The sequence below is a fragment of the Mastacembelus armatus genome, chromosome 15, assembly GCF_900324485.2.
Source record: "Mastacembelus armatus chromosome 15, fMasArm1.2, whole genome shotgun sequence".
NCBI classification, from domain to species: domain Eukaryota; kingdom Metazoa; phylum Chordata; class Actinopteri; order Synbranchiformes; family Mastacembelidae; genus Mastacembelus; species Mastacembelus armatus.
The window spans coordinates 18,737,960-18,850,745 of record NC_046647.1 but is presented as its reverse complement, the minus strand read 5'-3'; the positions used below and the strand labels follow the sequence as shown (position 1 = coordinate 18,850,745).

Below are 112,786 nucleotides of genomic sequence, written 5' to 3'. Positions count from 1 at the left end.
TTGCCTGCATTGGCCCCTGAGGTACTGTTTTTTCACATTTGTTACACTAGTTAGCATGCATGATTTCCTATATCTTTTCTTCACTTGATGCAAAAACACCATGCCATGATGTTTTGATACACAGTTAGGGGCAAAGATAGAAAAAATGTTCAGGTTGCTATAAGTGTTTGCAGAGCAGGTTATATCTTTCAGGACTTTGAGGCAATATCAGCTCGCTTCTGGCCTCCACAAACAAACGTGCTCCCTAAATGCACTTCCAACATGGGAGCACCTGTCACCACCTGAGTGCACCTGCTTACACAGTAAATGACAAAATGTTAAAATCAGGGCTGCAACCATCTTTTCTTTCTTTAATCTGCAGATTCACTTAGTCTCAGATATGAAATCACAAAAAACAAACCATCCCAACTTTGCAGAGCCCACAGAATTAGTTTTAACAGTAATAATTTACAAACTGAATGGAAAGGAACTACTACTGATGACAATGTCCAACATAAATCACATGCAGCCAGTAGCAATAGTATATCACTGATATTAACCATTGTTATATTTCTAAATTAAATAATTTTAAATAATTGTACCCGTGGACTAGAACTCAAAACCAGTTTTGGCTTTCTGTCTTGAAGATTAAAATGTTTGACTGCTCCTTTTTTGATTCTATCTGTAGTAAAGAGCATTATTTTAAATGACAAAAATGACCATTATACTATATTATTTATTTTTCAAATGGATAAATTATGTTTGCTGCATGCCTTCTCTCTTATAAAGACAAAAGACGAGCTGAGACAGACACAGCAGAGGATAAAAGACACATTTAAACACATTGTGTAGCCTCCATTCCCATCAAAAATTCATCTTACTAAAAATAAATGGGCATGTCATCACATACGTGAAAACCTGTCTGGGTTACAGCTAAAGAATTTAGAGCTGTAGAGAAGGAAAGAAGCACTAAAACCCTCCAGCTGTGACCTCACTATGACCTCACTACCACAGAGGCTTCAGAAAACAGAATCAAATTGAGGCCTCACCATGTCACGGCACAGGAAGACAGACACGTATTGGCGGCCACAGTGCTCATCTAACACGACCAGTTTTTTAAAATGTTTGACAGCTTTAAAAACTATAAGAAAAGTTTACAACAAAAGTGTTAGCATTCTTATTTCCTGATCACTTCTTCAGGGCTCTTCAGCACACACAGTGGCTTCACACTTACGATAGATTTATTAAGGTTTATTAGTCTACATTTACACTGAACCTTCAAATGATTAATCAGGTACAAAGTCAAAAGCCTTGTGATGACTTTGTCCTTTTTCATATCGTTATTTTTAATTTTGCTGTGTCAGCAGGACAGATCTGACCAAATCCCTTCCCAGCACCAAAGGAAAAAAATCCTAGAATGTTAATTAGGTAAAATGTTTACAGTTCAATGTAATGTTTACTCAAAACTATTTTTTTTAACTTTATATACAGAGACAGTTCCCTCTGCCTCTACTCTTTATGCTAAGCTACAGTAATACACATGTAAACACTACCTTGTCAAAGATAGTGAATACATTTCCAACTGTCCATTCAGAATAATAGCAGAAAGTGTTTGTTTTTTTTCTTTACTTTTCTGAACATTAATAATAAACACGACAGATCAAAATGAAACTTTAAGTCCTATTACTCCTTAGTTTGTCTTATTTGTGATTTAACCATAATAATCCCACACATTTTCCTTAACAGGTTATTGTTAGTGGTATTGTAATTGTGAAACGTGAATGGTTTTGTTTGAAGTGGAAAATTTTCATTTTAGCCACAATAAGCTTCTGTTTCCCCTCAGTGACACAGATGAATGACAGAATTGGTAATATTTGTATAATATACTTTAAACTTCCATTTTTACTGTCTCAATCTGAGTATTTTATGTTGGGTTGAAGTACTGTATTCTCTCATTATGGGGTTGGTTGTATTTATACTGTAAACTTACAGTTCTCTACAGTTTCTTTACATATTAGGTTTTCTAATAGGAACAGAACTAGCTCAGATTATCTCAATAATTGAATCAGAAATGATCAAATCTCTTTCAGCTACAATCTGATTTAGTGTCCACAAAAAATATTTGGCATGTGGAAGGTGCTTTCACTTACGCCTGTTTCAGGAGTGTTTTTTTTTTTTTTTTTTCTTAACTAAAACTATGAATATATAGTAGTAAAATGCAATGTAGATACACTCTAAAATTCAAACAAGATCCTTAAAGAATATGTAGTTCTGTGCTGTAACATGTAATTTAAAACGTGGAAATACCTAGTTACAATGACTCCTACAGTATTTCGTAACATTTACCTCAGTATTATTAATTACATTTGATTGCTACTGAGAAGCATGCAGCACTGTGCCTTCATAATATTGCCCCATACTCCTTGCAGTGAGAACAGCAGCGTTAAATATCCAAATTACTGTCGCTCCTTTGAAATAAATACAACTATTTTTGTGGTCAGCTCTAAAAAGCTGCCTAGTTACAAAAACCCTACACACATGATGAATGCACAAAGATATAGCAATGTTTAGATTCTTAAAGAGAAAAGTCTGGTGTATGGTTTATGTAATATGCACCTGCCTCTTTGTTCACATGTCATGTGATGAAAAGTGTAACTATTTCAAGCACAATGGGAACTCTTTGTTATGAGCTGTGACATACTCTAATATTCATAATAAATATTTTATACATTCTGCACTCTGTCTGCAGCAATTCTGACCTGTGAGAAATGTCAGTCTTTGTGTTTTAGCTCCATGCCAGTGATGAGGGCACTTACCTCAAAAAGTGCAACTCAGCAGGTGTATTCCCCTGCTGATCTTCTTATGTCAGATAAACCTCAGAGTTTTGTGCTCATTTAAGAGGATTCCCCATTGACCTCTGCGCACACGGATCCTACTTAGTGCCACAGATGTAATAATCTCGAGGGACTAGTACTGGCTTTTATTATAAGGCTGTTTATTCACCAGTGATTACAATAAGAAATGCAGACCTGTGCAGGTGAGATAGTTTAGCAATTAAGAAAATAAACACACATACCTGGCAGCAATCAATTGCTGCTGCAGGACAAACAGAACACCAGAGGCAAAGTGAAAGTTCTATGTGAATGAATTTCAGCAATGGTGCCTTTGACTTAAAATGCAATAATTCTTAAACTAATCTCCTTGGAAGCCATGCTCCAAAGCTGTTTGCTTTTCTTATTGTGCACTGTGAATAGTAAAATGATTGGATTATTTTGTCACATCACACTTTCTAAGCTCAAAAGCCACAAAAAGCAAAGATGAGCTTTTTAAAGCAGATTCCTATTAATTTCCAGAACAGAAAGAGTTTGCCATTAAAACCCGATGACAGCAGCTCTTCACTACTGTACTAATTTATTTATTGAAATCTGAATCTGTAAAGAGCAGATGAAAACACATATTGAACAATTTTGTTTTCCAATAGCTTGACAAATGTCTTATCAAATGCACCATCAAGTCCCAAGCCATGTCACTTAAGCGTTGTCTATAGATCTATTGTGTCCAAAATCTATTAAAAACACATTAGTGAACCACATTGTCACACCGGGTGATATGCTCCTTCATTAGTATAAACATGGGCACTGTAGCTTCTGTTGTTCCCACATAAGTCACTTTTATTGATATACCCAATAACTATTCTCTACACTAACAGGGAAATAACATTGTCCTGATTCATGACTGAAAATACAAATATCAGCAAATATAAGTGAATATCATATCAACCCAGAAATTACTTTTAAAACATTTAAGTGCACATTTTTGACTTATTTTACAGAATAACACATTTGGCGTTATTGGCAATAAGACAGTTATGGGGTAAAACAAACTTACCCTTTAAATAGTCATGGGGCTCCTCTGCATAAAGAATTGTCCTGAAGTTTATGATAAGGCTGTTTTTAATACTTCATTTTGCTTAAACTGCATGTGTCACTAGGCCTTTTAAGATTCAGAATCTGCTCAAACTCTCGTCTTCCCTTGCTTTCCAGCAGATAAACTGTTACTGTGTTAAACAGTAGGAATACATGTACTAATATTAGTGTCATTGAACATGGGGAAAAAACATTACACTGATTAGGTTCCTGCTGCTCTATAGAGTTTTCTATCTGCTGTCAACCTCTGAATACACAAATGCCTTTGAGGTGAGCTAAAGCAGCAAGTATATATGAAAATGTTTCTTTTTCTGACCGTACCACGGAGCAGTGGAGCTTTTGTACTTTCTAGGAATAACAGTGATTTAGTGTACAGTAGTTTACTGGGTAGAAAATATGTCTTGACACAGCCAAGGCTGCTATTAGAGGCTGCATTGGCTTTAGAGCATTACATTCATTGTATTATAGCTTGTGTGTACTTAAGTTGTCCACAAAATACTTGAAACTCTCAGCTTAGAAAGAATCAGTGCTGATCCGTTAAGTCTTGGCTTAGAGTCCTGGCAGGCAGGCTATGAGAGTGGCTGCTCAGCTGCACTTCAGCCAGATTTGGACCAGTTCAGTGGTTATGAGCCAGGTTCGCCACAGACGTTCTGGCTGGTGAAGACAAGGTGCTGCACTCAGCAGGATGTTCTGGTCGTCTGATAGTAGGGGTTCAAACTCTGATACAAAGTCAAGGTGACTCATGTTGGATGAGAAGTCCACTCAAGCCCAATCTGAGCAAAGCAGTAGAGGAAAGCCAGCATAGGTGGGGCCATGCTAGACCAGCCTGAAATGAGCAGAGAATCATACATCTGTTTTGTCTGTAACAGAGAATACTTGTATTCTAACACAGGACATGAATATTTAGTGGATTCACTACACATTTCATTACAGTTTCATTATTAATTATGTAAATTACATTCTTCGAGAGGGAGCAGTAGTTACAGTTTGGCCAGTTCTCTCTGATGTACTGTGTTGTGCTACAGTTATTCTCTTTCTATTTATAGCTGCTTCTTAGAGGGCCGGGCACGCAGGTAAGGACAGCTGTCTGCACCTCCTCCCCAACTGGCTTGGCTCCAGATTATCTCACAAACCTGCACCTGGACCCACAATGCCTCTCAATGGTCTATTCTTTTCTATTCATGTCAAAACGCAATTCACACACACGCGCTGCTTAATGCACAGCTGTACTGTCAGTTTCCTGTCTGCGGAAGAGAAAGGTTACGTGGGCTAGGGCTGAAAAGCAATATTTTGGTGATAAATATTTTTATTTTGGTTACTCTGAACACAAAACTTGAAATAATTATGTTTGTCTTAAACATGAGCCAGCAAATGCCAATTATAAAAAATACTTTACATTAGACAATGTCAAACATTTTCAAGCTCAACTTTGAAATATTATGCATTTCTGACATGTAAATTAATCTTTCAAATTTTTCCAGCCCTGAGCCCTGTGTGCAGCCTGAACAAGCCTTAGTATGGAGCATCGCAGCATTTTGTCTGTGCAGGTATGTGCTTTTCATTAACACTCCCTCAGTGTGAAATATATTCACCAACCAGTCATCCAACCATTGTTATCAAACAACTTAAAAGAAGCCCACATGCAAAATATGATTTTTTTTCCCCACAACTGAGAAATGTGCAGAGATACTTGAATATTTGGAGCAAGGTGCTGTTATTAAGAAAACAACTACTTTCTCTTTAATCTCAGCTGCATTTTATGTTCGATACTAATTAGCAATGTTAGCTTGCTAACAGGAGATCATCATATTATCATATTAGCATTAGCAACAATGCTAACAAAACACCACTAACTACAGCCTTCCAGAGCTGCTGGACCAGAAGTGGAGCCAATGATTTGATGAAAAAAGGGCTGTAATTTTACTCATAATATACTTAAACTGACATAAAAGCACAATTTAAAAGGCTACTATAGTATAACATAATATTAAAATATGTTCAGAAAGTCAGAAAATAAATCAGTGAATCAATCCAATGTAAAGACAATACACATGCACATACATACTACAGAAGATACTTCACTAATCCTCAAGATTGTAGGCAATTGGGACTTTGTTAAACATTTCACCAAAGAGATCAAAGTGCAATTACATCACTGTGTATGCAGGTAAAAATCCCAAGCAGGCTGATTTAAAAGCACTGATCTCATGTTAATAAAGCAAACTGCGACCCTCCCAACCTCTGGCCCCTGTAGTTTAGTGTGCTGACACATGCAGAAACAAGGAACGGCTTTAGGTAATTCTACTACTAATTCTACATTTCAATTTACTGTGATTTACAAAAACACAACAGCTCAGTAAAAACATCTAAATTATAAACTGCTTTTTTTTTTAAAGGTCTTTTTAAATTTTTAAAGTGAACATCATACTATATCCTTATATCCTTATTTTTAGTCTTTTAATGGTCTGAATGAATCACCATAAAAGCAAACTAAGATTCTCAGTTTACTTTTTAGCTCAGTCTCAATAATTCACAACTTCAGTATTTTTTAAAATACTCTGTTCTTATTTTTAGGCTTCTCCTAACTTATTTACATCAAGCACAGTTCATATAGTTGGATGTGTGGGAAAGGGGTCAGGAGTGCTAGAAGAAGCAGAATGATACATATGAGGTTGAGAAGAAAGTCATTAACATATGTTTGCTGTGATCCTGTCAAAAGCAACAAGTAAAACACAATGCCAGGTTGGGAAACAACAGAGCCACATATTTACCACAGGGGTTGGTGGTGAAAAAGAGGGACCTACACGGAGAATAAATATTGGACTTACATTTGTTGGATGTCCAAATTTACAACTCTAAATAAATACCAACAATGCTCTGTGTCTGCTGGATGTGTGTAACTATTCACTGATAAAGACAAGATAAAGTCATGTTTACAGCTTCCTCTGCTGCCCCTAAGCAGATCAATAACCAATTAATACAGCTTTAAAATTAGGGAGACTGAGCGTTTTATTTCAGTATAAATTTAAACAGTACTGGTAAATTTTATGATGACACGTTGACACAGGGCTGAGCTCTCTGCACTCACTCTGCACCCAAGCCTAGCAGCCAGTGCAGCTCAGAATGCTTATCATGTGTAGACAGGCTGCAGGAGGACCTGCCATCTTGCTTTAGGTACCAAATGAGCCAAATAAAGATACAGGGAGCAAAATAGGGCCTGGCACTACCATGAAGCAGATGTCTCTCTGTTTGGGAGAATTTGCCCATGCAGATGCATAAATTGTTCAAGTATAACCACAGCCTCACCATCCAATGAAAATACTGCTAAATATACTGAATCACTAAACCGCTGCATTTTTAGTCACTGTTTTATGTTTTATTAATGACTTTATTATATTTCTCCAGAGGAGAATGTGTGGTGGCCTGTGTTTCAACCAAACTGTCAAATTAAAAGGAAACATGACTGATAGAAAACAAATTTCAAAATGCCAGCTGAAAGAATCCTGCAAAATGAAGGCATGCACAAATCCTATTGACTGAGTGTTGGACAAGGCAATTTACCTTGAATGAAGACCCGCTTCCAGAAGATTCTGCCAACATGTATCCCCCCAAGGAACACCAGATTAGAGAGGATGAGCATGGCAGTGGAGAAGGCAGAGAGAAAGGCAATGCAACGTCTTTTCATTGCTGCAGAAAATTTCTGCTCCTGGGAAATCAGTAAATAAATAAGTTAATTGCAGGAGAACCGCAAGAGATTTTCGTCATAAATCGGCGCAACAAAGAACAGCGCAGCACCTGTGTCACCATAAACTAGAGGATTACATCAGACTTTCTTACTATTTTGAGAACAAGAGGCTTTTCCCAAGGCTAAAGAAGCGAGAACATCCTGAACATCTGTATTGTTAATATACTGGAAATAGGATTTTACTCCCATTAATGTTAGATGTTAAAATCCAACCAGTTCAGGCATTTCTTACAGTTAGCTAGACTATATAACCTTTTTATTTCTGGCTAAAGGAAAGATTTTAAAACATCTTAACTGGCAACTCTTAATTGGCACCATAAATGCTTTGAGTTCAAACTTACAATAATTGAGTGAATAAAGGTAGAAGTAAAGAGAGACTTTAGCCCGTTTTCCATCAGAACTCCAGCCCAGTTCATCAGGGCCCAGTACTGTAAGTAGTCGTGGCCGCCATGCCAGAGGCAGACAAATCCAAATGCAAGGCCAGTGGATAACATTTTGTAAAGAGGACCATGCTGGGAGCCTCCCAGTGGCACATAGATGTATCTGAAACATGAACACATATCATGAAAAGATCCCATCCAAGACAAACAGTAGTAACAATGATAACAAAGACAATTACTTTGACTATTTTTCTTTAGTCGGTCAAATATGCTGCGGCCAATGTGTAGTACAAACAAAGGGTGAATGAAAATGACACGACAAGGCATCAATGAATTGCAAAGAACACAGAGATGATCTTGTTCATTGATTTTTAATCAAATAAACATTGTTCTGACGTTCAGTGCAAAATCAAGGACACTCCAGGGAATCAATCCTGCCAAGTTGTTAATAACTTGCTGCAACTGGCTTGAATGATTCCAGAGTGGTTTCTGTGGTACACACCAACCCTTGGTCCACATTTAATTCTCTCTACATCCAATTGATTTTTTTTTTTTAACACTTTAGCTGTCTCTGCATTTTCTTTTTGGTGGGGTGACTGGTAGGGTCTGATTTCAACATTCTGATTTAGAAACTGAGGACAGTTAAATGACTTTACAGTATGTTAATCAAATGGCAAATATCTAGCACATAACTTTTGGATGTAATTTTGCAATGGTGAAATGAGCTTACATTGCATGTTGTATAAAAATAGCAGCTATATACTTAGCCCACTTGATGTGGGCTAGCAGTAGAGAATGTGGCATATTGTCTCGGATATTGTGAGAACGTCAGCAGTCCCAGAGGTACCTACAGTCCCAACATGCTACATCGCTCCAACACAGAAACAAACACTACATCATGTTGCTGAGCTGAGAACTAATTATCTCAGCCACCCTGTGACTAATCAATGTTGCTGAAAGATGAGCCAGCATTTTCTGAGCCTTAAATAGAGTGGCCAGCTTGGCCATACTGGAGGATGAAAGTAGGTGCAAAAACAGATGGAGTGGTGTTAGAGCCAGAGCAAACTGAATACCAAAACATATTGACTACGGGTCCATCAATTTTAAATATTTAGATTTAGATTAATTCCAAACATGTCAATCAAAATATGATCATTTCAAAAAATTCATACATAAGTAATCAGTGTGTTCTGTAACATCCCAATATTGCCAGCAGGAGGAAAAACCAATATGCATACAGGCTTTATAGACTGACAATGGAATTAGACAAGTCCAGCAACTATCACTGCCATGTGCTGAGCTCTAACTGATATATAAAGAATATGTCATCTTTCGTTAAATGCTGAAACCCCCACCCACTCAATTCCAGGTGCCATGTATATATTTAAAACTAATATTATTCAGGAGTGGAGATCAAACGCTCCTTCACATATGTAGCTGCAATGGCACTATCCAACAATCAGTAAGTGCTCTTTTGTCAACTGACAATTGTGTATGTGCGTGAAACTATGAACCTGAGATACTGTGGTGTACAGGCAGGGAAAGCATATAAAAATGACAAAGAATGAGCCACTTAGCTGCCCATGGAGACGAGGTGTGTGTGAGTCATTTAGAACACATAATTTAACACCTATGCACACATCTAGTGCTCTTCAGACAATTTCAGCTGAATTTCAGAACTGCATTAAAACCTCTTTAGAACACTTTCATAAGAAGGAACGTCAGGGCATTGTGTCATGGGTATCACTTTGCATCTGCACTAGGATAATTGCAAGTGATGCTATTAAGCAAGAGAAACAATTTCCAATGGGCACTGATTAAAATAAAAGCCTGCATTTGCAATTTAAATCTTGGGATCTTCAGCAAATTTATTTGAGCCACCTTAAGCCTGATATTCCATATTTCACTGTAAACTCATCTTTAACATCTAAAAAGCACATGTACATGTACACCTTCAAGTGTCAAACAAGAAGGAAGAAAAGAGTCAACACAAACACTAATTAGCTAATAATAACAAGGACAAAGGAACATTTTCACTGAATATCAGTGTGTATGCTGACAACCGTGTATCTGTAGTTCTGCCTTAATGTAGCAACTTACGTCTACCAAGTGGACCATAAACTCCCAATAGGCTGTATTCAGCCTAGTGTGCATCATTAAAAGCAGACGAACTAATAATATGCATTGTCCAAAGTACAAGTGAAGCAAACACATAATGCTCACATTACATATGCACATATTAAACAAGGAGGCATTTCTCCAGGGTGCAGAAACAGTAACACAACAGAACTATTCTCCAATATGGAACCTCATAATCATGAGAAAGCCTGAATGCAAATGCAGCATCCTTGTCCGTTACAATGAAACATGCTCGCAGGCAGCTGGAGAATGGCATCTTTTTTTCTTTTTTTTAAAGGTGAATGCCCTGCAGCACACAGGCTGATACATTAGGATTAAACACATGCTATTTCAAATATAAGGTCATAAAAACTATACACTAGATAAATAGATGGAAAGATAGATAAAAAGAGATACTGTATGCCAATGTCAGTTATCTGATTTAGATTACAATTCACAATTTTAGTAAGCATTAACATCTGAATTAGTCTCCCCCACCACTTCTTAAGTGCCTCTTACCTGATGAGCCATCGATACAGCCCCTCATCAAAGTGCCTGAGCGTGAACAACAAAAAAATATTATATTCGAGTCATAAATTTGCATAATATAAAAATTAACAAGAAACACCTGAGTACCAGTATAAACTGAAGCATTTGCAGTATGTATGATACATGTGTCTTTGCCATTAAGATTAGAAAAGCATTTTGTTTTTTCACTACAGACTGACAGAGAGATGTCAGTAGGCAGGTTTATGCATTCCATCAGTGTTGTCAACATTCCCCAGCTCAGCAGACTCAGGCTGGATTGGAGTGAATACATGTCAGCACACCGGTCAATCTAGTCTATAGCCAGTGCTTTTTTACTGCTAAATCAAACACAACTTTACGTGCTCTAAATTAAGAAAGTGTTCATTACGATTAGAAATGCACTTTTGCTTTAAGAAAGCAACAAGCTACGCTCCCTGGTAATTTCCCTATTATTTTTCTACTGTACATTATTAGGTTTTCATTAACAGTAATTTCATGTTTATGTTTTGTTTATATGCTCAGTTGCCAGTTTATTAAGTACACCTAAAACAAATTCAGGCTAAAACAGTCCTGAAATAAATCCTTCTATCATGAAGGTAATCTTCAGGTTTTTTTTAAGGAAACTGTGTTGGTGGTGTTGATTTAACTGTACAAACACTGTAAACACTCACTATCTGATCTAACAGTTTCTTCAATTCTTGCTTTCTTATTTCTGGATGCCTCATTTTTTTAAGTCCTGTAATTACTGATTCTGATAAGCGCTATGTAGATGAACTTTTTTATTATTTCAGATGATGTAGTTTGTGGAGGTCTTGCTGATTAAAGTGCTTCATGGTGATGTAACAAGCACTGCCAAGTGTGTTCATTAACTTGAACAACTGTGACCCCTTCAGCTTAAACCAGGCAAAATCTGTTTTTTCTTGTAAGAAAAGTGTTAAATGAGCATAACAAAAATAGCAATCATAATCAGATTAAATTTTACAATATCCACTTTTTGTGAAAGTGGGTGTGACAGAAACCCTATGAGGTGTGTTTGTAACATTAAACACTAAACCATGACTGAAGCTAAAAAATAAACCACCTTTCCTGAACTGTTAACTGGGCAATATACTCATACACTGGATAATACCAGATTCCCTTTAAAAAAAACACACAGTTCTACTTGGATTTCTGTTTTTTAAACATGGAGACATATTTTGTTTTGGTTTTATTTTCTTTGTTGTCTTAGGCATGTTGCTACAAACCCATTTTTATTTGGAGTGGGAAAAAAAAGATTTGGCACACAAGTACAGAACCGTTCCAAATGAACAAACCATTTAAGCTCGAGTCTGAAAGAATGATATAATGCTCCTGGTGCAAAGATGGCCTGCTGTTCTGATCGCAGTAATGGCAGAAGACAAGACAATTGGCTGTGACCAGTCTGTATCTGATTGCCAAAGCACAGTGAGCACTTAAAGCACTTGACATTAAATTTACCTTTTCCTCAAGGATACCAGGGAGTAGCTTTTCAAGCCACTGAAGTGTTATGTAATTCTGACGGACCTATATAACACTGTATTATGTGGGTTTTAACTGGACTTGATTCCACAGACTGATCTTACCTCCACATCCCTGTGAAACTGTACATGATGCTGACACAACGAGGTAGCTTTGGGGGAACTAGTTTATCGCAAGTAGCTAGCATAGATGGAAAGCCAAACAGGACCAGATACTTCACGTAGAAAAACTGGACGAGGGCCAGGGCCAGACCGCCTGTGACAGAGCAAAAATGGCCAGGGAGAGTGGGTCAGTAGTCACCATGTGAGTTGGGAGTTGTAGAACCAACTAAATCCTGTGAATGTAATGTGTTTTCAAATTATACATATCGAAAAAAACATGTTCAGTGTGTGTCTGAAGTAGCAGGGAAATATTGATGCTAAATCTCAGTGCTATAGCTTTATTCGGTATAAAGACTTACCCAAGGCCCAAGGAGGAAGAATTTCTATGTAGGTCTCATTAGACTGAATGGAGTGCATGTACATTACATGAATCATGTATTCTGCAATGCACCACCACAGTATGATCCGTCCTGATCTGAGCAGTAAGTGACAAAAACCAGAGTCCTCTCTGTCACTTTCCTTGGGAAGCCCCCGCATCTGAAAGTGTAGAACGTGAGCATGTTGTTAAGGGTTACTGGTTGAATCTTCACCACCAAAACAAAAACCCAGGATTGCAACAAATCTGACAGTGAGAGTAAATAAGTATTGCTCTATAAATCTAAAAGTCAAGTTACTGTCCCTTGTAAGCAGGCCACCAGCACTGATGTATACTGTGTTTTTTAAAAGGGGACCTGAAGACTAGCAATCAACTTTAGCTTCTCCCAGGCAATTTGAAACTAAATTACAGTTTACCTCACAAGTAGCTTTACTTGGCTCTCTTACCTTCTCAATATAGTCTGTGTATGTAATAATGGGTCCATTGTAGAAAAAAGGATGATAGAAAGTGTATGAAAACAACCAGAAGAGCTCCACAAGGCCATCACGGTCCTGAGGGCACCAGCAATGCTCCAGGCTGAAGCTGATGAAACGCAGACCACAGACAGCCACACTGAAGAGAAGAAGATAGTATTCCTCCTCTGTCTTATACCAGCCTCTCTGTGTAACACAGTGGGAAGCCCAATTATTTTAACACATTCCTGGGAAATGCTTATATTCATGGTGGCAGTTTGAGCCTATACTTAGACACACTTTTTGAATTCACAATCTGAAATGTGATGAAAAATGTAATTTTAAAAAAAAACTGAAAATCTGGCAACTCTCCTAATTACTTAACATATTTAGGACAATGTTTAATGAGGTCTACTCAATAGCATCAATAATACTGGTTTCAAATTCATACTGAAACAGGATTTTATTGTGTCCAATTACATGTGTGTAAAAAAGGAGCAGGATTTTAGAAGCAGACTGTCAAGACTGACTTGAGCACACTTGCCTGGCTACACCCATGATGCTTGATGTGTCACATATTGTGCAATTAGCAAGTGTTCTTGAATCAGTTTACAAAAGGAGGATGTTAACAACATCGTAAATGTAATGAAAAGCCACGAGCCAGTGCTTAACAACCAATCAATGTAAAAGTATTGAGTTTCAACCTTTATCTTGTACTATGGACATGTTAAAATAAAGCTCGGTGGCCAAATGGCTTAACATCTCCTTGGTATATTGCGCCCTCTTGTGTTCTTTACAAATATAATATTTAGGTATAAATATATGCTACTGATGCAACTCACCTGGATCTCTTGGAGTGGTTGAATGTGAAGTGTGCAGAGCAGCAGCAGGTTACATGCCCATGACAGCGCAGGCTTTCGCAACTGGGCCACTGAAAACGACACTCCTAGATGTACGAGCAGCACACTCACACCTTTAATCCCCAACACACTACTGGCTACTACAAGGCCATATGTTGTGAGTGCTGGCACTCTAAACTGTTGGAGAAGAATCAAAAATGGGTTGGATTTAAACATCACCCATCAGCTATATTCCACTTTAGTAGGCACTTCCTACCTTGGGGTAAAAGACGCTAGTAAATCTTGATATCACACCATGACCAATCAGAGTCCACAGTAAAGACCTCTTAGCCCATTCAGTCCAAAAACTCCACTCAAAGTCTGATGAGTCCTGACAAAGAAAAATATATTCACCAGGAGCCTTTAAAACACATCTCAAGCCCATTGAGAAGATTCTTGGAATAGTGTATTATGAACCTATTTTTATAAATGAACTTAATGAAAAAAACTGTAATTCTGTGACATAAATTAGGACTATATACTATGGACTTTAACAAATTTGTGTTTTCAGTGAAATTTAACATAATTTCGGTTCAGACGGGTCTTTTAGTCAGTGATTTCCATGTTTAACTTACCCTTTTAAAATCCTTAAGAAGACCTTTTTCCAACTGGAGTTCTCTCTCTAATCCTGCTTCATGCTCTAACGTGCACAACAGGACATTATTTCATTTTTGTATACCTTTTCTTCTCAATTCACTGATTAACCAGTATATATGATTGATATGAATGATATCTGTCCATCTATCTTACCTTTGGAGAATCTGTGCAGTTGGTAGAAAGAGTACAGATGAGAACCAAAGGACAGCACCCAATAAGCAAGGATCTCTATCCATGGCAGGGGTGCCAACTGGGCCCTTGATTTAGATGTCATTAGTCAAAATCACTGTGCTATTGTGCACCTGAAACAGAATGATTGACAAACACACACTTCATCAGCTCATCTGATCTATAACCACATAAGATAAGATAAACGTTATTAATCCCATATAAGGGGAAACTTTCATGGTACTAACATTCCTTTTCTTAGAGTTGGATTATAAAAATGTAAAGTAGTCACATGTGACATGGAACTTATTTGAATTTGCAGTAAGTTTCAATAAATTTGATTAAAGCTAAAAGGAACTGTCACAGACAAAACTACACCTACAGGGAATATGTTGTTACAGAAAACGATGGAGGAGCATCAACAACACTACATTTTTTTGAAAAAGTGTTAAGAGTCTGGTGTAATTCTGAAATTAATTAGATAAAATATTTTGGTTAGATCCTTTGCTTTATTGTTACAATTATATTGGAAACTGGGCACATCACTGAACATCCAACACCTGTTTTTTTTTACAGGCCTATTGCATAACAGTGCATTAATGTATTGGCTAATAATTTAAAATCTACAGAACTACTGCTGAGATATAAAATTGTACAAATTAATAGAATGTACCAATAATCTCTAATTTACTTTCTTGTTTTTATTAGCTACTTTTTAATAGCCTGGATGACTAGCCATGTTGTTTAACAGGATTTTCAATAAAGCACATTCAAAAACAATTAAAACATATTTAACAGATTCAAATGCAGCAACAGAGCAAAAACGTTTAAAACACGGATTTTAATTTGCTTTAAAATATTTTTAGGCTTAATATTAGTTATATAATTATTTTCATAGCTAACTAGTTAAACTTCATGAGGCATTAAACCGGTGGCAAAAGGTGCCGTTGCTAGGTAACGTGAGTACGTCGACCCTGAAACACTCTGAGCAAACAAACCAGCTAACATTACCGTGTCCGGTAACCGAACCAGCCAACGTTACTTAACATCGTCTCGGTATCTGAGATCATGAAGAGGAGCGTGTGTAAAAGTTTGTGATTTGTTTGATTCCCACATTCCCACTGGGTTATCTGACAACTTCCATAGCCTGACATTACCGTATCCGGCAAGCTGTAACGTTAAGCTAACATTAGCTAGACTAGCTAACCGTTCGAGCCGTTGGAGTTGCAGTATTACCTAATGGCACTGAGCTGGTATCCATTGCCTTGCTGTAAATTGTGAACTACACTGTTTGCCAGAGCTTAGTGTGTATTAATTCTCCGTTACACGTCTGAGTAAATCCCGGCACACACAATGCAAAGGTACTGAGGTATTCCTCTTTTTCCTTGTTTCATTCACACAACTTCTCAAAGCATGACCGCCCCCAACTGTGCGGGAGTGGCTCGTCAACTTCTGACCGGAAAACCTGCAGTTAGGAGGTGCATAACACCAAACCGAACTGTATTATATTCTGTAATTAAGCACTTTCATTATTTGCTGCTTGATTTGTTTACTATTATTGCTGTACCTATGTTTATTCGCTTTGAAGATTTTGATTTTTCAAGCAAAACATCTGATTTACTTCTAATATGTAACATATTTAACAACTGAGCTACAGGACAGTACAAACTGCAGCTAACACACTAATATAACATGCTTAACATTCAAGCTAGTGAGAACTTTAACTTTTCTTATTCCTTGATATTTCAAATTGATCACAGAAATAGATCTTCCTCGATTTTAACTTTAAAGCTATTTTCCATTGTCATTCCATTATAAGTATTTTATTTATTGAATTTTGTTTGAGGCAACCTGTTCAGAAATATGCAGTGTTCAACAAATATATTTAAATATAGTAATTGTAAGACACTCAAAATGATTTCCATTGATATTTTAATCAATCTACAAGAGCACTGTTATAGTTTGAAAGGGTTTATTGTGGAGAGACTGTTGATCTTAATTCAGTAGGTTCAGCAACGGACTATGCAAGCATCCTGAATTAGCCCGATTTGTAACATTTTCATGGTTCAACAAAAGATCAGAGAATCTTAACAACAAAAAAAGCAGTGGGAAATAAGAAGTATGATAAGTTGACATCAAGACAACAGGCACAACAATAACAAAAATATATCCTTCTTACATAATTAATTCTTTCCTCATTGATAATATCTTGTGACCAAGAACAACCTTTCTAACAAATTGAAGGAGTATTTAGACTGGTCTTATGAATTTAACAGATAAATGTTTGATGTTTCATCTTCCTCCCTCTCATTACATGTACAACTTTATTTGCCTTACAACCAAATGCAGTGCAAGATAAGAACATAACCACATTTCATATACACTTTCATTTATCCACAGTGAGAGAGTAAGCTCCTTTATTGTGTGTATGCATGCTAGCTTGAACTGTATGCATGCATTCCTGCTTGCGTGTGCATGTGCATAGTGTGTGTAATCACAGTATTTTTTTTTTTTTTTCACAGCTCATCAGTCTCTCCATCGAAGGGCACAGCATCATTCTCCATATGAATGCTGCTGGGTTCACTGCTGCCCACCCAGCCAATAGGAGTGCGGTTGAAAGAAGGGCGGCAGTTGATGTCATGATGGTACACCACTGGGGATTCAAGCTCCTGTTTGGTCTTCTTAGTGTCTGGCAGCTGGAATTTCAGGAGCTGGTTGGCCTTTTCAAAGCCGCCATAGGGTATGGCAGTCCTAGCATAGTAAGGTGAGAGAGTTATTAAAGTCCCTGTTTGTCACAAAGCACCTACAAAATCAGGCTTTGAGGGAATTACCTGTTGAAGCATTTGTACTTGGGCAGCAGCTCCTTTCGTTCAAGGGGGCCAGGCATTGCAGTTTTCAGAGTGGCAATCAGATTCTCATCACCCTTCATGGCCTTCTCCCATGGTGACACATATGTTATCACATGAGTCTTTTTTTTAGATGCATCTGTTCCACCTCCTGTTAAAAAATATCCACAGCTAGAACACATTATGTGATGTTTGTGGATTATTTTGGTAGATGAAAAATGTTAATAATTTTAGGGAACCATGCTTGTTTGATTTTTTTTCCCTTGGAGTTAGATAAGATAAGATAAAACCTTAGTTTCTTTGTGCTAAATATGAAGCAGTCAGATATTTAGCACAGACAGTATAGACAGTCTGGCTCTGTCAAAATACAACAAATATAATGTCTCATCACCTCTAAAGTTCACAAATTAGCATACAATAATGCACACACAGTCCACACCCTTAAGGGTGAGAGTGAGCACTCTTACAGTACTTTAGAAGCATCAACCTGGATATAAACAAGGTCCAGCATATTTTCTGTGCTTCTAGCAAACTTGACATAATGGGGGAATTCTGGTAAAATTGCTCAAGCTGTTAAGGCTCTCATAGCTTGAGGAAAAACAGGTCCATGGTCAGATCTTGATACTTTGGTACCTCCAGCTGGTTCGCAGTTCACATGCTTCTCTGTGATGTCTATGATTACCCCCTTAAGTTTTCCCTATACTGTATTTAGGGAAAAGTTTTTGTTCTCACACTATGCTGCCACTCAGTCCAACTCTTCCCTGGAGGCTGTTTATCATTGTTGCTGATGAGACCCATCACTGTTGTGTTGTTAGTAAATTTGATGACACAGTTGGAGCTGAATAATGTATTGTAGCTTGAACCGGAGTGGGCTGAACACACAGCCTTGGGGAATGCCAGTGCTCAGTCACAGCTGCTGAAGATGTAACTGCTAATCTAGACTGACTACGGCCTGCCAGTCTAAATCTAGGGCCCAATTACAGATGGAAGTGTTGAGCCTTAGCTGTCATCCTCATAGGTGTTGTGGGATGACCGTGTTGAATGCTGAGCTAAAGTCTTTGAATAGCTACCTGACATAAGCATTCTTTGTCTTCAGATGGAACATGGCTGGGTGGAGAGTAGATATTACATCTTTATGTGTGTAGATTATTTATTTATTTTTGAGTTACTGTTATCTATCCATTCATTCACTGCCAAAGTTAACTCAGTTATGATACATAAAGGAAAATCAGCTGCATCTCAGAAGATATTTATGAGTTGTTTTTTGAATGCGTTTAAATAATTTGTACAGCCAACAGACCAAAAAAAAAAAAAAAAAACAAAACCAAAAATGAGCAAAATAGTGACACCAACCTTTTAGTGGAGACTCACTAGTTCCTTCTCCTTTTCCACCTTTTCCGAGTTCACCACCACCGTGTCCTCCTGCACTCCCTGCACTTCCTGCACCTCCTGCTTCTCCTACTCCTACTACAACTTTGCTTCCAGGCTTCGGAGGAGGCACAGGGGCCCCTCCTGCGCTGTGTATAGCTCCAAAATGAAACGGTCCAACCTGCTTGCTAACAAAATGCCCACCGACAGTTATTGTCTGCCCTCCCATATGACCTCCCACAGAAGGAACAAACTTCTGCAGGTTGTCCTGAAATTAAGAAATATAATCATTATAATCAGTCATATGTCACACAACACATTCATTCTCTATTTACTGACTAACCAAGTTTTATTTCCTTGAAGTTACACCCAAGAAACTTTACTAAACAAGTCCTGATTTTGTATTTTAGAAAAGACAATTTAAAAACTTTAATCTTGTTGGTGTTATTGATGTGAAATCAAAGGTTTAAACACCATTGGCCTTTGTGGAATTTAGGTGTCTTTCAAGGTTGCTCTTTGATGGCTTGTATATTATTCACTTGTGTTTTCTTTATAAACTATGCTCTCACCATTGAGTCACTGGTGAAGACGTCAGGGTTGTTTTCATAGATAAATTTCTCTACTCTCTGCTTCCTCATCTTGAACATCTTGGAGCCTCGGTTCTTCAGCAGGGAAAGCTCTTCCAGCATGATGTCTTTGGGAGTCCTGATTTTTTTTCCGAGGTCAAACTCAGATGCCTCTAGCTCTGACTCATACTCTAGGGAGGGTGCATCCAAACAAATGGTAATAATATTTAGGCATGATTACATGTGGACAAATGTTACAAAGAAGCCCAGAAGATTTAAATGTTGTGTGCATTTAATTACTATCAACTTTTACTGACATATTTACTGATATGTTTAGATAGAGCTGAAAAGAATCACAAACAGCTTAAACTAGTCACTAAGTAATCTTGTGTGATGATGGGTTCTGACATAATTATAATCACATTAATCAGAGGCAGTTCTAGACCCTTTTTAGGGGGCCTTAGCCCCCATGTCTGTCATTCAGCCCCCTAAAACCATCAACTATCAAACTATCAAAATTTATTGAAAGTATAATTTTTACTTTTTAAAATAAAAATGAAAATAAGAAATGCAGGATATGTCGATTAAAAAAAAGATTGAGTTTTTAAAATTTGTTTATTTATTTATTTTATTCTCTTTGCTATATTCGCATGCATGATAGTCCCTTAGTCCTCCTTCCTTAGAAGTGCATTGGCTTGTGCTGTATGTCAGCCGGAGGCGGGAGACGATGAAACATCTTGGGATGCATAGGTGGTTATAGAAGGTATTTTCTATCTTTTTTTTTTATTTTTTATATAGCCTGTATTTGTGCATTCAATGTGTACAGTGTCTACGGAAATTTGCCATCTCAAATTAATCGTCCATACATACATACATAGTATGGAGCCCAGCACATGATATGTAGACAACACTAGGTAGTGTTATCAGCAACAATATTGAGGGCTAAGCCCCCCTAAGGATGAAATCCTAGAAGCACCCCTGACATTAACAGATAACAGGTGATAAATATTAAATATGTTATTAAGTTTTGCACTTAATAACACAACTTCATTTTACATACCTGTGCTAACATTTAATGACTGTTGATCATCCTGATTTGGCAAAATACAAAACTCTTTTAACTAAAGAGTGAACCCAGAGTCATATACAGTATATTTAAAGATTTGTTGATAAATTCAGCTGTTTTTTTATATATTTTATTAACTCATTGTTTAACTATACAGGCATTACCCAATTTGCCTGTCAGATAGTAGGCAGTACCTCTTACAGTACCTCACCTGTCATCCATCTTTAGATGTACTGAATATATGACAATTTGGTTTCATATTTATGTCATGTCAGACTCACCATTCTGAGTGATATGTGATAGGTCAGTTATGATCTTGGAGGGCTTTTTCCGCTTGTATACTGGGGGTGGTGTTTTCTGAGGCATGTCTGAAGGGTAAGGAAGAAACACTGTTAGCAGTAGCACTACTTGGTTACAAACACACAGGGAAAAAAACACTAACTTGAAAAAGACCATTTTCCGCCATGATAGAAGTAATGACAAGCGACAAAAAAGTGATGTCAAAGTTTAAATATTAAAAAATATTTTGTTGAGCTATAATTTTTGATTAATACTAAACTTTTTTTTTGTTTAACTAAAAGCTATAAGAGACATCAAAAGCAAAAAAGGAAAAAGCAATAAAACAATATTTCCAATACAGTAATCTAAGGAGGTTTTGCAAGATGTTATCATAACATTATATTTCACATAACCTTGCTTGTATTAAAAGGAATTAATTGATAGTAATATGACTGTAAATCTGCAAAGCCACAGGTTCAGACAAAGGTTCAAATACAATGAAGGGAGTGTTTTCGCCTCAGTTTTAAGATTTAAAAATTGTAGACTGCTTTTGAATGGACTGCTTTGCAAATATCTTAAACCATGGCACAAACTCAAAATCACTCTTCACTGTCAATACCTATAACTGTCAACAACTCCTCAGTGTGAATCTATGGGACCTGAATGTATCCAACAGCACAGGCATCCTGCTCATTTTTCATGTTCAAAGTGGATGTCAGTGCCCTCAGATTCCCCACATTCCCCAGTGAAACAGATGTCTGCCCCAAAGGAAACATATAGCTGAATGTGCATCTCAGTTTTGTTTGGGGGCATGCAATATGTACATAGACTGTCAACATAAACAGAAATTTGTTGAGACTTATGCAGAAACTACTGTTCAATGCATTTTGGTGCTATTCTGCTGCAGAAAAAGTGAAAGCCCCGGGATCATAAAATAGAACACATAGGCAGAGAAAGTGGGGATAATACTTCCCTCTGCCTCAAAGTCAAAATATTATTCACTACTGAGTATATTCCCAGCAACAGCCACAAATCTAATACTCTAGTGTCTTCCTAATCTGGCATACTGAATGTGTCTGGTTCATATATTATATGATGTGTTTATGTTGCACTTTTTTGTCTTCCTACATTCATATCTGCACCCTCAGGTCTCAGCAGTTTCTTTAAGGCCTAGTCAAGTGGGAAAACATCACATCACATCGACTGGCTGTAACTCAACCCACAGCAGCTATTTTTAAAAGCCATTTCCAGCCATGACATTTTAGCAACGTGTAATGCCATCATTCGACTATCAAATGGGCTTGACACAACCGTTAAGGTCACAATACACACCTCCAGAAAACAATTCTGAGTGTTCCTTTCATTCTCAAAACAAGAGTGAGAACTCAATTTAGTTGTGGATGTTAATGTGGTGGTTTGTGGGTAGTCTTTTAATTCCCTTAAATGATTACAACCATAGGAACCTTTTGTGCTCGAATTTACCACTGCCTGTCAGAGTTTGTGAACACCATATAAAATCTTTGCAACGCCCACAGAGAGGGATGGTATGTAAATTTACCTATTCCTTTGGTCATTTTAAGAAAATCTAAAAGCTATCTAGTTGTTCCCAAAGCCATTTTACTTTAATCATTGGTAGAATCAAAAGCATTCTTATCAAACTGAAAGTAGAAATCTTGTGTACTGAATTGTTGAGGTCCAGATTTCCAATGATCAGCTACAAAACCCACAGAAATTATGACCAGTAACATGTTGCACATTATTATTCCCTCTCCCCATTTTTGTAGTAACAAGCACCGAAGTCCAAACTGTTGGTTTTTAGTAGAGCAAATCACAAAGATGGGATGCAGAGCCACTCACCGGGTTTTGTTGTAATCCTGGGGGGAGAGACAGACCTATAAATACCAAAAAGAATGGTGGAGACCCAGGGCTCAACACTGGTGATCTCGAGCACAAGATTACAAATCCCTCAGTGCCTCTGACCCTACGTACGGTTGGACCCAGGTCCTGGGAAGTGCAAAACCCAGCCTACACTCAGATGGCAGAATGTCCAGCGGGTTGGGGTGTGGGTGGCAGCAATGTGGGTGTCAAGACAGGAGGAGGAGGAGGTTGAGGATAGGAGTATGAATAGGGATTGGGGGGGCAATAAGGCAGGGGGAGAAGTCTCTGTTGGCCAACTGAAAGTGCTGATGGTGATATTAAGGGAACAAAATCATTCTCGCAGATGGCTCAGAAGCCTATATTTAGTAGCAAAGACTGAGGGGAACAGAACTCAGCTATAAGATAACCTCAAAGGACTCTGGTTTGTTTTTGGGGTACACAGAGACTGGTGGGGGGGGGGGGTGGAGTATGTACAAGTGAAGCATTTAGTATGTGTGTATATTAAGGCAACAGCAGTTTTGTTTCAATATGAGGGGTATCTCCTTTATTGCCACATTTCTTTAAACAGACACTAGATTTTAAGGTTCTTTAAAGTCTTGAGTGATTAGATTTGATGAGCACACCTGGCAGTGTTTTGGTAGTGTTTGCATTGCCAAAACAGCTTTTTCAAACACATGTAATAGTACTGGAGAACATCCAAAGGCTACCACCAATGGCGTCCATGTATGTGTATACGAAATTTAATGGCAATCCATCCCATCCATGAGGAGATATTTTCAGTATGGACCGAAGTGGTGCACAACAGGCAGTATGCTAAGTCAAATTTAACTGTACTAAGAGGTCCCATATGTAAATTGAGGAACATAACTCAACTATTCACTATTACTATTTATGAGAATGTGATTGTCTGTTAAACATGCATGCAACATAATCCTGGGGGCCCTCAGTGAGCTTCAGGTTTTTATGTGCTTCAGTTGAATTTATGACTGGAGGAACTGTTGTTTATAAAGAGCTTTTTTGTGTGCTGGTGTTATGCTTTACAGCAGACAAAGAAAATAGAACATTTTTTTCTCCATTAATACATTACAAACTTTTCCTAATGTGAATTGTGCAGCTTTTGTTGTTGTGACTGAGTTTTTTCGGTGTATTTTCCTGACCGAGTTTAAGTCCAGTTTTTAGTAGTCCTGTATTTAAGTCTGAAGCAGCTGATCTGTGGTAATGCATAAAATATGTCTGTATAACTCATTATCCATCCATCCATAAACCACAAACACTAACTAATGCCTATGATTCATTTCTTGAATAGAAAAGTGGCACTTTCTGTATCCTGACGTGAGCAATTTACCAAAATTTGGCTTTGTTATAATTATTCAATTATATTTATCTCACTTCTGCTTTATTTTAAGCATGCTCTTGTCCAGCTTTCTCTTAAAATAACAGTTCTTGACCCCACAGTACAGTAATTTTAGACCCATCTCCAGCTCCTATTTAATACAATGTCCAGAGCAAGTTTTCTGTCATCTGTTATATGATTACTTCAATACATCCAGTTTATAGTAACTGAAAGAGTTTCAATCTTGCTTCTGTCCACAGGAATATTCACCTAAAAGTAAAATGGAGCCCTGTCATTGTTTTCTTGGTGCCTTTTGGCTCCTGGACAGACAGTTCTATCAGTGCCAGTGATATCAGTAATATCACTGGCACTGATAGAACTGTCTGTTCTCCTTCTGAACACTTTTTTTAAACTCACTTGCAATACATAGACCTTTTAGAGTGACTTTTATGTTTGTATTTATTGTAGTTTTATTCTGTGTGCCTTTGTATTTTTGCATCCAATTTTTATTAATTTAATTCAATCTTTGCCTTGTTTTATTTATTTGTTGTTTTAATTTATATTGTTTGCTTCATTTTTTTGTAGAACTACAAATTATGATAATTGTCATTTTTTGTAATTTCTTAGAAAGAAGAACATCATAGGGGTTGATATGACATCAAGAGAAGGGAAGAATTAGATTATCTGATTATCTGATCATCTGTTTCTGTCACTAGGATTGATTATATAGTACATAAGAACCAGGAAAACTATGGTGCATGGTGTTTTCATTGCATCTTGAAATAGTAACTTTCCAGAAGCAGAGAAGTGTGTTTAATTTTTCTATTTGTAGTTTCAGTAGTTAAATTAAGAACAAATTCTTATTTACAGTAGTGACCTGGCAAAATATTTTTTCAGTAAAAATAGTCTTCTATTTGGAAATCAACAGCCCTATTTATAGGTGCCATGTAAGTGTGCAGGTTGATTGCATGAGAAGCCCAATGCAAACTCCACAGCGCCACTCAGTGGCAAATGTTAATGTAGACAAGAAAAAGGACTAAGTCAGTATATATGAACATTTCAAATAGGTTGAATTCACTTCAGGAAAATCAGAAATGTTTCAGAAAATATTTATTTAGCAGTAACAAACACAAGGGGGTTTAAAACATAAATGCAGAGAATAGAATATAAAAGCGATTTTTCACATATTGAGTCAATATTTTATGCAATTTTTACTCTACTTCAATACTTTAGAGTGTTAAGAAGAAAATTAAAAATGTATCAGTGTTATACATATATTTTGAAATCCTTAAAGCAGCTATTTTAAACATGTACCATATTTAACAGCAATGGCAGTTAACAATTTATGTTTGTGCACCATCTTTTGTTGGATGACTGGATTACAAATCAGGTATGTATGCTTGCCAGACACACCAAGTTACATATACATATAGCCTGGCTGATCACAAGGTGTTTTTATCAAAAGATCATAAGAGGTTTTTGTGTTGTGTTGTGTTGTGTTTTTGCAGTTTAAATGCTTTGCTTCAGCTGTTGCAAAGAAATTTATAAAAGTTAACATTTGTTACTTTGCTTATGCTTAGCCATTAAGACTATGCTCTAACAGAACACTCTTTCATTGCTCTGCCATATTTAGTGTTTGTTTAATTAATTATAGTATAATCGGGGACAGTTGTGGCCTAATGGCTAGGGAGTCGGCCTTGTAACCTGAAAATTGCATGTTTGAGTCTCAGGTCCGACAGGAAGGTACAGAGTGAATAGCCAGTGCCCTGTCCACCTTCAATTCCATGACTGAGGTGAGACTATTGAGCAAGGCATTGGACCCCCAACTGCCAACAGCCGCAGCATTGGCTGCCCACTGCTCTGGGTGTGTGTGTTCACTACTGTGTGTGTGCACTTTGTGATGGGTTAAATGCAGAGCACAAATTCCGAGTATGGGTCACCATACTTGGCCATATAAGTCACTTTCACTTCATAATCAATAAGGTACTTCCGATGAGGCTAGTATTACTTTCATTGGTCTTCATAGAGCTAGGACAAAGTATGGTATGGCTATGTGCAAATACAGTAACTAGATGAAAGCTAGAGGAAATTGTGGGTTGTGGGTCAGGCAAGTAATCATTAGGGTAAGAGAACTGTGTGTGTTTTCTGTAAAAAAAAAAAAAAAAAAAGGGGGGGGTTACAAAGCATATCCCATGTGATTGTACATTTTTTAGTAAAACGAATATACAGTTATTGCACTGCTCAATTATTATAGCATTTAATGCATGGAGGTACTGTACATTGAAGAAAAAAGAGCAGGATCACTCAATCAACATCAGGGGGCAGTGTAAAATCAGACATGCCAGACAAGTGGAGAGCTTTAAAATCTAATTTTATTTCTCTAAAAATGTCTTGTCTCCTAGTCAGTATAAACTTCCACTCAGTAGCAAACATTTTCACACTTGATCTAATTCATCTACCTTCAAAAATATGTATTTGTCATATTTTACACCTCAACATAACTATATTCACAAACTACAGCAGATTTTTTCATAACCATATTGTTATGAAAACAAGAAAACACTTTATGAGAAATTATACTTTAAAAGTATTAAAAAAATAACAAAAGTATCTTCCCAAGAATTCCACAACTGAAAGCAACATATAAATTTTTCTTTCATCTTTCCTTTAATATATCTAGTCTCTCAGGCTACTTTTTAATAGCAACCATTGTTAATTAACCCACTAAACTTCTGTGCACATTTTAAAGAAGACTCAAAATGTTCCATCTTTGATATCATTCTGTACTCTGGCATACCTGTATCCTGTCTGTACCCACTTCCACAGCCACTGTCATTCCTTGAAACCTTTTATGAATGTTGGTGGCTCTTTATTCGTCAACTTCCACTTGCACGCCTACAGATTAAATCATAATTGAACAAAACAATACCCATTCCTTCAACTTCATTATCTGTTTAATAAAAGTTAAGAATTTACACATATCTGCAAAGATCACACTCTGGTGTTCCTAAATGGTGCTTGAAAGCTGTGATATCTGGTGTCAAGTGTGCATTCGGTGACAACCTGGGCACATATTGAATGTGACCCATGCAAAAAAGAAAAAAAAATAGTATTTCTCTCTGGCTATTAGTGAGCAGAAATATTTGGCACAAATGTTTTAACATATGCTGAAACCTTTAAAAACATTTTACAATTTGCATCTTGACATGCATCATTTAAACCCCTGGATGGTAAGACTAGGTAATCAGGGGTTTCATTCTGGTAATGCTACAGACAGAGTGGGTAAAAAACAGTTTGTGCACATCAATCAGTTGAATAAGTACCGAATAACAAAACAACATGTTCAAAAATACAGGCATTTATCCACCTTTACCTGTGAACATTCTATACATGTACATAAGTGATATAATCCTATGGTCTGAACTGCAACTATTAATTTTTTGCATTTTTCAGACATTTCAGGTTCCAATAATAATTCAGTATATGCTTTGTTTAGCTAAATTAGTAGACAAAGATCTCCTAAAGCCTTACACAAACCTCCTCCAGGACAGGTACATGGTGGATGTACAACATATAATGTGTGATAGTAACCCTATGATTATTGCCCCAAAAATGAATTTGTGAATAAATGTTCTAAGCAGTGTTCTGCAGCACATGGATGTTTATGATCTATTATCATTTCTGAAACATTTCAAAAACTGAGTGGTTTCTGGATTTTAATTTTATGCTTATGTCCCTTATGTCTTATATATATATCTGAATGTGAGTCTTAAATTAGTGGATATAAAATTATTTTCACTAATTATTCTCTTCAGAATCTGAAACCAATTGATATATGACTTTAGCAACTTAAGCAATGAATTAATTTTAAAAATTGTCTACTTTTTTCAATATTCAACTAGTCATGCCAGCACTAAATGAAGTATATGAAGATGTAGTAGTGAGGTGTCGTAGTGACTGATTTGCTGCTGTTCACATTGCCCCTGGCCTCCAGACATGGGGCTGAACTCCTCCCCTGGTAGCAACAAAACGTGGTTTGGGTGCCTGAATTGGATTAGATTTGACTGGGGGCAAAGAGGCAAGGATATTGAGCTCAGGAGCACTCTGGAACTGCTTGGCTGTCTGGAGACCAGCAGTGTATGATACTGGGTTGTAAAGTGTAGGGGTTGCAAGTAGCATAGGGTTTGGAATAGGTATGGTAGAGAATTTGGGGAGGGTGGGTAAACCAGCTGTTTGAGAGGGAGGTGAAGCTGATGTTTGGGCACTGAAAGGTGCTGACGTCAAGACAGGAATTGGACTTGGGAGAAAAGCAGCAGGAGGTGGGGAGGTCATGCTGGAGTGTGTCAAACGTTCTCCGAGGGTAGTGGCTGAGCGAGGTGCAATGACCTTGGGAGCCAGAGTGGGCGCTGACATGGGAGTGGGTGTGGAGAATCGCTTGATCTCGTAGACGCGAGCTGTTTTGACAGGGACCTGCTTAGGTGAAGTTAATGAGCTACCCACCATTGTTGTGTAGTCACCGTGCTGCTGCCTCTGGACCTGGTAAGAAGGTATGGCTGACAGATTAGTTGCACTACCCCCATAGTTGAACATAGCAGAGTTCAGCTGGTAGGGCTGCCTTCTCATGAAATCTAGAGCTTTGATGCCCTCTTTTTGTTGGCCTCTTCTGCCCTTGTTGTCTGGCTTACTTGTATTCCTCTGAGGGCCTGTAGGGATAGAGGGGGCTAGCAGTGGATTGTACCCAATGGGTGGAGGGGCCCGGACATTCGGGGAGTATTTAAACTGAGGGGGAAGGGAAGGACTAAGGGAGGGGTTAAAGGATTCTGGTGTACTATGTGTCGCCACTTCCCGCTGATAAGGGGATTCAGATGGGGTATCCACTACGTACATACCCATGCGGTTCTGTCTGCGAGCAAACAGCTGGGCACCCTTTCCTCCTGTTTGAAGAATCTGTGGGCTTTCATGGATAACACGAGGCTTGGGTGCCACAGGAGGAGGCATTCTCCCCACATTGGTCTCAACATTCCTGTCTTGCTCTGTGGCACCATGGAAAGCCTCATTGAGTGGTTGACTGTATTTGTGTCGGGTAGACCTGTCATCCAGGTTCTGCACCATAGATAATAGCTCAGGGTTGGGGGAGTTCTTTTTGACATCTGGCACATTGAACATTGGTTTGGGTTTGCCACTACGCCGTCGAGCTTCAAGCAAGATTCCAGTGCGACTCGTTGGAACAGGAACATGGGCTGGAGCTACAGCTTCTGGTTGAGAGACCACCGGTGCTTGAGATACATGTGCTGTGGAAAACTGGCGTACAGGTGGCTGAGCAGCTGGTAGTTGAAGCGGAGGCACTGGAGCAACTGGGTCAAGTGAACCAGGAATTAGGGATACAGGAGGAACAGTGACTGTAGCCATCGGAGCTTGTGGAACTGGTGGCACTGAAGGCATAGGCACTGGGGGCACAGTTGTAAATGGAACAGTAGTTATTGGTGTTGATGGTTGCACTGTCTCTACAGAAGTGGAGATGACTGGAGGATAAAACACATCAGGAGCTTCTTGTGTCAGAACCAAAGGACCTTGAAGTACTGCTGATGGTGGTGTGAGCACTAATGGAGGACCAGGGGGTAGTTGTGATGATACTGATGCAGTATTAATAGCCAGTTCAGCAGCAGTGGAGAATGGTGGTGGCACAACAGCTGCTGAGGCCGGACTGTGGGCTGTCTTTGTGACAGGTGGTCGGAACGTTACCGGGGCAGTTGCAGCTTTGATGCTGATGAAGCCAGGAGTGAAAGGACGTGCTGTTCTGTTAAGAACATTACTAGCAGGCAGTTCTGGTAATGGTGTTTCAGCTGTTGATGTAGGACTGGTTAGAATAGTCACTGAGGCAGTGGCTGGTTTGGGTGCCGCTGGTGGAGGTGACATCTCTATTCTAGCTGTGCTCACTGCAGAGTACCCACTAGACACACCATGGGTGCCAACAGCAATTGGGCCTGAAACCTGGGAAAGTTCTTGCCCAAGTAGTATTGTCTGCTGAGACTGGACGTTTGGCTGCATCTCTGGATGTAACTGATACGTCTGTGCCTGTTCTTGGACTTGAGACTTCTGAGGAGCCTGAAGTTGCATGGTCTCCATCTTCTTGGCATGCTCAGCAGCTCTCTTTCTCTGCTGCTCAAACAACTGAGCACCTTTGCCTGCAGTGTCACTCAACCCAGGACTTGGAGCATCCTCTGCCGCATCCCCACGACCTTCAGAGCCTGCAGTTGCTCTCTTCTCTAGCATATCTAAATAGTCACTATCCCAGGTTGGGTCAGGAGCTGATGAAAAACCATCTTCATCAAATTCAGATTCACTGCCAGGGAATACCCCATCCTCCTCCTCCTGTGAGTCATGAGGCCTGTCCTCATCTACACTACCAAAGCTGGTGAGAGTGTATTTCTTGGAGCGTTGCCGTCTCTTCTTGAACATCAATACCCCTTTGGAGTGAGGGTTGGGAGCATCAGTCAGTAGGGATGCAATTGTTCTACACTTGCTTTTGGCTTCCTTTACTTGCTTGTCTTGCACTGTATCCCCTCGGTTCAGTTCTAAGGGAAAGTCATAATTATTAGGAACAGTAGCACAATAGCAAGTATTGCAGTAAGGTCAAGTATGACTTAACATTAAAATTTTAAACCAAGAACCAACTCTGACGGTATCTAAATTTGTCCTGACCACCGGTCTTTCAACAGGCATTCATCTTAACTTGCCACATGGGCACCTCCGTTGTGGTGTATGAAAATTCCAGGCAAGTCTTCAGTTTCTCACATTAGCTGTGGTGAAGGATGCAATTGCACATTATTTAACCTAATCCAAAATACTTGCAAACTAGTGGGAAGTTGCATATTGTAGGTGACTGGAAGAGGAACATCAAAAGTAGTTAGTAGTAGTTAGGAAAAGAGTGCTTGGTCGTGTCAGGGCTCTATAGATGTTGTCTCACTTTATTGTTGCAATTTTTGAAAGGTATGTGAGTACTAAAAAACAACATATGACAGCATGTCTGTGACATACCATTTTAACTTCCATTTCCAGGAAAGCACAACTTCGCAAATGCAAGAACCAGCCTATGTCATACTAAGTGTTGCAAACAGTCAATGAGTATTTAATATACCCAAAGAAGGGAAACCGTTAGAGTTCAAAGAGAGTGAGAGAGAAAAAGGGAATATGAGAGTATCCCTGCTTTGTCCATGATACCTAAAAAAAGCTGTAGATGCTCTTCAGTGCACCCAAATTGATCACTTTGGTTCTTACACACATAACTGGAGTATAGTAAACCACGATGGCTGTGCTGTGTTTAACAGACTTAGCTTAGGTTGTCACCCACTGACACTGTATCACAAAGGGTCACTTATGGGTGTTTAATTATTTAGAGTTGTTATTTTAATTAATATTCACATAAAGATTTAGACAGACCACTTTAAAAAAATTAGTTATGGTTATCTGTAGGGTGACTATTGTAAATTCACACTTTCATACCTGGATGAACTAACTACTAACAGCAGCAAAATGTTGCTTTTTGTTAATACAGCTACCTGGCCACTATTGAACTGAAATTAAATGCTGTAAGCAAATAAGGTCATGTACAGTACATGGTATTGATGGTTTATGGTGCTGTGGAGACTTAGACATACTATTTAACCTTTTTCATATATCTGTCTATCAAGACTCTCCCATGATTCAGTGATATTTTCTATCCTATGACCCTTGGAGCTATAGGATAGAACAAAGGCATATCGGGTCTGTAGTGATAACTTCTGTCTAAAAAAGGTAAACCTCTCACTGCCATATAAAGCTCTAGTGTTATGATGCTTACAATGGTATGATTTTAATCCCTGCATAGGGAGGAAATCGAATCAACTAGTGATCTTTATCATGAATGTGCATGTAGTTGTGGAGAACCCCTATGAACTACAGGTCCATGTGATCTTCCTCAGCTGTACTTACTTGCTTGCTTGGCCTTTTCCATGTACGTAGTTGTAAGCTCCTCGTCTATGGGTTTATTCACAGGACCTACCATGGGCACAAGCTGGCTGCGGGAGCTCAGCATCAGAGCCTCCTTTGCCCTCTCAGGGGATACGAGTGGTACGTTAGCTGGCTCTAGAAAGCCACTATCCTCCTCTTGCCCTCCATCCCGTGGGCCCTGGTCATCTGCTGAGGAAATTATGGAGGATGTCTCAGTTGATGTTTGTGAGGACCACAACCCTGGACCAGGAGGTTGGTAAATCACCTCCCTCCTTGCCACCCCTGGTATCCCCTCTTCTCCATCTCCAGCCTCACCCTGTCCATCCACCATAGTAGTGTAAACTTGGGCATCTGGAGCGCTGTCATAGCCACTCATCTCTGATGTTTCTCCGCCCTCAGGGGAGGCTCGTCCTGTTGGTTTTCCTGGATTGGAGTTGCTGGGGCTGCGCCTTTTTTGTCGACGCTGTCTCTCATAGCCCGCCACATCTGCATCACTGTCAGTCTCGCCATAGTAAGCCTCACTACCAGGTGGAGATGTCAAGCCACTTGTTAGAGAGGAGTGACTACGGTGGACTTCACGGACAGGTGCATGGTGGGGATGGGTTGGTGACATGGCACGCAGAGCTGCACGATACTCCTTGTCTATACGGGGAGATGGGGCACGCGTCACAAGCACCACAGACTGAAAACCAGCAGGCGCCCTGCAAACAAGTGGCAGGTTTAAAGTTTGATGGGGCAAAATGAGGGCTCTAATTTTCTAATCAGCATTTCATCTGTCCTTAGGTGGGCCCTTAGTACAAGCAGCAGAAACATTTGTTGTTCCAAATGTATTTTGATTTGTTTAGGAAAATAGATATTAAACACCTGCAGTGTAAAGACCAAGTGTGCATGTTTTGTGTCAGACTTGATACTTTGACTTGTGCATTATATGGTATGATTTTTTATTCTTCATCTGTTACAAGTTGATGTTGCATTATTATTAATAGAATATAATTTTTCTGTTCTTCTGACCTTTTGACACGAATGTGTAATATTCCAGGAGAGCTGTCAATGAGGTTCATGGCCTGGGCGTGAGAGAGTGTTCCACATGGCTGTTCATTGATTGACACCAGTTCATCAGCCTCCCGCAGGCCAGCCCTGCATGCCTTACTGCGTTTACGCACCTGCAAAATCAAAGGAAAGTATAATTTACAACACTCACACAGATGACACAGATGTACAGTGATGTTTAATGGTTGAGAACCCAATTACATCTATAGTATTTTGGGGGCAAGTACAACACTGTACAACTCTGAAGTCCAAGAAATGCAAGTCTTTCACATTTGAATGCTGACAGGTAAGTGGGATGCCATATGTAAATATTTTTTGTTCTGTTTTAACAGTGTTTTCTATTTTATCAAAAGCAAATCCTTTTCATACACAAGCCTAGATGTTAAATATTTAAGATATGCAACTGTGCACAGCATGTAATTTAACTTAAGTAGATTAAGGACAAGTAAGTAAGTCTCAGTCTACATCATTGGTTTGAAGAGCTGTACAGTAGACTCTTAAAAATTACATTCATATAACTGCTAAAAACAGCAGAGAATCAATCAGTTTTTCTTTCCTATTTCCATGAGAATGCATGTTCTGCTCTTGTACTTGCAGGGAAATAAAAAGCTGACAGTTATGCAGCGGTCTTGTCTAGTAACTGAGTCCAAGAGAGATGGCTTTGTCCTGACAGCTTGATCTTGCTGTGGACATATGCCACGTATTGCAGCTCGAGTGGAGCACTCATACACACTTTAACAGGGAAATGCCAGCCAGCAGCCATCTTCATTTGGTGTTTTGCTATTTGTGCCTGAGGTCTGTCAGGACCATGGCGTTATGCCCATCCTAAATTGCCTCAGTTCTATGCATGACATGTCAACATGTCCCATAAGAAATTCAAAACAGATGCTTGAAAATGTTCGAAGAAATTGACTGTAGTGTTGATTACACTAGGTGATGGGAATCCTAGGTATTAAATGAAAATTGTGTGATAGATTTCAGAGATGAGAAAGAGTTGCCTTGGTTGACCTAATTACTTTTCTTTCCAGCTATTCTGGTTTGCCTGTAATGAAATCCCATGTCCCCATTTAGCTAAGCCTTTCAAAGTGGCCTGTGCCTGCTTGTGGTACAGGATGTCAGTTATTCATTTGGTCATTCAATTTGTGGTCGCAAATAACAGTTATAATACGTATACATTCTCAAATACCAACCCATACACACCACTGTGCATGTCATTCAAATAAACATACATACATGCAGGCCCAAGAACACAAACCCAGCCCTGACACACTAGCTCTTTTAGTGAAACTCTCCTGATCCACCTGTTATGGGCAATATAGTATGAAGGAGTATATCAGTAAAGACCAGAAGGATAAGAAAACAAATATTGTCAGGCAGTTGTTTTTAGGAAATGTGAACAATATAATGAGCAGGACATCATAAAATGTTTCTGAACTGAACGGAATTTCTTTCTCCTGGTCATGTATTCAGAGTTAATGTGGTGCCTGAACATAAATAATATGAAGTACTCATACATCGGCTAAGCAATCAGAATTTCCTTTGCATGTAAACTTTTAAGTAATAATTGTACACTCTTTTCTAAGCACAAGATAATAGTAGTTCATGTACAAAAATAACACGTGAAATTCATTTTTTGAATGCTGAGCTGAAATAGACACCTTGGCTGACCCCATGACCTCCTGTTTCTCACCAAAAATAGCCAGCTTGTAAGGTACTTCTGCTCAATCAACAATTTCTATTTTTTATGTCATATATGTTTAGAAGTATGGAAGCATAATGAACGTAGAGGTGTACTAAAACCTGAACTGTCATCCTGAATTAAATTATGTCTATGTAAAGGTTTCACAAAAAAAAAAAAGTTGGCCCAAGTTTTTTTAAGCAGGAAGGAATATGTTTGTAGAGCAAGGAATATGACTTGATGATTTCAACAAATTACATCACAGATGACAGTAAAGAATCATCATGAAGCAAGAAAATGTATCTATAACCTGTATTTTGCATTTACATTTGTTTTATCCTTTTTTAAAAAAAACATTTTTTACCTTTCAGAAATACTATGTCCCTCCAATCTTAATTAATCCCTTTATCTAGTATATATTCCTTCATCTGGATTACATGGCAGTCTTTGCTATCTCAAACAGATATCAAGATTCAAATCTGGAGGCTTTTCTGAGACGTGGGCAGCACATTTTTGTTCATAAGAATTTGCTTTGGGGAAGTGACATGAGCTGAGAGTCTCTGTGTGACTGTTGTAAGTTTAGCCTGTTTTCTAACAATGAATACTTTATTCCCATGAACGTCTTTATTTAAGAAGATGTAGATATTTGTCTGTAATTCTCACAATGCAATTAAATTGTTGTATTTTACATCACAGAGACCATTGTGGTTGGAGTTTGGCCTGAACCACAGTGGTTTCAAGAAATGCCCAAATCTAAATTTGCTTGACATTCATTACTCACCTATGTACTTTCTACTGTTACAACATTGTTTACAAATGAATCTCAGGCAACCTGCCAACTTAAACATGACCAAGCATGGCTGGAGTGATTTGAATTTCTTACTGAAATGATGATGTAGAGAAAACATGCTGGTTCACAAATCAGAAATGAGATCATGGTCATGGGTGCATGGTGTGCAGCAAAAGTAATGCACAACAAAGACAAGTTTACAGTCTGTAAAACAATTACTTTATTATGTCACAAGTCTCCGCTAAATTTAACTGCTCAAAGCACTGATGAAGAGTGTAAATAAACAGCCCAAAGTCAACATTATTTGTTCAAACTAACCACGGAAGCAAGGTAGACAATTTCAGATTTTCTGGTCAGGATCACTGTACCTTTACTACATTGAGCTTGATGTAGTTAAATGTAGTTAAATGGGAGACACAGAATTCATTTGGCAATATATGCAACATGGGTGCCCTACATTCCTGACTGAACTTGAAGTTTAAAGTTCACTCAATCAGTCAGCTGTCCATCAATGTACAAACACTGTTCTCAAACAAGCTGATGACTCATGTTCAGGCCTGAAACAAACCTGTGTGTTTAAATTCAACTTTTTTCACATCTCTTTAAATCTCTACCACGTAAATCACACCTGATGTCTTTCTTCTCTTTAGCAAGGCTGTTGAATCTAACAGTCTTCTATGGTCTGTTTTCTACACAGAAAACCATGAAATGATGGCTTCTGTCCAACCTGCTAAGTGACCCGCCTTACCTTAGCCACCTGGAGTGGTTTTTGATGTTCCACACCTCCCTGAAGACGAAAGCCCCAAGGTGCTCCGCCAGACAGTGTTATTATCACCTCCTCTGCAACCATTGTTTTGGTGTTTCTGTCTTTTTTTTAGCTTTTCTTCTTTTACTTGGTTATTTTCCACTCCTCTTTGGTTTGTATATTTTTCCTGGGGGCCCTCAGTGCGTTGACTCCATGATTAGCGGTTAGGGCCCCCTCAGAGAGCTCTGACCTGCTCTTCGCCTGTCACACTGTATGGGCGACTTCTCTCTGAGTCCAGCTCCAAGGCCGATGCTCACACCTGAACACACACACATGCATGTACACACACACTTTTTGTGCCCACCCATAGCCAGAATGGGCCAACCATCACAGCAAAGGGAGAGAGAGGAGAGAGAAATATGATGGGATAGATGAGGGGAGGGGGGTGGGGGTCTGTGTCTGCTTACACTGAGGAATGTCTGCCCCAAATGAGCAAGGGGAGGGTCCAATTCAACACTTGTCCTGTCACTCAGACATATACCACTGGGTTGTTGATAGCCCCTCCAAAAATAGGACACCACCACCTCTGCTGCTTTGCCTGCTCCTCTGCAGATATTCAGTTAACATTCAGAACATCCAAATGGCAACGGTTCATATCTGGCTTTATAGCAGTGAGGTCATTAGTAACCTTTAATAGGGTCACAGCCGCACTCTGAGCTTTGCCATAATAGGAATATTCCACTCGTTATATTAGTTACATTAAATTATCTTTTAATTTACATGAAGGGGTGCTAATACATTAAGGATGCAGACAATAAATAATTTGAATTTGGTGGTGGTTAGTCCTTACCTACTGAGGCTGCTGTGTGTCCTGCTAGCTCCTCTGGATCTGGAGACATTCTAGGCTGTCATCACAGAGGCTCTAGAATAAATACTCATACAAGTCCTGGATGAACAGGCTCATAGCTACACAGTCATAAGACAGATGAAAGTTGCCATAAGTTAGAATTTGTTGACTGGTATAGGGTACAAAAATATAAGGTTTTTTGTGAAACCCTTTCTTGTGGTGTAGGCTTAAAAACAAATCAGACAGATGATAATATCACACATTTACCTTTATGCGCCAGGCATCTGTTACAATCAGGCCCCACATTGTTACACCCAGCCAAACTCCTGGGTGTGGTGGCAGCTGTGGAGAGTGTGAACAGAGACATTTAACACACATGGAAACTAAATAAACAATCTACAGCTATGCTATCAGCTCTGTGAAGCTTAGGCACAGTGACACTTTGTGCAAAGACAAGCACAAGATGTGCTCACAGACAATGCTGACCTGCTGGTATTGCGCAAGTGTATTATTTACCATGTTTACCATCTTAATCAAAGATGCTAGTGTGCATTCAAACTGGTTCAGTAAGAGTTCATGCATTTTGATTTTGAAAAAGTGCAGAAAACATTTTAGGCATATTTAAACCTGACTTTTCAGTTTGATAATGTAATTCATACAGGTTGCACCAGTTTTTCTCTGACACTACAATGGAGAAACAAAGTCCAAGTTAAGCATCTAATTCCATCTAATTAAAACATTACTACCAGACTAAGTGACTGTACCAATGAGTGAATCTGTTTAACTATATGTCACTGTGTTAGATGCAGTTATTGCAACAAGGAAACTTCACACACAGAGTCTTAATGAAGATAAACTTGCTTTAACTATGTTTTATTTCCTTTGGGGCATTGAAATTTGTTTAAACCTGTTGATAGTGACTGGATGGTACCCTTGCTAGAAAGGCAGTACTGCAATTATCAGTCCTGCAGGAGGTTACCCAGGATAGCGACTCCCTTTGGCAGCCTTGCTCTGCAGCTGTTTCCAGATCTCAGGATAGCAGCCCAGATCAGTCCTGTGTCAATCACAAAAATGTCACCCACTCTTCCTGGAGACGATACCAGATCTAACAAAACACCACAGTTAAAGCAAGCGCTCAACCACACAGGTGCAACTGATCCAGTTTATATCAGATCTGTATTTATATGGCAAAGTAAAGTATTAGATATGTGAAGAAACATGTAGTTATGGATCATTTGTGCCAATGACTCCACCTAGTGGTTAAAAGTAGGTTCTTTTTGGCCTTCTGGAGCTTTTCTTTTGTAAAGTCAATCCACTGACAGAAAAGAATGAAACCAGCCATTTTCCAGACATTCAGATATTATTTTTAATAATTTAAAACCTATTTTTCAATTTTAAATCCACATTTTATAAAATCAAATATGTTCAAATCCTGTCAGTGATTTCATTTCATATTTGTCTTATTTCCTATTATTTATTACGCTATTTAGATGCAATTTCTATTTTGCTTGTTTGAAAATAACCTTAAATTTGACTGATTTTCTTATGTTGTTTGATGTTTTTTTGTTTGTTTGTTTAATGTTTCATTTTTGATACATTTCAAGCAGTTTTCAGAGTGTACCTCAGCTAACCTGCCTGTCACTAGGGTTATCATAACAGCTAAAAACTTACTGTGATCTAATGTTTAACATTTTCATTTTCATACTACTGTTTTCAGATTCTCACATCTCTCTGAGAGCCAAAACCAAACCCCTAATGCTGCCTCAGTGTTGCTGAGTGAGACTTGAAAGACCCCTGACTTTGTGAGTAATCGTATGTTTCCAAACACCCTTCACACAAGCACTTCCAGCAGATGAGTGAGAAATCTAAAAATAGAAAAGAGAAACTTTTGATATTCTATAATTTCATTCTGCTGCACCAATACAGTGAGTGGTTTGTTGTCATTGTTTCCCTGTCAAGTTAAACAAAGACACTGCATTGCAGAGAGCTGTGCTTTTGCATGCATGCCCACAACAAGAAAGAGGTCTGCTAAGTCACTCTTGCTACTATAGAAGCTGGCTGTCTTTCAAGCAAAGTAAAAAGGTCATAATCCATATTCTAAGCAGCAGCATGGCTAAAATTTTTACTTCCCTGTTGCTCCATATGTTTCATTCATATGCTTTTGATCTTGTGCTTTCTATTCTATAAAATAAATTTAGTGGTGTGAAAAAGCAAAGACTTGTCAATAGTTGTTTTAACTCAGGAAATGGAAGTAGCTGAGTGTTTGTTCCTGCAGACATGGGGGAACTGTTAAGTGAGGTGAAAGCTTCATCCCTCTCAGGTTCCCCCTGTTAATTAGTTTGTGTCTGCCTATCTCTACTTTCAAGGTTTTCTCTTTCACTGTTTCATGGTGTGTCATATATGCTCCTCTTTTTCATCCATTTTCCCTGTGACGAGCCTTAGAGATATTTTCTCTGTTCTTCCTTGCTCTCATTTTTTTTATTTAATGACTTCACTGTTGTGCAGCATGCCTTCCCAAGAACTCTTTGACAGACAGATTTGTTGAGAAGCAGCAGGCACAGACCCAGTGCCCTTTAACTGTGCCAGCATTGCTGACACTGCCAGCCTGCCACTGCCAGTCTTGCCCCTGGCTGGGATGAGGTGAAAATGAGACTGCCATACTAATAAACATGATGTAAACAGAGCTTTTACAATAAGCAGTGCACAGAATGAGCAGTGTATAGATTATAGACATCATACACACATCATATTGTACTCTTGGTAAACACATTTTATATTACCCTGGAGAGTTTCACATTTTGAAAATGTCAAGTTAAAAAGGTTGCTTTTTTTCCTGGTAAGGAGAAATAATTCTGGTATTTGGCATTTTTAAACTAGCTTTTTTCTAAGGTCCTTAATTTTTAAGAGTTCTTCAGAGGATTAATCATATTGTTTAAAAAGATTTTTGTTTAGATTTAGATTGCAGTTTTGTGAATGAATCCTCTAGATGCAGGATTGTGTTGACTGGGTCGTTCAATTCACTCCCTCTTTATAAAAACAGTCCTTACTGCATTGTTCACACAGCTGTTATTCCATCTGACAGCATCATTTATAGCACTGTGGGGAAGGAGAGATCTGTGTAATAATTTTACATGATTGTGTCCTTATCTAGTTTCATTTAAAGTACTTTAAGGTCTGCCTTGGATTTTCAGTTGAACAAATAATTTGTAACAGAGCCACCTGCATTGTGATCCATGTGAAATTCATGGAATTCTATTTTAATAATCACACTATGTGTATTTGATCTATTTTTATCATTTGTGTATTATATTTATTGAAGTTTGACTCACTATACAATCATTTCAGGCCACCATTACACCTGTGAATTCAGTTCTTTATATTGTATAGTTCATTCTTCAACTTGTATAAAATGTTTAAATATGCTGGGCTGGCTTTTAAGACAGTCCAGAGCTGATTTTTATGTTGTGTGGCAAGTCTTTCATTAGTTTTGAGTCTTTCTAACACTTTGATGCCATCACCAGTCTGTCTTTCCCTTTATTGTGTGATATGATAGTTACTGCTCTGATTATAACTACTTGAACTTTCCTTCACACTGACTGACTTTTTCATTCTGTGCCTCCAGCCCGTTTTCCAAACATATGCTGAACTCCTGACCCCAGTTTGTGACAGATTGTGCTGCATCTCTCCCATGACAGCAGGAGTCCTTAGAGAAATGAGTGCTGTGCTGCCTACTTCATGACACAGAGACAACATTGTGCCAGGTGTCCCCTCATAACCTCCATGTGCTGTCACCAGTGAGTCAACACAAATACACACACACTAACCAAATAATGGTGCAGACCATCTGTCTAAAAGTATGTTATACAACAGGTATCACTAATCAAGCTCTAACTGCTCACTCACTGACACAACCAGACTTTTTTTTAGTGCCTGTGCTGTAAATATTTACCCAGTGCATACAATCTGTCTTCACAATGAAATCAACAATAAACGAATCAGGAATGCTAAATAAACAACAAAAAATCCCATCTAAAAGAAATCAGAAAATAGTACAAATAAATAAAAATTTAATTAGGAATGAAAGAGAATCTGCATGGTTTTCCACCTCTATGGCATATTTTTGAGAATCTGGGAGCTTTCCTCCATCATTTTTGCTAGCTATATGCATGCATTATTCCTTTAATCCTCATGGTGGCACTATTCACTGACTGCACATCCACATTTCACACACACACGCACGCACACACACACGCACACATGCACATACACACAAAGTGAGCTTGTGTGATCCCTTTCATTTTTGATGAGTCGAAGTCAGCACTCACTCTCCTCGGGGGAAATGTCTCATAGGAAAGACTCGGCCAATGAGGTACTGCAAAGATGCAGAGGACACAAAGGAAAAAGTTTACTTAAAGTTTGCGGGTTTGACATAAGGCCACCAGCATACTACGTGTGGATGGTTTGTTTGATGTGGTGAGTCTGAGGGGTCCACCACTCCTTCAGTCTCATCTTGTCAATCCATCACTGAGTAAGGTGAGGAGAATAGGGAGTAGATTGAGTTTCTGCCAACTGGAAGGTGATCCTCAAGTATTTCAGGACAGAGCCAGGGTCTCTGTCAGTGTCAATCTAAATGTGATTTGAATGACTGCCTGTTTTTAATTTTAACTTTGTGGACAACAGCTTTGTTTTTTGCTAAAAAAAATATTTCTACTAAATACATCATAAATGTCATTAGTAAAGAGTGAAGAGACTGAGTTGAAATTTGAACAGACACTCGTGGTCTGCAGTAGATGAGGCTTACTGATGCTGGTGATCACCTGACACTTCTTTTAGTGCCCCCATTAGGTTGACTCTTGACTCTTACTGAACTATCTCTACATCTATGGTATAGATTTGTTACAGATATCAGTGGTAACTTGAGTGATCGCTGGCTTTTCAACAGCATCTTGTTTAATTAACAGCTTTTGCTATCTGAACTATTCACACATGCAACAAAAGTGAGCAACATAACTGTTCATTCAGAGTCATATGTTTCTGTACACTTTGTGTATGTTAGTCCAGTATTTATCTGGCTGATATTGAGCTATGTGTTACATAGTAGTGATTTATGTAATTGCGTAGCAGTCATTTATATAATTGTGGGCATAGATTTAGCTGTTGTGAAAGAGCAATGTCAGCATGTAAAACCTGATTTTGATGCTGGACTGGCCACATTCCTATTATGAGTTCATATAAGGAGCCCTGTCTTGTAGCTCTGTGTCAAGCAAACAGGTTCTCTAGCAATAGGTTGCATCTTCAAAGGTCAATTTTTTTCAGTTTTCTGGAGTTTACCATTAATTAACTGTCTGTCCAAAAGCAGTGTTTAAAGTCAATACACAAACTGCCAAGATTTCCATTATCATCACTCTTCTTATTTGTCTAGCATGTTTGTATAGTTGCACTGTTCATAGAGCATAGTGCAGTTTATGCTAACACAAAGTAATGGTCCTTCTCCTTCTATGACTATACAAGTACAGTCCTCATGTACTAGCATGAACTATTCACACATGCAACAAAAGTGAGCAATGTAACTGTTCATTCAGAGTCATATGTTTCTGGACACTTTGTGTATGTTAGTCCAGTATTTATCCACATGGTGGACACTGAAATACCATAAAATCTCAGATGGGACTTTTAAATCTAGACATAGGGCTCTTTATATTTATGTTGAACGATGGGCTTCAAAATGAAAGTCATTTTCAGAAGGGGGTGTGACACACAAACACACATATACACACCAACCGAGTTTAACCGAGTGGCTCCAGATCGAATGAGTCACTTATTCGTCGTCATGAATAAATCACACCCACTGCTACTTTTTTCTACTCTGCACCACTGCCTTTTCCAAAACACACACACACTGTACAATACACCCTGAGCTATAAGTTTAATCGTTTGCGTTACTTTGATACTCTGACCAGTTTAACTTTTGGTGCATTGCAAAATGTTTTCTTGAATTTAACATTTGTGAAAATTCCAATGCACAGCATCTATCTGGTCCTTGTTTAACATCTAAAATATACAGACAGAGAAAAAAACACAATCCTATCTAGTCCACAAGAAGACATTTGTCACTTCCCATTTTTATAGCCCCCTCGCTCTCCTTTCCCCTCTTGGCGGTAAAACGGAGTTCATGTCACCCTGTATTTCCCTGAGGCAAACTGATGGCTACACCCAGAGACCTAAACATGCGTGCACAGTAAGCCAAAGTGACTGCTCTTTTAATGCCACTTTGTTTATGTTGTACACTCATCGAACACATCACTGCTTTCTGTCTCTCTACGATTCCTCTTTTTCTCTACTTGATCCTTATTGTTTTACTTGTTTTTATGTTACCGGTATATATTATCTCTCACACGTTCCCATTTACCATCAGTTCTTACATCTAATCCACTCCAATTTATCACACACACCATGCTGTTAGTTTCATTCTCACCTCACTGTCATCTTTCCCAGCCCTGCCATAGATCTGAATCACTTAAGGATATGCCTCATTCTCAGTGTAGGGCAAAAAGCCTGTGAAATTTCCCACTGGGTGAGGCAACATGTTTCTACAGCATAGGAAACGGACTTGTATTTGAGGCATTGATTTTCTCTCAACATTATGGGAAGGAGATGGTACTGAGTTGAAGGCTAAGAGCCCTGCGGTCGATACACATTCTCCTCACAGCACCGGATGTTCCTCTGTAGTCTGATTGGTTTCAGTGCTCCAGCACAGACTGTAATTGTCAATGGGTGACTGTATTAATTGAGCAGTATCAAGCAACAAAAGAAAGATGACAGGTATTATTTTATTTTCATTAGGGATTTATAGTCTAACAAGCTGTATGGTGATGCAATGTTAGCAATGCCATCGCACTGCAAGAGAATTGTGAGGCCCTGCCCAACCAGGGCCTTTGTGTATGGAGTTTATATGTTATCCCTGTGTCTGAATGGGTTTTCTCCAAGTGTAAAGGTTTCTTTAACATTTCTAAATGATATTATAGACAGTCTTACAACAGGCATTTAATTTATCTGTTAAAATTCTCAGTTGTCTAGGTGAAGTTATCTAGAAGCTGAGTCATGGCAACTGGACTAGGTTTTAGGTAGAAACGTTTCACCACTAATGATTGATTGTGATCCAGCAATTATTGCAATGCAACAACAGTTATGTCTCTGGGCCAGTGTTGTGTGTTTTTGAGTGACAGAAGTCTCTTTCTCCACCCTTTTTCTGTTCAGTGTGCATGATTTGTGCCTGGGGATTGGCCAATTTTGAGTTGATTGGTGCTGGGGAAATGGACCAGCAGCTGAACCACTCTGTATATCTACTCTGATGGGAGACTCTCTCTTGATCTTATGTGAACTCTGTTTTTCTGTTATTTCTCCCATTTTATACTAAGCTACTAAGCTTGTTTTGTTGTCATGAAAGTTATTGAATCACTAAACATTTGTGTGACTGGTATTTTTTTTTTAAATTGGGCAGATTGAGAGATATGTTAAACCTGGAGTGCCATAGTATGGATTGTAACATCAGTGATTAACATTTTTATTAGTTACACCTAATGTCAAAATTTCTGCTGTAATTAATGTCTTTGCTTTAGTATTTTGTTACTTTGTGCCTGTTTCTCTTCATGCTAAACTAAACTCGCTGACAGCTGTAGCTTCTTATCAACAGACAGATATGAAGCTACAGCTGCCTGTCAGTATTGAATATCTCATCTCCTTTTCAGCAAAAATTCAAACAAACATAGTTTCCAAAATTTTTAGCACATTGTTTTTTCAGTATTTAATCAAATTATTATGATTTACTAGTATTTCATTTGAAATCCTTTATAGTTCCTTCTTGTCAGTTCTATAATGTTGGCAAAGACAAAGGATTCTTTTATGACTGAAAGGTGACCATTTTGAGCCAATTTTGATTTTCTACAAGTACTTTTTTTGTACTTACAATAATTACTAGAACAATTACTAGAACATCAGATTTGTATTCAAGAACACAATGTGTGTCTATAATGTCTCTGAAGACGTGTCTGCATGTGTGCATGTGTCTTTCAGTTTCCCAGAGCTTCCCAGCAATCATGACGCGCCTGAAAGTACAGAGGAATTTAGCAAGGTACTGCAAGCATAGAAGTGCCCCCCTCCCCCTCCCCCCTTTTACACAGACACACACACATACAGTATATACACACACATCTACCAACTTTTTGCTCATCTTAGAGGCAGCAGTTTTTCTCCACCCACCACAGTAGCTGGCACCAGTTCAGCTCCATCTCACAAAACCTCGAATAAGCCCCAGAAAAAGATGACAACTCATACTCCATGGATAAGAGTTTTGGACACACAGATCTGCTGATTTTTCTGCAGAAGCAATCCAACTTAATTGCAGAATAAGCAGAACCAAAAATCCAGACAAAATTGGACTTAGATATTGGCTACAAAGCATTGCCGGAGATGAGGGGAGGAATCTGCTCAGTCTTTGTCCTGGGAATTGGGCTGACCTTGCTGTCTGGTCTTGGCTGCCTAGGTGAAGCAGTGTCTCCAAATGAAAGTATTACTGCAGAGGAGGTGGAAGGACCCAGACCTCCTCACCTTATCTTTATCATGGTGGATGACCAGGGTTATGGAGACATTGGCTACCACGGTTCAGACATCCACACTCCTGTCTTGGACCAGCTGGCAGGAGAAGGGGTCAAACTTGAAAATTATTATGTCCAGCCCATCTGCTCACCCTCTCGGAGCCAACTCATGACAGGGCGGTGAGTAATTTCTCTAAATCAATATTCTGATGAGATAATTTTTCAGTTATTGCACCTGCATGATTTAATGCAATTATGTGTTTCATCAATAGGCTTTTTGTACCATCCTTAAGACGAACTTCAACAACTCCTAATGCATACCAGGCCCAGAAAAATACTGTAGCACCCTTGTGGTGGCAAAACCAGCCATTACTACATATTTTTAGTTCATCTAATCAGTAGGTTTTGTTCTTTGATGCTGAATTTTTATTATCACTATGAATACTTGACCAAATGTACATTAAGTATAACACTGACGTTTTCAGTTTTCTGCAAGAAATTTTGTAGGTTAACAGAGTGGGTGCAACAAAAGTAAAATTAATTTTTAAAATCAGAGCATCACCCAACAACATATCACTTGATGTGTAAGTTCCATTATAAATATGTTTTTCTTCAGTTTTTATCTCAAACTCTCCCTGTCTTGCCAGCTACCAAATCCACACTGGACTGCAGCATTCAATCATCCGACCTCGTCAGCCCCTCTGTCTGCCCCCGGACATTCCCACCCTCCCAGAGCATCTGGTTGAAGCTGGATATGCTACACATATGGTAGGTAAATGGCATTTGGGCTTCTGCAGGCTGAGCTGCCTACCCACAGGACGTGGCTTTCAGAGCTTTCTAGGCACACTGACTGGAAGTGGAGACCACTTCTCCTATCAGAGCTGTGATGGGGCTGAAGCTTGTGGGTTTGACCTACATGAAGGAGATAGACCTGCATGGGAGATGACTGGCAACTACTCCACTCTGCTCTACATAGACAGGTAAGCATCAAAGTATGCGTTAAAAACTTTTATACAAACAGACAGAGACAAACACAAAAGTATTTACAAACCTTCCATTGTTTCCTTTGTCCATCCAGAGTGAAGCAGATCCTGAGGACCCATGACCCCCATAAACCACTGTTCCTCTATCTGTCCCTTCAGGCTGCCCATACACCTTTGCAGGTACCAAATCATTATCTTCACCACTATAATTCCCAGGGCAATCGTCTCAGGCGCCACTATGCAGCCATGCTAAGCTGCCTGGATGATGGTGTTGGACAAGTGGTCCAAGAACTGAAGACTAGTGGGCTCTATCAAAACTCAGTAATGATCTATTCATCTGATAATGGTGGTCAGTCACTTTCTGGAGGGTGCAACTGGCCACTGAGAGGTGGCAAAGGGACCTACTGGGAAGGTGGCATCCGGGCTGTGGGCTTTGTACACAGTCCCCTCCTGAAGAGGAAGGGTGTAGTCAGCCAAGCACTAATCCATGTTTCTGACTGGTATCCCACATTACTGGGGCTGGCTGGTGCCCTGCAGTCCCACCAAGGCCTTGATGGCCATGATGTGTGGTTGACTATCAGTGAGGGCCTACCCTGTCCTCGGACTGAAATCCTTTTCAACATTGACCCAGTTTCCAGGAAGCCTGGGGAGCCATATGAGAAGGCATTGGTACTAAATGGTTTTGGGATATGGGACACAGCCGTAAGGGCTGCAATAAGGGTTGGGGACTTGAAGCTACTGACAGGAAATGTGGGTGATGGGGACTGGATACCACCACAGGCTCTTCCTGGTGGTTCAGAGCAGTGGCAGAAACTTGAGAAGCAGCGCACTGAATTGAGGAAGTCAGTTTGGCTGTTTAATGTCACATCTGATCCCTATGAGAGGTCAGACCTAGCAGAAACCCATCCAGAAGTAGTGAAACATCTGCTAACTAGACTGGCAGAATATAACCAGACAGCTGTGATGGCAAGGAATCCACCAGATGATCCTATGGCTGACCCTGAGCTCCATGGAGGAGTGTGGAGTCCCTGGCTGGGCCTGGAGGAGGACAATGTAGAGGAGGACAGCAGGAAAGAAAGAATGATGAAGATTAAGCACTGTAAATTATGCAAATTAAAAGCCCTTTTCAGGAAGGTGGGGTCACGCCTGCAGAGGAACAACCTGTTTTTCTAAGCATCTCATCTAGCAGCATTAATTAAATAAAAGTGTTCAGCATGCTTCAATTGAACTCGGTTGTACAACATGTCATCTGAACACAGCTGAATGCAGCAGTAGGACAGTAGCATACGTTGTGGAGATAGTTTGTAGTTGTCAGTTTCATATACAGTTTTGAATGCATGGTTGTATATACAATACTGACCAAAGTTGTGTGTAGACTTTAAAAAAGAGAAATTGGTGTTTGAGAGAATAGTTCAAATCCCACACACTCACTCACCTTTCAGGAATGAGTGGACAAAGACAATTACAACATCAGATATTTGTTAGTGTAGGGGGTTTCAGTTACTGTTCGATGACCTGACAAGGACTTTATTTGAAGCATACTGTCCTCAGGATGAATGGAAATGGAAAGAGAGATGGAGACAAACTCAAATACAGACCAGCAGGTCAGACAGACCAGATATACCCGCAATCAAGCAGTGAAGGTCAGCAGATAAACTGACTAGACAAAGCAGACAGTGCTGTCGACTGCCTCAGCAAGCTGACTCACTTACTGTCTTGCAGCCAAACTGCAGCAGGGTGACTTTGGTCCCTGTTGGCCTGCATAGGCATGTGTGTGTGTGTGTGTGTGTGTCATTGTGCATCTGTGCCTGCATTCATGAATATTTGGTTAATACACATATAGAGTGTGTGGATGCAAGGCCTGAAGAGATGGGAAAATGAAAAAAGGCACAGACTCATCTCTCAATGTCCTAATCATCCAAAAGGTCAGTTTAACAGGTTACACTCAGAAACCCATGGCATTTTTTTTAATCAAATGTCACCTTGTTCTTTTGTTCTTATTGGGTTAAACAGATTCACTTCTGCTCATACTGTAGCATGAGTCTCTGCCTTTAAATGCCCTATGACCACCACGCAATGTCCAATCCCCTGCAGCAATGTCTAACCAACTGGACCCTTAAATATCACTTATCTCTACTCTGTTACAAAGTGCTGGGGAGTTAATTCAAATCATCTAATAAAACTTTAGGTACAAAAATCATTGTCAGCTTGTCGTTACTACACTTAATCTCTGGTGAAAGACATGGAGGAAACCTGTTGCATCAAAGCTTTAATTTTCAGGACTGTAATTTCATTTCATTTCTTATAAATGATTTGTGTCATTTCTTTGGAAGAACTATATAAATTGGTACTGATGATAGGCAAAATGCATACCCCTGTATCACTCCCACCTCACTAGATATATATAAAGACATTGTTTCCTGTGGTAGTACTGAACACTGGCAATGTTAACACTGGCAACCAAAATAATAAGGTGTAAAATTATCCAAGGCGAATGTAATCCTTTATATGAAGGGCTTGGAAGCCATAATTCAGGCTCATGCTCTCTGATTTGGTGTGATGTATTTCCTTGGTGAGGTTGCTGTTGTGCGGCTCTTGATATGATATGAATCAGATGTAATGATGCTCAGTCTAATATAGCATGTATCATACAGCATCTGAATTGTAGAAGTATGTTATTCATTCATTCATCATCTATACCTGCTTATTCCTAACCAGCTCTTTTTGGGTGAAAGGATGGGGTACACCCTGGACAGATCTCCAGTCCGTCACAGGGCCTCTTTGGTGTTATTATCAGCAGCAATACCATACACAGTAGCAACAGGGCTGTAAACATCTCCTCGTGGACTGATAATGAATATTCAACTGTTTTTCCCCTCCTGGTCAACTCTCTCTCCATCAGCCTTTTTCCCTCAGTTCTTTGCTCACTCTCTCTGCAAATCACCACTCCACACCCCTTCTTTTTTTCTCATTTTGCTTTTCATCCTACTCACTTGTTCTAGCTCATTTGGACGATTGAGTTAGAAGTATTAGCCGTGTTTTTCTCAGAGCTTTTTGGTATACAGTTAAATAAAAAGAGTGGAGGAGGGAAGAGAGAACTCCCCAGGGGCTGCAGGGGGGCTATTGTGGCTGAAAGTGTTTGTAGATCAGATTAAAATGTGTTGTTTAGTGCCTTGCTGCAAACCTAATACACTGCGACTAGTGAAAGGATTATGTTTCAAGTTGGAAAGTTTAAAGTATGTCCAGTGCTTCCCTTTTTATGGGAACCTTAATGGTTTCCTTGGGAACCCCATTTTTATGGGAAGTACCTGACACCAAACAACTCCAGGTTTTCTATTCTCAATAAATATCCATCTGCACAGAGGTCAAGACACTTTGTTCTCCTCCTGTATTTGTGCTCACACAGAGAAAACCTCATATCATCAAAACTAGACTCCAGGGCCGAGATTTGTTGAGACTGCTTTGGGTTAACAGTAGGAATGTTGCGTAGAGACCCTCAAAGTCCCAAACATGTGAGAAACTGGTGAAGACAATCTTTAGATGCCCACACATTTGATTCCCAGTATACTGTGATGGCCTGCAGAAATAAGGCACTGTCAGATGATATAAATCACGGAGGAGGTTTCACACAAAAACACACACACTCAAACATACACACACGAACACACAGAATTATCCAGTATGTGGGAGGTAGCTGTCACATTCACTGTTGGATAATCAGTTGAAGGTGAGGCTAACTTCAGATATTAAGATTCCTGAAGTTAGACACAATAGACTCATGACACTGTTTTGAATCTAAAGTTTTATTTTCCTGTGATGGAGACTATCCTACATATGGCTCCTTTTTCCACACTGAAATTGAATGCAGTCCTTTCTTGACACTGATTCACAAAGACAGAGAACTATCAGTAACTCAGCTGGGACATATTCACAATAGTCTTTGGCATCATAAAATCCAGCCCACTGAGCACTGAAGTAACCCTGGCGTACTATTAAATGCTTACACAATGTGACCATTTAGTAATTGACAAAAAAAGGTAATAGATTCATTTTAATGTGCTTTCCATGACAAACTGTTCCCAAGGAAACTGTTAAGGTTAAAACCTGAAAAAAGATTCACTGAATGACATCCAACAAGCTGTCTAAGTGCAGCTCACCAGCAGATAGCAAAGTTTGACCCCTAGGGTGTTGTGCAACAAATACAAACACTTCAGAAGCATTAAAGTGATGTGATGTTATTGGTCCATGAGGGAGTAGAGGCTCTTCAAAGCTCCGTAAAGCAGCTATGAGCCAAGCTGAAAACATTCCTGCTGAATGACGCATTCCCCTTTGGCCTCCATGACTACACAACACTGTTGTTGCTGTATCATAATTACAAGGAGGTTTACTATTGTTCTGTCATTTTACATTAGGCAACACTGACATGCCTTCATGACTGCACATTAAAATCAAGACATAGAGTAATTAGTGGTGGGAGTATTCATATATTTTACTTACCGTAAATGGAAAGTAGCAACACCACAATGTAAAAAAAAAAACACTCTTTCACGTAAAAAAACCTGCGTTCAAAATTTTTTGCTACAGTATTCAGTACACTGTAGTACTTATTATGTCATGATTCCTGTCTCAGCTCTGTTAATCTTTGCCCACCCTGTCACTTGGGACTCTCCCTCCATCCACCACCTACAGTAACTTCCAGTTCCACCTGCTCCCCTGTACCCAATTCCCAGTCACCATACAGTACCTTTCTGCACACTAAACAACTGTTTCCATTCCCTTATCAGCTCTCCTCAACAACTTACAGACCAACCCTTTTTACCCAGTTATTTGCCAGACTGTGGCATGTTTCCTCATGTTTGAGTGTATCATACTCTGTGGAGATCTGTAGTCCAAAGACTCCCACTTTTGTACCTGTTGCTAACCTGTTTCTGTTGCTGTTCTTGACCCTGCTTGCTCATAAGCTTATTTTCTAATAAAAGCCCCTCACTGCCTCTGCCTGCCTGTGCACTGAACCTCAACCACGTCACATTATGTAAAACAGCTCATTTCCACAGTTTTAAATTATGGAGTCCCCAAGGTACCAAAAGACTTTGGGCCTAATCATATGCAACTGTATGCACACAAGATGTTACTGTGTGCGACAATTCATTCTTTTTAGTACACAAAATAACTGAAAACACTTACTTAAAGTCTATTTGGAGTAAAGTGGAGTAATACTAAAAGCAATCAAACTTTTAAAATTATGATTCTGAAAATAAAAGAAATCAGTCAAAAAATGATTGTAATCAAATTTAAATGCAGCCTTGTTTTATGGATGCTCTACTCCACTGTTACCACACACCCTTAAACCTGCTGCAGCACAGCCTTTCCAAGATTCTTCTGACAGGCGCATCACAGAGAAACACACCAATTCAGCAATTAATACGACAGTACCTCTGCACCCTCGCTAATTAGGCTTTCATATCAGAGCTGTTCCCTGTAATTATGGTAGAAAGTGGTCACACTGCTCCTGTGCTCACTGCAAACACTCATTAATCGCCAGCAGTGCTCTCTAAATACTGCTTTAGATACTGACTCACTGTTCAGAGGCAAGAGCTGCAAGTTTGCATTTGCACACCTTGAACATATAAAATCCATTCTACATTTATTTTTAGTGCATGCACATCTTTCAGGGAATGAATAATATTCTGAGGATTTTTTTCTTATTATTTTTATTGACCTTTATGTGCTGTACTGTCATTTCTCCCTAATGTGGGCAACAGGGGCAGGACCAAAATGAGAGTCAGGCAGCGAAAGGTCCTGGGTCATTCTTGACAAACCAGTGGTTCTGTGTTAACTAAGTGGTTCAGTGATTTCAAATTGCATCTATAATTTGCTATTTATTGTTTATTGGTGATGATTGTTTGTGCTGTAAACAAAATGCCTGTACTGAAAACGTCATCTTTGAGTAATATTTTAATTTACAGTACATCTTTTCCTAAAAAGACACCAGCATTACTTTGCTTTATGTGACCCCTTTCCCCAAACTTTGATATCAAACCTACACACCTGCATATTATTTGATGCAATACAATAGAGACATACTATTGTATTTGACAAAAAGGATCGAATCATATTTTAATAGTTAAAAACAGCAAATACTTGACATTTGTCAATTATCAAAATATTTTCTTATGGATTAGTTTTCTTTCAATCATCTAATAGCTTAATCGACTTATTTTGGAAGATCCAAAACTGCAAAACTAAAGAGAAAACGTTAAAAGAAATACACAAAACATTACTGTAGTGGGCATGCAGATCAGTGCTTTATGCCAATATTAAAATATTGCGGCATCACATCGCACTACATGACTTGGTCCTCCACAGATGCAGCTCTGTCTACCGTTCTGGTGTCAGCTTTTCCTTTGGGCACAAAAGCTGAACATCGACAGTAGAGATGGTGAAACTGAACCTGGATCTGTAGCTCCTGGTACACCAAAAAAGATCTCGCGTGGCTTGCATCCCACCTCCACCACTGCTTTCAGTGAGATCAATGTAGAAAGAGCTCTCACTCTGTTTTTATTTCTGGTTTGAGAAAATATTAAAACAGCACCGCAGGCTCGATGGAACAATAGATGATGTTCTCATGATGTATGTACACTTTGAATTTTTTTTAGGTGGGTTTTGATTTGTGTTTGTCCATCCTTTTTATTTTCAAGAAATTCTAAATCATACTGAGTAAAATTTACAATACAGCTGAATTAGATAATTTACCAAATACTGTTCTTTGCTTGTCAAATGTTTTAGAAACTTGAAAAATGTGGGAATTTACCAGGGAAGGCAGTTTTGTGATATAATGCTACAATGAGTTGTGTTCTGGAGTCTTATCCATACAGCGGACTAAGATTTGGGATTCAGCGTCTCCTGCATCACTTTTTACAATACTGTTTCTCAAGAATGTTACACCTAATGAAAGTCTAAAGTTACTCTGTTCCATTAAAATTTCAAAATAAAAGAAATGATAAAAAATTAGGAAATAAAAATTGTGGTAGTCACAAAAATTACACTTGGTCTTAAATAGCTTTAGATAGTAAACACGTTTACAAACGTTTTCTGTGTACATGTACATGCAAATGGTTAGAGATAAGGAATGCAACTGATGGAGACTATATGGGTGTCTAGCTACAGCTAATTTGCAGCCTCTTGTCCCCCAGTTCTTCTGAACATAGCATGGCTCCAGTGCCAACATGAGGTTGAGAGTTGTGGTTTTGAGTCAAACTTTTTATCAACTGTTGGCTAAGTAGTAGTGAAATTTGTAGCCTTTGCTCTGTTAGTAGTACAGCCGCTGTATGTGGCTTTCTTATAATGACATGTTTTATATAATTCATAATAAGTAAAACTTTGCATGTAGGACTTTTAATAGTTACCAAGTAATGTTTCCAGCTTTTAAACAAATGTTTATGGATTTTGAGTTGCTGCATAAACCCTTTTAAATTAGCTTATTGGCTAAATTGTTTTAAAGATATTTAGCTATTTAGTTTTAATATTAATGCATATAGAATTCTTATGTAAAATGTATTTTGTTGTGTATGCTGCTTTAAATTTTGAACCTTCCTATGATTTTCTGATGTTAAAATTGTATGGCTTGTATCAACTGAGACTGCCTCATAATTCATCTAAGCTTGTTCTATCACTAGTTTGCCATTAGATTTTTATCTATATTTTCAAACAGAATTCGTACAGTGGTCCAGTTTTTGTTTGTCGAGCATTTTGGTGGCAGAGCAGTGCTCTTGTTTTCATTTTCATCACAGAGTGACACATCGCCTCAATCGAGGATCTCTGTTACTACAGCTCCGCTCCCCTCCTCTCTCCTCCCCCCTCCCACTCCCTGCTCCTCTCCGAGCTCGAGCCTCTCTTCCCCCTTTCTGCCTGCACGAGTTCTCCTCCCGAAACCTGCGCGGCGGTCCCCCCTCTCCCCGTCACTCCAGTCAACATGGCTACAGTTGTAACCTCGACCAGATTCACAGACGAATATCAGCTGTACGAGGAACTCGGAAAGTAAGCGACCGTCCCCACCGCTGCCCTTGTTGCTTCAGTGTCTTGTGTGTGTGTGTGTGTGTGTGTGTGAGAGAGAGAGGGAGGGTGTGTGTTTGCACGTTTTTCTGCGTTCTGTGTTGCTGCTGCCATTGTGCGCGTTTACTTCATTGTTGACAAGGCAGTAGAGGGGCTGTCAAGAACCAGGGAAGGGCAGGAGAAGCTCCCGAAGGCAGGTTGATGTTAGCGCCCCGCAGGCTGGTGTTTAATCCGGGTTGTGTATTTAAAGGTGTTTGAAGCAAAAGGTGCGAAACATCCGCCTCTAGGACCAACTTGTTTGTTCATTTATCCGCAGGTAGCACGCGTCGAAAAGTCCTTTGCGTTTACGCGTTGCCTGGTGGCCTCTCTGGGCTCCTGTGCAGTCATTCGCCTCTTGTTTTTGTGCATTTCGAAGCAGACTGCAGAGCTACTGCACATGTCAAGCCAAATAAATAAATAAAATGTGAAAAAAAAAAAACGGAGACAAGCCGTTGGTGCAAACAAGACGGTTGCACATTTTGGCTGTGCGCCACTGATGTAGCGAGGATTGAAACATGAAAGGACACACAGGTGACAGGGTGCATCCTGGCTACAAAGCCACTTTATAACATGTAGGCTCTGCCTGTGGCTAATAGAGCTGCTCCACCTTCCAATACAGCCGAGTTTAAAGGAGGCGTTTGTTAAAAAAAATGCAGCCAGACTGAGAAGACACAGTTAAATGTTAATTCCACCTTTCTGCGCTTTGGTTCTACTCACGTTTCCCCCCGTGAGCTAATGACTGGGTCCTTTCACAATGAAACAGGCGCTCTCCCTCTCCCTGTCACACACTAGTACCCAGGACCTTTTCACATCTCATGCACAGAATATCAGACCGGTTTAATTATGCATGTGACTTCCCCTGCCCTCTCTTTAGGTGTATGTGATTCATGCATGCCCTTAGTGTGTGACAAGTTCACGCATTGATGGAAAGTTCTTTTATGTCCGAAGTGATTTTACTGGTCTGCTATCTGTCCCAGGGGTGCCTTCTCCGTCGTACGCCGATGTGTGAAGAAGTCCACTGGCCAGGAGTATGCTGCTAAAATTATTAACACGAAAAAGCTCTCAGCCAGAGGTAAGTGCAACCGATGTGCTTTGTGTAACTCATCATTACAGCCAAGCAGCAGGGTGAATTTATACAAACTGAGAGCTGACAACAGTAGGCTGCTGTCCATGCTGCTGTAGCTGCTCGGTGAAGTCACTTCAGCTGCAGGCTTGTTAGTTTATTTCCTTAAGAGCAGCGAGTCAGGCGCTCTGTCCCATCCTTGTCAGCAGAGATTCCTGAAAAGCTGGAGGCTACTTGGCAGAGCTGTGCTGCTGCAGTTTAAGTTGTACAGCGAGGTCCAGTGGGCTTTGGCCGTATATCCACAGCCATTTTTGGTTTGTTATGGTTGCAGTTGGTCTCTCACAAAGGATTGTATGTGCACCAGCTTGACCTTTAGCCTATAATATCCTCAAGGCTTACTGCAGCTTTTAGGAGGTGGAAAAGGAAAGTTCTAGTTTACAACAACAGCTTTGGTGTTATTTAAATGGCTCTGTCTGTGGTTTGTGTTGGTAAAGATAATGAGAACATGGCAACATTAGATATAAGGTGACAAACAGCTGGAAAAAGGAGCAGTCAGGTGATGAGAGGTTTGAAATAAGGTGCCTGTTTTCTTTGATAAGATGTTCGAGTCTAAACCTCACATTTTTTTGGAATAAAAAATGTCTGAGACAATTTGAAGACCACTGAACACAGTTTTAAAGGTAATCTCTAAAGAGTTGACTGACCACCTAAATGACTAACACTCCAGCTGCCACACCATTTCTAAAGAAATAAAGACTTTCAAGCCGTTTCCCACTTTGGCAGAAATGTGAGCTCCGTGCTCATTTTGTACAACACAAGAAAAATACATGATAGTGTTTGTGCAACAATTTGATGTAATCATAATATACAAAAATAAAACTGATAACAAAACTGTAAATTGTGGTAGTGACAAGCTAACTTAACAAGGGAGTTATGTTTTTCTCTACTGGAGTACAAGGCCTGGCCTGTTGCACGTACTGTATACAATGTCAGTTTTGGCTGATCGAAGTTTTGGCTGATCGAAGTTTGAATTATTATACCCTTGAAGTTAGCTGGAATTTCAAGTTGTATCAGCAGCATTTCAGATTCTTTTATTTCCAAATAAAGTGGTTTAGCTAAATCTAGATAAACTGTTCATCAGTACTGTTGATGTTTTAAAATCTCAGTCATTATTTTGCTGAGATCAATGTTACTGTAGCTGTTAGAAATGACCTAATAACCTGGGTTCATCCTTGACATCTGTGTGTGTGTGTGTGTGTGTGTGTGTGTGTGTGTGTGTGTGTGTGTGTGCGTGTGCGTGTGCGTGTGTGTGTTCGTATGCAGCAGGTTAACATGTTGAAGAGCCACACCACCTGTGCTTCAGTGTTTGTGGCAGATTTGTTATCATTAGTCTGCTTGTTACACTGCTCGTGCCATAGTATTTCTTCTGCAATGTAGCTGAATCCAGGAGCTTTTGTCTGTTGTTTGTCTTGATTGCATGTGTTTGCACATGTATTCCACTGATCTTTCGCTGTATCTGTTCTCATTTTGATGCGTGAGTGTGTTGCAGACTCTGTGTGTGCTGCATGTTTGTCCAAATGCGCGTCAGAGCAGGCCACCAAAGGTTGAGTGATGATGTGAGCTGCAGATCAGGGCCAGTTCTGGACTGATTGGGCTGCTCTTTTCCCAGGGGATGCAGGCTGAATTGCTGTCTGCCTCTTTGCCTCTCTTTCTCGGTCTCTCTCAAACACCCCCGCCCATGTTGTTTTTTATATTGTTTTTTTCCTGTCACCAATCCCCTCCCTTCTTTTTTTGTAAACAAAAGATTGATTTGAGGAAGGATCTTGAAAACACTTCTGAACAGGCGATTTTATCTAGTGCGTGTGTTGCATGGAGGGTTGTGTTGGCAGTGGTCCGGAGCTAGTAACCCGGCAACAGCAGGGGTGAAACTCTTCATCCCATAGGCTGTCTGGCAGAGACCACGTTGTGTGTGATAAGTGTGTGTCTCTCTGAGTTCTGGTCACAATTATCACACACAAACACACAGGCGATCGCTCTTTTCTCACCTAAAGCACTATTATAGTTGCACATACTAAACTGTATGCATAAAAGGCCTGTCTCCACAGTTTCAGTGAGAAATACACACACATTAGTCTCTCCTCCAGTGCGCAGTGCCCTTAATCAGAGCTGAAATGCTCTGGCACTGCCAATGTGTTTTTCACAAACACAAGAAACATGTTCTCCATGCCTCAACCCTACAAACATCCTTACAAAACTCAAAGAAAAACAAAGAGAAGTTATGTCACAGGGAGCCAGAATAATTTTCGTTTATTAGAACTTAGCTTATTTTCATCATTTGGGCCCTTGTCATTTTAGGTCACAATAACAATTTACTTGCAATGTTAATTGCTAGTAGTCAGACAAGGAAACAGAGAAGAGCAGTCAGAAGAAAACAGGTTTAAACAAACCCCCAGGCCAGCCAATGGATTTGGAGCTGAAAACAAAACCAAGCAGTGCAAATATTTCACAAACCATCTGTTTTAAACCTCCATCACAGTTTACACACTGATTGTTTGGTTCAACTTTGACCTGCCGAGGCTTCTGAAGTTTAGCATGTGTACAGTTTTCTTAGTCCACAGTATGTTACTCCCTTATATTAGAGCCACAGAACTGAGCATATGATAAAATCATTTAACTGTCTATTGGTTGTAAACATCCATCACAGTCACCTCAGTGTGACTTAAGTTCAGCAGTGCGGTGGTGAGTGACTGAGCTGTTTGCCTTCACTAATCCTAACTTGTGAAAATGTAACAAAATGTTTTCCAAATTCATGTATATTTGTATGTTATGGCCAAAACTACAAGAACAATCACAATTTATAGCCAAGATAACACAACCATAATCCAAAACATGTCTTTATTTGCAGTAATAGGCATGAACATTATGTTGCTCTCCTACTACATTTGAGCAGCACTGCAGTAGCTGGATGCTCGGTCTCTCTGACTCTTTCGACCTGCATGCTAACAAATGCACACATACTGGTTATGTTTAGTGTGATCTCTGCTTGTGTTCCCAGTGTCTGCAAACACTGAAAGTACAGTATATCAGCTTTGGTACTTTGATGTCTGGAGAACGTTGGTGTTTTGTTTGTACTTAGAGGTGTGTGTGTGTGTGTTTGTGTTTTGGTGTGTGTGTGTTTTCTTGTATAGGTGGGATTAAGCCAGGTTCTTTGTGGCTCAGAGAGCTGACTGGTGGTGAGGTCAGTGATTATGGCTCTGGGCCGTGTGGCGTCTCATGTACGCTCACAGCCACTCAAGCGGATGCTCGCACATTCACACGTGGTCTGTCGCTGACACAGACACTCAGTGTTAAGAACACAGTATGCTGAGTTACTTCTCTATTACTATTTGCATTTCCTGAGCATTTTTTATATGCTCAAGAAATTTATATGCTCAATTTTAATAAACATTGATAGTATCTTATATTATTCTATAGTGAATGCCAAAAGCAATTTCAGTTTATGAACATCCAAGGATGTATAGAGCATATTAAAGGTAAACAAAAAATGTCTAGCAATGTCTACACAAGAAAACTGTCACAGTGGAAGCTTAGTGTATACATAATTTAAAGTTTAGTGTTGCAGCTGAGCAGTTTATTCACTAATTGACTTTTATTTCAAAGAATGATTTGATATTTTGGGGCCAGTTTTCTTGTAGAGAAAAGATCAATACCATTTGCATATCTGACAGTTAAATAAATGGCTACATCCAACAGCCAATTAGTTTAGCTTATCATAGTGGGTGGAGTCACTACACAGTGCTACACGCTATAATGTCTCAAAGCAGATCCAGGTTTCCACTTTTAGCACCCTATATGTATGTTGATGCTGTACTATCATCCTCTTCTGAAACACATACCGGAACATGCAGAAGTGTTTATCTGACACAGTGAATACCAGCTACTCAGATCTCCACTGTTTCCTTCACTTCAGAACTGATACTGGCAGCTGTGAATGCTGCATTGCACAAGAACGAAGTTTACAGAAGTAGATAGTGACAATTATTGTTAGCATGAGACAGTGTGATTATCTGATAAACATCGTGGTAAGCAGAAGTTAAGAAGGGAAGAGCAGCCATAAGTTTATGTTACTTTAGTGATGGTGAGCTCCCACTTGCTTCTGTGCACATTCTGATGAAAAGGGGCGATGCAGAGGTCTCCTCCCTGTGGTTTCTGTGATGAGCCGTGACATCTGTACATTGCACGTAGAGGCTTGAATCCATTTTGTACATTAAGATAAAATACCAGAAGTCAGTAGTTTGATTTGAAAAATACTATAAACGGAAGCGTAGAAGATATATTCGTATCTCTTTTGTGACAGAAGGTTCAGTGCAGCAACTCATCTCATTGTGTGAAAACCAAACCATGCATATCTAGTTGTATAAAAGGAAATCAGCGTTTGCTTTTGCCTGCTCAGCTTTTGTCTGCAGTTTTCCATTTACAGAGCTCACTGTCATCACCAGTGTCCTGTTTTAACTGCAATCGTGGATGTTGTTGTAAAGCCCCGTCTAACAAGCCCCCCCCCCCCCCCCCCCAAATAATCTGATGGCACTTTAACATGTTGGTTTCATATCAGAACAAATGACAAAAGGACTTTTATGTAAAAGTCGTGGCAGTGGTTATTTTACTGCGTTAGAAGATTACTGTCATGGATTTGTTATTTCAAGCTTCGTCTCTCATGCACAAAGAAAATGAAGTCAGTTTAATAAACCAGAAAACACTGAAAGAGCCAACTTGCATTGTATTACACTATTTTCTTGGCTGGATTTACTGATTCATCACTTTTATACTTCTTCATTACGTTTCAGAGGGATATTGTAATTTACTCTGACAACAATTACTGCTACTCCCCAACACTACACACAATTAAAGTTTAAATGATTAGTTATTTAATTGGTTGTCAGAAAATTCATGGGCAACTATTTTCATACCATTTTAAGTCATTTTCATAGAAAAATGCAAAATGCCATCACATTAACAGACAGATGAACTCAAATTTCATGCATCTGTCATACTGTAAATACAACATAAAGCATACTATACAAAACAGGTATTTTGACTCTGACAGGTAATGAAACAAATGATGTTACCTCACTGATTGGGGGTGTGGTCAGAAGTGTAACATGCTAGAGGTTGTGCACCAGGAGTGAGGGTTATTAATAGACAAGCATATGGGCATTACGGCTCCTCAAAGTGTCCATACTTTTTATTTGTTGTTGGTTGTTTTTGTTTAGGATAACTGTCTGAGTTTGTCGTCTTCGCTGGTTACATGTCATAAGGCTCTAAAGCCTGGTGCTGTTCTCACTGTGGAATGATGGATATGTGCTGATGTTTTGATAAGTTATTATTTAATAGTTCCGTAATGTAACACTAGTCTTTCTCTGTAACATTTCTGTACCTCCAGCCCTACTAAGTCACTTCTACTTGAGTACTGTCTTCCAGTTTTCTCTCTGACCCTGGTGATTAATTCAATGTAATGGTGAATCTTTTCTGTAAGCTGTTCGAAACACGTTTTTGTGTAGGCACACCGTAACACCCAAAGGAAGCACACAGTATGGTCTATCCTGATGGTGTTCGTGTTATTTTTAGCTACCATTATGTGTCATGTATTGTGTTGAACTGTAAAGTGAGTGTATTTTTATGCTGCTATTAGGTAAGGCCTTGTGATGTCACAGAAGGAGAAAGAGGGAGAAGCTGGTGGCTCTTGTCCCACTGTTGAATTATTGACGTGCAAAGCTGCTCTGCTCTCACTGAACGTGGACCAGAGCTGAAGAATGAGCCCTCACACTTTTTTCTTTACTTCTTTTCATTCCTTTATCTCACCATTCCCTTCTTTCTTTGTCTCACTGTTGCTTTTTCCACTTCTTCCATCCCTCTTTCCAGTCATCTCCTCCCCTCTCCCATCTCTGCAAGGCTGCGGCATCGCAGGCCATCCAGTTAGACACGTGTGTGTGTTGTTTCAGGCTTTTGGTGAGCTTCTAGTGCACTCGCTGGAGGCTCATTGGCGGAGGGCAGATAAACGTAGCAGCGCTGCACAGTGAATGTTTAATGGGACCAACTGTGAATATTTGATGAGATGGAGAGAGTGAGTCATATATGGAAAGAGAAAGATGTAGATATGGAAAGAGAGAGTGAGACAGTCAGGGTTATATGCTTCAAAGCAGAAATAGTGTATTGTATCACATGCACTGGTGTTAGTTTTCCCAGAGCATGCAAACTCTTTCTTATCAAGACACAGGATAGTTGTGTGTGTGTGTGTGTGTGTGTGTGTGTGTGTGTGTGTGTGTGTGTGTGTGTGGGCTCAGTCTCATCCTGTCATATTCATCTTGCCCTCTTTTTCTCTGCTCATCATTATCCCCTCTGTCCAAGCATATGGTATCATGTGGGAGCCAACTTGAATAAAATTTTTATTTGTCATAAAGCACTGGACAAGGACAATGGATGCTGATTGAAATACTTACTTTTTAAGGGGATTGCTTTATCGCTAGAAGCTGATTTTACAAGTCAATAAAACTGCAACTAAATTGAAAATAGAAATAAAAATAGTAAAGCTGCAAGTAAATAATGTTTTCATCACTACTCAGTGGTATAAAAATGTCCACTACAATTTCCAAAAGCCCAGGTTGATGATGTCTTTGTATTGCTTGTTTTAGCCGAGCAACAGTCTAAAGCACAAACATGAGATTTATACCAAAAAGAGACTCACATTTGAGAAGCTGGGCCCAGTGACTGTGGCTTTTGTACTTAATAAATGGCTTAATCAGTCAACGAATCATTTCAGCAGAGCAGTGTTTCTATTCTCCTGTGTCCTGTCCTGTCCTATAGTGAAAGCTGAGTGATCAGTTAATCCACAGAAAATGTGCCAAACATGATCTAAAAAAATTGCTGCTTGAGACTGTTGAATGGATAAAACAGACAATCTGATGCGTTCACGTTGGTCTGGAGCTTTGATTGGCCCAGTTTGAATAAGTCAACTTTGGCTTTGGGATCTTGTGGTTTTTGTGCATTAATTAATAATGACAATAATCATTAGTGGCTTGAGTGTTGATCTTATGTCCTAGTGATTACATTTAGAATAGCAACTACACACTACAGTAACTATCCTTTTGAATTATTAAAACTGTACTTCAGATGACAGATTCTCCAGTGCAAGGATTTTCTCTTTGGTTTGGAACATTTAGTCAGTTAATTGGAAAAATACTTGATAGGTTCATCTATAGTGAAACAAAACTGAACCAAAATGCAGATGTGAAAGCACCTTAAAACTATTTCACGGGAGCTTGTATGCAGCTACATGTCTTGGTTTTGCTTTCTGTATCTTTGTTTTTCTGTATCTCTGTATCTTTTTTGTGTAGTTTAGAGTAAACTAGCCCTGTAATGACTAATAATAAGCAGAAAATCAATATGCAACTATTCTCAGGATTCATTAAGCATTTCAATAATTTTTCAAGCAAAAAAGTCCATCAATTAGATTATTTGGAGCCATTTAGAGAATAAAAATGTATTTAAATATATCCGTTTGGGTTGTATATGAGCTGCTGATTTGAGTCCCTGTCAGGAAAGAAGGAATGAAGTAAATGCTAACAAATAAATATTTAAAATACGGTGGATTTTTTGCTGAATACATTTTAATTTTAAGTTTAATCATGAATCTTTGAATTGTATCAAAATTTATTTAAAGTAAACACAAATTGCTGGAGGGACCATTAGTTATCTCTGGTTGTGTGTATGAATGTGTTTGTATTGGTCTCCAGGCTCTTCAGACATGTCTGGGAATAATCCATTTCTGATCATACAGTGCTGTCAATCAAGCAGACTGTCTCCATGGTAACGGCTATCCTTCATGCTTCCTATCGTTCACACCTGACAGCTAAGATTACGTAAACCTGGTGATCATATTCACTTGGTGTCATGTACAATGGATAGTAACACAGATTTACCGTTTCACTCTCAAGTCCTCCTGCTAAGGTAGACCCACTCAGACCGCCTGACCGTCTATCAGATCCACTGAAAAGACACTCGATGTTTACTTCACTTTTGAGGGCTTTAATCTGACAGCAACCATTGGAGTAAATGCTTTTAAGCAGTCAGCTCAGGTATTCACAGAATAATTTGCAGAGTAAAATATTTGTATTTTGTGTGAATAGAGAGGAAAGTAAAGAGCTCCTTCAGGTCTCTACCACTTTTAAAGTAAAACTTGATAACTTTTAAATCTACAGAAAGTAAATGGCTTCTAATAGAAAACAAAATTTAGATTAAAGCAATAAAAGTAATGTATCAAATCTACCTCTGTGTTTGTTTTGGCTGATAAATCCTGCCTTTTCTCAAATGGTTTGGGACAAAATGATTAGGGATTTGAGAAACAACAACAAGGTGTGTGCAGAGGTTCCAGTGTAAAAGTCAAGACATGCTCTGGTAGTAACTCACTTCAGTTCACTAAAACATGCATAATGATGACAGCGCTGTCATTTTTAAACTGTTGTCCACATGTAGGCCTTAAAAGTACAGTGTTGTGTTGTTTGTTTTTTATTTGCTAAGGGAAATCAATCCTTGGTCAACAGTTTGACAATGGGGAAATGTGGTTGCAGTTTAGCCCATAATGTGCATGTTACACAATGTTTTACTCAAACAACGGTGTTGCTCACTTGTTGAATGTAGAAATGTAAGTTCCCAGGATGATTTCTGCACTTTATACAGCATTAGTATTTATCTGATGTACTAACTCGGAATGAACTGATTCTGGACGTTGTAAGTTGAAACAGAAATAGCAGATCAGTGATGAGGTGACTGTAACAATGTGTGGATCACTGATGTGTTTTCTAGAAAACAATGAAACCTTGTTGCACAGAAATAGGAGGTACCATGCTTTGGACACCGGTAATGTGAGTTCGATCAGTTCAGTATTGGTTCTATCTTTTGATGAGATTTGTTAATGAGAAGGATAAAGAAATGTAGATTGACAAACTGCACCTGGCAAGTGTCATTACCCTTCGTGCTAAACAGGGAGAAGACTGAAATATAAAGTTCTCTCCGTAGAGGGAACAACACAAAAATTAAGTCAACGTGAAAATATTTTTTCTTCTTCTTGGACAAAATGAAGACGAATACTTCAGCCTGATATGGTTGTCTCAACGCATCATTTGATACTGCCAAAGCTTACTTCATTGTCATGATTTAACCATTTCTGAACACTGCTGTTTTTGTGTCATTTATCTTCCTTTACCATGTCATTCTCTCTCTCCTATTCCAGTCAGTAATCTCATTTTTGAAGTTGACTATTGTTTTTTTTCCAGGAAACCCATGACAAAGTCTATATGTCACTTTGCATATCTGTTCAGTTTATTCTTATTTATTGTTTTACAAAATGCCACCGTGTTGTGCCGCACTGACCAGCATGCCAGTTTGGCTTGAAATGCAAAGGAGCATACACAAACATACACTGGCCCATACACACACAACCTAGTGATCTGTGTAAATGTTTATTCACCTTTTGTTGTTATCTCAATTTACAGTAGGCACAAGGCTGCTATTTTCCCAAGAGGAGGATGTTGTCCAGCCACACACAAACTCACACCTGCAGTCAATCGTGTATCAAACATAAAGACACACGCTCATAAAAACAGTTTATTGTACTCTCTTTATGCCATGCCTTGTCATTTGTGTCTGTTTAGTATTAGTTTCACCTTAACAATTAATACTTGCCTGCTGGTTCTTGGCTCAGCCAGTCATTTGATTGTCCTCACTGAAAGCTGCTCTGCAGCTCTAATAATAACAATTTTTAGTTTCCCAATATATTTGTTCACTGGAGTTGGGTGTGCAGTTCCATTACTTGAAGTGTGTACTGGCGCACCACCAACACGCTACGTTTGTGTCTGCTTCCAAGGTTACAATCAAAACAGCCTTTCATAATAAAAGTCTACCCACCATCAAGGTCCTTTTCAGGGCCTGTTGCATTAACATATTTTTGTGCTGGTGTGAGTGATGTAAGTTTTGTGAAAGATTTAGGGGAATGAAGCACAACCTCCACTTGATCACCAGAGAATTACAAACGAAGCTGTCACAATATTATGGGAGTTTGTTGACAGCATTTTTCTAATGATCCAAAACTAGGATAATTCTAGATTAAAAATAGTGACTTACATCATATTCTTGACACACAATGTTAAGTTTGTGTGTAATTTAGTAATCCAGCCTTGACACCAGTACAACAGTGGAGCAACGTTTGTGGTTGGAAATATAAACAACAGTTTCTTCAGTCTCTGGTTAGCGGTCATGCTAAAACGTACAGGCGTACATAATAGTTGATTATTACTTGTAAAACTCTACAACCCACTCCTCAGAGCAAAGGGTGATAACACCACACAGCTCAGTGCTCACACAAAGCCTGCATTGTGAAGTCTGTGTTAGGGCTGGTCTTTGCACATACAGCAAATGAGACTTGTCCCACAAACTCCAAAATAAACACTGAACATTGTGGCTTTTGCTCTGTGGGAATACAGGCCTGGCAGATGAAAAATAATGCAATTATTTGCTTTTGGGGGGATTAACTCATACTGAGTATACAATTATCACTGCTCAGTCATCAGACATAATCTGTCAGCTGTCAATCTTTACACAGCATTACTGGGTGCATAAAATTTTTGTTCTACTGTGAATGTTCATGTCTTACTGTAAGGACTGCCAATCTCAGCATACAATGGGATCATTATCCCTTCTCTCTGGGAATAACCAAGAGATAACTGTGTGTGTTTGTGTGTTTGATCAACTCTGAGCTGGTCATTGTCAGGGTTGAAGCGTGTCTCTCTGGAACAGCCGCTCATCAGTGAGCAGTTATCACTAAGTGAGGATCAAGGCTGTCCTTGGTCTGTTGCTATTAAAAGCCAGAAAAAAAAAAAAACATTGAGGTGTCAATAGTTAAAGGCTACTCAAATAGCTCACATTGTAAATGAAGCATAATTTCTACAGAAAATAAAATTGTGATCATTTGAGTTTCCCTTTATTCATGTCAGCATCAACACTTGTTGAATTTATTTAATTAACAGACTTTCATTCATCAATTATGTCCAATTTCTCTGACATTTTTTTCAGTCAAGAGAGTGAAACTCAGTGAGATTATCCCTTTCAAGATGTTATTCATTTGAAATGTACAGGAAATGTTGCATTTTAATAGTCAAAGAACAGTGACATCATGGCATCAGCAAAGTCAAATCAGAAACAGGAATTCTAGCAAATTTATTATATCTAGCAAGAGGTATAATAAATCTCATACAAAATGTGGGAATTGATGGTACTGTTGTACTGTGGTGGATGTTTCTGATTTGACACTGATACAAGGATACAAGCTCTGGCACATTAAATGAAGAGATTCATTCTAAGAGGAGACATTAAACTTTATGGAAATGTGAAATCTGTTTGAGCAACATGATTTCTTTAGGAGGAATTATCATCTTATTCGGTTATTATAGTTTTTAATCCTATGTGATATCTGCTTAGCCACAGTGCAGTGGAGTTAAGATAACAGGAACAAAACACAGGTGATTGCTGTTTATATTTAGATGTGTTGTTGTTTCTGGGAATGCTGTGATTTCAGTCTTTTCACTTCCCCTCTGTGAAAGGAGCATGAAACTTTATGTGCTGGACAGCTTTCTGCTCTGATCCATTATTTTAAAAGAACAGTAAAACTAAGAACATTAGCTGAGGGTCACTGGACAAAAATGATGAGGTGATAATGTAGCCCTAATGCTCAGGATTTTACTTGATTCAAATTTAATGACAGATGAAGGTTAAAGGGGATTCTGCACCGGTCTTGCAGAATAACTCAATAGAATAAGTCAGTATATAAGTGTACATACAGTTTTAAGGTGCTTTTTGGTTAGAAACAATCAGTTACAGAAAATGTTTTGTTGTGGTAGTTGGTAACACTGAGCTAAAGCTAAAAGATTAGGCAAAACATCCACCAGAATCTCTGGATTCATTTTGTTTATTCACAGTAGGAAAAAATATTTGATTTGTTAGTGCTCTGATTCATGACTCCAACCATTTTCTTCTTCATAGTTACTGAGGCTGAAGCTCATGGCTGTTGTGGTTTTTTGAACTGTCTATCAAGACAAACTAATGGTAGAACACAAGTTCCCAGAATCCTGAGGACCACTGGGACTGAAGTATGCTCCAGATGAAGTGCTGTAATATCACTGAACAAAGTATGCAGGGCTTAAATTTCCCTGCCAGAGACGTGTATGATGTAAAAAAAAAAAAAAGCAGCACCATAGAATCGAGTGTGGTTGTGTGGAAAAACTGCACAAATCCACATAAATGTTTTTGATGTTTCTCTGTATTCCCACTCTGAAAGTAATACCCTTTGAAATGTGAGAATACTTGACACATAGGTTATGTATCTAATTTGGTTTAGTTAGAAAGTAGTCCCTTCCAGTCCTTCTTGTGTATGCCTGCATGCCTTGTTTTTCCCATGACAACACTGACATAGCCCTTGCCGTCCCACAGATCAGCACTAAATCCACCAGTTTATGTGTTGCATTCACTCCTTTGTTGAAGTCTTGTTTTCACCCACTGTTGCTTAGTCATGAGAGAATGAAAAAGAGACCCACCTTTATCCTCTAACTTGTGGCCCAGTCAATCTAGTTTAAAGTTGTAGTGATTTTAGTTTAGCTTTCATTGCAAAGGTGCGTTTTATCAAATTGCTTTCATTTGTTCCAGTCTGTCAAGTAACACACCAACAGAAAAGGTTAAATCAATAGTTATTTTCATGATCAGTGCTCTTAAAACATTATCTTTAATAATCGGTTGAATTTGTCAGGTCATTAGTTGTCAGGAAATCGTGAAACTACTTACTATTACTTCAGCACATGAGCCAAATTACTTACTGAAGCAGTTATTGTGATTGCAGCTTCAAAGATTACTTTAAGTATCGATTTATATTTTTTCTACAATTACTAATCAGATATATGAACATTTATTTGTGACGAACACCAGAGTTGCCACACTGAACCTATAACAATGTTCACATTTGACTGATCAGTGAGAGACACGAAGGGTTTTTAACAGAAGTTAATTACCTCCATGATCTGTGTTAGTCTCTGCTGTAGCCCAAGCACCAAACATAAAAAAATCTCCGTCAGTGAACTTACCGCCAATCAAATCATTTAATGATTTTCAACATAAGATAATATGAACTAGCTTATCTTACTCAAATAAGGCTTATCTGAGTAAGTATAAATTGATAGAGATAGATTACTTTCCAGTCTTTCATATCGCTCTTGGTATTTGCTGTACAGTTTACACCAGACCTACTTTTTTTGTGCTTTGATTTGTGCATGAACCACAAATGTCACTGAGTTACAATAAAGCAGCACGTTGAAAAGTGGTGACAAGGCTTCAGTAACTTCATTAACAGGAAGAGAGTAAACACAGATAAAGTATATATATTTTCCTAATTTATTCCGGTCTTTTATTTATGTCAAATAAAAAAACACACACACACCCTTCTTGTTTTTAAAGTGAGTATGACAACTGGATTATGTTTAATTTATAAAATGTCAGAAATCAAATGAAAAATGGAAATTTCATAGCCTCAACTATTGTTTTGCCCAACCAACCATTTAGATAAATCTTCTAAGTGTAAAATAAAAACCTCTTTATTTTACCACCTAATTTAGTATTTAGATGAAGAACACAGTGTATAGCGCTATTTATGTTATTTACTTGATTTAACAATTCTATTTGATTTACTGCATGTAAGTAATACATAGGTGGTATTTAAAGAAAAAGCTTATTAATTACTGTATTCAGTTTTCTGTTGGCCGGCTAAGTCCTAGAGTACTAGAATTAATTTTTGACAGTGGATGTCTTCCATGGTTGAGCTACCAGAAGCTTTTACAGGCAAAGGTCAGGGCCCCAAAAATAACCTTATTCCACCTCGATGCTTTCCTCCTATTGGAAGCGTGACTGTTACTGCTGCCTTCCTCTCATGGTGTTAAACTCCCCCAACTTTTGAAATCATACACACAGTCCATATCCCTTTTGCAGTTTCCCCATAGGGAGAAATTTAAAGGAGGTGAAGCTGTGGTTATATTTGTTATCCTGTTGGCCAGGGAGAACTTTTCCAACTAAACACTTCCAAGGGTCCTGGCAGGGGCACACAATACGTTTCACAATGCTGCACAGCAACCTGATGTTAATAATCTTTCCCAGCAGGTCAGCTAAGGTCTGTTTAAGTTTCATTTAATAGCTCAACTTAACACACCCAGTGTGCCACCCACACTGACTTTTAGCATGAAGAACATAATGCGCAACAGGGAACGTAAAAGTGAAAACAAAGTGAACAGAGAGGATACACAGTGTGTCACTACATCTTTTTGTTGAGCTGCTCTGATATGTCTCAGGCCCCGACACACACAGTCACACATGCAGACTTACTACACTGTTTTTTTTTTTTTTTCATCCCGAATGTGAGAGCAGAAGATCATGTAGGAAATATGACTGAGCTGGTCCAGTTCTCATAATCATAAGTTCAACTTGAGCTGCAATGCATTTCTTAAATGTAAACAAAAATCTGAAACAACTGGGAGCAGCCACAGGGTCAGAACAATTTAAAGTTCTATATATATATATATATATATATATATGAAAGGATTTGCAGTCAAAATAATTAAGGAGCTCTAAAGACTATTTCTAATTGCAAAGAAAAGGTCAATGCAGGCTCATTAAAAGTAATGAAAGGATAGATCATAAAGAGACTGGGAAACTGGAGGCTGTTTTGTGTGTGTGTTTTTTTTTTTTTAATAACATGGAATATTTGGCTGCTGTTCTATCAACTAAAGGTTAATATTCAGTAAATTGTTGCTTTTGCTTAAACATTGAAAAGTGACATATACAACATATTATGTTCACCTAGTGGACAGTATTTGTTGGATGTCAATAGAAAATCAGTTACTGAAAAATGCAGAGAATATCTAAGGCCTAGTCCTGTGAGAAACCTGCTGTAGCGAGCAGATGTTTTTGTTCACCTGGTGGTTGAGTCTTTTTGGAGGTTTGATGCAATGTAGGTTAAAATCTGCAGATTTAGGTTAGTATCTAAGAATTGCTATTTTAATCATTTTTAGATGTGTTAATCTTAAAATCATAGTTTCATACTGAACTTGTTTTTCTTGTAAAGTGGTTTGTGGTGGAAACCTGTTTTTTGTGCACCTGGACTGATTTACAGTCACAGTCTTATGTATTAATTGCAGGATTTTATGTATGGGCGTTTTGTTTTCATAGGGAAATCCACTACCATTATTTTTGAACTTCAGTCCACTTTGGTCCAGACTAATATGTCCATTCGTGCTGGGATGAAGGGCATACGGTTGACATCTTTGGTATTTAATGAAACTATTACTATGAGCTAAGACTTGCCATGAAATATTCATATCTTTGGGTTTTGGACTTTTAGACATACAAAACAGGACATTTGGAAGTTAGCAGGCATTTTCGGACATTTTATGGACAAAACAAATAACCGATTAATTCAGAAAATGTTCAGCAGATCAGGTGAGTGAAAATGATTGTTTGGCCTTGTAAACACTATACCTATACCCCTGTACATTATGGATCTGTGTGGCTGTAGACTCTTGTTTCTTTTCTCTCCTCCAGTCTTTTCTTTGTCTTAACTGAGTTGTGGCAGTGCCCTTGGTTCATCTCTGGAGTTCAGTAGAGCAGAACTGGCCTCTCTAATTAGCATGCTGCAGAAGATGGATGAAAAAGTAGCTGATTTGAGAGTGAAGTGAAATGTTTTGAGGATTGGTTATTAGTAATCAGATGTATTGGGCAAGATACTTGAATAATCAGTGAGATATTACACATTAGTCATTAAAAATGACATTACTAATTACTGCAAAGTAATGCCTTACATTACTTATTACCTTACTTTGTTACTCAGCTTTAGCCAAACACCTTTAAACAACTCCAGATCCCCCACATCATATGTCTGCTTTTGTATTCAGCACACATAGACACAGGAAACTAGGCACTGCAGTTCAAAAAGCAGGCGTACCTCCAATTAGGGGGGATTTACCAACCATCCAGCTAGCTGATGTTTACTGCTGTGTTTTGGGTTTCATTACATAATTCACTGTAATAAGAATTGTGGCATTATCAAAACTATCTTTGCCTGCTTATCTTCTCCATTACTCCTCATCCAGTTTGTATAATTTTTGCTGTGACATGAGCCTCAGCTTTGACCCGCTGACACCAGACTGACCTCTTACTGTGATAGAATGTACTAGAATCACTTGTTGAACGAAGAAGCTGTGACAAGCAGGAAATAATCTTACAAAATCAGCATCAGAAACTCGCCTCCACATTTCTCGTTTCTCTGTACGCCCCCCGTCTTTCTGTGTCTTTCTCTGTTTCTGTGTCATTGTGTCTCTGTCTTTGCTTGGTGATGCAGGCCGGGCCAGGTCAGTGTGATTCAGGGCTGTAAGCCGGAGGAGGATTGGATCTATTTATAGTCTTGCCTGCCATAGGCCAGACTAACCCGAAGTCTTTCTATGTTTTTTTTTTCATTCTGCCTGTCAGTTTCTGTCAGTCTGCCATCCATTTGTCTCATATCAGTTGGTCCTTTATCCTCTTATCCTTAGATTGGAAGATATTACCCTTCAGTTTTTAAAATCTCTGCCTCTCATTCTATTTCACAGGGTCAAACGTCTTGTTTTAATAATGCTCATCCAATTTTCTTCCTTATCTTGGGGTGTGGTGCAGTGTAGATTGGTCCGTTCCCTTATTGCACTAGAGACAAATCCTGGGAAGAGCTGCAACAGGGTATTGTTAAATTATGTATTAATATAGTGCTCATTTTTTATTAATCAGTTTGATTGATTTGTCAATAAAATGGCAAATATGGTGATAAATGTCAATCTCAAGATACCTGAGCTCAAAGTAAACAACTCCATTGATCTAAACTAGGAAGAAAAGCATCCTTTAGTACTTTATTGATAAAGTTTCTCTTGATTAGAGCTAATCACTGTGTTTTTTTTATCATTAGGTCAGATTCAGTTTTTTCAGAGGGGAAGCAGTGTCTAACAGTGTGTGTGCACATGTGCATGCGTCTGTGCCTGTGCGCAGAAGGTCGAGAGCTATGCTTTCAGCTGTGCTCCCAGTGCTGTTTTCACTGACATGACTGGAACGCCACTAAAGGCTTCAAATGGATATGCTAGGTTATCTAATGGCTTTGCTGGAATGAGGAAGATGTGTGCAGTAAGACACACACAATGGACTGAAGTTGAAGTGACATTTTAGTATGTTCAGCTATTTTGTTTGTCAGTCGCAGCATTAGTAGATATATCTGCACACACCATCATGTGTTTGCCCCTGCTTCTGAGCATCATGTGTTAACTTGTGAAGCACTTGTGAAGAAACATGCAATATCCTTTCTTCCTTTAAGTTTTACTTCTTTAGCTACGAGTCATCTGTTTTTTCTTTTTTTTTTTTTAGACTGTGCTTCTATATTTGTTGCTTTATTTATTCTGAAATTCCAGGTAGAAATTCATTTATTTCATCAAATCCATTTATTTCTGTGCAGCATGAAAAACTTCATATGTGGTGAGCATATGTTAGCACATGTTAGCATACTTGTCAATGTTGTGTAGTGCCAAATGATTTGATGAAAATATCAATAATCAATATTAGTAATGTGGTTCTAGTAGTTTTCAACAGGTTACATATATAAATATTTATACAAGTACCCACTAATTTTAATTAGTACAGACTTGATACAAGAATCTGCTAAATGATTTTCATAGTTCATGTCAGTCTACTGAATGAATTAAAATAAGACCATAGATATAGACAATGCATAATTAAATGCAAAATTTGTGGTTTGATATATGGTTACGGTACGAGTCGTGAGTTGATTTATGTCAATATGATGTGTCTTGCAGGTTTTTATCATCTTGAAGTTGTGTGTGTAGTTATATGGGACTACTTCAGGAGAATAGTAGCTGTGCATGAATGGCTTCATGATAAAGTTGCCGGAGAAGCTGTTGTCTGTGTGCTGGATGTGTCTGATCACTGACTCATTATGCTAATATCCAGCTATGCTTAGGGAGCAAGTTGCCAGGTTCACTCCTACCAACAGATGAAGAGCAATACATGGCAACGGTGATCTTTGTTGACTCAGGGTGCTCAGTCTTTGACAGTCCCTGAGGATAGTGGACTTTGACAGAGCTGCAGTCTGACATGTGGGCTAAAGACTAGATATAAAGTCTGTCAATAAATATGATGCTCTTTAATGTACAGTGGTGAAACCTAGGAGGCTATCAGTGTTACGTCTTCATTCTTTCTCCTCTAACTACTTGGTATATATTTGGTCTTTTGCACTGTAAATATTCTCCAGCTTAAATTTTGGTCCAGAAGAAGCAGCAGTGTTTGTTTTGTGGACTATATAAACTGGCAATGGTGCAACCAAACCTTTAAACAGTGCAGAGCCAAAACACCACTGAAATGAATCAATAGGCGCCAAATTATAAGAACAACAGTGTTGGGGTTTACCAGTCAAAGTGTTTGGGGCTGTTTTTGGTCTGGGTGTATATTCTGTGTTCAGTTTGTTGGCAGTTATTGTAAAGTATTGTCTTTCCCTTTTGCTGCAGGCTGAAGTTAATTGATGTACATGGGGGAGGGGATATGGATCATTTTTCAGACAGTGGATGTGGGCTGAAAGAAGCATCTATCCATCCATTCATTTATGCACTGCTCCAGTCTGTTCAGAGCTTCTGTATGAGACAGTAATAAGGGGAAGGCTGGATGGATAAATGAATATGATGATGTGCCACGCCGTCGGTCATCACTCAATTCAATTGGGCTAAGTGCTGCGTGTTGTTCTCTCTAGAGTAGACACTATATCTCAGCTTCTCTCTGGAAAGTAGTAACAGGAGAGTGTGTGGGTGGCGATGGTGAAGGCTATCGGTTTGACTCTCTTACTAAATTCTACAAAGAAACAGAAAGAAAAGTTAAATCCTTTTTTTTTTGTTAAACCATCAGCTCTTCGTCTACTCCTCCTCTTCCTCTGTTTAATTTATCATTAAAGCCCATCATAATGATAATGAAATCAAATGCATGATGCTGTTTTCAATATCATTTTACTTTAAAATGGTTGAAATGCTTTTGCTGGGTTTGTGTACAAAATGTTGTTTTGGGATTTGGAAAAAGTGACACTCCTCAGTCAGCTTCTACTTTCTCTCAGAAGCCTGCTGCCAAGATCGTCTGCTATCACAAGCACAATAAAGCCATCATCTCAGGCCAGTACTGAAAAAAAGTCCTATTTTTGCAGGCAGATCTAACTTCTAAGAATACAAGCAGCCAAAATAGCCCATTATGGCTCTGGGAAGAAGGTTGTGGAATGTCTGCAGATTGCTTTGATTTCATCCTCTGAACACACTGGTCAGACTAAAGCGTGTGTGTCTGTGAGGTCTAAACAAAAGCATGGTTATTGAGCTGAACCGGCCTTACATGTGCATGTCTTTGTATAGAGACATGCAGGATAAAAACTGCAGCTGATTGGCTTAGCCCAGTGGGTCAGGGTTCGAACTCAGGACTTTTTACACACAATCACTAGTTGTTTTTGCTCTTTCTGTGTCTTCCTGCTGGAGCAGTTCCAATGTGAAGTCGAACATTGTTTTTGTTCAACCTGGAGTCCAAAGCACAATGTCTCTCTCTGCAAACATCAGTCAGTTTGTCCTGAATGTTAAATGCCTGCTGATTGAGATGTTTGATAAACATGGAGGTTTATTTTATTAAGAACCAAATACCATTAGCTTTTTGCTTGAAACACTAGCTTTTCAAAATGACTTCACCAAAAATAAATCGCTCATTTTTCTTAGGTGTAAGTATCAGTTTATTGTCACTGTCTCTCTGTAGCCAGTATCATAAAAACAAACCTGTAATGTTGTTTCCCTCCATTGTTTATACATTTTAAATAGTTTGTTTCCACAAAAGACCCAAAATGACATATTTACCGGGTAGTCACAGAATTGATGTTTCCATTGGCTTTTAAAGGCATCTCAGTGTTTGCTGTGGAGGAAGGAAGTATTTCCTATTCACTTTTCCTGCCTGTGGTTTTTCATCCAATTGGGGGGTTTGAACAAACTGAAGCTTTCTCTAACTTCTGGTTCGCAACTTCCCTGTAAGTGTGAGATTTCTGGATTTGAACATAACTGAAACTACAAATGTCAGGGTTCACTTAGTATAATAATAATAATCATAAAGTTATGTGAAGTGGCTTTGCTACCAGAACTGCTACATGTTTGGACACCACTGGTGACTTATCAGAGTTCTTTACCATGACAAGTTCCTCTGACAAGTTCTAACAAATCTCTCCTCTCCTCTCCTCTCCTCTCCTCTCCTCTCCTCTCCTCTCCTCTCCTCAATCATCACTCACTTCCAATCACTGTGTGTCTCCATCAACTGTTAAGTGAATATATTATAATAGGACATGATGAGATTAGAAAATTAGCCAACCACTAGCATTTCTGAAAGTGAACTTTAAACTAAGCTATAAAACTATATTCTCGCATTTTATCAATCAAATTAATACATATTGAAAGTTACTAATGGTAATATTTTTGGTTATGTAGAGACCATCACACTACCCATGGCCTTGGATTAGATAGGGGATTAGGGATGTCCACTGTCTCTCCCTCTCTGATATACACACATGCAAAAAATTCAAACACACAAATATGCACCTACGTAAGCAGCACATCTGTCCCCTGAGTTCAGCATCTGGTGGCAGAAGAGTCTGAAACCTGACCTCTGGTACCCTGCATCAGGATCACCATTCACTGTGTCTATCTGCTGTGTCCACCCTACCACCAAATCTGTCTAATCTGTATACTCGTCATACAGCTGCACACACACACACACACACACACACACACACACACACACTGTCGTGCATGGGCACCCTTCCCTTCGCCATTAGAATCATTAACTGGACATTTATTATATTAAGGCTGGACTCACAAGACTAATTTCACTAAGTGCAAAAAGCTAGCTTGGGGTAGATCTCTGTGTGTGTGTGTGTGTGTGTGTGTGTGTGTGTGTGTGTGTGTGTGTGTGTGTGTGTGTGTGTGTGTGTGTGTGAGGCCTCTTACCTTTATGACAACCATTCATTGCTGAAAATATTTTGCTGGCCTCGCTGGTTCAGGCCAATTTGATTTTGTCTGCAGCTTCAGAAGATCTGTTGTTGTTAGTGGAGTAGGAAGAGCAGGGCAGATTGGAGAGAAATGCAATTTTTTGTATGTTTGAGTTTTAGCTGCAGAGTTAAAAGAACATTTTTAATTAGCTCACATAGTTGCTAGTGCAGGCGTTTCAGAAATCTTCCCAAACAAGATGTCAAGTTTTAATGGTTGCAAAAATCTTTGCTTTAAGAACTAAACAAATTATTTATTATTTATTAGTATTTAAATATTGAACATTGGTTTAAAAAGGATCTAGAAAAAGCTGTTTCCAAACTGTAATGTTGCAAAAATGATTTTGAACAACATGAACTGCATTCAGATTTAGTGAAGGCTGGCCTGTTGTTGTAAAGGTGTGATTTTATGTTGACTGTCTTCTTGTCTTTCTGACGCTGTGGCCTTACTTTGTCTCTTTGTCTTCAGATCACCAGAAACTGGAACGGGAGGCAAGAATCTGTCGTCTGCTGAAACATCCAAACATAGGTGAGTCGCCTTTGAACACAGACAAACTATTGGATTAGTGGAACAGCTGTGTTAATTCATAACATCAGGTAAAGATGATTAGAAATAAAACTTTGTAGTTATTGCATCATATTCTCTTGTTTAGATTTCAGACCAGTAACTCAGAGATGTAGATCACCAAAATCAGTCCCATCATGGAGTCAGAGATACAGATAAAATTAGTTTTTGTTAAAATTGACTTTGCTTCCTCTCATGAACCACACTGCTGTATGTGTAAAAGAAAAAAAAATTGCTAAATCAATATGTTTTTCATCCTTCCTTTATCATTTTTCTTCCGCTCATAATATGAATGAAACGTGGATGAAACATTTGAAGTGCAATTCCCTCCATTTGCTACAATCTGGGCATGTATGCATAATGACAGCGATGTTACTTGTGTTTGGGGTCAGTTCGACTGAAAAGAGACGCAAGTACGTGTTTAACAAACTGTTATAAAACTTCAATAACTGAACAATAGACTGAAAGTATCAACACAAATCACAGCTATAATGTACAAGTACAAAATTTTTTTTTGTTTTTTTCATCCATCTTATATTTGGGCACTGTGAAGACGTATGTCTGACAGTATGGATGTGATGACAATTACCATTGCAGCTGACAGCTTATAGTGATTGTGACATTTTAAATCCACTGTGCTGTGTTAGTGGGCCAAAAGTTAAAATTAAAGATTCATCACATTGTTTTTCAGTTTAATAATATCCCTGAAGCAAATATCTTCAGCTCACAGGCAAATCAGCCAGTTACCTGGTATGTCACAGCATGAAATATTTGCATGGTGCAGCTGGCTGGCAGCCAGATGTGTGAGCGCAGACACATGCGCAGTCGTCACTCTGAACATTGTTTTTACTCTGTGTGTGTGAATCTGGAAGGTTAATGATCACTAGATAACAGTGTTTTCTTAATATTCACAGAATCCCTTGTCTGTTTAGTCAAGTATTTTTCCTGACGACTGTGTTTTTTCTTTAGTTGTTATTACATATATGAGAGTAGTTTGTTATTCAATTATAATTCAATTATTTCTTCAAATCGTACATTATTTGATGGTGGTGTTAAAATATCAGAAAGTCATGAAAAAGAGCACATTGTGATGCTCCACTTAACATACCAGAACTGCAAAATATTAAATTTACTGTCACAAATATATATTGTATTTTCTATATATATATATATATATATATAAATGTATTATTATTATTATAATTATACAGAAAAACAAACATTTATATTTGAGAAGCTGCAGCTATCATTGCCATTTTTGCTTACAAAATTAAATCTAACTTTATAAACAATAATGAGAAAGTGTTGTTGTAGTGATTTAGAAAGGATACGAACATTGTGCACTTCTCACCCCCCTCCCACTCCCATATAATATATACAGTGTGTGTTGATTGCTGCCTACAGGAACTACTGTCCAGAGAAAGTCATTATCATTATTAGTTGATTAAAGCCCATAGTTTTCATCATAAAGACACCTGTCACCCTGAAGAGCCAAGCTATGTTGATTTAGGCTTTATAGCAATAAATAGCTCTAACAGACAAGAGTATTATGATTACGAATGTTTTGAAATGGTGTTAAGTTTCTCATATAACTTCAGGTTCATCTCATAACATCTTTAATGCTGAAATTTGAGTCCTTGTGTAAGTGTGTGAAGGATGTGTCCCCTTGGAAAGCAAGGAAATGGCAAATATCTGACAAGGGTCTTATCAAGCAGTTTCCCCCAGTGTAGACTCTACAGTCACACATAGACATGCAGAGTATGATAATAGCTGTGGTTTCATTGGTCCCTCTTTCTTCTTTGTCCCACCTGATTTCTGCTTTTCCTCCTTTTCTTTCTTTCTTCTCCTCCCTCAGCTACTCTCTTTTTTTAATCCCAGTCTCAAGGGAAGAGCCTGAAAAATTTTCTTTTCTCTAAATGTAAGTCATCTGAAGGATGAAGAAAGAGTTATACACCACATTCGCAGGCCTAATTCAGGAACTGAAGCACTTTTATGATGCAAGCAGGTTTTTGATCTACCTGTGAAAACCCAGTTAATAGGTTGCTGTACTGTATGAATACACTTCAAGAGCCATTGGTTAAAGTTGTCCTTATCTTACCAGTGATGATTCAGTTGTAAACAGTGTTGCGCAAGTTAGCTGAAAACTAGTCAATTACTTATTGTACATTATTGACTTAGAAAGTAATTGTTACTTTATTTTACCTATTAGCAAAAGTAATTTCTTACATAATTTCTTAATTGACATTTGTTTCACATATGTCATACCCATCAGATGTACCTCTGTATCTAAATAACTAAAAGTCCTCTGCACCCATGTGCCTTTTTATGGATTCAGCATGTGTCAAAAGAGGAAAGAAGATATTGCAGATGTTATGATACGCACAAGTAGTTTTAAACTACCCACACACACACACACAAAGAGCTTCTTCAAGGGGGTGCTTCAGAGTTTCCATGTGTCAGATCGTTTACATCAGCAAAGCTGTCTCACCTAATTGGCTGATTTCTAATTGAAGTCTCTCTGTTTTTCCCCTCACCAGTACGACTCCATGATAGCATCTCAGAGGAGGGCTTCCATTACCTTGTCTTTGACCTGTGAGTAAATGACATTAACAAACACTCACACACACACACACACACACACACACACACACACACAGGTCACAGGGTCATGCTGGAATATTGCTCCAGGATGAACTGGTTCACCTAAGCAACTTTCCATGACTGTCACCAGTCACAACAGTACAGTATATATCAGCTTTTCCACTGAGCTGCCATGGTGGGAAAGGATCCGTTTTTCCACATATGTAATGTAAATTTCCCTTTTTCCCATGTTTTCCCCACAATTAAAAATGATGGCAAAGGTTGGGGGGGGGAGGGAGAGAGGGGGGTTATGTTGTGAATTGTTTAAAGGAAAAACTATAAGAATAAGCCAGATTTTTGTCATTCCTCAAAAACTGTCAGCTTCATCTGCCTTACCAGATTCTTTGAAATGTATTGCTGTTATATTGACTGTTGCATGTACTTTTTTCTTTGAGAGAAGGATCTTTATTTGTTTCATGCGTTTTTTGTGGAGCAGAAAAGTCTCTATTCTGACTGTCTGTCTGCAGTGTCACTGGAGGAGAGCTGTTTGAGGACATTGTTGCGAGAGAGTATTACAGCGAAGCAGATGCCAGGTACAATCATGCAAACTTGTGAATGCTATGTGGTGCATTTTAGTGAAGTTCCACCCAACTAAAATTTCCAGCTGCCAAAGCATAAAAGTTTTGTTGTGAAAGCACTAAATGTTTTTTATGTTTGGATCTGTGTTAATGTACTTTGTGGTTTGGTAGCAAGAAATGTTTTGCTGAGGTTGTTTTCAGTACACAGCATACACTTTCATTTTGACCATGTGATTTAGTGCTTTTAAATTTAATCTCATTAATAAATAACGACAAAGCTGTCCGAAGTTTTGAAACCTCATTTTGAGTCTGTTGTCAGGAGATGCAGTTGTTTTTTTGCACAGCACCATTTTGAAGCCCTGAATTTTAGGGATGATGTTCTATACAATTTCCAGTAACCACTTTACATAAATCATAAACTCAATAAAGTAAGTAAAAATAAAATAAATACAATCCAAGGCTTAACTACATACAATAGCAAAATAAAAGTACAAATGGTAACTATAATAAACTACAAATAGAATACAGATTAAAAATAGAAGCGCTACTATACTGTCATTTTATATACTTTTATTACACAGTACTCTAGTTATATAAAATAACTCTACATGATCAAATAAAAACATTAGGACTGTTCATTATTCCACATACAGTTCTGTTGAAACACATTAATAAGATAAAATTACCCAATGATATGGACCCACATCCCAGTTTTTTGAGGAAAGTTTGTGCTGGATGCCGATGGTGCTTGTGCTTTTAAGCAGTGATCTAAGATCATTTGATCTGTGGCTTTTTGTTTATCTTTTCTTAGTCAGTACTGATATCATCTGTCATCTCCATCACTGCCAAGTGAAAGCTTGTGACATGATTCTTCTCATCTTACAAAGGAACCTGGCCTGTTTGTCTCTGACTAAAGCCTGTACTGATAGAGAGCCTGTTTCTAGTAAACAGATAAAGATGGGTGTTGATGTTCTAACTCCAAACAAAGCTTCCACCTTGGCTATTTAAGGGTGACAGCTGATTTTGGAGACGCATTCAGCCAAGCAAGACATGCATATGAAGTAGCAGAAGAGAAAGCAGCTAAAGATGTTATTTTTTTTACACTAAACAGGGCATCAGAGTCACATGAGTAGAAACTTGGACACACACAACTTGTCAAAGCTCGACCAGCCACCAGCTCTGATGTATAATGATGACATCCTCCTACAGTTGTTTTCCTGAGGGTCATTTGAAAATCTGCTAAAAACACAAGTTGTGATTGAACAGCTTGTGTTATTTTTCCCATTAAAGTGTGCAGCCACTTTGTAGTGATTGTGGAAGTCACATATAAACAATGGCCGTAAATGTTATTTCAAAGGTTTGGTTTCATAGTGGTGATGAAACCACATTTTATAGGTTGCATTTCTAGCCACAGATGTTAGCTTAGTGATAATTATGGTGACAGATATTCAGTGCACAATGGACTGTCACATAACACATGAAGGTTGCCAGGCTCTGACTGGTTGTTAGTGGAAGGACTCCTACATTTGGCATTAGTTCACTTCTGATAGTTATTTCTACAGGTGATCCACCACCAAGCTCCATTTGAGGGCTAATTTAATAGGCACTATATAAGCTGCAAAAACAGGGAGGACAAAGATAAAATGGCATAAGTGAAATGTTGAAATGATTTTGAAGCGTGTTTGTGTGGCTGGTTAGGCAAGGGTTAGAGGAGATATGCAGAATAAAATGCACAGCTCGGATTTACCCTGATTTGGACATAAAGCCAAATGTTTTTTGATTCTGTCTTACAGAGGAAGATGCTCCTCTCCTGTAATATGTCTCTATACCATACACCCATCCACTGCTGACTGACTACACCTTTACTAATCTCAAGTTCAATTTATTGTTAAAGACAAAATTGTAATTCAAGAATTCAACATGTGCACATACAGAGCACTGACAGATGTGTCTCTCCTCTGTTCTTCATCCTTCTCTGCCTTCACCAGCCACTGCATCAATCAGATCCTGGAGAGCGTCAGTCACATCCACCAGCATGACATTGTGCACAGGGACCTCAAGGTGAGTTATTAATTACTAGTAACAAACTAGTTGTGCAGAAATCGCATATGAAGATACGCCACTGTCTGGTGAATGAAGATGAAAGGTGTATATGGAGATTCACAACAGGTCTAAAAACACACACACACACACACACACACGCGCCACAGACGTCATGCCGTGACGTTAAGAACAACTTAAGGGATGAGCGTCATTTGTCTCTTCACCTGCTTTCTTCCCTGCTTATTTCTCAATTCCAGTCTCTGTATGTCTCTACCTCCTCCCTTTTTTTTTCATCTATCCCCTCTTTCCTCTCTCCTCCCTCCTGTGCTGCTGAGGAGTGACGAAAGCAGACCAGATGCTATTAATAGCGGGTCGGTGGGTGAGATGACGGCCAGTGACGATTTCCCTTGCAGGAAGATTGTTCACCCCAAGCAGAAACCAACCGCACTCTAACATCCTCAGATGTGTTATTTAATTTCAGTAGTGTGGTCAATGACGACAACAAATTGAGCTGAGATTTAAACACCTGGATAATTGCACCACATTTTTATTGCCAATACTGAGTTCAGAGTCCTAAACTTTAATAGTTTACTTAACAATCTGGTCTATTACTTTTATGTGATGGTGCAAAATTAAACTATTACTCTAGGGTAAGTAGACAAGCAATTGGAAATTAAACAATCTGTTTGTGTGCGAGTGGTGTAAATAGACTTGTGCTGCTTTTCATTGATTTTTAACATGGATATGAATCAAATGAACTGGAGAGGGAAGACTTTTAAAAGGCAATAATAATGATAGATGAGTGCAAAGGACAGAAATGAATTACATTGTTAATGTACAACTTTCTTTTCATGTATTCAAACTGTGTTTGTGTGCATCATGACTGCAAATAGTTTGTACTTAAATGTTATACTGAACCAAAACCCTTTGAAGGTTATTGACCTGCTGATCAGTCAGTCACCACAGAGCCATCCCTGCAACAAAATATTATTCGGCCTCACCAAAGTGTGTTCAAAATTTAATAGACATCCGAAAAGTTGAAGTTGGGGAAGAATTTGTCTAACACGGGGCTGGTAACCCCTGACCTACTGACTGCTGATTACCTGGATCAGGTGTGTTCGGTCAGTCGGAAACTGGGAGACACTATCTCAGATGATGGGTGAGTGGAGAAAGAGAAAGTTAATTGGTATCTTCCAGCTTCTGGTTGACTGAACACACCAATACCAGACAATCAGTGGCCCTTCAGCAAAATGGTCTAACATAATGCACAAAACATCTGGAAAATTTCCAGCTGATAGATTGGAGCAACACATATATTAATTGAATACTGGATTAGTGAGGCTACTAGAAACACAGCTCTAATTTAATGCTACTGTTGCTTTCCACCTGCTGGGTAGAGCACTACAACAGTATAAATTCTTATACCTACCAATGTGGTGTTTACAGCCTGTTTCACTGTGGCTAAAAAAATTATACTGTTTAGTTTCTCGAGGAAAGATCTTGATTGAACAATCCCTTTAATCATCATACAGCTAAAAGAAAACATCTGATTTTATTTTATCTTTTCCAAGAGCTTTGTGGGGATAAAGCTGCCAAAAGCGACGTCTGTATTGGAAGCATAAACATACTAATAATGCCAACAGAGTGTGCCCAGAGAGGTGTGACCTCATACAGACATCATGTTTCTGCCTCCCTGTCATCTTGGGAGGGCAACTCGCTGAAGGGAAAACAAGAATTAGAGAGAAAGAGTTGAGTGCTGTTGGCTGGTGGCAGGCTGGGTTGCCATGGTAACTGTAGGGTGAGGTCACCCGGCTGCTGCAGCGCCAGCGTAGGGACTCATTATGCCACCTCCCATTTATCTATCTCTATCTGTCTCTCTCTCTCTCTTTCTGTTCTTCTGTTGCATTCATTCCAGCTCTCTGTCCCTGTGCACTTCCCCCTTTTCTCTCGCTTTCTTATTGTTTCAGCTCTGCCCAAGAGAAGGGAAGATGGAGGGATGGGTGGATGGATGAGTGGATAGGTGAATGGTTAGAGAGTGTGAGACTGACATGAGATGACTCAGAGCAAAGACACTTGGTGCAAGTGTCAGACATCTGTTCATCTGTCCACATTTAAGGGGATGAACACAGCTAACCACTGCAAAGACTTTTGCCCTCAAGACACACACACGTTATAGTTGTGTGGCACTCATTGACGTAATGCCTTTCTTCCCCATGTACCCTAACCTTAATCATTACAATTAAATGCCCTAGTCTTCCATTACTCTATCCTAAAACTAATTGTAATGTTAATGCTAAAACCACATCTTAACATTCAAATAGCCCCCTGAAGTTGTGAGGCCAGAGTGTTGTAAGATGTAACTATTTTTTTTATATTTGGGACATTAATTATGCAGAGTTAGAAATTGACAGTTCATTTTTGCTGCTGATGTATATTCAGACAGGTATCACTTTTCCATCTGTCATTTATTTGCATTTTTGACCTTTCACAGAAAAACTGACAAAGGAATTCTGAGTACTCCTAAAGAGCTCTGTCTGTTTGTTGTAGCCAGAGAACCTGCTCCTGGCCAGTAAGATGAAGGGAGCAGCTGTGAAGCTGGCAGACTTTGGCCTGGCCATTGAGGTGCAGGGTGACCAACAAGCGTGGTTTGGTAAGAAATAACAAATAATAATAATAAATAATTTATATTAGATTATTAGTTGCACACACAAAACAGCAAGTGGGATATTACTGACTGATTATGTTGTATCCAGTGCAAACATAAAAATAAAAAAGAATAAGAAGATAGTGTGCATTACATTCATTTTTGTAGATTTCAAGACAAATTTTAGTTGAGTGAGTTTGTGTTTTTACAGGTTTTGCAGGAACTCCAGGGTATCTGTCCCCAGAGGTGTTGAGAAAGGATCCGTATGGCAAGCCTGTGGACATATGGGCATGTGGTCAGTTAGTCAGAATTCACCTTTTCTGTCCTTCTGTATTTGTGTGCTGCATACATTTATTTATAAAAACTGTGTTTTGCATAGTTGTATATTCATATATGGTTTTATGTGTGTCAGGTGTGATCCTGTACATCTTGTTGGTGGGCTACCCTCCCTTCTGGGATGAGGACCAGCACAAATTGTACCAACAAATCAAGGCTGGTGCATATGATGTAAGTACCTGTGTCTTATTTCCATTCATGGTAGTCACTTTCCTCTACCACAGTGCGTCTGAACAGCATGTATGTTATTTGCAGCAATTAAATGCAGTGCAGTGCCTGACGTCACTCTCATTGTACTGATGGAATCAGTACAATGGCAATGTACTGTATTGGCCAAAATATAGGACACCCTTGATTAGAAGATGACATCCCTCTTTCTGTTTTTGAAAAACAAATAATTTTTGAAGATATGAAACACTTTTCTGCCAATCCTTTTTGGAAAGGTTTCCCTGAGATACCATTAATTCAAGGAGAAGAGGCCTCATCACTGAAGCCTTTTCTCATTTAAGTGAAACACGAATACAGAAATACTTAAAACCCACATCTGTGGGGCTCTTGAAGCGGCCTGAATAATTTTCCCTGACATTTAGCATGTTTCTGTCTTTTTGTGCTTATCATCTGTGACAGCTGTAATTCTTGGCTGTTTGACAGATTTTTTGATTATTGCACTGAAGATGTCGAGAGATGCTATGAACTCCTTTTTACTCCTTATGTATTTATTTCCTCCTTGGCAGCCATATTACACCAATGTGAAACAGTAAAACCCGGCTAACAAAACACTTTAAGGACTGACTATCTCTGAAAGAGCCACTGTAAACAGACTAAAAACAGTAATGGGTCTAGTCTTTGAATATATGATGACCCCTGTTTTTCAGTCCAAATTTTCAGAAACACACCACATAAATAAGGCAAAATGTACACACTGCCTCTGCCCAAGAGGTGGAGAGAGGCCACTATTTGAGAATTTATGGTAGTCATTAGCTCTATTGTTAATATAAACATATTGATTAATGCTACATTAATCATTTGTCCTCTTTAATGGAGCTCAGAGCTGTCAGCTTCTCCTTCCTGTGCATGGATCCATGAAGATGAGAGTTAAAGTCTGTAGAGTCGTGTATTTTAATACATAATCTTTGTTTCCTGTTTGAAATCTAATTTATGTGAATTGGTGAGAACAAGAGTCAACGTGAGCTGTACAGGACACATTCAGTTCAGTTCCTGTCATATAACACAACTTGAATTCTGTCATGCAAGAAAATCAGGAATTAATTATAGTTTTTAATTGTGTGCTACTTGTTACTGTATAATTTTCATCTTCAGTGCAGTTAAAAAAGTGATACACTATGAGAGGGCAGTAGGCTTACTTATCAGATGTCATAGTCCTCTGGGAGATAAGAATTTATTACCCATATTAATTTCCATAATTGGAAGCAACCACATCTAATGAATGTGCAATATGAGCATTGATACCAAGTGACTGCACATCATTACTGTCATGCAAAGACCTTGACTCTATTTTTTATTTCTTTTTGTCAGTAATTGACAGCTTACACTTCAGTGTTTAAAGTAAATGTCTCTAACTTTGACGTTAAGTAGTAAACATGTTTGCTGGCACTTCATGTCACTTGGATGGATGGATGAGGACAACTGGAGTGAAAGAAACACTGACTGAAAACTGCATTGATTTAACAGTCACTGTCTGAAGACCACTCAGCTTTTCTTTCAACAAGGTTGATATGATGTTAATACTGTTAATATGTAACAGCAGATCATTTCACTGCAGATAAAACTATAGTTGTAGTCTGTTTTTACAGCTCATTAATTTAATGAACACAAAAGCAAATTTCCTGTTCACTTTGTTTGCATTCTAGTGATCAGATATTGGGACCCTCAATAAAAAAAAAACAAAACTAATTGCTTAATTAGTATTTCTAATTATCACTTTTAGCTCTCAACAAGTCTGTATTTAATACATGTTTCTCTTCACCACAGGTTCTCCTTATGGCTCCTGTAATAGTTATTTACAGAAAATAGTAATAGTTAGTTACAGAAAAAAAGTCTGTGACTGACACCAGGCAGACACATTTCTTTCCCTTCTTGGACAACCAGTCCAATATATATTTGTGCAGATGCAAGTGGGTTAAACCCACTGATAAAATGCTCAGTAAAAACATTACAGTCATGTACACTCTTAACATTTCTTCTTCTTTATTTCCCTCTTTCAGTTTCCTTCTCCAGAGTGGGACACTGTGACCCCTGAGGCCAAGAATCTGATCAATCAGATGTTAACAATTAACCCTGCCAAAAGGATCACTGCCGACCAGGCCCTCAAGCATCCCTGGGTCTGCGTAAGTCACACTTCTCATTTTCTTTGGTTTTTACATCAAAAGAAACCTCTTCCAAACACTGGTATAAGTCTTCAAGCCAGCTTCAAACAAATGATGTCATGGTTTTTCATTATCTACTGTGCCTCACTGAGCTGCTGTATTTTGACTTGATTTAGAAATCTCTTGGCAGGACACCAGGAGCTGACACACACACTCCCAGAATCACATTGTAAAATATGTTAAGTGGTTCAAAAGGACGAATGGCCTGATTGTTTAAACATTACAGAGACCCACATTATATACAACAGTAAAGTTTGTACTTTGGGGTACAATGAAACACAGACAAAGCACAGTTGATTTGTTTCATAGCTGCTTACACTACATTTAAGAGCTTCAGACAAACGAGTTTAACCCATAAACTAGATAAGTGAGCAAGAAATATAGATTTGTATTGCTGCTTCCTGAAATACTCCTCACTTGTGATTCAATATCAGTGTTTTCTTTAAATTCTATCCTCCATTTGTCCCAGATAAGATTTATGATCCTATAGCTTTGCTGCCACCAGTTTTGATTGTTTCAACTGCTTCTGGCATAGCAGGCAGCTCTAAATCCTACCGTATCTATAAGTCTTGGTCACCTACTGAGAGGAAACCACTCAGAGGAGCAAATTATTGAACTATTATTGAATTATTATCAGTGAACTTATTTTAGGTGAGCTGTGAGGCAAAAGGCAGCTTCATTTACACCTAGCTAAGAGTGACTTCTGACGGTGAAAAGAACTTTAAAAAAAAAATAGATGATTACTTAAAGGTCAAGGTTTAGGCTTTAGAGTGTTGTGAAAGATACCACAAAACTTGATTTTGATTACTGCATCTGCGCACCCCTGAGTATACCAGTGGGAGGTGTCCCAATGGAGAACATATTAGACTCAAGGTCATTTAGAATTGAAAGCAGTGGCTTCCCATCTACTCTGTCATGATGTTACATTGAAGTTTGGTCTATCAGTCATGTTGTTCATTCTCCTGTACATACAGCAACGCTCCACTGTGGCCTCCATGATGCACCGTCAAGAGACTGTGGAATGTCTGCGCAAGTTCAACGCCAGGAGGAAACTTAAGGTGTGCAAGGACACACGCACACACACACACACACACACACACACACACACACACACACACACACACACACACACACACACACACACACACACACATCTCCACATAACACCAGTCCTTACACTATATTTGTCTCTTTCCAGGGAGCTATCCTCACAACGATGCTGGTGTCCAGAAACTTCTCAGGTGAGCGTTGACAGTGATTCAGTTCACATATCAAAATACAGTCATCTGATTTGGCTCCTAGACTTCTAATAGTGTCCATTGCTGTTGATCATACATACAGTATTCAAATGAAGCCATACAAAGACGCACCTGCATAAAACACATCTATTTTTGTCATTATATCAAAGAATAAAGTTTTGTTTTTTTTTACTTTCATATACGTCATATGCAATCACTTTTCCTGATCTGCTAGCTCATTAAGGCCAAATGATAAGCATCCCTGTTGTTCTGCTACTGTACTCACTGTCTTTTTTAATATCATTCACTTAACCGCAAAACTTTGTTCTTGGTCTTATTTGCTTGTCAGCTTTATCTGCAGTTTGATTTTGCACTAAAGGGATTTGGGTTGGATTTCCTCCTCATAAGCAGTCTGATCGCTGAAAACATAGTGACCACCCAATTTGTGGGCAGGAAGATGGTCTGACAAGCTAATGCGTTAATGGTGTTAATGGTGCCCAGTGTTTATATGCTTTCATATGCATTAAGTAAATCGGCTCCTGTAGATTATGGCCAACTACTTTGTACTGGTCAAGATTAATATAGACTGAAGAAAGCAGACAGGCTGGACCTCTGATTGTTTTATAAATATCTGTAGGCGTGTTTATCAAGTGAATGTTCACGATAATAAGATTTCAGAGCCCAGATATTTTGGTGCTGAGATTTCCAGTCCACTGCTTCACTTTATCCTAATAAAACAAGAGCAAGGTATCAGAGAAAAACTCATCTTTAAAGGTAAAATGTCATGAATGGTGAGGGATCAGTGGGTGGCACAGGATCTGTGTGCCTGCTCGAGCCAAACGCTTTTTAGGGTATGCTGTGTTTTGCCATTCCTATCTACAACTCTGTTTATTCGCTTAAAGAAACCTAGAAAGAAAAAGGCTGTCAGGCTTTAGTGAGGCTGATGTCCCACTCATGGCACCACATTGAATCCCTCTCTGTCCGATAGTGGGACGGCAGCATACCAGCCCTGCTGCTACCACCAGCACGGCCGCAATGGCACAGGAAGGTACGTCTGCTAGAGGGGGTGTTGGAGTCAGGCACTGCCAACTTCATACCCGGGCTATCGGCATGTGGCCCGGGCTGCTTGAACCCCTCTACCTGCTGCCTGTTGCCTGCACACTGATGACCCACCTCTCAATGGTCGTCATTGCACTGGAGCATCTAATTACTCACACACAAACATGTAAATCACAAACGAAGCTCAGCTCTTGGCCTTTTAGTATTGCTGTGTGTCCTGGTGCTCTGATGAGCAGAGCTCCTTTCCAGGACTGCCTATTTAATTTTCTGTGTCGAACGCAACAGCCATTTAACACACGCCCAGCATGACCCCCTGACCTCCTTCCAACTACCGCAGCTACTGTCAAGCCAGACTGTGTGCACACATTTCTGCATTAACACAAGTAGTGGAGACTGTTTTCCTCTGCAGCAGCATAACCCTTTAAAATGTGTATTTTAAAAATATAAGTAGACACACCAGTGTTTAACCTCCATAACACTGTAGCTTTGCCTCCTGTGAACTGGTTTGTATCCACAGTACTTGACTGATGCCCAGTCGATGTCTGCCTGTGCTCGCTGCAACCTCTATTCCGCATGGCTCTGGCACTACCAGCCAGCCAAGCATGTGTATGGGCATACAGTACAATATGCCAACCTGCATGGGAAGTTGGATAAACAGAATGCACAGTGTCCTTTATCTATTTTTCTTTGTCTCCTGTGTCCTGCTTGCTCCGTGTGTTTTTGTGTGTAACATAATGGCATCAGTATGCTTCAAGCAGAGTGCTTGTAGGATCAAGTAGCATCCGAAGCCGCCTGCTCTCAGATCAAAACTGCCAATTTAACAGTGACACGTGTGGTATGAAAATAAACTTTAAAATGACACCAAGGTTTGTTCCAGTGGTCTGGAATATGGTCGTATTTCTTGCCATATTTCCACACAGAACAAGGTGGGTGCCTGATGATGGATATAGGTGAAACCAGAGTTGGTCCATAAACAGGAGAGATGTATCTACAAAGTGATATAGCAGAGAGCTTAGTGTGACATATTTTGCAGACACTTTACACAGTGCTGCTCTACACATATTATTTTAAAATCACACAAGCTTAAATAAAATAGAACCAGCAATGGGATAAACACATAATTATGAATAAAGGAATTGGAAACATTGAAGAACTTACAAAATTCCCTCACAGAATGAAAACCTTGACAGATCCTCATTAATGAATGTGGATGCAGCAACCATAAATTGGCCTAAAGAGATTAGCCCATATAAGCCCCATAGCATATTTAAAATATATAATATAATCAGGTAATCCACACTTAAAACTAGCTTGAAGAAGTTTTATGTTTATTGCCTTTTAAAAACTGACAGTGACAGCTACACTCACTTCCTTTGGTCCAAAATGTTCTCCATTTATCGTTCATCACGTGTCCCTCTCTGACAGCAGGCCTTTACCATCTGAATGTGATGATTCAGAACAGAACAACACTTCTGCCTTCAGATGTGCTCGGTCGTACGGACTAGTTAGTTTGAAGCATACTGACCTGTTTACAGTTGAACATCAGTCACATGACAGGGCGAGCTGCAGTTTGATCGGCAAGTAGATCCAATGCTGATAATTTGTTAATGATGGGTTTCTCTTTATGCTCGGCACTAGTTACATTTCTTGAATTTACAGATATAATGTCGTGAACTCTATGGTTTCTGCTCGGTTTTACACCCATTGGGAATGCACTCTCCTTAGCACTTTTTCAGATAAACACTTTAAAGTGGATGCTGCATGCCAGACATGGTGATAAGCCACTATCATCGCATGAACCCACCACCTCTGTGAAAACGATTAAAGAATGCCTTTTAACATACAGTGAAAGCCTGACGGGTGTTTGTGCCTGTTATCTTCAGTTTTCAGTTCAGAGGTTAAGATGTAGATATTAAATACATTCTTGTTTTCTTGTGTTCATTCATTGCTCTCCTTCCTACTTTATAAACGGAAGGTAAGGGAGGACTCTAACACAATTATGAGTGTTCATACAGTAACAGTGAACATGTGTTTATTTTTAGTCTGCGTGTGAATGATACAGAACATTTGTGTTCAGTTTCCTGTTAACTGTGTATGTTGGTGTCATTTTGTGGTCAGAAGTTGAGATGCATGCACCCTGGTGCGACCAATGTAGCAGCTATGGTTTCACTTTAGATGAACAGATTATAGCAGGTGGTGACTGACCTGCAGGACCACTTCAAAGTTTGAATGTTTGCCTTTTCTTATTTCCTGTTTGCAACTGCACTAAATTGTTCCAGCAGCAGTTTTTCAGGTGTTAATAATCAATAAGTGATATTTCCTTGATGGCACTCATTGATAACAAGCAGGGGTCTCACCTGCTCCACAGTTTTGCTATATTACTGTAACCATCTTTTGCTTTAGTTTGTCCTGCTCTTACACTGATCTCAGCAGCTGTTCTGTTTGTTCCACTGGGTCCTTACCATCTTTTTGTTGTTTTTCTTTCAGCATGCAAAACCTTACTAAACAAAAAGTCAGACGGCGTGAAGGTAAGTTCTCCGACCTGTTACAACTGGACTGTTTCTGTCTCACTTATTCTTCTCCTGTTGTCTTCCTAACGATTCTTTAACATGTATTTTGATGTTATTAGCATGTGGAAAAACCTTATCTTTAAGTTTGATTAGCTTTGTCCCCTGGTTCTCCTTTTTCTAAGGCCTATTAAATGTGGTTTAGGGACAAGAATCTCAAAACTAAAGCAGACATTTGATCATGTTTATGAGTTAGCAGGTAAAGGTGGGGCACAGGTAACACAGAGTTGAGATTAAAGTAAAAATAATGGGCATAATAAAAAAGCAATAGTCTTTTAATTTTGATTTGATTTTTCTCATTTGATTCACAGCGATTTGAGCTACCATCATGTTTGGTGCTCATTTAACTTTGATCATCAGTCAGTGTCAGTGCATGCAGTGAAGCACCATGATCATAAAGGACCAAAATAAAATTCCCCATAAATAACAGAAACTTAAACAATAACTGACCCACTCCTCACAAACTGCAGAGCCAATGATATTAATCTTCCAGTTCACATTTATAAATTAACTTCTTTTGCAGCTGATTCTTTTTTTCTTCTGAAACTCTTAGCATCCTTTTCTCTCATCTCTGTTCTTACTTAGCTTGTGCTTATTTTTCTCTTTTTCTGGGATCAATCTGACAGCGTCACTTTTTTAATATTTCGATTAGTTCCTTGTTTCCCGATGACCCCTTATTTTTTCCTCCTCCTTCACATTGCTGTCTGTCAGAAAAGGAAGTCCAGCTCGAGTGTTTGTTTGATGGTGAGATCAGCTCTGTCATTTTCTTTCATTTTTCATTCTTTGTGTCTTGTTCTTTTTTAACCCCCCCCCCGTGCCGTTTCATTTGTTTGTTTTTTTTCTGTTTTCTTCTTTGCCAGAGATTTATCTGTAACAATTTTTGTATTGTCAGACTTGTGTCAGATTTTTCAATTTCATCAAACATCCCTGCATCCCTGTCTCCCATAGGCGCCACCAAAACCATTAAAGCTCCTGACAAATAACACACACAAACACACACTCCATCCATCAGGCATGATCAGGCATTTTGACCAACGTCCCTGACCACTACAGGAATTTTTGTCACTGTAAATATTAATGTACAATCATTTCCCCTTTTTCAATTATTACATCTTTATTCGATTTTTCATTTCAGTGACCGCTTTTCAATCGCTTCCAGCAAATAAGATATGTGTTGGTCAATTGCACCACTATTGACCCAGAGACAGTTCAGACCAAATAGACTGAGAATATCCCACAGCATATCAGAAAATTTATATATAAAATAATAAGATAAACACTCACTCAAAGTTTAAAATGATTTAGTATTTCTGTAGGAAGTTGGTTTGATCAGTCACCTTTATTTCAGTCTTTTCAAAGCTATGAAGGCTAATTTCCACCTGGAAAAATAGAACATAGATAAAAATAAAAAATACTCATGGCAAGACAAGATTAGAGGTTGTGCATATAAAGTAATAAAATAAAAATTTAAAAAAAATTAAAAATTTTGGTAGTAGGGAAATGTAGCCTGAATATTTCCATTTATTGAAAGTTCAATATGTTTCTCATTGATTGAAATAGTTACTAAGCTCCTTTAATGTCTCTGGAAATCAGTGAAAGATGGAGAACTCTAGTTTGTCTTGTTGGTCTAAGTGCTGCACATTAGTTTTTCTGTTAGAAGATGTTCCTAGTAAGCCACAGAGACCGACAGAAGACTTTTTATAGTCACACTGGTGTATTCGCTCATCTCAAGAGTTTTTATAAAACAAGTGAAAAACCTCCCAGCACTTAGCTCTTAACCTTTTATTGACGAAATCCACTTGTCCACACCTCTTAACGTCCTTGTGGGAATACTGATTTGCATTCAAGACGTCCTCGCTTCACCTTCCCCTCCAGTTAGCCTGAGGGCGAAGCGGAAGTCAAGTTCAAACTTTTTCTTGTTCACATTACACATTCCATCTGGAATCTGTCGCTAAAGTATGAACTACACGTGTTATGCAGCACAGCCACTGTTTTGGCTTGCAGGTTGCAACAACACAGGACCAAAATAAGGGCGAGAGAGCAACAACAGATGAAAAGCATTCTCCATAAACTTAGTAATACACTTACATAAAGTTGGGACACGCACAATGAAAACAACAAAAATTAAAAGTCATCCAAATCAAAGCAGCAGTGATCAACATATTCTGACTTTTAGTCTCTACTACGTTTCCTATAATGCAACCAATACAGTGTTTTTATTTGAAAGACATGTTTTTCAAATGGAAGATATTATTTCCCTTCAAGGGAAGTTACAACATATAGTTAAAACCTCCATGCATGCACCCAGCGCTCTCCATGACTGGAGAAAAAAACTTTCCTCATGGCCTTTCACTGCATGCACAGACCTGGACTGGTAACATTACTATGAAGTTATTTCCTCAACTATTTCAACACATTCTGTGAGTGTTTCTTCCAGAAATGGGCCACCAATTGCTGGTACGTCTTTTAGATACAAACTCCTCTATCTCAGAAGATCCCAGTTGATGTACCTGCTTGTTTTTAAAATGCATGTGCTGACTAACTGTTTAGTGTTGTGACTTTTTTTGTTTTTCTGCAAAAGACATTAAATGCAGGCATACACCAAAGAACCATCTAAAAGAAACAAACTATCCATTGCCCATGCCAATTAAACAAGTCAAGAAGTCAGAGTAGGAAAATAAATCTGTTCCTCCAAGATCACGTTATAAAGAGTTTACTTTCTCAAGGCACAAGGCGCTAATTGATATAGATATTCAAATAAATTGGTTTAGCATTGTACTCGTGCACAGACACCCGCTCTGGACTGTGCAGCTTTAAAGCCTGTTTACTTACAACATGTGGAATATTTATATTGGCAATGGAATGGCACTATTCTTGTTTTTCATGTAAGATTCCCATAGGGTGGTTTATGGCTTAGCCCCTTTGGGAGCAGTGGGAGTTATTCTGTGTTGTGTTTCTTTGCCCCAGTCGCAGGGAAACAACAGTAAAAACAGTGTAGTAAGCAGCAGCACCACCAAAGACAGCAGCATGTCATCTTCAGCACCAATGGTACCTCATTTCTTTTTGTTTCTTTCACATTGCTTTTTACAGTATCATTTCATTGTTTCCACCTTTTAAATGTTTAGTTCTATCTCCTTCTCATCTATTTGTCACCTCCCATGTTAAGTAAAATCTTTTCTGTGCTCTGGCCTCTCTCTCGTCCTTCGTCTTCTGCCTCTCTGCTGCTGTTTTGAACTCACATCGTCATGTTGGTTTTGGATTGGATGACTTTAAAGCTGAATGGTTGTTGTGCATTTGAGTCTCTCTCCTGGCTTGTGTTTTACCCAGACCTCCTGTGGACACGCTCATATATAGTATTTACACAGTGTACATCTCTGACAGGTAGACAAATGACTTTCATTTTGCAGTACAACATCAGACACTTCAATCAAGTTCTGCTCAGTCTCATCCTGGTGCCTCTGAGTGTGTTCAACCATGACACCTGAGCTTTGTTGATGCTTTGCCTTTGAAATTGGACAGTGTTATTGCCATTTCCTGGAAAGCAGAACTCAAAACTGAAAGGAAGAACTTTTACTACAAAAAGACAGCATTTTACAAATTGCTCTCCAGTATGTGAATGGTAAATTATGAGGACTTCTGGGTAAAACAGGACCTGGAGTGGATGGGTATCAGAGAGAGAATTGTATGAGGATGCAGCCCCTGTGTTCATATATCTAAAGATACTGATCCATATATACATCATGCACTAGAGCATGATGCATATATGATTTGCCCAGGGTTGTTAAATGTCTCTTCCCAGCACTTAGTGAATCTGTGCAGTCCACTGTCATGCTAGACTGTTTCTTTAGCCTGAACTCAATGGGGATCATCACACCTGTGGGTCCACAGACCTGTGACAGAAATATATGCACTACTAGTCTACTGGTGTGCCTGAATACTACCTGGGGTTTTTAAATGAAAGGTTCGCTCTAAAGGCTCATAGAAAAATCTATGAAATGATTGGACTGCTGCCAATTCAGTCTGACACAACCACCATGGAAATAAATAGATCATACTGGAAAATTTGTAACCCAGTCACAGTATTTTTAAAGAACTATTTAGCATGTTGGGAATTAGAGTAGAGAGTAAGATGAGATCAACACGTCTCTTATGTCTGTTGTTAAGCATTAGCCAGGAGGCAGTGACCCTAGCTTAGTGTAAAGACCAGAAGCACTGGGAAATAGTCGAACAAATAACACTGATCCAGCAAAGAACAACCTGTAACACCACAATCTGTCAGTTTTACACTTTGGTATTTTGTACAAATTAAACTAGACATAACATGTTAATCAGTGAGTTTAGAGGTTCTAGTAGAGGGATTTTGTGAGCTTTAGTTAAAGCCAGGCAATCTCCCCTCCTCAGACATTTGTGCTAAGCTGGTCGTAGCTTCAAGCCTATTGTACAGAAAGAAAGCGTGTGTGGTGCCCGTTCCTTTTTGTGACGATACCAGGTCTGAATTTTTATATACCAGCTGATGATAGGGAACTGGCTAGATGTCAAACTGGCAAAATTGCAGAAACACTGAGGTCAACCATTGAGCTAAGGATTGGATTTCCTCAGAAGACAAGATCCTGTCAACTCCCACTGTTTGTATTTAAAGGTTTAAATACCCAAAACAGGCTTCAAACTATGGAGTTCCTTACAATCTCATATGTAATTGAAGGGGCTGCATGTCATAAGGTTGTAGTTTGTAAATGTTGATCGTCATCAGGAGCTTCAGTGTGTGAATGAATGGGTATACCGCTGTGCTATGATCTGTGCAGTACTTTGAGCTCTGGTTGCTTTATGCTGAAAATGTTAGTGGCAGGTCACGATTGAGGATGAGGAGAACTTACACCAGCACACGGTCGCCATGCTGAATGCCAAGTGTGATGTGAAAAACTCACATGGTTGTAACTCAGCAGTTTTTTGTGGCATCAGACAACTAGTGATGGACGTTGTCAGTAATACTGAATAACTGTGATTTACATTCTAAATGTAGTAATCTGACATTGAGTTGTGAATGAAGTACAATAATGTTTTAGTTCCTGTCAGTGAGAGGCTTCATCTGATATGTGTTAGTGTTTGTATGCGATGTGATATATTGGTTTCTCTACTAAGGTGACAAAAACCTAAACACTGGGATTGTGGACCTCTCAAAATATAAACAAAGGTAAATACTGCAGCTTGGGTTTAGAGTTACATTTTTTAATGCTGATACATTTAGCTGCTTCGGGCCTTTATCAGTCCTGTGAATAATTCCTTATGCTCTACAAATAAACACAAAGATTTCACTCTTGTGTTGCTCTTAAGGCTTGTTTGTCTAAATGTGTCAGCATCACAGAAAAATGGTAAACTAAGTCCATTAATGCATCAGGGTTTGTTTTTCAGATACTTCTAGAATTATTTAGTAGTAGTTAGTGTATATATATATATATATATATCAAAGCTTCTCAGTTGTAACTTCTACTTGGATATTGAAGTGAACTACATTTACGTGTCATGCTGGAAATTACAATAACTTGGCACAGAGTAGGACTAACACTCTCACTTACATAAACAGTCATTCACACAATCCTCCTCCTCAGTCATTGCCCTGGCTGGTGAATGAGTGTTTAGCTGTTCTACGTGTTCATGGCCAGTCTCGTGTGTTTTGGAGAGTCTAAGCTGATACTGTAGGTCACAGTGCTGGTGAATGGGGAACGGAGAGATACTGTGTGTGCGTCGCCATTAATGCTCCACAGCTTCTGGACTGTAGCGTCTCTGCTTTGTTTTGGTGTGCACACACACACACACTGTCTGTTTTGTACGTCTGTCATCATGGAATACATTCGTGTTCCCTGAGACCATCCCTGCTGTCCGCCATCCTTCCCCTTCCCGCATGGTAAAGTGTCTCCTACCTCCCCCCAGGAAGCCCAGACAACTGTTGTACACAACCCAGCTGATGGCACAAAGGTAAGCCGCTCCTTCTCCCACCAGCAGCCACTACTAACACTCTCAGGTAGTTCATGGAGGATTTTCTCTAAATATACTTTATACATCAGAAAGCTATAGCATCTGGATCTGTTTCACTGTGCATCTATTGTGTCTGGTTTCTGTCAGCATGTTGCATTTTTTCCCTTGATTACTAGATGGGATTTCACAGTAGACTTGAATCCTGTGACCTCCCCAAATCTGGAAGCAGATCAGAACAGCTCCTGTTTGGGTGTTTGTCTCAAGGTCCCTTTGAGCTTAAGACAAATATTTTTCATCGAAATGTAATATTTTCTATGCACGTTTTCTGGCTATGGTATAAAGCTCTGAGACAGCCTGAAATGAATGTTATTAAACAGTGTAAAAGTATTTAATTATTTTGATGAGATTCTTCAGGATCAATGTGATCTGAAAGAGAAAATCCTACATGAATTGTCTTTAACGGATACAGACGGCTGTATCTTCTAATCAGCTGTCGTTCTGCGTGTCACGTTAGTGCAGATATTGAAATGCTGATGCAGTTATATGATTCTTTTTACATTCACACTTTATTCTTTCAGAATTTGGCACATGCTGGCCTCCATCTTTGAGGAGCAGTTGCACACTAACATACACTTACACTCTCCTTACTGTTCAAACTAGCAACACAATTTCAAATTGCTCGCACACTTTATTGCTTTGATGTGAGTGGCTCTCTGCGCTTCCCCTCACTGCTGTCTTGGCTGGTTTGTGCTCCTGGGAGGGAGTCGTCCACCCGTCCATCTGTCTGTCAGGTTGTGTGTGTCCATATGGGCAAAGTGAAACGTTAAAAACTTAAACGTTAAAAATGATTGGTTTGTTATTTCTCTTGTCTCCCTCAATCCGTCTTTGTCACTTCTTACCCGCTCCTTTGTCCATCTCTGTGTTTTTTGCCTCACCCCTTTCTGTTTGACAGGGCTCCACAGAGAGCTGTAATAACACGGAAGAGGAGGAGATGAAAGGTAGGAAAGGTACTTGTCCAACTTTCACCTACTCTGCATGCTTCCTTTTGTTCACGTTTGTTTTTCGTTGTCCAAGCTTTGTCACTCAGGATCAGGGAAATATCACGGTGTATCTCATACTGTAGCTGAAGCAGCAGGTTTAGTTGTTGGATGGCAACTGCCTGTGAGGACTTGAACAGTTGGATGTAAACACTGCATGGATGGGAAAAGATAAAGTGCTGCAGTCCTAAAGAACAGGTTATTTATTGATTGTTAGAAAAGCCTCTTAACCAAAGGTCAGGCCAAACTAGTTTCTACTTGTTCTGATTTGAAGGCATCACCTTTGGCTCCCAGAGATTATGATCTGTGGGAGAAATGAAAACAGAATATGATTGGTAGTACACAGCTGTGTTCAGAAGAAAGAGGAGCTTCTCTTAAAGTATTTATATCCAGATCTGTAAAGGCTCAAATGCAGGTTGTCTTGAATTTGACACATCTAACATTCACTACTGCTTACAGTGTGTCGGTACCTGTGCATGAGTGTGTGCATACCAACATCACACACCACTTCAGCCTCTAATTAGTCGTCTTCAGGTTGGGGATGACCCTTTGTTTTCACAGGGTTGAAGTAGGACAGAGCTGGCTGCAGCTTTCTACAAGGCTTAATCCTTTTACTCAGGCAGCTTTCTATTGGTTTACAGCAGCATCCATCTCACAGTGGATTGTCACTGACTGAGAAGTCGTTCCTGTTTTCCTCCTCCTGTGAGGTTGAATGCACTTAGTTTAAGATGCTCGGTGAAGGCATCTGCTAAATGAATGTGATGTTTATCTTGTCTTCTCTATAAGACAAACTCAGATGCTGCCAGGATGCATCAGCTCCTCTGTACAAAATCACAGTGAAGTTCCTCTTTTAACTTGAACTCACAGAGGCCACATAGAAGAGCTGAAGCACAGGTTGAATTTACAGATGAAAGTGACCAGAATCTCATAGATTATGCAGCTGCATCCTGAAAACTCTGCAGTCTGTTGCACCAGCTGGTCATAAGAGTGTAAATTAACACAAAGCTGCTACATGGTAAGTTGGCAGTTTCCTCACTGTCGACCAGTTCTAGACTCAGGACTTATGGAACAATGCAACAAAGTCAACCCGTAATCAAAACATTATCCCACAATATGATTTTTCATCTAGTTTATCTGTCCACTGCTTTTAATCCAGGCTGTCTGTGCAGATTTAGAGCAACCGGCTTTATACTCTTGCATAAAGCCTCTTAAACGCTGCTCACACTGGAGCACAAATGACCTGTGAGGTTTGGCTGCGTGACGTGGTTTGACTTTCTGGTTTGGATTATAGCGTTGAAAGATTTACATTAGTCAGCTAATTGAGTGGTTTAATGAACAATTTATTCATTTGTTGTGTTTAATGGTCCGAGCCTGTGAAATATGATCATTTACTGGTAGAACAAAACAGACAAATTGAAGATGTATGGCATTACAATAAACAATCCATTGAGTGATTATTGATAGATTACCCAATGGGTTCCTACTGGAATTGTAGAAAGGCTTTCTCAGGCTTTCTGTCAGCATGTTTGTATTTCTCCTCTGACGTGGGCAGTGTCTGCATGTGAGTCTACTACTACAGACAGTGCAGTGTTGAGCCAGTGCAGCACTACTGATGAACAGACCCCAACCCCGTCTCCTCTCTGCCCACCACCCACCTGTAAGTCAGTTTGCCTGATGTAACTCTCAACTCTGAGGTTTGTGTCCTGACCTTTCCTCTTATAGCAGACAACAATCCTCCAACAATGAGTCTTCCTTACAGTCAGAACAGTTTGGTGTTAAAAATCTGACCTCTTCACTTCCACTCTTCCTAACAAATTAATGCATAGTTCCCCTCTGCCCTCCTATGCTGCCATCTACTGGCACCCATGCATGACTGCAGCTCCCCTTCTGTACTCTCTGATAGTCATCCATAATCAAGTGTGTGGAATCTAATTTCCTATAATCACTGCTTGACATACTTTGTGCAGTAAACATGGCCTCACAGCTTTGCTAATTCTAACATTTTTACTGCGATGATGGTACCTGCCTGCAGTTGGTCCCTTGCAGGAGGCTGTTAGCGGCCCCAGTGTTCCTCAGACCAGCCCAGATCAGAGCCAGCCTCAACCAGAGTCTGCTGTGTCGCCCCCCACAGGCAGCAGCAGCAGCAGCAGCAGCAGCAGCAACCTGCAGCAGCGTAAGTGACAGGCAGGTAGTGCAGTGCTTGTCCACAGGCTCATGAAGCAGTGTTCATACTGTCTGTGGTAAACGTCTGTGATACTTGGTGACAGAAGGTTTAAGGGTTTTGGGAAGTAAACTTTGTGGTTTTTATGGCTTTATAAATACAACACTACCTGCTGGTATGCAGGGTTTACTGGCTAAGCAGCTGCATGGTCATGAACAGGTGAGGATGATTTATAGCACACCCTGGTATGGACATGCAGTTTTATCCTACTTTCATTTTCTGGACTTTTATGACTTGCTCCCTGATTGTTGGTGTATCTGAGTATTCGCATTCATCCCCCTTAATAATTTGCTGGTTTAAAATGTAAAACTTGAAGTGGATTGTTTTGGTGTGGGTTTGTGTGTGATAGGTTTTGTAGGTCTGTCAAATGAGGCAACTTTGCTTTTTTATTAGGTTCTCAGGCACATTTGAGGATTCACTGGAACTTGAAGCGTCTGAGTTTAACATGAAGACAAAAGAGTGTTGTGTGTTTTGTAGAGGCTGATTTCAGATGTCACTCATTATTGTCAGAGGCACCAGGCGACAGCCTATTCATGCCACTCTACCAAAACCTTTTGCCATCCTATGTAAAAATTTCTAGTTTAGCCACTTGTAGGCCATGAACTCATTTCAAATGTCTGAGGTCTCTGAGTACAGTGAGTCCAGGGAAAGCATGAGGAGTGGTACTTCCACAATGAACCTCCAAATTTTGGATTTTTGACTATATTTAACCTCCTCTTTCTGTTTCCAGCTCGTAAGCAGGAGATAATAAAAATAACAGAGCAGCTGATTGAAGCCATCAACCATGGAGATTTTGAGGCTTACACGTAAGTTTCCTGTGCTCATTCTTTATATTTTTGGGCTCATTAAATAAACTAAACTAAATAATATTCCTGTGAAATATACACTATATGTTTATTTGGGGTTCCACACAACTTGATCTCAAAGTTTTAACAATCACACCATCAGTTCTGTAGCATTCATTCCTTCTATTCATCACTGCAGAATCAACTCTAAGATCAGATACAAGATGACACTAAAGCAAAAGGTTTATTTATGTTTGTGTTTTCCAGGAGAATCTGTGACCCTGGACTGACTTCATTTGAGCCAGAAGCTCTGGGAAACCTGGTGGAGGGCATGGACTTTCACAAGTTCTACTTTGAGAATCGTAAGTTTGCCAGTTTTATGGATTTTGTATTTATTTTAATTTTTTTCAGCAGTGTTCCTCAGTTTATTGCTTGATTGTTCTGGTTGAATCTTTAGTTGAGTTTACAATTACTGATGTGTAATTTCCAAAGTTAAAGAAAATAATATTGAACATTATATAAAACATGTTACTGCAGACAGAATGAAGCTTTTGCCCTGTGACTTTGTTTGTATGTTCATTTCAATTTTTAATTACAAAGAATTAAAAACAGTTAAAAACTGTAGATGGGACTAGTGGTCAGCAACACCACACACACATTTCATATTGCCATTTTTATTATTGCAGAACCTGACAGGTTATTTCTTATTTATATTGACTTGTCCAACCATCAGTCAATCTGGGACAGTGTTTGCTTAAGAAACGACCTAACAGCAAAAGTGTTGCACATTAATCAACTTGTCACTGCAGTTTTGCTCTGGACTCTTTAGAAATCTTTAGAAATGGAGCACATGGGTGGTGATGTTAGTCTCTCTCTCTTTACATTTATTCTGTGGTTAAGCACATGAATTTAATGTTCAAGTACCAGGACATCTATAATCTGTTTATATGCAGTGCAGAGTGAAGGGATGACTATATCAATTCTGTAAAATATATAGAAAGCTATAATATGCTGAGGTCCATCCACACACAGCTGAACTGCTCTCTGCCCCCACAGTGCTGAGTAAAAACAGTAAACCCGTACACACCACCATCCTCAACCCCCACGTCCACCTGATCGGTGAGGACGCTGCCTGCATCGCCTACATCCGCCTGACGCAGTACATCGACAGCCAGGGCCTGCCACGCTCCTGCCAGTCGGAGGAGACGCGTGTGTGGCATCGCCGGGATGCCAAATGGCTCAACGTGCACTTCCACTGCTCAGGAGCACCAGCTACACCCCTGCAGTGAACAGCCCAGGCCCAGGTAGGCTTGGAGGGATCACGTTATATAGAGTCCTCTAAGGGCTTTGTGTAAAAGTGTTTAATTATTTTCATGGGATTCTTCCAACACTGTGTCATAGACGATGAATGAGAAGACAAACATGAGTTTTCTTGACTTTATTAGTTTCACAGGGAAATGGAAGGATTGAGCTTAGTTTAAAATAAACATTTACTGTTTATTTTTTAAACTGTTCCCCCTCACCCTCTCTCCCCCTCTCCTCCATCTACTTCTCCTTCATTTCCCTCCTTGTCCCCCACTGCTTTTTCTGTCCCGTCTACCCTTCCCTGGCTTCCTGTCTTTTCTACAACCATTTTCTTTTCTCATCCCCCTTTCTCTCCCCCTACTAATCACCCCCCCCACCTCTTTACCTCCCTTTCATTCGTCTCCCATCTCCTTCACCTGTCTTTTCATCTCCCTCTCCCTTCTACTGCTGTTCCCTTTCCTGTCTCTTCTACTCCCCCCCTTCTCCCCCAACTCTTTCCCCACCTCCCCCTCTTCTGTCTCCCATCCCCCCAGACACCTGTGTCCTTCGCCACCCTTTCTCACCTCCTTCTCCATCTCCCTCCCTACTGCTCTCAGTCTTCCCTACTACCTGTCTCTGTTTTCTTCTCTCCACTAATCTCCTCCATGTCCCTTCCACTTCTATTCTCCTCATGTCCCCTACTCCGTCTCCTTGGCTCCTCTTTTGCCCATTGCTCTTCACAATCTCTCTCCTGTCTCCCTCTCTCCTCATCTCCCCTGATACCTGTGTCTCCTTGTCCACCCTTCAACTTCTAGTCTCTTCCTTGTTTCCGTCCTCTCTTTCTCCATCTCTGTCTTCATCCACTTTAATACTTCTGTCTCCTTCCTCTCCTGGTTCCTATCTTCCCTACCACCATCTTCTCTCCTAGTCTTCTCCCCCTGACTCCTCCTCTCTCTCTCTCTCCCTATACCACTCCTCCCCCACCACCCCCTCTTGTCTCCCATCCCCCCAGACACCCATGTGTCCTTCTCCACCCTTTCTCACCTTGTCTCCCTCCTCCTTCCCCACTGCCATTTTTCTCCATCTCTCCTCCCTACTGCTCTCATTGTCTACCCTACTACCTGTCTCCCTTTCCTTCTCTCTCCTCCTCCCCCCTTTCTCATCTCCTTAACCTCTCCCCTTCTCTGGCTTCCTATCTTCCCTACTCCCTCTCTTTCTCTTCATACCACTCTTTCCCTTTCTCCTCTTCACCTGTCTCTTCATTTCCCCTGCAACCTCTGTCTCCCTCTCTCCACCTCCTTGTCACCCCTGTCTTCTTGTCCACCCCCCCTTTCTCCCCCACTGCTCTCTCCCTTCGTCTCTGCTCCATTATCTTCCCTCCTCGTCTTCTCCCCTCTCCCCCCCACCATGCTCTCTTCCCCTAGCACTCTACCCACCTCCTTCACTCCCCACCACTCTCTCATTGTCTACCCTACTCCTTCAGTCTCCTGCCTACCTCTCGATTCTAACCCACATCTCTCCCTCTCTTTTCTCCTCCACTCTTTCCGTACCACTTTGCCCTATCTCTCCCAACTGCTGTTTCCCTCCCTCTGTCTCTCCTCCTCTGGCTTTCCATCTTCCCTACTACCTCTCTGCCTTTGTCTCCATTCCTCCTGTCATCTTCCCTTCTAGTCCCCCCATCTCTTTCTTCCCCTAGCACTCTCTTCCCACTTCCTTCTCTCCCCTGCTACACACACCCCCTTCCCCTCCCTCCTGCCCTCATTGTCTACCCTACTCCCTCTTTGTCTCCCTCACTCCCTTTCTTTCCCCGTCTCCTCTTCATCTGTCTCCTTCTCTGTCCCTTAACGCTGTTACTCATCTCTCTTCACTCACCTCTTTATCTCCCCTGCTACCTCTGTCTCCCTCTGTCGTCTTGTCCACCCTTCAACTTCTGTTTACCTCCCTCCCTCTCCTCCATCAATGTGTCTCCACCCCCCCGTCTTCTCCCTCTTTTATCCTTTCCTCTCTCACTTCCACTTATATTCTCCCTTATCTCCTTTATCTTCTTCTCTGCCCCCTACCACTCTGTTCCCCATCACTCTTTCCCTCCGTCTCCCCTCTAACTTATTCCTTCTCTTACCACTAGTATCACTCTTTACTCTTTACCCATCGTCTCCTCTCCTGCCTACCTCTCCAATCTCACCCACATCTCCCCTACTACCTTATTCTCACCTGTCTCTCTCCTTTTCCACCACTGCTCCTTCCCTCCCGTGGCTTCCTCTCTTCCCTGCTATCTCTGTCTTTTCCTCTATCTCTCTCCCATCTCTTTCTCTCTTAGTCGTCTTCTCTCTTCATCTCTCCCCATTACCTGTCGTGTTTCTCCAGGACAAAGACAGTTGACACTAATCGTTAGATTCTTCCTTCTGCAGGTTTGCCTGAACTCTTAAAGCTGATTGGAGCATTTATTCTCCATGGTCGGATTGGTGCCGAGATCCTGGCTGGGAGGAGCTGCTTGGAAAGATGTAAAAACACAAAAGTGGGGAAAATTACATTACACTCAAAAAATTATTTTAAAAAAAAAAAAAAAAAAAAAAAAAACATGATCCAGAAAAGATTTTTAAAAAAAAAATTCAAAAGCTTGACTGAATGACCGACCAACACCAATCCAGTCCAAACCTAGCTAGATGACGTGGGGCGAGGCTGACGTCGGCCCCTTCTTGCAGATGGTGCATGCTTCTGGTGGCGATACGGGGGTGATGCTGACCTGGTCCTTTTCTCCTATGGCCTTTATTTCCTTGTCTTTGTTTTGTCTGCTGTGTGGAAAAGTATTAAGATGTTAAATATAAATATATCTTTAAAAACAACAGAAAAACAATACACTTCACACAGTGAATGGGAACAGGCGACAAGTTTAACATATGGAAAATGTGATTTATGTATTGAGAGCACAGCATATTAGAAGTATTTGTTTTACAGTTAGGTTTGTGTGGGGGGGGGGGGGGGGGGGGGGGTTAGTTTATGGGAACTACCCATAAACTCATATCTACCTAATATCAAAATTTAATACCCATTTTAAGTGTCAGGTGTTAGCACCTGGACACTGATTTGAGGGGGTTTAGGTGTCACGATGCGTTACTGAAGGGACCTTTATTTTTATTTTGTCGTTTTGTATTATTAAGCTGTTTGTTTTTATCTCTTCAATGCTGTATTTTGTGTGAAGCAAAGAGAATTTTTAATCAAAATGGGGATTTTATTTAATAGAATTGTGTATAATTAGATATTTATATAGGAAAAGAGGGGAAACAGGATTTACTTTCAGGGTGTAAGGCGGGGAACTGAGAGTGTGGGCATATTTTTGTTTGCTTTTAAATTCTGCTTTTGGTCCTGAGGTGTAAATACAAACACAGTCACTAAAGGCCCTTGTGCTTCAGCCTGTAGGGTTGGGCCTCTTTTGAGCTTTAGACACAACATCCAGGCCAGCTCATCCTGAAGTTGCAGAAGGCCTCCACCTGTCCACCCTGCAGTGTTTGGTGTTGAACCTTTGCCCAAAGTCTAAAGCTCTTCACATCTCTGAACTACCTAATCTGAAAGCACGGACACTCTCTCTACGCCGATATTTTAGTTTTCCTTTATCTGTTTGTGTACCTTCAACGTGAAGCATGAATTATTTCAACTATCTAATGGCCTGTACTGTTTCTGCACAGACACTTAAGACTTGATGCTGTTGTGTTCCCTCTTCTGAGGGAGTGAAACTTTCTGCAACTTCAGGTTATGCTCGCCAAAACCCTTCCCTTCCACCTCTGGCCCTCAACTTCCACCTGCCTCTTTACCCTCATCATCTGTTCCCCTGTGACCATTACTGTCTTTTTAGCACCACACGTTGTGATGATGATGTCGTCACCCTTATGCCTGTCTCTTGTTCGGATTGTGTTCTTAAAATCTGTATATTGTCCGTCTTGGCTTGCTGTACTTCTGTGTGAAGTCCTGGCACTATAAAAAGCATGTTAAAAAGGGAATGCAGCCAAGGGATTGGACAAAAAAAAGGCATGATGGGAAGAGGGCTATGCTGGTTAGAGGGCTGTGGGACTTTTGCTAATGGCAGTCAATGGATTTTGTCTCTTTTGTGACAGTTTCTGTTGTAAATGCTGTAGTTGTTAGTGTTTTGATGTTGAGATTTTTTAGCCACAAATATAAAATAATTATGGGTTAACTTAAATAAAATGAGGACTGCCACAGCTTCTTTTTTTCTAAACCGTGCCCACTGATCAATACGCACACACACCTAAAATGCTGAAATCAAATCTTGGAACAAAAACACTTTACCTACTCTTGTCAAATTATATTGGATTTCACAACATCACAAGCACATTAGGTCAAAGACTCTCCCTTTAAAGTGGATAAAGCATATCTCTGTCAGCGCTGCTTTCTCAGTCTCGTACAAACTGTGTGTGTGACTTTGTACCAGTGAAGGGGTGAGGCTTGCAGTCCGTCCCGTCTCTGTGCTTTGCTGCTCCATAGTAATGCGTGCACTACTTCGGCTGTTGCTGGTGGTCACCTAAAAGCAGAAACCACAGTTATGCTTCAATCAGCACATATCATTGTCAATGTACATCAAGCAGATTTTGAAAAACGTGAATCATGTGAGCCCCGTCCTGTTTCAGCCTGTGCTTCTTCCTGAGTGCTGTGACATCTGACATGTCATTAAAACTGTGTCTCCCCACCTTCTGCACCATGACGACGATGCTTTGTAAAAGCTGTACTAAACCTATGTGATGTTTTATGGCTCAAAGTAGTTATGTTTGTGCTGTGGGCACTGGCCCAGTTGTTTGTTGATGCCACCGGTCTGACAAGATGCTTTTCTTTCATCGTGTGTGTGTATTTCCACACGTGGGAGTGTTTAATCAAAGACTAAGATGTTGTAAAATGTAACAGCTATAAGGAGGGAACAGCTGCATTGTCGGTTTGCCAAAGTATTTGGACGTGGAAAGAAATATTTTTTTTTTGACTAACATGAAGCTAAGATAGAGCTTGCATCAGGATAAGCACACTGTGAATGACCACTTTAGTTACGGCTGCATCCCATTCAGTTTTGCCAGTTCCAAGTTCTGGGGCCATCAATAACATTAGTAGTAGTGAATCAGAGGAAAAGGCAGCTGGTGCCATGAGCCCAGTCACATTTTACCTTTTTATAGTTTCTCTGATTTGGATAAGCTGCTCCTACCCTGTGGAGGTTTTTTGAACAATAATTGTGCTGTGGAATGAAGTTCTCATGATGTGTCACATTTCTGAGCTACAGATGACAATAACACAAGAAGTATAGCAGTGAGGAAACTAGCAGCAGGTAAGTATGGATGTTAACACTGCAGGTTTCAGATTTAAGAAGAATTAGCTTTGCAGATGTTTGAAGGAGGAGATACATTAAGACCTCTAGGATACACACAGTAAGTCTTGTAGAGTAACGTTAAACTTGTTACAAGAAAACTCCACAGGGCACATGATCATCTCATGTCTCTGTCTTCATCTTGTGACACCTCAGAAGGGGACACTTTACTGCCTCCGTCTTTCTTCAACAAATTAGTGCGATTTAGTTTGTTCAAATAAACTATAATAAACTACAGGATTTATTTGGACTACTTTATTGGAAGGAATTTAGAAAGTAGTTCCCATTAAAATAGTAACATGTTTCTGAACATAGATGTTGCAGTCCAATGTTTTTGTATTGTTTTTTTTGGGGGGGGTACAACTTGCACATAAAATCAAAATTATCTGCCTGGCTAGACAGACAGAAATAAGAAAATGTCTCATACTAATAGTTTGGATGAGTTGGCCCTTTAGCCCTTTACAGTTCAACATCAGATGTATTTTTGCAGAGTGCAAGTCTGTGTGCTGAATTCCAATCAAGTGTCTCTTTGTGAAGAGTAACAACAGAAAGGCCCTGGTTTGACTTTTATATACAAATGATCACCTGATTGTGACATTAAAACATCCACCTATATTTAAATAGTTTCCTAAATGGTGCTTGCATGAATGAGTTTTATGTCATACTTAGGTTGGTTGTTTGCTTCTAAAACTGATTCTGGCCTGTCTTTGGAGGTGCCACATGTTGAACTCAGTTTCAACAAGATCCATTGTAATTGCATTGTAACTTAACAGGGTATCGACTTTTGATTCTCGACCTTGTATATAGGATACGTGACCAAATATAAAAAGAATAACCTTCAGGCTGATGACATCAACTGCCTACAAAACAAAGATCATTCATCGGTTACATGGCTTGTCATCTGTTGTTTTGGTTCATAGAGTTTTTTTTAAATGCAAATGTGTGTAAATCTATTTAAAAAAAAAAAAAAACCTCCTTAGTTCAAATACTTTGGCAAATCTGTCAGATTAAAACTAGTTAACTGAACTGAGGGGACAAAATGCTTAAAGTGTAATTTAAAACCACAATCTTTAAACAGCAACACTATATATGCAGTTTTACAAATGGAAGAAATATGCATGTCAACTTTATGGTAATTTTTCACTGTTTACTTAAAGAAATGGAAATCTATGTTACTTGCATCCTTATGGGTTATGAAATGGTTCTGTCTGAGATATCGAAATCAAGTGATGTTATCTCACATTAAAATGCATAAAAGATTAGCAAAGCCTTAGCTTGTATGTACCCCTTTGTATGTAAATTTATTGCAGTGTAATATTATACTAAAGGGGCTACATGTCTATACTCTTGAGTTTCAATTGGATGCTGGATTTTTGCATGATCATACAGTTAATAAAAGTCATACATTAAAAACTATCAAGTGTCTTTGGATGGTTGTTCTTCATAGCCCTGTTATTGGAAAATGAAAAATGATTTAATAAAAATAGCATTTCAGTATCTGTCTTTCTCATTACTTCTTAAAAACATACATTTGTTTTTTTTTTTGCACCTACTTTATGAGCACAAAAAACTGATTCTCTGCTGTATTTGTGGGTCTATATGAGCTGTTGAAGGTTTTGTTTACAGATTTAAAAAGAATTTAGGTTAAATGCAGTCAACTTCATTTTGTTGATTTTGCATACATTTTCTACATATTTGTTCTTTTTAAATACAGAAGAAAAATAATTTGCTCTTTTTAAATATATGTTACTTTGACAGGAAAGCTCTTCTCCAATCACACACTAATATCTGCCATCACTTTTATCTAAATACCGTTATCTGTCCTAACTGTAGCACCGACAGTCACCGCTGGAGGGAGCCAAAGACCAAACTAACCTGCACAAATGACATTTTTGAAAAGCAGCAGAAGCAAAGCAGAGGCCCTATGAAAATATTGTCAGCACAATAATCAGGCCCATATAAACACAGTCTATTCCTCCTGAGCTTAAATCGCTTCCTAATGCAATGTCAGTGATGGAAGCAAATGCTATAGTACCTGTCTGTCCAAATATGTTCAGGTCAAATCTAATTTATTCCTGTCAGATTAATACAGCGGTGTAAAAATACAGTTCCTGTCTCTGAAACGCAGCAGAGTAAAAACCCGAAGTGTTTGAAATGCTTTAAAGACTAAATGTCTGACCATGAGAGAAGGAAGGGACAGCAAGAGAAAAACAAGACATGCGCTCAGCTCCGGTGGAGCAGTGGAGACATGAGTGTGGTCATACCTCTGCTCAGCGACTCCTCCGTCCTGACGGACCACGGGGCAGGAGCAGGACACGCGTCATTTGTCGCTGTTGTGCGTTTCGTCCAGGAACATTTTGGTGACAGAAATCTGGTGGAACGACAGGACTCGTCGTCATCTGCGCTTGTTTTCGTCTCGATGAGGTCGCTTGATAGATTTTCCAACAACAAATATGAAGCGTCCCCCAACAGAGTCAATCCATCCATCAGTTTTCCGTCCGAACAGGTGTAACAGCAGCGAGGGGGGAGCGAATTGGAGTCCGGCCTGACAGCGTCTGTGACTGGGACATAATCAACCAGTTAGTGAGAACACCTGTGTGCAGGAAGCCGCCTGCAGACTTTCCACCTGTCTGCGCATGTCCCCCTGAGGATCACATGGGAAAACATTTTGGTTTGACGTTTTTGTGGCTGCAGGTTTAAAAGTGAATACCTGAGGTTTTGGATTGACATTTAAACTGATAGACATTTTCTTACCTGAGATCTGCAGCTGGTCCTCGACTGTTTGAGTTTGTCACCCGAATCTCTTCAAACTGTCCGTGCTCAGGTTGCATTGTGGGTAATGTAGGCGTAAGCTTTAGCCAAGAGGAACAGCAGAGTATCTGTGGGTCTGCAGCAGACATTTTCTAATCGTCCTATTTTCTGACACAGACGTCCAATGAGAGGGCCAGAATATCTGAAACGCCTCACGTTACACTGTCTAC

At 39.3% G+C, this 112,786-nt stretch overlaps 5 protein-coding genes across 26 annotated transcripts; 2 read left to right on the top strand and 3 right to left on the bottom strand.

The window, feature by feature from the left end:
* Positions 1–3,038: 3,038 nt before the first annotated feature.
* On the bottom strand, positions 3,039–16,152 carry hhat (hedgehog acyltransferase). 4 transcript variants are annotated; one of them, XM_026309882.2, is made up of 12 exons: positions 16,003–16,152; positions 14,752–14,900; positions 14,577–14,641; positions 14,219–14,332; positions 13,945–14,139; positions 13,097–13,309; positions 12,634–12,811; positions 12,474–12,507; positions 10,668–10,703; positions 7,992–8,193; positions 7,467–7,611; positions 3,039–4,731 (listed from the first exon to the last, which is right to left on the bottom strand). In XM_026309882.2, exons 2-12 carry the CDS (start codon positions 14,870–14,872, stop codon positions 4,646–4,648), a joined length of 1,389 nt encoding a protein of 462 aa, XP_026165667.1. In that variant the 5' UTR covers positions 14,873–14,900; positions 16,003–16,152; the 3' UTR covers positions 3,039–4,645. The 4 variants fall into 4 exon arrangements, with proteins under 4 accessions (XP_026165667.1, XP_026165665.1, XP_026165666.1 ...); XM_026309880.2 differs by lacking the exon at positions 12,474–12,507 and adding an exon at positions 12,278–12,428; XM_026309881.2 differs by lacking the exons at positions 12,474–12,507; positions 16,003–16,152 and adding exons at positions 12,278–12,428; positions 15,778–15,877.
* Positions 16,153–16,721: 569 nt separating this feature from the next.
* myoz1a (myozenin 1a) lies at positions 16,722–22,991 on the bottom strand. Its single transcript, XM_033325569.1, has 6 exons — positions 22,749–22,991; positions 20,894–20,980; positions 19,550–19,737; positions 18,966–19,248; positions 17,598–17,763; positions 16,722–17,517 (listed from the first exon to the last, which is right to left on the bottom strand). The coding sequence occupies exons 2-6, from the start codon at positions 20,976–20,978 to the stop codon at positions 17,283–17,285; spliced, it is 957 nt and encodes a 318-aa protein (XP_033181460.1). The 5' UTR covers positions 20,979–20,980; positions 22,749–22,991; the 3' UTR covers positions 16,722–17,282.
* Positions 22,992–26,456: 3,465 nt separating this feature from the next.
* synpo2la (synaptopodin 2-like a) lies at positions 26,457–36,754 on the bottom strand. Of its 3 annotated transcripts, XM_033325563.1 has the most exons (5): positions 36,358–36,754; positions 33,103–33,254; positions 32,407–32,792; positions 32,074–32,280; positions 26,457–30,677 (listed from the first exon to the last, which is right to left on the bottom strand). In XM_033325563.1, the coding sequence occupies exons 1-5, from the start codon at positions 36,457–36,459 to the stop codon at positions 28,075–28,077; spliced, it is 3,450 nt and encodes a 1,149-aa protein (XP_033181454.1). In that variant the 5' UTR covers positions 36,460–36,754; the 3' UTR covers positions 26,457–28,074. The 3 variants fall into 3 exon arrangements, with proteins under 3 accessions (XP_033181454.1, XP_033181453.1, XP_033181455.1); XM_033325562.1 differs by having other exon boundaries at positions 32,074–32,792; XM_033325564.1 differs by lacking the exon at positions 36,358–36,754 and having other exon boundaries at positions 32,074–32,733; positions 33,103–33,233.
* Positions 36,755–38,333: 1,579 nt separating this feature from the next.
* Positions 38,334–49,055, top strand: LOC113131814 (arylsulfatase I). Of its 4 annotated transcripts, none has more exons than XM_026309499.1 (8): positions 38,334–38,467; positions 38,919–39,003; positions 40,900–40,995; positions 45,275–45,332; positions 45,744–45,975; positions 46,068–46,193; positions 46,443–46,775; positions 46,874–49,055. In XM_026309499.1, exons 5-8 carry the CDS (start codon positions 45,821–45,823, stop codon positions 47,949–47,951), a joined length of 1,692 nt encoding a protein of 563 aa, XP_026165284.1. In that variant the 5' UTR covers positions 38,334–38,467; positions 38,919–39,003; positions 40,900–40,995; positions 45,275–45,332; positions 45,744–45,820; the 3' UTR covers positions 47,952–49,055. The 4 variants fall into 4 exon arrangements, with proteins under 4 accessions (XP_026165284.1, XP_026165285.1, XP_026165282.1 ...); XM_026309500.1 differs by having other exon boundaries at positions 40,897–40,995; XM_026309497.1 differs by having other exon boundaries at positions 40,824–40,995.
* Positions 49,056–54,652: 5,597 nt separating this feature from the next.
* On the top strand, positions 54,653–111,221 carry LOC113132105 (calcium/calmodulin-dependent protein kinase type II subunit gamma-like). 14 transcript variants are annotated; one of them, XM_026309949.1, is made up of 23 exons: positions 54,653–54,815; positions 55,847–55,941; positions 77,619–77,678; positions 80,252–80,306; positions 80,822–80,887; positions 82,861–82,933; positions 85,463–85,565; positions 85,771–85,854; positions 85,972–86,066; positions 88,121–88,243; positions 89,257–89,340; positions 89,481–89,523; positions 90,509–90,568; positions 93,067–93,107; positions 96,114–96,194; positions 99,075–99,119; positions 100,072–100,126; positions 101,709–101,813; positions 102,189–102,329; positions 103,108–103,183; positions 103,430–103,524; positions 104,219–104,466; positions 106,855–111,221. In XM_026309949.1, the coding sequence occupies exons 1-22, from the start codon at positions 54,751–54,753 to the stop codon at positions 104,449–104,451; spliced, it is 1,878 nt and encodes a 625-aa protein (XP_026165734.1). In that variant the 5' UTR covers positions 54,653–54,750; the 3' UTR covers positions 104,452–104,466; positions 106,855–111,221. The 14 variants fall into 14 exon arrangements, with proteins under 14 accessions (XP_026165734.1, XP_026165724.1, XP_033181456.1 ...); XM_026309939.1 differs by lacking the exon at positions 90,509–90,568; XM_033325565.1 differs by lacking the exons at positions 90,509–90,568; positions 96,114–96,194.
* Positions 111,222–112,786: the final 1,565 nt, after the last annotated feature.

Excerpts from the sequence above, each read along its gene's own strand:
- myoz1a (XM_033325569.1), bottom strand. The coding sequence starts at position 20,978 with ATGCCTCAGAAAACACCACCCCCAGTATACAAGCGGAAAAAGCCCTCC. Across the intron at positions 19,249-19,549 it reads TCTTCACCAGTGACTCAATG|GACAACCTGCAGAAGTTTGT; the intron begins GTGAGAGCATAG and ends TCTTAATTTCAG. Across the intron at positions 17,518-17,597 it reads AAGTACAAATGCTTCAACAG|GACTGCCATACCCTATGGCG; the intron begins GTAATTCCCTCA and ends TTACTATGCTAG.
- hhat (XM_026309880.2), bottom strand. The coding sequence starts at position 14,872 with ATGACATCTAAATCAAGGGCCCAGTTGGCACCCCTGCCATGGATAGAG. Across the intron at positions 8,194-10,667 it reads CTGTATCGATGGCTCATCAG|ATACATCTATGTGCCACTGG; the intron begins GTAAGAGGCACT and ends TTCATGTTTCAG. Across the intron at positions 4,732-7,466 it reads GAAGCGGGTCTTCATTCAAG|GCTGGTCTAGCATGGCCCCA; the intron begins GTAAATTGCCTT and ends TGCTCATTTCAG.
- LOC113132105 (XM_026309936.1), top strand. The coding sequence starts at position 54,751 with ATGGCTACAGTTGTAACCTCGACCAGATTCACAGACGAATATCAGCTG. Across the intron at positions 89,524-93,066 it reads GGTGTCCAGAAACTTCTCAG|CATGCAAAACCTTACTAAAC; the intron begins GTGAGCGTTGAC and ends TTTTTCTTTCAG. Across the intron at positions 93,108-96,113 it reads AAAAGTCAGACGGCGTGAAG|TCGCAGGGAAACAACAGTAA; the intron begins GTAAGTTCTCCG and ends TCTTTGCCCCAG.
- synpo2la (XM_033325562.1), bottom strand. The coding sequence starts at position 36,459 with ATGGTTGCAGAGGAGGTGATAATAACACTGTCTGGCGGAGCACCTTGG. Across the intron at positions 32,793-33,102 it reads TTACACATTCGTGTCAAAAG|GGCGCCTGCTGGTTTTCAGT; the intron begins GTCAGAAGAACA and ends ACTTGTTTGCAG. Across the intron at positions 30,678-32,073 it reads GGAAAAGGCCAAGCAAGCAA|AACTGAACCGAGGGGATACA; the intron begins GTAAGTACAGCT and ends ACTTTCCCTTAG.
- LOC113131814 (XM_026309496.1), top strand. The coding sequence starts at position 45,671 with ATGAGGGGAGGAATCTGCTCAGTCTTTGTCCTGGGAATTGGGCTGACC. Across the intron at positions 45,976-46,442 it reads AGCCAACTCATGACAGGGCG|CTACCAAATCCACACTGGAC; the intron begins GTGAGTAATTTC and ends CTGTCTTGCCAG. Across the intron at positions 46,776-46,873 it reads ACTCTGCTCTACATAGACAG|AGTGAAGCAGATCCTGAGGA; the intron begins GTAAGCATCAAA and ends TTGTCCATCCAG.